Genomic DNA, 143,286 nt, shown 5'->3' on the forward strand with positions numbered 1-143,286 from the left:
TCTCAGATGGTAAAGAATCTACCTTCAATGTGGGAGACCTGGATTTGATCCCTGGGTTGGGAAGATCCGTTGGAGAAGAGAACAGCCACCTACTCCAGTATTCTTGCCTGGAAAATTACAAGGACAGAGGAGCCTGGCAGGCTACAGTCCATGGGGTCGCAAAGAGTTGGACATGAAAGCTGTTATGAGCTGCCTCTGGCCTGTCACTGGACTAGAGGTCTGCATGGGTGCAAGGAGAACCCATTAGTTCATGCTGGGGAGCTCAGCAAAGGCTTCCTGGAGGAGGTGACACTTGATCTGTATTTTGAAGGCTGGGTATGTTGGTTCAGGCCTTTTAACTCCAAAATAGCTAACAGAGCCCTGCTCCCAGTAGCCCATGTTCAACTGTTCTTGGCTTCTCTAACTCAGCTCATTTCTGCTTGTCTAGGAGTTACCACTTGATTAGTTCAAGCCTCAGAAAGGGTTTCCTTGCGGCCAGCATTCTACTGGGTTTGCTTTGAATGCAGCAAAGTAGAGTTAGACTGGGTAGAAGTTAGTCAAGGGAGAAAGGTAAGAGTTTTCCAAACAGAGGAACAATTTATGCAACTCAGCAGTTCCATAAGTCTAAAAGTATACAGGAGGGCATGGAGGAAGATTAGCTTCTTCCAGGCTGTGTTTGATAGGCTGAGGAGCTACACTGATTCACAGCATAGGATGGGTGGCAGAGGGAAAGAGAAAGGAATTGATTACTTTCCCTGCATAATAATTCCTGCATAATTCACAACTGGTCACTGTGGGGTTTTGTTTTTGTGGGTCTCATTTTTTTCTGGTATGGAATCATTTGATTAACATCTGTCTCTTCCAAGAGACTGTCAACTCCACAAGGGCAGGGACTATCTTGTTTACTATTATTTTCTTAGTATCCGACACAAAGCCTCCTACATAGCAGTCAACAAAATACAGTCTTGTTGAAAGACTGCATCACCTGGGGAACGTTTAAAACATGCTTATGTCCATTTACCCTGAAATAAGATCTGTAAGTCTCTCTTCCCTGAACCTCTGAACCACAAGGATGTAGAGAAAGTAGTAAGGCAGGTGTCCATGTTTTGTAAAAACCACTCAAGAAATTCACTTCCATTTCTCCTTCCAAAACCAATCAAGTGGATCCTTTAAATGGTTTAACCAAGTGTGACATGATTCAATTTTACTGGTATAAGGATAGAGACTTAGTGGGGCTGGCCTCCATGTTTTGTAAAAATCGCTGAAGAGATACCCTTCCTTTTCTCTTCTCAAAGCCAATCAAGTGGATCCTTTAATTGGTTTAACCAAAAGTGTGATGTGATTAAATCTTGCTGGTTACATAAATAGGCCTGATGGCAGTGGGGAGGAACCCACAGAGGTGCTGATGGCCGTGGGGAGGAACCAGCAGAGGTGCTGAAGTGCTGGGCCCAGTAAGGAAGCCCATGCTGTAACGAGGTAAAAAATGAGATGGGTCTGATTTAAATCTCTGGCGGTGGGTGTAAAAGGGAAACAGATTCAAGAGACGCTCAGGACTTAGAATCTACACAATCTGGTGCCCATTTGGACACAGTGGAAGAAGTGAGACGGAAGAATCTAGGTTGAAGGTTGGAGTGACTGTTAGTGAACAGGGAGGAGGGAAGAGTCACTTTTAAAGTTATTACATTTGAGGTACTTGTTGGACGTGAAAATATTAGTTGCTCAGTTGTGTCCGACTCTTTGCGACCCCATAGACTGTAGCCCGCCAGGCTCTTCTGTCCGCAGGATTTCCCAGGTCAAGGATACTCGAGTGGGTGGCCATTTGCTTCTGCGGCGGATCTTCTCAACCCAGGGATCGCACCCCGGTCTTCCGTATTGCAGGCAGGCTCTACCATCTGAGTCACCAGGGAAGCCCAAAGGGAGACTTAAATATCAGTGTTCTCCAAGAACTCTGGAGAACACTGATATTTAAGAAGCAGGCTAGAAAAAGAATTCTTGAAGGAGACAAAGAAGAATGACCGGAGAGGAAGAAGGAAAACCCGAAGATAGAAAATAAGTGATAATGTCCAACAGCATCAAGTGGTGCTTCAAGCTTAAATTAGTGACTTGAAACTACCTTCAAGGAATGATGGTGACAAGGGGACTTTCTTTCGGGGCAGAAACTGCCGGGCAGAGGACGAAGGAGGAAGTGGCGACAGCGAGTTCAGAAGCTTTGCTGCGAAGAGGAGGGATGGTACGACTGTGCAGGACGTCAGGAGCTCTGACCCCTTTATAGCTGAGAGGGAAGGGGACGAGGGAGCGGACAGCACCGACACATCGCGGGGGCTGCGCCCTTTTGCCTGCTCTTCCCCCCGCGTGACCCGGAGGCCGCCTACGCGGGCCGGCCTCGCGGAAACTACAGTCCCCAGAAGGCCGCGCAGCGCTGGGGGGCGGAGCCGAGGCCTGGCGCACGGCTCGGAGGCTCGAGCGGAAGAGCTAGAGCTTGGAGGAGGCGGCGGATGCGGACAGCTAAGGCGCCCCGGGTAACGAGTTGCTTCGCGTACCTGTGCCTCCCTCCCTCCGCACTCCAGCCTGGGGCTCGTGGCTTCCACGTCTCCCTCAACACTTGGGACAAGCTTTCTTTCCCCTTTTGTTACCGGTATTTTTCTTCTCACGTGACGCGTGGCCGGCCCCCGCCTGCGGCGGAGGTTACTGGGAAGCTCCCGCCCTTCGACCCCTGCGGGCCCTGGGTTGCGGGGGACCGTCTCAGACCCCTTTTTCCTTCTCTGGGCTGCGTGGTTGCTTTGGGTGCTCTCCTCAGATACTCTCTGCGAAGGGGCAGTTCCTTTCCTGTGTTTCAACAGGTACTGAGTGGCGACTTGGGGACCCCTTTTTCTCCCGAGTGGGTAGGAGGCTGTGGACAGCGAGGGCCACCCGGGGCTTCGGGCGAATTCGGGGCGCGAGCCCTGAGCCTCTGGAGCGAGTCCGCTGGGCTGGCTGGGAGCCCCGGGCTATGAGCTGGGAGTGAACTGTCTGTTCGCCAGGGAGGGTATACTTCCTGGTTTTCTTGGGCCACCCTCGGAAAACTCCAAGTACGCTTTTTAAAGTTTTCTTTATCAATAAAAGCCTCTTGTCAGAGTTGAGTAGGGAAGAAGCACAGGATTTGGAATCTGATGTCCTGGGTAGAGTCTCGGGTTTGCCACTTGCTGGATCTATTATCTTTTGTAACCCGTTTATTGCCTCCCCGGTTTCCCAGTCTGAAAAATGGGGGTGATCGTCTTTGGCCTTCCTGCCTTCCAGAGTCGAGCAGTTTATTAGAAGTGACATGTGTGAGAAAGCATGTGTCACATATAACAATCTCACTGTCTTTCTGTCTCCAGCCCAGGTCAGTTGAATTTTTATGAAGATCAAATGAGTTAATAAATAAATAGGGGAAAAATGTCTTTGGAAACGAATGTGAACCATACAGATGTTTTTATGTCGTGTTCCTGGGGAAGAGGTTACATTAGAGCCCTATCACCTGTGGAGTCAATTTTACACTTCCTCTGGATTTTAAGGTCCACCAGAATTTGGCTTGTTCTGTCCCACCAGCGCTGCGTGCACGCACTTAGGAGCAGTCTTGCTCTCGTCTTGCTATAGTACAGCCATCCTTTCTTCAGTGCTACACAGAGTACCAATATCCCAGAAAGTACTTCATGTTCTGCATGTGTAGTGCTAAGCTTATGCTTGTCTCCAGCTGGTTGGCCCTTTAGAGGTACTACTTGTTCTAAACCTAGCCCTGATTGTATCACAGTGTCACTAACTTGAATGTATACTAGCTGAGATGAGAAATATTGGGGTTATTTTTACCTGTCCTAGCTACATGTATTAGGAGTCTGTGTTACCTTATAGTTAAAATTCAGGACATAAACAGCCAGGATTCGTGTGTAGTTTTTATTCTGGCAGTTAAGTCTGAGACTCCAAGCAGGTAACTTTGCTTCTCTTTCCCCTTGTAAGGAGTGAGGATTTTACAGTCAGCTTTTTGTGGGTTTGGCACTATAGTAATTAGGTAGTCTTGTATTATTTCAGAAATCATTGGTTGGAAAATACCTGAATGTGGTTCTAAAACCAAGGGATGACAGTACAATTGTTGAATGTATAAAGCTGAACAAATTTGAGTTGAAATCCCGGTGCTGTGACTTCCAGTTCATGAGTTGTGGTGAATTATTTCACCTCTTTAAGCTTGTCTACTAATTTCTGAAATGAAGATGATAGCGTTTACCTGGTAAGGTGTATATACAGATTAAATGAGATGTGAATATAAAGTAGTGCTGGAGTGAGTATGTGCTTGTTATTTTGTTGCTATTTTAATTGATGACTGCTGCTGCTGCTGCTGCTGCTAAGTCACTTCAGTGGTGTCCAACCCCGTAGACGGCAGCCCACTGGGCTCCCCGTCCCTGGGATTCTCCAGGCAAGAACATTGGAGCGGGTTGATGACTATGATGATGGTAAAAAGTGATGAAATTTTAGGTAACATATTTTCTTAAGATTCAATTTTTTTGTTGTTCGTAAAGTGAGAATAGTTATCCTTAACCCATAAACTTAAAGAAGCAGTAAGAAGTGCTCAGATTGCAGGCTTTTTTTTTTTAAGCAGTTGCATTTTATATAAAGATTATATTAGGCTATTTTTTACATTTAGAAGTTTCCAGAATGCTCTTGTTGTTGGGGTGTGCTATTGGGCTAGTGCTTCATTGATAACCCAGAGTAAGAATTTAGTTTTGTGTCTTTTTGCACATTATAGCTTGTAGCAGAACAATTATCAATGTTAATGACTTAGATATTGACTACTGACTAGGATAGCATTTTATAGAGCATTTTTATTGGCTTCCCACCCTCCCTGCCTTTTTTTAAAAAAAGCTAGACTATTTGACTCTAAAAGTTCAATCTAGTGGGTAGGGGCCAGAAGATTTGGTGACTGTCAGTTTTTGAAAGTGGTAACATAGTGACAAGTGCTTATGGTGGCACAGGTGTGTGTGTGTATATACAAGGAGTGAGAGTTTAGAGAAACCAAGGGGGAATGTCTACTAGAGAAAACTGATTTGTTGGTCCAAGCAGAGTCTTAGAGTTAAGAATTGGAATGTTTACTTTTCATTCCTTCAGATGCTGTGTTGACTGCAGGATGTCTGAAGATGCAAATGTCTAGGAACTGTTTCCTTTACTCTCTTTTTTGATGTGGTTTCCCCTGGCTCCACTTTACCAGTTTCACCCTGACCTGTAGTTGAGAATCAGCAAGATGACAATTTTTTTTTTTTTTTACTACAGACTTGTGTATAAACTATAACAGTAGCCATTTCCATTAAAATCTGCTTTGTGTGTTATAACGTATTACTTTTTCCTTTATGTTTTAAACATTTTTGTTCATGACTTTTTTCTTTAAAAGAAATTTTTGGAAGATAGACCCATTTTCAGGCTTAGTGAAAGACAGTATTGTTACTGTGTTTAGTTATTATATTTTCTTATAGTCATGAATTTAGGTGATACATATATATTTACTCTCATAAAGCTTCACATGATCACTGTGGTTTTTTTAGCCAAGGTTAAGTTTGTTGACTGTGCCACTGAGCCCTGAAAAATAGCAAAACTAATTGTCTAATGTGTTTCAATCTGTGACCCTGTCCTTATTAGCTCACCATTTACAAAATATCTCACCAGAATGAGCGATAAGACTAGTGTATTGTTGATTTGGAACTTGTGCACGCATTAGACATGACAGAAGGAAATGAACTAGTGCCAAAAGTAAGAGTGTAGATTTTTAATTATACAGAACTGCAATACAAGACTGGCACTCACTGTGTATAAAACTGGTGACCTGTGGGATGGTTTTTGACAGTCACTGACCTGAAAGATGATGCTGTGAAAGTGCTGCACTCAACATGCCAGCAAATTTGGGACTGGAAGAGGTCAATTTTCATTCCAATCCCAAAGAAAGTCAATGCCAAAGAATGCTCAAACTACTGCACAACTGCACTTATCTCACACGCTAGTAAAGTAATGCTCAAAATTCTCCAAGGCAGGCTTCAGCCATACCTGAACCGTGAACTTCCAAATGTTCAAGCTGGTTTTAGAAAAGGCAGAGGAACCAGAGATCAAATTGCCACCATCCTCTGGATCATGGAAAAAGCAAGAGAGTTCCAGAAAAACATCTATTTCTGCTTCATTGACTATGCCAAAGTCTTTAACTGTGTGGATCACAATAAACTGGAAAATTCTTCAAGAGATGGGAATACCAGACCACCTGACCTGCCTCTGGAGAAATCTGTATGCAGGCCAGGAAGCAACAGTTAGAACTGGACATGGAACAACAGACTGGTTCCGAATAGGAAAAGGAGTACATCAAGGCTGTATATTGTCACCCTGCTTATTTAACTTATATGCAGAGTACATCATGAGAAACGCTGGACTGGAAGAAACACAAGCTGGAATCAAGATTGCCAGGAGAAATATCAATAACCTCAGATATGCAGATGACACCACCTTTATGGCAGAAAGTGAAGAGCTAAAAAGCCTCTTGATGAAAGTGAAAGAGGAGGGTGAAAAAGTTGGCTTAAAGCTCAACATTCAGAAAATGAAGATCATGGCATCCGGTCCCATCACTTCATGGGAAATAGATGGGGAAACAGTGGAAACATTGTCAGACTTTATTTTTTTGGGCTCCAAAATCACTGCAGATGGTGATTGCAGCCATGAAATTAAAAGACGCTTACTCCTTGGAAGAAAAGTTATGAGCAACCTAGATAGTATATTCAAAAGCAGAGACATTACTTTGCCGACTAAGGTCTGTCTAGTCAAGGCTATGGTTTTTCCTGTGGTCATGTATGGATGTGAGAGTTGAACTGTGAAGAAGGCTGAGCGCCAAAGAATTGATGCGTTTGAACTGTAGTGTTGGAGAAGACTCTTGACAGTCCCTTGATCTGCAAGGAGATCCAACCAGTCCATTCTGAAGGAGATCAACCCTGGGATTTCTTTGGAAGGAATGATGCTAAAGCTGAAATTCCAGTACTTTGGCCACCTCATGTGAAGAGTTGACTCATTGGAAAAGACTCTGATGCTGGGAGGGATTGGGGGCAGCAGAAGAAGGGGACGACCGAGGATGAGATGGCTGGATGGCATCACTGACTCAATGGACGCGAATCTGAGTGAACTCTAGGAGTTGGTGATGGACAGGGAGGCCTGGCGTGCTGCGATTCATGGGGTCACAAAGAGTCGGACACGACTGAGTGACTGAACTGAACTGAACTGACCTGAACTATATTTTAGACGTTTCTCTTAGTTGAATTGTATTGGTTGCAGGCATCCCACCCATAGGAGAAGTGAGAAGACATGGAACTAGGCTGTTCATGTCTTAAAAGAGAACCTGCTTCTACTCTGCAGCCCACCAGAAAATGTGCTCTTAGCCAGTGGGGAAAGCATGCAGAGCCTTCTGTTAATGAGCCCAGTGGGATGAGTGAAGCCTGGGTAACTCCTGAACTCCTGAGAGTTTGTTGAATTACAGAGGAATTCCAGTTGTCAGAGGTTTCGATAGAAGTTACAGGCTATTGCTGTGCAGCAGTAAACCTGTGTGTGGAGAGAGTATCTTCCTCCCAGTAGATCATGGACCCGTTGCTCACAGTTTGTGCTGTGCATTTTCACAGTGTCATCCTGGCCTTCTGTCTGGTTTTTTATTCTTCAAATTTGTTATTCAGTTTTATTTAATCTGTTGTCCCATGTGCCCTTTAGAAATTTTTTTTGTTATTATTTATTTTTATGTCAAACATGGCTGGTTTAGACTAGGGATAACAACAGAGAAGCAGAGAAGCACTGTTAGAAACAGCAGATTCTGGTGTCTAGTATTCTGAGGTTCCCAAATAACACGAGTTAACCTGTACATACGGTAATATGAATTTCTAGAATGGACAAATTCATGACTGTTTAACTTGGTGCTAAGGCAAAAATATGGGCAAATGGTGTGGGGTATTCTTATTATGAAACTTGCCTCTTAGGAAAAAATAGATGTAGTGTTGATACTGGCTTGCATATGGGCTGTTTCAGGTTCTTTGCCATGGAATACCAGATGAGTGTTAAAGAAGGGAAGCCCTTGGATTTAAACATTCCCCTCTGAAATTTATACCAGTAGCCCTGTTTGTTTTTTTCTTATCATCTGTAAAATAGGGTCAATAATACCAACCCTGCTTGTTTATAAAGAGTAGAGGGAAAAGTTAACAAGAATGTCTTGGAAATGAGGTAACTAGGGGAAAGGCTGACAGAAGGGCGGAGACAGAGAGGAAAAGTCTCACACTGGGGTGGGTAACTTGTCCCTGAGACAGGAAGAGGGTGCACAGCAAAAGCAGAGAGTGAGGCTTAGTCAAAGACAGAGAGGGGCCATCAGAAACCCTTAGGAGGGACAGTCAGACGGAGGCAGTTTGAAAGAGGGGTAAACAGATGTAGAGCAAAGCCTGACTTAGAAATGGCAGGTGGATTCAGGGAGGGAACTGCGAAAGACTGCAAGAGGGAACCAGGAGGGCATGGCCAAGGGCTTGTTGAATTAGTTTTTGAGTTTTTGTCTGTTATTTGGGGAGTTCTTGTAGACGTTTGTAATTAGCCAAGAGAGGGAAGAAATGCAGGTATTAGTAGTAAATCAAGTAACATGTTTATAAAGTTTTTATTACACTAAAATTTTCCCTTAAGCACTCATTTTATTTTGCATATTCAGAATTCAAACACCAAGCCAGCTTTTGCTGCAGGCCTGTTAACTGCCTACTTGACCCCTTCATATGGTGGTGGTTCAGTCGCTAGGTCATGACCAGCGCTTTTGCAAGCCTATGGACTGTAGCCTGCCAGGCTTCTCTGTCCGTGAGATTTCCCAGGCAGAAATCCTGGAGTGGGTTGCCATTTCTTTTCCAGGGGATCTTCCTGACTCAGGGATTGAACCTGTTGCTTCTGCGTGTCTCCTGCATTGCAGGTGGATTCTTTACTGCTGAGTCGCCAGGGAAGCCCTCATAGGTAAACTCATTTTAAAAAATTAAATAAAATGATTAGTTTCTCTTTTAGAAATACTTTTTTCTTGGAAAAAAATACGTGCTTACTGTGGAAAACTTGGAAAATACAGAAAAGTTTAAAGAGCAACAACAAAACCCATAATCTCACAACCTAAGCAACACATAATGAGGCCTGCCCTTTCATTTTGTTGATGGTTTCCTTTGCTTTGCAGAAGCTTTTGAGTTTGATGTAGTTCCATTTGTTTATTTTTGGTTTTGTTCCCCTTCCCAAAGAAACAGATTCCAAAAAATATTGCTAAGACTGATGTCAAAGAGTGTGCTACCTATGTTTTCTTCTAGCAGTTTTATGCTTTTAGGTATTACGTTTAAGTCTTTCATCCATTTTGAGTTTATTTTTGTATTTGATTTAAGAAAGTGGTGTAGTTATATTCTTTTACACGTGGGTGTCCAGTTTTCCCACCACTATTTATTGAAGAGACCATTTTCCCCATTGTGTAGTTTTGCTTCCAGTATTGTAGATTAACTGACCCTGTAAGTGTGGGTTTATTTCTGGGATGTCTGTTTTCTTACATAGTCTGGTCAGTCTTTGCAGTTCATCCCATTCTACTAAATGTAAAATAGAGCAGTATCTATTTGAGGTTATTAGGACTCCATGGAAGAGGAGGATCTTGAAGGAAGTGATAGAATGACAAATTGAGAGGACAGAAGAAAATTCCACATAGAGTGATGAGAAGCTAGAAGCAAGAAGTGCAGTGTGTGAACTGAATGAGACAGAAGGGGTGTTTTTAACAATATTGCACAAATGGAAGATGATGAGTAGTAAAGAGATATGATTTGCTGGGTTTACATGTGTATAGGGATAATGAAGAATTAATGGAAAGCTCTGAAGGCTGGGCTGAAGAACTTAGATTTGATCCTTAAAGATGATATTTTTGTTGAAAGTCATGATGAAAACAGTATTTGAGAAAGATTGTCCTGGTGGCTTAGAGGGGTAACTCCAAGTAGGGAGTGGCTTTAGGGTAGGCAATAGGACAGTCATGGAATAATGTAGAAATAGAAGGTGTAATAGCTCTTGTGGAGGAAGAGCAAGAAGTGTAGTGTTAGAAAAGCTGAAAGTTGGAATACCTCAAAGTTTTGAGTTTGACAGATAGGTGTATTGTAGTATTTTGATGGTGACATTGAGGAAGGATCTCAGAGAGGTCTAGGGAGAAAGATATTGAATTCAAGTGCTTTTACAAGTTGTAGGTTTGAGTGGTAGTTGAAAAATCTGGTACCTTAAAGATCTTCATTATTAAATTTATTATAAATGAATGCTGTCCCTTTTAAAGTAATCATTCTTAAGACCATGCATTTATTCTAGCAAATAAATATTCTTTGGAATTTGTCTTTTGGAACTGCTTTCAGAACCTATAGAACCATACAAGAAAACCAATCTCATTACTTTATGGTCATATCTTTCGTGCCCAAGAATATTATCTTGCTTGATCACTCATCTTATTTACCATATTTATTTCTAAGTGATATTTGACGATCCCTAAAAGTTAATCTGCAGAGGCCTTAAATTTATTACCATGCTGGATATTTAAATAACTGTCATCACTGCTGAGAACAACCTTAAGCTGTGATAGCATTCCGAGAAGAGATGCTAGTGATGCTGGTTAAGAGGGTGGGTTCTGAAAGACTAGGTTTGAATGATCTCTTTAGTACATCAGTTCTGTACCTTGAATACGTTTTTTTAACTTGCCTCAGTTTCCTTGTTTTTGAAAGAAGGATGGTGATAATACTTCCTGCTTCATAGGATCATCATGAGGATTAGCTGCTAGAACGGTGCCCGGCATATTTTAAAAGCTTGGTGTCAGCTGTTTATTCACCATCCCAACTACTGTTGCTGCCATCACCATTTTGTCTGTTTATCTTTTTAGTTTCAAAAATCACTTATGTTCCTGTTTAATTACATCTTGTACAAATGGAATGATGGACAGCTAGAGTTAAAATTAGAGCTCAAATAAATGATCAGACGTATAGGAATGAGGCTTTTTAGAATCTGTTAACTTAGTGGGAGAAGAGCAGAAAAGACAGATTTTCCTCACTGTGAAGTCTGACCAAGGATAGAATATTGGGGAATATTCATGGTAAGGGAGTGTGAAGCAGAAAAAGAAGCCAGCAAAAGAGCAGTGGAAGATTGTTTAGAGAAAGAAAGAAACTCTGGAGTGTACATTAGTATAGAAGTTATATTAATTAAGATAAGATTTGGTTGCAGTCGAATCGTAGAGACTTAAGCGTGATAAAAGTTCATTTCTGTCAGTGTCACGAATTCCAGAAGTAGTCTGGGACAGTCGTGGTTTGTCGTGGCGTCATGTTGTTACACTGCTGTGCATGGATTCTCTTCTTTTCCAAGGTTGCCTGGTGGTCTAAGATGGCTGTTGGAGTTCTAGCCTCTTCATCCACATATGAACCAGCAGAAAGGAGGAAACGTCTTTTTCCCTTTAAGGAAACTTCCTGAAAGTTAGATGTGCCACTTCTGCTCATATTCTGTCGGTCACAGAGCCACACCTTCCTGCAGGAGAGGTTGGGAAATGTAGAATATTTTGAATTCTTAGTGCCCAGAGAGAAAAACGAGGAAAAATCAGGAAAACCCAAGGGTAGCTAGTTGAAGAATATAGGGTAGATAACAGAACTAATAGTCTGTGTGTGTGCCAGGCTGCTTCAGTCATGTTCGACTCTTTGCGACCCATGGACTGCAGCCCTCCAGGCTTCTTTGTCCATGGAATGAATTCTCCAGGCAAAAATACTGGAGTGGGTTGCCATGCTTAGGATAGTTTAATTCTTTACTGGTAATCCTGGATAGAGTTTTTGTGTTTGTGAAACTATGAGTGTGAAACTATGAGTGTGAAACTACTCTTATCAAACTGCATCAATAGTACTCTGTTTTTAGGGTGTTATCCCTTCATGAATCCTTACTTAATTAGGATTATCAGTCTCTTATAGGGAAAAAGGTGATGGGTATGTATGTATATGTATGCCTGTATGTGCTATGTGTATAGATATATAATATACATTAATGTGTGTATATATATATATATTTCCTGATTTAGCATTGGTGTTTCCCAAAATTGCTTCATATAGCAACAGCCTGCCTTACAATTGATAGTATTTAAGTGTCTGATATCTTTCTTTTGTTCTTTTAAGCTTCTAATTTTACCTAGCCTTCTATTCACTCTCCAGTTTGATTGTTTTGGGCCATTATTTTTAATCTGTCTCTGTCCTTTTATATTACTACTCTCTCACTGCTGTTGATGCTGTTAATAGTACTTCCCCAAATAGATAAATGAGCAAATTTAATTAAATGTGTTATTTGCACTCTCCTGATCATTAATGAGTTTGTATGTAAGGTCAGGCCTACAATCTTCCTAGTATTATAATGACTGAATTTTCTCTATCCACTAAATGGATAAGTATTTGCTTTAGAGTTTTTTATTTTTAAAGCTTCCATATTTTGTATGTTTATGTTCTTTTAATGTTGGAAATATGGTCTTCTAACAATAAAGGAAGAGTGTTTTCTCTGTCTGTTTACCTAAATGCTTGAGAGTACATTTTCTAAAGGGAAGGACATTCTATTATGAAAGCATAGTACAGTTATCAAAATCAGGAAATTAACATTGATTTAATATTACACTGTAGTCCACAGACTTATTCAGATTTCACTCATTATCGCTATAATGTACTGTTTTGTAGGAAAAGAAAATTCTGGCTCTTGGAGTGTATTCAATTGTCATGTCTCTTTAGTTTCCTTTAATCTGGAGCATTTCCTCAGTCTTTGTTTTTGCATATTAACATTTTTGAAGAGTCCAGGCCAGTTGTTTTGCTGTTACTATTGTTGAGTCGTTAAGTCGTGTCCAACTCTTTGCCATCCCATGGACTGCAGCTTGCCAGGCATCCCTGTCCTTCACTGTCTCCTGGAGTTTGGTCAGTTTCATGTCCATTGAGTCAGTGATACTATCTAACCGTCTCATCCTCTGCGGTCCTCTTCTCCTTTTGCCTTCGATCTTTCCCAATATCATGGTCTTTTCCAGTGAGTCAGCTCTTTGCATCAAGTGGCCAGAGTATTGGAGCTTCAGCTTTAGCATCAGTCCTTCCAATGAATATTCAGGGTTAATTTCCTTTAGAATTGACTGGTTTGAGCTCATTGAAGTCCAGGAGATTCTCACAAGTCTTCTCCAGCACCACAATTCAAAGGCATCAGTTCTTTTGTAGAATGCTTATAAATTGGGTTTATCTGCTGTTTTCTCATTACTGGCTTCAGGTTACCCATTTCTGGCAGGAATACCACAGAAGTAATGTTATGCTTCTCGGGGCATTGTGTCAGGAGGCACAGGATGTTGAATTATTAGTAATGTGGTCTTGGATCACTCCTTTAAAGGTAGTATTTGCCAGGTTTTCCAGTGCAAAGTTACTGTTTTTCCTTTTATAATTACTTTGGTGGTAAAATATACATAAAATTTATCATTTTAACCATTTTAACCAAAGTGTATAGTTCAGTGATTAAGTATATTGACATTATGTTTTTAATTTTGAGGTATCTTTGAAAAAATACTTTGAGATTTTATAAATTTCCTACTACTCCTTGAATTTTACTAACTTTTGTTTATCTGCCTGAATCATTTTCATGATGGTTCCTAAATGGTGATTTTCTAATTCCATCATGTCTCCTATAGTTATAATACTTTATTTCATTATTTATTTTGATGCTGTTACTGATTTGGTCAGTGGGAGCCCATTCAAGCTGATTCCTGTTTCCTTTTGCCTTGCCCTTGTCACTCATATACACGTTCATATACATCTTTATCTATCTACTGAAAGCAATGTTTATATTGATACTTCTGATTCCAGTCCAACGCTACAGGGTTTATTCATTCTGTATTTATAACCCCCTCTTCCAAAAGTGAGAAACTTGTCCCTATGATTTGCATTTTTACTAATTGGCCTAGTCCTAGAATACCAGAGAATAGTTTCATACCACTACTTAAAAGACATCTCATAAGTAGAGTTCAGTATTTGTTTTCCTTATCCTATGGGCATATAGTCTAAATCTCCACTGGTCAATAAAGTAGCCACTAACTGCATGATTTGAGATGTGTTGTAAATGTAAAATGCATACTGGATTTTGTAAACTTAGTATGAAATAAGAAATGTGAAATATCCCAATAATACGTTGAATTTTTTTAGATATGTTAGATAAAATAAAGTTAATTTTAACCATTTTAACATGGCTGCTGCTGCTAAGTCACTTCAGTCGTGTCTGACTCTGCGACCCCATAGACGGCAGCCCACCAGGCTCCCCCGTCCCTGGGATTCTCCAGGCAAGAACACTGGAGTGGGTTGCCTTTTCCTTCTCCAATGCACGAAAGTAAAAAGTGAAAGTGAAGTCGCTCAGTCATGTCTGACCCTCAGCGACCCCATGGACTGCAGCCTTCCAGGCTCCTCCGTCCATGGGATTTTCCAGGCAAGAGTACTGGAGTGGGATAACATGGCTGCTAGAAGATATTAAATTACATATGTGGCATCCATTATCTTTCTATTGGACATCACTGAGCAAGAATCCACTTTCAAAAGTTACTTGGGTTAGTTTTCTCCCCAACTTTCTTTCTGTAACATAGTTATGTTAGTCATTTGCAGTACAATTCATTTCTATTGTATTTTAAGTTTTTCTCCCCATCCTAATTGATCTTACTTATTTTTGAGCATGTGAAGCATTAATATGGTTCCCAAAGTCAGAATTATTTTAAATATGTATATACACTCAAAGCAGTGTCACCCATTTCTTCTTTCTTTTCACCCTGTTTTTACCCCACCTTTATAGGTAATCAATCTCATCAGTCTCTGGATTACCCTCTTGGTGTTTTTTACCCCCAGGTATGAGGAGATAACACGTTTATTTTTTTTATTTCTTAACTTTTTATACAAAATTTAGCATACTGTAGATACTTTTTTGTACTTTGCTTTTTTTAAATTAAACATTTCACTTCAATATGTTTTGGACTCCATTCCATATCAATTTATAGCACTCACTGTCCCATCCTCCCTTTGTCTTTTCCTCCCTCTTATGGTTACTCTGTTGTGATAACTTAACCATTCTCTCATGCCATTTCCAGTATTTTGAATTTATAAGCAGTGCTGCAATAACTAACCTTGTTTATATATATTTTTGTGTGTTGGAAGTGTATGTTTGGGTAAATAACCTAAAATAGGATAGTTAGGTCAAAAGTTTACTGGAGTGGGTGGCCATTGCCTTCTCCAAAAGCAAATATAGTTTTCTTAAATATTGCTCAATCCCTTTCTGTGGGAGGTTGAACAAGTTTGAATTTGCACCAGCAATGTATGAGAGTTTTTCACATAAACTGATTATTGGAGTATGTTGGTATGTTTTTTAATTTTTGCTATCCTATTTGTAGTTAGAAACAAAGTATCTCAATGTAGTTTTGATAGTCACTTTACAGTTAATAATCTTTTCATAGAATATATAAAAGTCATTTTAATATCTTTCTGTGTTAATTATATTTTTAACTTCATTTTTCTATCAGACTTTTTTTTCTCCCTCAGATTTTAAGAGTCCTGTAGAAGTCCAGTCATTTCCTTATGATAAATTCTTTGAAGGAGAATTGCTGGATCCAAAGGTCCTTTGATATATAAAAGATTTTGAAATATTGTTAAATGCTTTCTATATTAATAAAATATGTATCTCCATTAACAATGTGGAGCCCTATTCAAATAGTCTTTACTCACCAAAACAGACCTTACTTCTTAATCTTTGCTTGTCTGATGGATAAAATAGTACATTTATTGTGGATTTCTTTGCTAACTGATGTGATTTATTTTTTCTTTGTTAACTGATGATGGTTTATTTTTTATTTGTCCAGCTAGCTGTCCATTTAACATATTCTTATTGAACATCCACCATGTACCATCTTAAAAGTTAGAACTATAGTAATGACTAGAAGTTGAACATCTTTTTGTGTTTCAGTCATTTGTATTATTTTGTTTCTTATCTCCATCTCTCTCTCTCTTTTTAATGGCATTTAATAGATGTTTTGTCTCCTCAGACTAGTTCTCAGAGGACTGAGAATAAGAGGAAATGACATTTTCTTATTCTGTTTTGTTGTTGAACTTTTAAAAAGTATTTTTGTGCATCTGTTTATTTTCATTGCCCATTCTATGGCAAATCACTGTATGAAACTCTTAGAGTATTCATGAAATGAGATCATGAAAGTTAAATGCAGAAACAGGTGTCAAAGAAGTGATAATTACAGATTTTTGTAAAACTAACTTTTATCATTATTATTTTCCAGGAGAGGCTGCTGTCTATCAGAAGGGAACTTTTGTACCATTTGCCTCAGATGCAGCCTGTCTGCACGTTCTAGTTTTATTATTCAAAAAATAAATGCCACTTATTTGGTAAGTCAGTTAACTAGAAATATTATTTACTCTGTTTGCTTATGTTTTGTATGTTTTTAGTGCCATTTTACTTTGTAACTCTCCTGTATAACAAGTTTGAAAGTGGCAGTATCCTGAAAGACATTCAGGATCTTTTGAAGATTTTCTTGCTTTTGTTCATGTGTCTTTCTTAATTTTGGTGTTTGTTGTAGAGAGAATAGGGGCTTGTTAAATATTGGAATTAATTCTCAAAGTTGGATTACTAGCTTTGTTCTTTCCAGTCTCTTTCTACTGTAGGAACTGAGAATTAACATCCTTCCTGTCCAGCTCTAGCTTCCCTGTAGTTCAAATAGGGAGCAGCAAAGAGGCACTGTTATGGTAGGAGTTTGATGAACTGGGAAGACTATATGATCAGTGAAATCCTCAGGAAACCATAATAAAGCAGAATGAATAAGGCTATCAAAGAAATTGTGGATGAAAACTAATTGATAACTAGTGAAACTGATTTTAATTTGTAAAATGTTACTCTCTAGATGTTTATTTTTATTTTTTCTAAGAAGACTTAAGTTGCTATAACCTGGTGTTTTGTGAGAGGTTTCTCTTCCCCACATCCTATGATAATCTTTTTGGTCTGTTCCAGCTTCTGACTCTCATGTTTAGCTATTGGCAACCAGGAAACGGATGTATAGGATGAAGGCTTTTTCAGAGGGTCAGTCATAGCGCTGTCATAATTGTACTTGTGTGCTGCTGCAGCACACGCAAAGCATTGGATTAAAGCTTTAAAAAAATGATACTGGTGATTTGCAGAATTTCCTTTTAACTGGGTTTGCACAACAAGACATAGAAGTAAATGTTGATGTTGAGAACTGAGCTCAAAACAGAGTACTATCAAATAAAATTTAGGAATGAGGAGCCACGGGCACAGAAAAAAGGGGAAGGAAGATTCTCCTTTGATATGTTTTTTTTGGTAGCCTCTTGGCTTCTGTTAACGTCAGAAAGCTGACTTCAGGTGTTCCTAGATGATGTGCACGTCTCATGTCAGTAGAGAGACATGGGATTTCATTGTGCTTGACTCTGAAAGGGCCACGTCTCAGAGTAAAGCAAGTGAGTTTTAATCTTGGTTATTTAAAATCTCCTTGTACCTGTCTTATTAGGAGTATTATTTTTTTTTTAGAAGAAACTAATTTGCAACTGGCTATAAAAGACTGACATTGTGTCCGGGAAAATGCTGTACTAACACTGCGCTGTCCCACAGGGGCACTTCTCAAGTCCCCAAACACAGTGCTGACAATCTGTGACAGCCTGTGAATTGTTGGGCAGCATTTTGGGAGGATGGACAGCGGAGTGAGGCAGTTGTGTATAAGTTACAGAGGAGATGGGGAGGGGGAGAAATGAGGGAAGAACAGAGCGGCTCAGGTTCTGGGGGCAATTTGAACAGTAGCTATTCTCCTTGTGAGCTCTGCTGATACCACTGGAATGAATAGCTGGAATTGGTTTTGGTGGGGTAGAAATGTGTTTCACTTTTCCTTTCAAGGTGTTACAGTTTCATTTTGTCTTAAAAACTATAAGGTTAGATGTTCTATTGATAAAAGTAGGAGTTGGATAGATTGAAAAGTTTTGAAGAGACTAGAAATATCACTTCATGCTAGGAAATGAAACTATTAAAATCAAAGAAATGGGGATGGGTCTTACCTTTTCCAGAGACTGTTGCAATGGTAGTAAGGCCGGTTACCATATCTAGAATCAAAATGATTGGGCTCTTATCTCAGACAAATGTATATCCTGATATTTGTTAGTTTATTAGATACCACTGGTGGCTCAGTGGTAAAGAATCCGCCTGCAATGCAGGAGACACTGGTTCGATCCCTGGATTGGGAAGATCCCCTGGAGAAGGAAATGGCAACCCATTCCTGGATTCTTGCCTGGGGAATCCCATGGACAGAGGAGCGTGGTAAGCTACAGCCCATGAGGTTGCAGAAGAGTTGGACATGACTTAGCGACTAAACAACATACTAAGGTATCACCAGCTATTTGTTTCAGAAACACTTGGCCAACTATAGGAATCTTCACCAGGTAACAAGGCACAAGTTTCTGGTATTTGGACTGTGGAGTGGAATTTGACGTGGGGCAAACTTTGGTTCAGTTCTTTCTCTGATCGTGAGAATGGTTATACAAAGTAAGTGTGTTTGATTGCTCCCCTAGATGTAACGTCTGTTTATGTGTGTGGGGTTAGACTTGGGGAACACTGTTACAGAGCCCATTCCTGCTGTTGATCCTGTTTCTGGGTTTTGGTTCGATGTTATTGCTTGCTCACTGATACCACTGGGTTAAGCAAGTGTAATGTTGAGCGATGTCAGTATTAAGATTGTGTGCTATTGTAACACCTTTACCTGATGGTACATAATAATAATAAAAAAAAGCCAGGGTAAATGAAAGAACAGATGGTGTAAGGGAAGGTTTGCAGACTAGACACGACAGTAATAGTATCACTTCTCAGCAATTGCCTGTAGGGTCTAGACTTGACTCTCCATTGCTTATGGTACTGAATGACTGAACCTAGTGTTGAGGGCCCTCCAGGCTGAAAACGGAATATTCTTTCTGGCAGAATATTCCCCATTTTGCTATATTGACCCTTTGGCTCTAGTAGTTTCTATAGCTGTCTCCAAAATAAGGTATTCTGAATTACTGCCTCTTCAGATTGCTCAGACTGTTCCTTCTACTTGGAATATCTCCCTTCAGTCCCCAGTCTACATACCAGCTTCCAGTTCCCTTTGATGCTCCCTTTTTCAACTGTTCCAGGCCCTATGTGATAGCTCTCTTTTCTGAATTTTTATCATTTAGAGCTTTTTATTTGTCAATTTTATATTACCTTAAAACACCTTTTTAAAAAAATTTCTTACCTTCCCAATTAGGTAGAGACAACTTAAAGAGGAGGCTATGTTATTCCTGTGGCTCAAACTGTGTCCTTACTTGTGGTCCAACTTTATAGTTTCCACTGTCCCAGCGTAAATCTCAGTACATTATGTGCACTAAAAAATGTTTGGCTACAAGAAAATGCCATTACTTGTTGTTAGCTATTACTAACCTTTAACATTTGTCTTGCTTTTTGTATCATAAAAATATTAGATTAAAATACAGTTTAGTACCCGAACCATGTTTGTTCAGTAGATTATTCTACTTTGAAAGCCTTTTGTAACACTCTGGATGGGTTTCCTGATCCTTAAAGGAGCAGTTCTCTGAAGATGTTTATGTATTATAAGGTAATTGTTTGCTGTTCTTGACACTTAGTAAACTTTAAGTCTGCATATAAGAGAGTCTTTTATTTATTAATTATCTGATGTTTTTTCTTTGCCTGCTTTAAAGTGAAGCTTGCTGCTTTTGGTTTCTCAGTTTCTGATCAGCCACATTTGGTCTTCACACTTGCTAGTACAGCTACAAGGAGGAAGGAGATAAGAGTTATAACTGTATCTCTAACATACCTTTACAATTATTCTCTTTGGTTATTGTTGCACTTTGGTATTTTTTCTTTTTTAAAACGATACTAAGCTTTGTTTGCCCCATGTTTTTTTTTAGAACACATGTATTCTAGTCTACTGTAGTAGTTAAGTGTAGGGACTTCAGAATCCTAAGCAACACTTGGAAGCTGTGTGATCTTAAGTAACTTAGTTTTAGATGTCTCATCTGTAAAACTGAGATAATAGCAACCACCTCTTGGTGTGTACTTGGGGTCAAATGAGACAATATGAATAAGACACAGATTAAGCCTATTAGCCTCTGCTTTCAAAACTTACTCAGTGGTTTATTAGCTTTAGTTTGTGAATCTTGGGCTTCTGTGGTGGCTCAGATGGTAAAGAATCCGCCTGCAGTGCAAGAGACCTGGGTTTGATCCCTGAGTCAGGAGGATCTCCTGGAGAAGGGAATGGCAACCCACTCCAGTATTCTTGCCTGGAGAAAGAACTCCATGGATAGAGGAGCCTGGAGGGCTACCGTCCATGGGGTCACAAAGAATCAGACACGAGTGAGTGACTTTCAAAGGGGAAAAATGATCAAGCTTAATGCATGTCAGATTTAAGGCACAGCCCTGAAAGCCTTATTCATTCTAACTCTTTTATTCTCAGTTGCACTATAGGATATCAGTGGAACCCAGGATAGACCCAGGAAAGGAACTAATTTCAAAGAAGTGTAGAAACACAGACCAAGCTCCAGATGTGTAATGAAGGAAAGAAATTTTAGGAAGGTGTTTTCTTCTCTCTTCTCTACCACCAGATAGAGACACAGAGTAGGAAGCAGACTGCTTGCTTTACCTTGATGTTACATCTTGCTATTGTTCAGTTATAGTAAAGCTTTGATCTGAGGTGGTCAGTTGTAGGTGCAATTATTAGACTCGGAACAGCTAAGTTGGTGAACGATGGGGTTACCACATCAGTGGAGTGTGAAAGAGACTAAGCTGCGGACTGTTTCCCAGCCTCTAAAGCGTGAAATCAGTTGGTGCTGATGCATGGCGGCTGTAGCCAGTGGAGTATAAAATAAGTTGGGAGCGTGAATTATGTTATGTTATGAGAAAAACCTTTTCATGCCATAGTTTGTTTACATATTTTGGGGCCCTCAAGACCCCTGCTGGAATCATCTCTCCTGTATCTTTCATTGTCTGGATACTCAGATTTCTTTATGAAATATTTCTTCCAGTTCTGCAGCCTATAATCTTTGTTCAGCTGCGTGCACAGAGGCAAAGGCTATAAATGTCTGGAGCAGACTAATATTAAAATACTGACTTATATTCTGTTTAAGATTACATCTGAAAAGGCCATTTGCAGCAGGTATTTATTGTACAAGTTTCTTCTCTCTTTAGATTCAGATTTGAAAGTGCACTCTGCATTCTGCTTTGAAGGTTCCTCTGTCTAGGAACCGTGCCATCAGTTTCACTGTTCGTTGTTCCCATGTGCCTCTGGAGAAAGGTGGAGAAGGATAATGTTTTCAAATGGTCGTGGGAGTAGATAGGAAGAAGTATAGAGATTATTCTTATGGGGAATAGAAGAGAGGGAGTTCCTCTCCTGACACCTGGTTAGGTTCTTCAACCATATGGCTTTGAGGGTGAGGCAAGGTGAATGAGGAAGTTTCAGAGATAGTAGTAGATTATTATTGTCAGCACTTTTAAGTCTGGAAGGTTACTGGAAATAGTCTTGCCATGAAAGCATTAATCTTTCATTCTTACCCTAGTTGATTTTCTTGTTTTACTGCAGCGGTCTTTGAACTCTTTTTTGGTTGCTTTGCATTTATACAGATTCTAAGCAAATTGCTAATATTTATGAAATTAATAGATGATTGTGAGAGACCATCTTGCTGAGTATCATCAGGCAGTCTAGTGTAGTAGTTAAATGCAGGGACTTTGAGATCCTAACCAGCAATTAACAGCTATGTGACCTTGAGTTGCTTCAGATTTCTCATCGGTAAAACTGAGGTCATAACACCTATCTCATAGTACTGTAGCTGGAATCAAATGAGAAAATAAGATACATAAAATATTGAGCACAGTCCCTGTCACACTATGAGCACTCATCAAATGGTTAGCTGTTGATTTTTTCCTTCTCTTCCTCTGCTACTGCTGTTGGTACTACTCTGCCACTACTTGAGTTTTGCTTGTGGGGCCTAAACCTTAATGGAACAGAAAACATAATTAGACATGGTTCATTGCAGCAGATTTTGAAAAATATGTCATTGTTCCCTGGCTTAGTCTATTTCTTAATAGATCTTTCTTAACCAAATAGAAACACCATAAAAAGACTTTTTCGCAAAAGGAAAGGATCTTTGTGTTGACTTGAGATTGCCTTGTAAAAAAATTGATTATTCTAAAATGTATTTGGTTAATGCAAATAAAACAGCTTTTCTATGAGCTTAAGGAGTATATAAAAATAAGAAAGAGTTTAAAGCACTGTAGAAATAAGAAAAGTTTAAAGCGCTGTCATTCCTTATTATTTGCCTAGTACTGATAATTTTTTCTTAGGAGGTACCTTATTTTTAATTCCTAGGAGAAATGTTTTGTCTGGTCCAAAGAATAGTTGTAGCAGAATTCTCATCTAATGTATGAGGACATTTTTGTGGGAATGGGATGGAAAAGTCATCCTGATCATTTACACTAATGGAGATATGCATTAGTGTGGATAATATATTTGGTTTTGATGTGTATTGTGTGATTATTTTTGCAGCACAATTAACTTCCTGGCTAAACTTTACTCAACTAGTATATCCTGTATATATATACTGGGTAGAAAATTGGTTAAAGGCAGGTATGATGGTTAGCTTAACTAACTATTTAGATTAGTTGATGGGAGATCTGGGGTTCTTGTCTCAGTTACCACTCAAATAGTTCCAAGTCTTAAGTAAATTCCTCAGTTTCCTCATTTTAAAAATGAATTTATATGACACGATTTTCCAAGGTCTTTTCCAGCTATATGTAAGGCTGTAAGATTTGTATGGAGGTAACTTGACAATCAGGAAATGCAACAGTGACAAATTTTGACCACCAGAGGGTGGAGTCCAATCAGTTAGCTAGAGCTCTGTATTTGACCAGAATGTGGTGTCCTTGGAAATGAAGAGGACACATTGCTCCTCTGTCCATTTAATTTAAGTTATGGAGCCTCTGACTTTTGTGATTCTACTTGCATTAGACATCTTTCTGCTTTTTTCTTTGCAAACTTCTAGATAAAGAAGGGAGAAGAGAAGGATAGAGGTTTCTTGTTGTCAGGGATTCATCAAATTTTGTTCTCTAAGATAGCAAGTGACTCTCAGGTGACCCATTGGCAACTTTGATGGGGAGCACAATAGTATTAGTGGCTAAGTTTAAATTACTTGTGGCTTCCTTCCTCCCCAAACACATAGGCATACATACAAATGACAGTCAATCCTCATTTCTCTCATTCCTTCTGAAATCCCAAGGATGAAAGTGGGATGTCTGAGAAATATAATAAGCACAATACTTTTAATTGAAATCTAGGTTTCAGCCTTGCCTTACTGCTTAGTATCTATCTAACCAGGCACATTACAACCTCAGATCCTCAGTTTCTGTATTTGAAAAATTAGGATATTGAATTCTGACCTATATAATCTCTTTCAATAATGTAATTCTAAAATTATGTAAAAATTTTTCAATGTTTATATGAAGGGCAGTGCTATTCTTGATAAGACATTAATTTTTATAAAAATAGCACAGAATTTTTCCTATTTTTTGTTTGAAATAGAATTATAGGTGTTGTTAAGGCATAAATATTAAAAATTTAAAGTAAACTACCATTATGGCAAGAAGAATGACAGTTGCCTTTCCATTGAGACATTTTTCTAATCCCTAAAACAAATACAAACAAACTCTCTGAGCATTGGCTCACAGCAGCAGCGAGTCAGTCAAAAGAGGTGGGACCAGGAGCAAGGCCAAGCTGATTTGGGGTATAGTTGATAGTAAAGCATTTAGAGAAGTCATCTGGGAACACGTGAGCTTAGAAGAGAGGGCACGTGGGGTCTAGGAATCTGTATTATAAAGCTGGATTCAGAGTCTATTTCTTTAATCACACAAGTGGAAATAACTTTGATAGAGTCCAGTTGTATGAGTCTGAGAGCACAAGATAACATGGAAGTAACAAAGGGGGTGGATTGCCATTTCCTTCTCCAGCAGACCTTCCCGACCCAGGGATCGAACCCAGGTCTCCCACATTGTACACGGACGCTTTACCGTCTGAGCCACCAGGGAAGTCCTAACAAAGCGGGCATATAGTCCAAATAAACAAGCAGAAATGAGTGTCTAGAAGGTGACAGACAAGTGGATGCAGAAGTGTGCTTGTGAAAACAGGCAAGGATTCGTACTTATGATTTGATGTGTATACAAGAGAGTAGAAGCCAGCCAGGAAAAGCAGATAGAAACAGCATTGTAGGATTATGTGCAAATACAAAATTTCAGTCTATCCTGGTTTTAATCACTTTCCTTGATGTTGGTAGCCATGTCTTCTTGGCATATCTAAGGTGCTCACACTTGAGTCTAGTGAGGATATCACTGACACTCTGTATAGTTTATATGCTTCTAATAGCTTCACATTCCACTGGATACACATATCCACTGATCTGCTTACTAGAACTGCAGAGTTCATTTCACAGAACTGGCTAGTAAAAAATTTGGCAGGCAAGCTAGCTTTTCAAGTGCTCCTAGGAACAGAGCCCAGCTGTTCCCTTTGGGCTTTGCACTGTTGGAATTCATTGGGTTAGCAGCTAGAAAGAATGGATGGTAACATTTTCAGCCTGGTTCCTGACAGCAAAGCAAAGGTGTTAGAATTTCTGTTCTAGAGGTTTACACTGCAAGTAACTTAACCTGATTGTGTGTCTTAATATTACTGGGCTTCTGACTGCTGAAATATGGCTGGATCGATGGTGGTTTGGAGAAAGTAGAAGGAGGGCTATCCATCATTCAGAGGCTCCATAGAAGCTGCCTGATAATGCTGCTTTCACCAAGCAGCCATCTGTCCATCCATCCATCAGTAGGATGAAATGAGATTTAGCGGAACAGGCAGCTGTAACTCTGAGACACTTTCTAACCAACGATTGCAGCCCTGGCCTTAGTCTGACCACAAAGCACAGCACTGGGGTTTGGCGGGATGTGGCGGCAAGCACAGCAGTCTCATTCCCGTCAGTGCCAGCCTTGAGTGTATTCAATATGAGGCTGAAGCCCAGCCGAATCTCTTGTACATAATTCGGCTAAACTTTGGGTGATGAGCAAGCAGTAATTCTCTTTCAGCTCCAGTACTGTTTTACAAGTTGAGCAGACTCTTTTGATGGAGAATTTTTTGTTTGACTTGGAGAAGAAATAGAATTAAAGAGCTGATTTAATTACTCTAGAATCCGACCACACAGTTTAGTCTTTAACCCATATTGTATATTGGCAGAAGGCTTTGTAAATGCCAATATACAATATGAATATATTTGCCAATATACAAATGAATCAGGAAGACCACCTTTTTCCTCAATCGTAAACACTGTGGGAACTTGTGCTGGCAAGTCCCCATTTGTCATGGCAGTGAGGGATGAGGCTAAATTAAATTCAAGGATAATTTAGTGATTTTATTTTATCTAGATTCTTTTTTCTCTAAAATTGGCATTTTTTTACCTAGGTTGTTATAGAGCAGAAATTGCATATTTCTCTCTACTCTGTATTAGTGGTGCCAACATGGAAGGAAAGTAAATGTGGGCAGGAAAATAGGTCAAAGATAAGAAGCAAGAAGGGGACTACCCCTGAAGTGGATAATCAAGCTCTGAGTATTGAATGTTACCTGTTGTCTTCCTGGTTCTCCTGCTTTCCCAGGGCACCAGGCCTTCTGAGAGCCTCTTGCTCAGTATGGCTCTGTGCTCGCTTTGCTTGTCCTGGTGCTTCCCTAGCCGTGGCCAGGTTTCTTGACTGTTTTCTTTTTGTGGTCACTTCAGACCTCTGCTCCTGCTCTTTGTTCTGAAGCCTTAGCTCTTCATTTTAGATTGGGGGAAGGGTCGAGGGAGCCTAATGTACCGGAGATGCCTCGGAAATGAGAGCCTTGGATGAATTCCTGGGCCTATTGATCCACCGGCAGTTTATGCATCCTGACATTCATAATCTCAGTAGGTTGCTGATGTTCCTGATTAATGGGCCCAGGGGCTGTCCATCCGTCACTTCACATTAATTACTGAAGAGGTGTTTTTCCAGTGATTTACCTGACAGCAGGCTGTGATAAATACCCCTGAGCAGAGTGGGCAGTGATTTATCACAGGGCCACACCCTCCCCCCACTTAGCCTTCCCCCTAACCACAGGCCAGCACTGGGACCTGACCAGAGAGTGCCCCCTCCCCATAAGCTATCTATCTCCATAATCGCTTGTGGATACATATTTACTGGGGCATGGGACCTGGCAGATAGCATTCTAGAATTTGTGCCAAAGATGATGAAAAACAAATCTTCCTAGTAGGAAGAGTAACTAGTATGTTTTTTCATGGGCAGAGAAGTATATATAAGGTGCTTTTCTGTTACTTTTTAAGAAATCTGATGGAAATACTGCCTACCTACTGTGCATCATGTCCTGAGCACTGGTAATAGCTCTGCAAGCTTTAAAGAATAGAGAAAGCAGTTTTCTTTTCAATATTTGTAGTCTGCCGAGGGAGAATCTGAAGACATATGAAAAATTAGAGAATATTTCATGGCACTAATAGCGCTGAAGAATTGATGCTTTTGAACTGTGGTGTGAGTCCCTTGGACTGCAGGGAGATCCAACCAGTCCATTCTGAAGGAGATCAACCCTGAGATTTCTTTGGAGGGAATGATGCTAAAGCTGAAGCTCCAGTACTTTGGCCACCTTATGCGAAGAGTTGACTCATTGGAAAAGACCCTGATGCTGGGAGGGATTGCGGGCAGGAGGAGAAGGGGATGACCGAGGATGAGATGGCTGGATGGCATCACGGACTTGATGGACGTGAGTCTGAGTGAACTCCGGGAGATGGTGATGGACAGGGAGGCCTGGCGTGCTGTGATTCAAAGAGTCGGACACGACTGAGTGACTGAACTGAACTGAACTGAATATAATCTTGAGAGGATTGGGATAGAACTCTAGGGTTCCATTTCTGTGAGATCACGCTCACCAGCCGAAAACCAAGGGATGGACTCAGAGACATAAAGCACAAGGAAAGCGAGGCTTTTAATGACAGTCTTGCAAGATCTGGTGTCCGGTGGGCAGGTAAACCCAGGGCCGTTACAAGCATTTTTGTTCCCTAACATGCAGGTCCCTACCCCCTGTTCCTCACTGACCCAGTATTGTGAGATGTACAGTCTTTCTGGATGTCACCTAAGTTTCGTTATTTCCTTATTAGGCTATCCTTTCTTTCTTCCCAATTTACATCCGCATTTTTCAACAAATACTTTCTTGTTAGTTTATCCCTTCCCCCAACATCCCGTTTGCTTAGGGACCCTCCAGGTTCATGAACTGTGTCACGTCCACAAATCCTTAGGCGTGGTTAGAGCTGGGGCATAGGTAATGGGTGGAGTCCTATCTGTTTAGGATCCACTCTGACCTCCCTCCCCCAACCCCAGCTTTATCTGAAGAGTTCAGGCCTCAACTTTGTCGTGTTTGCACATTCAACTGCTAGTAATTTTTCCACTCAGAGCTACTTAGTTTGCCTTGAAAACAGACCACTTCAAGTTTCTATTTCTTACAATTTCCTATTTTTTAGTCTTTGAAAGTAAAATTTAGTTCAATATTTCAGTGTTTTCCATGGGTCAGACATTGTATTTAACTCTGGAAGTATGAAAATGAATGTGGTATAGCAGCAGATCTCAGGGAGCAAAATTTGATACCTTCAATTTTGATGTTTAGCCTGTTGGTGTATAAACGAATAAAATCTGCAAACTGGCTTTCTTTTGTTTCTTTTGAAACAAAAATAGCATACAATTGATCTTCTCAAAGAGCTAGTCCTTGTAGAGAGAAACTTACTATATGTAATCACATAATTTCCTTGTTTTTCCCAGATGTTTTGACTCAGCATTTAGTGTGGTGGATATTTTAGAACTTGTATTAGAGAATTCAAGTCTTTTAAGACTCCAGAGTTACCTAAGGTAGTAACCACTATCCCTACTAGCTGTGGTAAGTTTTATATAGAACAGAGTGGTTCAACAGGTGGTGCCAACAGGGTTTTCCTGGTATTAGGAGGGGTGAAGTCTGATTTCCAGAAAAGGGAGTTAGTGGTAAACAGCCCACGCTATGATTTGAGATTTCAGGGGTTAGGTGGGCAGATATATATGGAGTCATGTTGGTAATTTTACTTCTTGAAGTGATGAAGTTAGCAATAAACATGGCATGTTAGCACAATATTAAAGTTAAGGATCTGTGATTCAGAAAATTTAGAGTTGTTTTGTTGAGGATATACAATGGGAGACAGTTGTAAGCAGTCAAAACTTGGTTTCAGTTACGGCTCTTCTACTTAGCAGCTAGCTGTGTGACCTAGAGATTTAGTTACCTTATCTGTGAAATGGTAATAATAACTATATATACCTCAAGGTGTTGTTAAATGAGATAGTATAGGAGCGCTTAGCACAGTGCTTTCCACTCATTGACTTCTTTAGTGCAGGACAGATATTGCTCAGTGGTTTTAAAAATCCCAACATATTACAAGGTTTTTATAATCTCAGAAATATTCATAGTCTTAGTGCTTTTCAGTATTTCTTGTGATTGGGATGTGTGTGTGTATATATATATATATATCTGTAAAAATAGATAATACTTAAAAACATAGAGCATCATTTCTTTAACGGTGGAAGGACATTGTGGTTTTTAAGAATGAACCAAGTACAGGGGACAGGCCTTTAATCTGGCTTTAGTTTGATTTTGGTCTCACCATTAGTTTGCACATAAGGCCTCTTTTTGTAAATATATTTATATCATGTGTCATATATACAAGTTAAGAGTCTATGTTAGTAGGAAAATAGCAAATGAATTGAATTAAAAAACACATTGGTAAAGAGTTCTTAATTTTGACCAAGAATACATGTGCTTTTCATCTATTCACAGTCTCAAGTTAAGCAGAAATACCTGAATTGATAGTACTTCATGTTAGGAACATTGGTTTTTAATTCTGATTTTTTACCAAACATTTACTGAATGCCATCCATGTGCCAGTTATGGTGTTGTGCATTGAGGATTTAAAAATGGTAAGATGTTTCTTACTTTCAAGGAACTTAAGGTATAATTGGAGTCAGACAAACTAACAGTTTGATATGGCAGCAGGAGTTGAAAATACCTAACTTTTCTCAAAAAAAAGTTCATTGAAATGTACAACATGCAGCAGGCGTTCAGAAATCCTTTCGGGCTGGGTCTCAGAAGGAACAGTCTGAAACCATCCTTGGCAGGTAGGGCTTCAAATGGTAATCGACTGTCTTGGGTTTGGATTCACTACAGGACAGGCATAGGGTCATCCTAGACACAGTTAGACCAGTTAGACCTCTGAAAGGTTCCTGGTCAGTTTTGCTGACCCACTGGTGTTCCTCTGGCTTTTCAGTTCCAGGGCCCTATTATATCTTTTGGAGCAGCTTTTGAAAAGAAAGGAGAATGGTTAAGGCCTCTAATTTCTAAGACATCAACTAATGGATGTAGTTATTCCTAATATTTTTCTTCCCCAGAGGGTCATAAGATACTAAAGTGGAGGGCATTTAACACTGGTATATTCATTTTGCCATTATGCAGTTAAGAGCACAAACCCTGGAGCTATATTATCTAGATTAAAATCTGGCACTTTCTAGGTCCTTGGCCTTCGACATATTATTTAACATCCTGTGCCTCATTTTCTCATCTGTATTATTTAACATCCTGTGCCTCATTTTCTCATCACTGGAAATGATTTCACACTGTAGGGTTGTTGGGAAGCTTTTAATGAGGATGTCACTGTTTTGAACATCATCAAGTAAGCTACATAAGATCTGATAAGTGGGCAAAATAGGTATCATAAAGTTCATATATTAAAGTTCATAAACTGCTCAAATAAGAAGCATCTCAGATCCTTACTGGAGAAGGCGATGGCACACCACTCCAGTACTCTTGCCTGGAAAATCCCATGGACGGAGGAGCCTGGTAGGCTGCAGTCCATGGGTTCAAGAAGAGTCGGACACCACTGAGTGACTTCACTTTCACTTTTCACTTTCCTGCATTGGAGAAGGAAATGGCAACCCACTCCAGTGTTCTTGCCTGGAGAATCCCAGGGACGGAGGGAGCCTGGTGGGCTGCCGTCTATGGGGTAACACAGAGTTGGACACAACTGAAGTGACTTAGCAGCAGCAGCAGCAGATCCTTACTTACAAGCCTTTTTATTCTTATTCTGTATATAATTTGAGCATGCTGAAATTTACAGTATCCATTAGATTCAAAGAAAGATGCTGAGAGTGGCAAGAAGTGACAGGTGGGGAAGAGATAGGAACAATAAAAATCCTGTAAAGAATTACTTTTTTTAGAACAATAAAATTCCAATGAAGAATCCACATTCTTTCACAATGAAAAGATGTATCACTCAACAAGTGGCCAGTTTAGCTATTTGAATAGAGCTGTTTGACTCCTCATTTGCTTCCAGTTAATGAATCTGTTTACCTTCTGAGTAAGGGCCTCTTAATGAGTGTCTGCTGCTGCTGCTAAGTCTCTTCAGTCGTGTCCAACTCTTCGAGACCCCATGGACTACAGCCTACCAGGCTCCTCCATCCATGGGATTTTTCAGGCAAGAGTCCTGGAGTGGGTTGCCACTGTGTTCTCCGAAATGAGTGTCTACCTGGTTTAAAACCTTTTTTTTCTCTTCAGTTCAGGTATGTTAAAGAGCAGGCCTTGATTCACTAATGTCACAAATTATTGTCTTTATTCTGTTAATCTAAATCACAGCATACATTTTTTAAACCTGACTTGAATAGAAGTAAGAGTAAACCTCCAAGTGAATGTAGAAATTATTTTGTTTTCAAGTGTGAAATATGTCCCTGTTTTAACTAGTGCAAGTGCATTTATGGAAGGATGCATTAAGAAAATTACAGCAGAATCAGTTGTGGTTCATTAACAGACTTCATGGTTTTTAAAGTATGAAACCATTTCTTTGCTGTCCAAGTATAATTTTTCATGTTATTATATTATGAGCAAGTCCCTCTTTGTTGTGTTTGGATCAAGGTTTTTTTTTTTTTAAATGAAGCTTGTTCGCAGAGAGAGGACATTTCTTGGTTTCTTGTTTGTAAAAATGTGCTTGAAACTGGAAGTAAAGGAACTTGAAAGTGAGGAAAGATTGAGTATATCCCTTATTTTATTATTTTACTAAAGACTTCTGGCCAGGTGATATAATTGTCTAATTTTTTACTCATGTTTTACTTTTTCTTTTGCTCCACAAGCAAAATTCCAAATCAGTTGAAACAGAGTATGTTTTCTATCCCTGCTGTGAAAATTTCTGACATTAAATATGCTGTTTTGGAATGGTTTTTCAGTCATTCAGGTGATATTTAGAGTGCAGTGGCTCAGATGGTAAAGCGTCTGTCTACAATGCGGGAGACCTGAGTTCGAGCCCTGGGTTGGGAAGATCCCCTGGAGAAGGAAATGTCAATCCACTCCAGTACTATTGCCTGGAAAATCCCATGGACAGAGGAACCTGGTAGGCTATAGTCTATGGGGTCGCAAAGAGTTGGACACGACTGAGCGACTTCATTCATTTATCTCTGTAAGGTGAGAACATAGATTAAAAAAAACTTTTTTTAGGTTTATTGCATAATGCTTTTGTGTTAAGGGAAAAAATGACTTTTTTGGTTAACTTTACACTTCATGGGGCTTCCCCAGTGGTGCAGTGATAAGGAATCCGCCTGCCAGTGCAGGAGATACAGGTTAGTTGCCTGGGCTGGGAAGATCCCCTGGAGTAGGAAATGGCAACCCACTCCAGTTTTCTAGCCTGGGAAATCCCCATGGACAGAGAGGCCTGGCAGGCTACGTACAGTTCCTGGGGTCACAGAAGAGCCGGACGTGACTCAGCGACTAAAACAACTACAAATGCAGCGCTTCATTAAAGGTTTGTGAATGGCTATTTAGTGCTCCATTCACAAGATATGGAATAGCTCCAGAAATGCATGTGTGTGTATACTGGCCACTGCTAAAGAAGTAGAGCTTATTTGCTTGTGTTCCTTAGATTAAGTTGAAATGACTGAAGAACTGGCATAGGCTTTAATGAATCCTAAACCTTTCTAAGGCAAAAAAACTAAAAAAAAACCTGTTGATTATGTAAGTTTAATTTATATATGAAATAGTGGGGCTCAAGATACCTTATCTGTCCTGAGGTAAATATTTCAGCAATTCAGAATATCATGTTCTACTTAATACTCTCCTTATGTTTTTAATAGTATAACAAAGCAGGTATTGATAGAATTTCTAATCTTATGATTGCTAACTTTTTTGTTAGAGGATTTAAAAACTATTATAAATATGCCTTTATTACATTAAACTCCCTATTCCCTATTTGTATCATTTATTTCTCCTTTCCTATTGGATCATTCTTCCACACCTCATTCCAGTTAGGTATTTATCTCTCCACCTCCACTGAAACTATTCCAATGTCACCAACAACCTCTATCCTGCCAAATCCAGTGGAAAATTCTCAGTTCTTCCTACTTGACTTTTCAACATTTAATGCAGATGATCAGTCTTGCCTTTTCAAGAACTGCATGCGCCTGTTCTTTCCTCCGTGTCGCATGCTTGCTGCATCCCTTCTTCCTGACCTCTGAAGTTGTGGGTCCCCCATGGTCAATTCCCCTGGCCTACTCTCTCTCTCACTCCCCGAGTAGCCTTATTCCTGTTCTTGGCTTGAATCTTTATGGTGATGATTTCCAAATTTTTATCTTCAATTCTTATGCCTCCTCTGAGCTTCAGACTTATATTTCCAGTTGCTTCCTTAATAGCTATACAGTGTCCAGCAGGCATTCACATTTAAAGTATCCAAGTCACAGCTCTTGATTCCTCTTTTCTTATTTCCTTCCTATCTTAGTAAATTTAACTGTCATCATCCAGGTTGATCAGACCAAAACTCTCAAGTGGCTCCTCTCTTCCCATCACATCCCATACAACCATATCATCAAGTTTTTGTTGGCTTTGTCTTGAAAATATATCATTAATAACCTTTTCTTGTGACCTCGTCTGTTAGTAACCTATGCTGCATGTCTGTTTTTAGACATAGAGATTTTCTTCCTCAATTCCAGACTTTGTTTTGTTTATTGCTATGTTCCCAGTGTCTTAAGATGGGACTTAGCACATACTACATGTTCAGTAAATGTTTGTGAAGTGAATGGGGCCTTAAGTCCCACCTAGGGGTTGGGAGAACATCACCTATTGAGAAATTTCACTTGCTATGATTTAACAGGTAGTATTTATTTGGTGCCAGATACAGTGCTGTGAGACAAAAAGACAGTAACCATACACTGAAGGAACTTAATTACTGTTTAGAAGAGAGCCAGGCATGCAAATACGTAACTCTAAAGCAATATGATAACTGTTTTAATGAAAGTATTTGTATTGTAGTGAGAACTTATGGGTAGGGCTGTAGCATATCAAGGAGTCAGTGATGTAATTATGAAGGAGTTAACCTTTTAGGTGAGATGTGAAGGGCATGTAGGAGACTATCAGGCTGTCATCTGACTGAGAAAATAAATAATGCATCTTAAATCACAGAGGTGTGAGAATGCGGCTGGGTATGTTCCTGGTACTACCAGAGCTGGAATCAACTGATGGACGGTAAGTGTGATGTTAGGAGTGGCTGGAGAAGACCCTGGGCCGCTGGGCAGGTTTAGGGTGGCAGTGGAGCCAGGTCACGTAGGGCCATATCTGCTGTGCAAGATACTGAAGAGCCGCTGAAGGGTTTTGAACAGAGACAACCAAATCTGACTTGTATTTTAGAAAACCACAGGAAACAGTGTAGAACCGGAATGAACAGTATAGAAGTAGGTAATTGAAATATCAGAGATAACGACTTCCAGGTTTCTGGCCTGAACTACTAGATTCACCAAACTATTAAATTAGAGCGAGAAAGACAGTGAATCTTTTAGAGGGGATGGCCAGGAGTTAAAGTATGTAATTATATTTTAGTACTCAGAAATCTGTTCATTTACTTGTGTCACTTAATATATTTTGTATATTTCATTTAATTATAAACATTCTAAATCTCCTCTTAGGATTCTTTTATTTCTTTACAGATGCACATGTATGCTACTGAGCTGAAGGATATTGGCATTTCTTAGTTTTGTCTGCTTCTAAGTAGACCAGTGAGAATAAGAATGCTCTTAATAGTCCAGTAAAACAGAGGCAGTTGTTTTATTAATATGCAAAGAAGTGATTCTAAATCTAAGCCCTTCATAGTTTTAGACATATATGAAAAAATGCTCCCAAATTTGTTGAGGGTAAATTTCACCACATAAGAGTGTTGTCCATTCAGTCTTACTTTTAATTTATGAATAATAAGTAGACTTTACTTCTTTTGATGCTTTATTTTTTGATCATTATGAAATTTGGGAAATTAAATTGTGCAGAGATAAACTTATCTGTAGATTTATGAGTTAGTTGATTCCTTGGTTTGTTATATTCCCTTGCTGAAACTGAAAAAAATCTGAAATAGACAAGACACAAGAGGAAAAGCAAGACCGTGTTTGTTCTTCTGGCATTAAGGTCCCATTAAAAATAAAATACAGACCACAAAAGTGAGCCACAAGTGCAATTTTAAATTCTCTAGTAGTCACATTAAAAAGTACAAAAATAAACAGAATCACTTTAATGTCTTTTATTTAACCAGTTATATACAAAATAGTATCATTAAAGATATAATCAATATAAGAATATTAATGAGACATTTTACTTTTATTTTCTATACTAAGTTTGAAATCCAGAGACATTTTATAAGCACAGCACATCTTAATTTAGACTGGCTACTTTTCAAGTGCTCACTGACTACATTTGGCTATTGGCTAGTGTATTGAACAATGTAGCCCTAGGTTCTTCCTAGACCAAAAAGTAGGTTTCTCAGCATTTTGCAACATTTGTGAAGTTATCTTCCCAACATCAAATATTTTCTGTGCTGTTTTATTATCCTATGACATATGTTAAAGAGGTTGCCCTTTTCTCCATTCATCATTTCCCTACTTTGTCCAATAAAAGTCTGTTTGTCAATTTTCATTGCCAAAAAACAAACAAAAAAATTTTCGTTGCCTTCGCTTTCTCCTTACACCAATTTATGGTAATGGCCTGTTATACTAAAGCAATAGCATATCTTTAAGTTTTAGTAATTTTGTTTTTAATTACAAAGATAACTACATTTATTGTAACAAATTCAACCAATTCTGTGCTAAATGTATAAAGAGAAATTCTTAATTCCTTTCTCCTCATGTTCTGCTCTCCCAGATGTAACCACTGTTAACAGTTTAGATAATAGCCTTTCTCCCCTTATTAGGAATGTATATTTTTGAGAAAACTTTGTTAAGTGAGAAAATTGGTACTTTGAAAATATATCTTAAAGTGGACCTGTTTAAAATGGTGACTAAATTTCATAATTATTAATGAAAATAATTGCTAGGGGCAGTTTTCTGACATGAAAACATTTTACCATGTATTTAATAAAATCTAAGTTATAATTGCAGCTGTGCTATTCTTAGAATTAACAAAGAATAAGTATTAGTACTTTGTTGTTATAATTTTTTTCGCTGAAATTGTGTGATAGTCTGGTAGCATTCTTTTACTTTGATTTTCTTGGTATTTATCAAATAGATTTGGGCTTCCCCAGTGTCTCAGTGGTAAAGAATCCACCTGCAGTGCAGGAGATGCGGTTCGATCCCTGTGCCAGGAAGATCCCCTGGGAGGAGGAAATGGCAGCACACTCTAGTATTTTTGTCTGGGAAATCCCATGGACAGAGGAGACTGGCAGGCTGCAGTCCCTGGGGTCTCAGAGTTGTATACGACTTAGCAGCTAAACAACAGCAACAATCCTATAGATTAGACTAGCTTCAGTTTTACCAAAACTGTTGAGAGTGTTAGCAATTTCTCAAGAGATTTTTTCTTAAGCCCTTGACATTTTCTTGATTTCTGTCCTGTCATCATCCTTGTTAGATTTTTCTCTTCTTCAGTTGTTCACTGGTTTGGTTTTGCTGCATCTTCATTCCCCAAGGGTTTTGCTCTGAGATGAGTACTCCTTCAATATTATTTTATAGACTTCATGAAATCCTGCATTGTTTTCAGTGTTTTTATTTTCACTTTACAATTGAATTGCATTGTGTTTACTTTGTCTTATTGGATGCTTGCAACATTAGGCTATTAGTGAGTGATTGATGGGGCAAAGCCAGAATACATAGTTGCAATAGATGTTAGTGTCAAATAGAAATGGATTTTATAAGTGATCAAGGCACTTTTGATTCCTGTGTAAACTTGTAACTGAAAGAACTCAACTGCCTGTTTAAATAATATCTAATTTTTATTGAGACTTTCAACATGACTGGCAAATTTCCACATAGGCATCATGTAATTAATTTGTTCAGTGTGTGAATAAGTCTTCTGTTTTCTTCATTTTATACTTTGAGTAAACAAAGGCTTGAAGTAGTAACTTTTGCCACAATGAAGCTAAGTAATTTGTCTGATATAAGGGCTAGTCAAGCATGGGGCTGGGAACCACAACCTATACTTGATTGTACTAATGTGTACACACACACACTTCTGTGGAAAAAAAGAAAATAAAAAAGGATTGTAATTTTCTTGTTTCACTTAGTATTATGTTTTGGATATGAAAACATATCCAAATATGTTTCATTTGGGCTGTGAATAGGCTGTAATTTTAAGAAAACTTCCCTGTTTAGATTTTGTCTACAGTTTTTGTTTATTTTTCATTTTACTAATGTTGATGTCCTTGGTAACTAAGAGGCTTAGATTTCAATAGCCCTGTGAGAAATAAGAGTGGAGGTATTGGGCCTGGGAGAGATGAGTTGGAACTGAGCTCACCTCCTAAAGCCTTGATTTCACAAAGTGTTAACCCTCACTCAAAGGGTAGACTAGGGAAAAAAAAGTTTACTCAGAGTTACAGAAAGAAAGTAAGGATGCTTGCCTGTTTTCACCTGGGTTCTGAGTGAAGGTGGAAAGTTTCCTAAGATTGTGTACCTATTATTTTATTCTCATCTGGGTTTGTGTTTTATATTTGTATTTACTGCATCATTAAGAAAACTTCAAATTTAAAAATTAACATTAATGTAGAACCACTCTATAATAGAGAAATGCATATAGTCTGGCTGTTTGGAATTCCCATTGATAAAGCCCCACTGATGTTGCGCGCACTATCCAAAATTACAACAACAACAAAAGAAAACAGTACTTTAAACAAAAGTCAGAGACACAGGAGACAACAGAATTAAATCCTCAGGAATTTCACAAAGTAGAACTATTAAATAATTAAAATTACTTGCAAAGTTCATTTAAAAGTTAATGCTGCAATTATAGTGAAAGTGAAAGTCACTCAGTTGTGTCTGACTGTTTGTGACCCCATGGACCATAAAGTACATGGAATTCTCCAGGCCAGAATACTGGAATGCGTAGCTGTTCCCTTCGCCAGGGGATCGTCCCAACTCTGGGATCGAACACAGGTTTCCCACATTGCAGGCGGATTCTTTACCAACTGAGCTACCAGGGAAGCCCTTAACATTAATAAAATAGAAATATTAAAAATGATTAAAGATAGAAGAAGAAAAACAAAACTATTAAAAAACATAAAGGCCGTGGAGATTAGGGCCAGGGTGGGTGATAAATAGCACTTCACAATAAAACTTTAGTCATTAAAAAAAAGCTGATTGGATAGTATATAATGTAAAATGGACAAATGTGAAGAGAAGACTAATGATACAGAAGATGGGTCCATAGGTACTGCTCTGAATAAATAGAATTGGTAAAATTCAAAAGCATAGTGTTACCCCAGTAGAAAAGCAATCGTGAACACAAACCAAAACACTGAGTAGGCACCTGAGAAAACACACGTGTAAGAGAATGCTTGAGAATCATCAGAGAGGAAAGAGAGATCCTTACAAATCAGTGACAAACTAATGGCAGATTTCTGAACAGTAACAGTAGAAGTCAAAATACATTAAAGAGAGGGAGCAGTGTAAAGATATCTTCAGACAATATAGTGTAAAATAAAAGCTTCATACAGTTGTCTCAGAGACATATAAATAATGATCAATGTGTAACATTATGGAAAAGGAGATAATCAGACATTATTGCTCTCTGATGTGATGCAGTAGGAAGTTCATAACACCCTGTATGACATATACTTACTAAAAAAAGATTAAATCCCAATTCTATCAAGTCAGTAGGTCAGCCGCCATTTTTTAGGAAGTTTAGAGATTATATATAAGAACTTATTAGTGCTAAAGCGAACGAGAAGCAAACTCCAGAATGTGGTAAATTCTAAAAGGACATGTAACCCACTTTCTTTAAGAAATGAATGGCAAAATAGGAAAACAAAAACTGTTCACTGGATAACACATTGGTAGCTTGAAATTAACCACAATAGGCATATTTACACCACAGAGATCAGCAAATGCTGTAAATCAGGGTTTGATTTATTGCTTATTGATTGTCTAGGCTTAAAATGATGGAGCAGTGCTGATAATGCTGACTTAAAAAGTGCCGTGTCTTTAGCTATTTATTGTATTGTGCATAATTCAAAAAACTGGGAATATATTCTTTCATTCAAAAATGATTGTCCACTTCAGCAAAGAAGTCACACCACTCACATTGGTGACATCATTGATGTAAATCCAAGCATTACCCAGTACCCCAAACTACACTTGGAAAGCCAGTTGCTAAACATTTGCCAGCACAGTGCTGGTCAGGGCATAATCAAATTCAGTGCTTTGGTAGAAAATAGATAATAATACAAGTTTATTATACTGTTACTCAGCTTTCAAAATCATCATGGCAACATATAGGCATGAACTAAGAAAAAAAAAAGGTTAAGTTTCAAAAGCCATTTGCTGTAGCACAAAATAATTTAAAATTTGAAGCCTTTGATATATGTCTATTGTGGATGACAAATAGAATCATAATTTAGAGTTTGAAGAACGCTTAAAATTAATACAGGCGAATCTGCCTTACAGAGAGAAATTCTTTCTCTAGTGTTAATCCATTGTCCCGGCTGTATTTAAGTTATTCTAGAGGCAGAGCTCATTTACCTGATAATAGTGCTGGAGAATTCTAAAAGTAGAGTTCTTTTTTATCTTGAGGTATACTTTGTTTTCTTTCAATTTTTTCCAGCTAGTTCTGGTAATTGACTTCTGGAGAAACACAGAAGCAACCAGTCTTGTAGAGCAACCAGCCTTGTAGAACAACAGTCCTTCAGGTATGAAGGTAGCTGGACTGTCTCCATTTAGACCTTTTTGGGCAGAGTATACCTTTAGTTTCTTCAGCCACACTTTGTGTCATATATTTTCTAGACTCTATATTTTAGACCGTGTTTCTTTCTAAACATCCACGTCACTGTCTTTTGACTTTTATTGACTTTGTAGATGAAGTAAAAGCCTTTAGATCTTTTTGTGTGTGTGTGCCACTTATACATTTTATTCTATGTTTGAATTTTTTTTAACCCAAAGCAAGTCTTTGTATTTATTCATTTAGTCTTAATATTGTTTTCAGCACAGCATTCCCAATTATAGAAATTATATTAAATTATAATTTTATCATTTTTGGTATTCATTAATCCTGTCAATTTTGTATCAGTTGCACATTTGATAACACTCTGTGTTTATTGTTTGCATTGAAATTTTCGTTTAAAATGTTGAACTTTAAAAGGTATCAGTAATACAGTTCTCCATTAAATAGCCCTCTCTGAATTTGCTTCTACCTTATCATTACTTTTTGCTATGAGTCTGCCTACCAGTTCTTAGTCACCCGTATTTCACTATCTTACAGTCCATCATGATGTATTTTGTCAGATGCTTTGCTCAACTGAGATTGGGCTACACTATGTCTCTGGTGTCCTCTCCAGTGAAATATACTTCAGTACTTCTGTTTTTGAAAAGTAGGCATTTTCAAAAGACCCTGGCATGGTTAAATGTTGAAGTCACATTCTTCCACAAATGGAAAGATAGAAAACCCATGAAGAATGATGAGCTAGATAGTTAAGACATTAGAAGAGAAAAGGGAGAGGTGGATCACTGGGCGGAAAAAGAAAATAGCCTGTGCCATGAAAGTGGAGCTTATTCAGTGAGGAAGTATTCTGATCAGGTGAAATGTTAGGGATCTCTAATGGAGTGAATAGGATTTGTTGGTCTTTCCTTCCTATTATCTTTTTCCTTTGAAAGGTATGTAGTAAAATATTAACAGTGGTGCATCTAAGAATCCGCCTGCAATGCAGGAGAGCTGGGTTCAATCCCTGGGTTGGGAAGATCCCCTGGAGAAGGGAAAGGCTACCTACTCTAGTAGATTGGCCTGGAGAATTCCATGGACTGTACAGTCCATGGGGTTGCAAAGAGCTGGATGCGACTGAGCGACTTTCACTTTCACTTTTCTGAGTGTATATGGGTGTTTCTTTGCTATGTGTAGGATCTTATTCTCTTTGCTCTGGACAGACTAGTACATACTTCACAGTATTATTTTGAGGATTAAAAGAATAACTCAGTGTGAAATTGTCTAGTACATTCCCCTGTATTTTGTAGATAGTAGATAAAGTTTTATTTAACCTTTGTTAAATTTTTCAGCTTGTTAGATTCCATTGGCCAACCTTAGTAGAGGTTGTCAGGGAGTTAACCAGTGAGTTGTCTCATCATATTCCTTGACCTCCACCCTCCTTTACTGAACCCAGACCGATTTATTTGCTATTGGAAGGAAGAAAAATATATAATAGGTCACTTGATTAAATAGTGTTAATAGAATGATGACTTTCTCTTTCCCACAACCTATTTCTTTCCTAAAAATCATAGTTTACAAGCAACATCTTCTAGAAAATAGCCTGATTAGTTGTCTGATTTTCTAGCCCACATTCAGGCTACTCTTATTCATATGTTACTCTTAAAATCAGCAAGATAGAGGAAAGAGGCTATAAAGATAAAATCCATGGGTTCATGAGTTATTTTGGAATTTACTTTCCTTAGTTGCTTGCCTGATTGCATTAATTAGTTTATGGCAGGTTTTACTTTCTTTGAACTTGAGAGTTTCTATAGGATGGATTAGTAGGCCCCATCTTTAAAATCTCTCGGTTCAATACATTGTAATTAGTTTTTGGTAATTGAGTCTTTTTGTCTTTTTCTCTTGCAGATTGAGGTGGTGCCATGCAGCAAGAAACAGAGAGATGCAGAGTTCGAGCCAGGAGGCCTGACATGGCACTTTATGTACCCAAAGCTCGAAGGGGTATAGTACTACTCAAATCAGGTGATGAGGGAAAAAGCTGTGGTCCACCGAACTCCGTGGTGAAAGAAGAACAAAGGGAAGATTCTCTCTCCCAAAAGGAGATCTTTCGAGACAAATGCGAGACTCCAAGACTGAGTACTAATCCTGATAAAAAGGAGCACAGTCATAGAGAAGGAAAGAAATCTTCAACGAAATTTAAAAAAGATACATGCCTTCAAGAAAGAAAGAAAAATAGGGTTTGTACTAAGAGGGCAACTGCAGAATCCAAAGAAGTATTGTCCCAAGGACGTCAACAAAGAGTCTTGAGTACTGGGGTTGTACCTAGCATACCTTTACAAAGACATTTTAAACCAAAGAAGGTAGAGTGTTTGGAGGTTGAAACCAGAGGTGTGATAGAACACGATGGGTTGCTTCTCTCTCAGTCTTGTTCAGAAATCAGTAAGGCTCGGGTTCCAAACAAGCCATCCAGAAATGTGGAAATCTCTGATATCAAGAGAAATGAACTAAATGGGGAAATACTTGAAGACAGAAATTTGGAAAACAGAATGGAAACTGATGCCAAGATTATGAAGATACTATCCCAGTTTCCTGGAGGTTTTAATTCTGTGGTGAAACCTGAGAGCGTGATCTCACCAGTAAAACAAAACTCTGATTTTGGAATTGTACAACGAAGCCTGCAAACATTAGGTGGAATGCTGAAGCACAGCAATGGCGCCATCACTACTGATTCTGTTCCTGGAAGTTCAGATGGTGTCATTGGTCAGGCTTACGTAGACTTGGATGCTGAGAATGCTGGTGATACAGCCAACAGGACAGATTCCATATCGAGTCAGAAAGGTATGGATTCCATTCCTGAGACTGTGGGTCACCTCTCTCATCAAATGACTGTGGGCAGCAAATTAGAGAGCGCAAATGACATTTCTCATCCAAAAACGATTAGAGAGTGTGAAGAGAATGACAATATTGCTGATGAGTTATGTGTAAAGAACGAACCTTCTGACACAGCTGTCCTTGCTCATGAAACATATACAGATAATGAGTCCGAGAGTATATGTGACATTACCAATAAGACATGTACAGTGGACGTTACAGATACCATATCTGATCAACTAACTGTAGGCAGCCCTTGTGTAGTTGCAGTTAGAGTAGCTGATGAAGCTTGTAGCAACACAGGGAGTTTCTCAGACTGTTTAGAAATGAATGCAGATACAGCCCTTCATGCAGCTAAAAGTGGGAATGATACTGAAAATTTCAGTAACCTGACTGCTTGCTCAGATTTCTATGCTGAGAGTATTTCATCTAGTTTCACAGAGTCAACAGGAAAGTTGATAGAGAGCTTGTCCGATTGTGCTTCCTCCTTACCAATAAAGAAGATAACTGGTAGTAATTGTGACACTTTTTTGGACTCTGAACTCAGTATGTTAAATGGGACAAGCGTATTTTCAGATAGTGCCTTGGGCAGTGACCTTGATGGTACTGGTGACATAACAGAGGCATTGCATGAACTTAAGACTGCTGAAGAGTTCAAAACAAAAGAAGATGGCGACTCAGAGAATGTGGAATTTGGTGTATCCTTTCCTGATATAGAATCAGTATCTAAGGAAACATCCGTGGAGCCTAAAGCAACAGATATATCTCACACAGAAAGAAGTGCTGCTACTGAGGAGAGCTGGGAGTCTATGTTCAATGATGATGGTGAGTGCCTGGACCCACGTCTTCTACAAGAGGTATGTTTTAGTAGAAATTGCTTGCCACTTTGGTAGTTTATCAATTCATAGAACCTAGGATTTGGGGAATAACTTTAGCAGACATTTTTGTACAGTCACACATTCACTCATATATCCAATGTAACAGTTCCTGCAACAAACTAATAGAGCTGTAGATTGCAAAAAGAACAGTCTGATCTTTAAGAAACAAAACTTCTCCTGGTAAACTATATCTCTAATAGCGGAATCCTGAGAGGTCTTACTGGATAGATTAAAGATGAGTTTAATGGCTTCTGGCTAACTGTTGAGAAAATACAGAGGGAAACTTCTTTGAAAAGGCTTTTCTGTGTTGACAAGATGTATTTTACACCAGCCTATTTGAAGAGAAGAATAATTTATTATTCATACTTATTTTATTCCAACAGATGTTGGAATGTTGTTAGACACTCTAGAGGGAAGGAAGGGTGTGATAAAGGAATGTATGGTGGTTTTTTTAAGAAGTTTGTGCTGAGTTAAAGAATAAGTGATTGTTGAACACATACAGAAAATATGCTGGCTAGGTAGAGTTCATAAATACAAAATGTTGGATTTGAAGGCATTTTAGAAATTATTTAGTTCAGTCTTTTCATTTTCTTGATTTAGACATTCCCTCTCTATCCAGCATTTAAATTCCTTACCATGAATAAGAATCGTTGGTTTTGAATAGTAGAATCATTTCCCCTTTCATTCCTTATAGCGAGTTCATATAACCTTTGCCCAGAAGGGGAAAAAATCATTTCCCTATAAAATCTCCAGTTTTATACATGGGGGAATTGAAGGTTAATGGTTGTATTTTTAAGAAAGGTAGATTCAGGATTTCAGTCTCCTGTCTTAATCCTGTATTTATGTTCTTTCTACCAGACCACTTCCTCACATGTAAGATGGTTTTGTACGAGTGACTTCACAAAGCATTTTAAATGCCAAGTGATGAGTCTTTTGTTTCCGATAGTTGAACCAGAAGTACAGAAAAATGTTTACAAGCCTGTATAAAAGAGGCACGTGAAACTGAAGAGGGCAACCCACTGGGCGGAATTGAGTTTCCAGTATCAAGCACTTTCTCCTTGCTCTTGGGAGGTGTTTGCATGCACATTTGTACCAGTTAGTACTTATTATTGTGAAGTCAAGAAACAGTAGATCTTAAACCTTTCTTAGAAAGAATATAGAGCAGAAAGGCATCTACATATTAATGTTCACAAACCCTTTGAAATTGCATGCAAAATTTTGTGTGTGAGTGCAGTCTTTCGTAACTTTCATCAGATTCTCCAAGGTGATCGTTTCCAAAGTATGGTCCCTGGACCAGCAGCATAAGCATCACCAGGGACCTTACTAGAAATGCAAACTCTGCAGTGAGATTCTGGAGAAGGCGATGGCAGCCCACTCCAGTACTCTTGCCTGGAAAATCCCATGGGCGGAGGAGCCTGGTAGGCTGCAGTCCATGGGGTCGTGAAGTCAGACATGACTGAGCGACTTCACTTTCACTTTTCACTTTCATGCATTGGAGAAGGAAATGACAACGCACTCCAGTGTTCTTGCCTGGAGAGTCCCAGGGACGGGGGCGCCTGGTGGGCTGCTGTCTATGGGGTTGCACAGAGTAGGACACGACTGAAGTGACTTAGCAGCAGCAGCAGCAGCCGCAGCAGCAGTGAGATTCACATGCACATCAAGGGAGAACCACTGCTCACGGGCAACATGCAAGCTTAAATTATATCAAGATGTGAGTGTGGTAACATGAGAGGGCCGTCAGCTCATAATGAAAAAGAAAAACACTGTTCAGCAGAGATTTTAGAACCAAATCAGGTTAAAATATGCTAATAATGTGAGTTAGGTGATTATAGAGAAGTTATTAAGGACCCAAGCATTGGCAGAGGGCCTTAGTCCTGGGAAGGAAGCAGTGTTCTTAGTTGGCAAAGGAACTGCTTAAGGAGACGAGAGACCACAGGTGTGCGTAGGTGAGAACAAAACAAAGCTTACAAAAGGAGGGCATAGGACACAGCCTTTTTATACATGGTAGGACTCCATAAGTATTTATGGAATGAATCTGAGTCAGTAGGGCACAGTTGCCCTCTGCCTTTCTGGGTAGCCTCCAGGAGCTTTCAAACATCACAGCTGCTGGAACTTTGAGTCTGTGTGGTAGCTTAGGGCTGTGGCTTCTGTGCTGGGAGGAGGGAGGTTCAGGTGTGCAACTCTGTTGTTAGATCTTAACACTGTTTAGGTGAGAAAGAATTTAGGCAGCCAAGTCTCCAGAGGGGCATAGTGATATTGCCAAAGAAAACACTGGCTTGAACTAAAGTTGGGAACAGCTGGAAAACAGAGCTGGTGGAGTTTTTTAAGCTGAAGATAGCCAGTGCCTGGGTATTGTGTTTGGGTATCTTTTGAGGTGCTTGGTAACATTTGGGATCTATGTTGAGGCATGAAGATAAATGAGAGCGGGAAAGAAGTTGGAATCAGAGTCCAAGTAGTGGATCGAACTGCCAGCTGTTGTCTCCTGTGCTTTGGGTTTTAAAACATGTAATAATGATAATGTTATTAAAAGATGTCACAAATCCAAGAAAATTAATAGCCTTTTGGTGACTATTACTCCTAATTTATTATTTACATTGTTCCAAATGTACTTCATTAAAGTAAGTGTCTGCTTACCTTGAAAACTTTCCAACCAAAGATTTTTGGCTCTTTTCCCACCTGGCCTGTTTCTTTGATGACAATGGCTAGTCATAGAGGTATGCCTCATACTTCGGGTAGGCAGGGAAGTATGCTCTAGAGCAGGGTGTGGTCATCATTGGCATGTGAAGCAGTTTCCTGACCTTTTGAACTTCTAAATCTGCCTGAGTCATTAGCTCCCAGAACTGCAGCTCTAGATGAGTCTCTAAAGATTACATGATCTCCTAAAGCCATGGTATGGGATACCCAGAAATTGAGATTTTTAACTGATAAAGAAAAGGATATTGGCATGACTTCTTTTAACCTTTAAGATCTTGGTACCAGAACATAGGAGTTATTGTCTAGACAAAACTTCCTTTTCTGCCTCCTGTATCAATCAGCAGACTTATTAGTAGGAGGGTTAGTGAGATGTCAGCAGCATAACATTGATATTGCTAGATGCTGGCACCTGGTCCCTTCACTGGCCATTTCTGGGTTTGAGGTATGTTTTTAGCTAGGGGTAAATATTTAGGTAGGAGTTTTCTTTTGTTATATACAGTTACTAACAATGTATAACCATGGAAAAGAGAAAAGGAACACCATTCATTTCCAAATCATCTTTCTGTGTGTGCCTACTCATGTTCATATTTCATCAGTGGTATCTTTCCATCTAGTCATTCCAGTCATGCTGGGAAAATGAGGGAATCCAGAGATGTCTCCCTATTTTCTCAGCCTTCCTCTTGACTATAAGTCTAATCTACTAGTGTTTTCACTGTTCAGTGGGTTTGGCTAGCATCTTCCCAAGAATGCCAGCATTAGTTTGCCATATTAACCTTTCTGTACTGTCTGAATAGGATCCAGGTGCCTGTTGGTTTACTGTATTGACTTGGTCCCTGCCAATATTTATGTGCCACATATTACTATTCGTTAGAGGCAACTAGAGCTCTCACATTTGTCCTCTGGCACTGGGATCCGTAAGTGTTCATCTGACATGCCTCATTATTGTAGCTTTCTTTCTTATCTCCTTTTGTTCTTCTCCTTTTCTGTATTCTTATTAACTTGCACCCTTTCTTCTCCTTACTATGCCTTAATCCAAGGCTATAGCCATGGCTTTCTCTCACTGATGATTATCAGTGATATTGAAATGTTGCTGATGCCTATTCTAGAGAAATCTTTAGGTGGCCCCTTGAATGCCATTCTGCCTCTTCTGTGTTATACATTTTATGAGGTCGAAGTTTGCATTCCTAGCCTTGGTTTCTTGATAAGGTCAGTGGAGGCATAGCCCTAGATATATTATATAATTTTATTTGCAGGTCGAGAACACTACTGAAGACATTACTACTCTTAAAGTGTAAAATGTTAAAAGTTTAAAAGTCTAAATTTGTCCTGCTGTTGTAAAGGATTTATGTCCAAAGCAGTATAGAAAAGGGATGGAAGCCATAACTTATGCTGTATGTTATACATTGTAGTTTTATTATCTTTTTAGGGAGCTCTTTTTGGATGTGTTTGGACTTACAAAATGTTTGAAAAAACTTTAAAAATAGTGTCATTCTCTGTTTGCCAAATACGGGAAGTTAAATGGGTAAAACATTTTAATTCTAGCTTTTGATTTGTTCACTTACCCTTTGGAATTTTATTTTATACCTATCAAAAGAGCTTCTTTAGGCTTAATTATTAATAGAGGTGTCTCAGGTGGTGCAGTAGTAAAGAATCTGCCTCCTAATGCAGGAGATGCGTGAGATGCAAGTTCTATCGCTGGAAGATCCCCTGGAGTAGGCAATGGTGAGCCACTCCAGTATTCTTGCCTGGGAAATCCCATGGACAAAGGAACCTGGTGGGCTACAGTTCATGGGGTCACAAAGAGTCAGATATGACTGAGCACAGCATAGTAGCACACAGACTTAGACATAAATTTTTATCATGTATTGTATCTTATAGATATGTGAAATATCTTGTAGGTGAAATGTAGGTGAAATAAATTGGTTAGTTTCCTAAAACTTTGTGTTATAGCCCAGCTCTTTCTAATAATTTCTTGACTCAGTCATTGATATTGATGCCTTTCCATCCTCTTATCATTTTCTGTGCCAACAAGAACTTTGGTGATACAGCATTTCTTATAAGAATACATAAAAAAAGCAAAAATCATTGTTGCTGGATTCTTCAGCCATCTTTGCATTTACATAGAAGTATTCTTATATTGAGATTTTCTTCCACACTGCTGGACCAGTGTGAAATGCCTGCAAATTTTGGTACTGGTGCTTTTGGGTCTCAGCATATGCAGGCAAGCAATGACAATATGTATGATTAAGGTGCATACTGATATTGGAGATGTTAAGATGTGCACTTTAGAATTGATGAAATATGATATATATCCAGCTTCTAAGTGTAATGCTTCAGTAGTATAAGGAGTGGAGAAACCATCAAAGTGGGGTCCATGGGAAAAGCTTCAAGAGGAGATAAAGATTGAAGCTGGATCTTAGAAGAAGGATCAGAAGCAGACAAGGCATTCCAGGCTGTGAGAGCAGCTTATAAAAAAATATGGAATGTTCCCAGATTTAGGTCCTCAATTTGTCACTATCAGAAGTTTAGATGATCTATTGAGAAATTTTGTGGTTGTTGCCTTCCTTTTATAATCTGTTGAATTGTTTGCATGATTTATACAACCAGAACATTTCAAGTCTATTGGTAAAGGGAAGGGAAAAAACTGTCATTTTACCCCAAATTTCAAAATGCCATCCAGAATCATTTAAAAAATATATGTTGCATAAATCAAATTCTTATTGATGAGGGCTCCATGTAAAATCAGTCTCGCTAAGCAGGCATTTGGACAAAGTAATTAATTTGAGGCATGTGCCTCAAGTATTCATTCCACAAATATTTTCTGAATGCCTAGTTTGTGCAAGTTAATGTGTGCAGTGGGAGTATATAGGGGTGAATATGACATGTCCCTTGTAGTTGTATTATAGAATCAGAATATTGATGAGGAAGCTGAAACTCCAGCTTTACTCCCTGTATTAATTTGTTAAGGCTGCTAGAGCACAGAACCCTAGACTGGCTGTGACAAGTTCAGTTCAGTCGCTTAGTCGTGTCCAACTCTTTGCGACCCCGTGAACAGCAGTACACCAGGCCTCCCTGTCCATCACCAGCTCCCGGAGTCCACCCAAACCCATGTCCATTCTGTCAGTGATGCCATCCAACCATTCATCCTCTGTTGTCCCTTCTCCTCCTGCCCTCAATCTCTCCCAGCATCAGGGTCTTTTCAAATGAGTCAGCTCTTCGCATCAGGTGGCCAAAGTATTGGAGTTTCAGCTTCAACATCAGTCCCTCCAATGAACACCCAGGACTGATCTCCCTTAGGATGGACTGGTTGGATCTCCTTGAAGTCCAAGGGACTCTCAAGAGTCTTCTCCAACACCACAGTTCAAACGCATCAATTCTTCGGTGCTCAGCTTTCTTTATAGTCCAACTCTCACATCCATACATGACCACTGGAAAAACCATAGCCTTGACTAGATGGACCTTTGTTGACAAAGTAATGTCTCTGCTTTTTAATATGCTGTCTAGGTTGGTCATAACTTTCCTTCTAAGGAGTAAGCTTCTTTTAATTTCATGGCTGCAGTCACCATCTGCAGTGATTTTGGAGCCCCCAAAAATAAAGTCAGCCACTGTTTCCCCATCTATTTGCCATGAAGTGATGGGACCAGATGCCATGATCTTCGTTTTCTGAATGTTGAGCTTTAAGCCAACTTTTCACTCTCCTCTTTCACTTTCTTTTTTTTTTTTTAACTTTACAATACTGTATTGGTTTTGCCATATATCAACGTGAATCCACCACGAGTGTACACGTGTTGCCTATCCTGAACCCCCCTCCCACCTCCCTCCCTGTATCCTCTTTCACTTTCATCAAGAGGCTCTTTAGTTCTTCTTCACTTTCTGCCATAAGGGTGGTGTCATCTGCATATCTGAGGTTATTGATATTTCTCCCAGCAATCTTGATTCTAGCTTGTGCTTCCTCCAGCCCAGCATTTCTCATGATGTACTCTGCATATAAGTTGAATAAGCAGGGTGACAATATACAGCCCTTGATGTACTCCTTTTCCTATTTGGAACCAGTCTGTTGTTCCATGTCCAGTTCTAACTGTTGCTTCCTGACCTGCATACAGGTTTCTCAAGAGTCAGGTCAGGTGGTCTGGTATTCTATCTCTTTTAGAATTTTCCACAGTTTATTGTGATCCACACAGTCAAAGGCTTTGGCATAGTCAATAAAGCAGAAATAGATGTTTTCTGGAACTCTCTTGCTTTTTCAATGATCTAGCAGATGTTGGCAATTTGATCTCTGGTTCCTCTGCCTTTCCTAAAACCAGCTTGAACATCTGGAAGTTCACGGTTCACGTATTGCTGAAGCCTGGCTTGGAGAATTTTGAGTATTACTTTACTAGCGTGTGAGATGAGTGCAATTGTGTGGTAGTTTGAGCGTCCTTTGAGATTGCCTTTCTTTGGGATTGGAATGAAAACTGACCTTTTCCAGTCCTGTGGCCACTGCTGAGTTTTCTAAATTTGCTGGCATGTTGAGTGCAGCACTTTCACAGCATCATCTTTTAGAATTTGAAATAGCTCAATTGGAATTCCATCACCTCCACTAGCTTTGTTCATAGTGATGCTTTCTAAGGCCCACCTGACTTCACATTCCAGGATGTCCAGCTCTAGGTGAGTAGGAGTGATCACACCTTCGCGATTATCTGGGTCGTGAAGATCTTTTTTGTGCAATTCTTCTGTGTATTCTTGCCACCTCTTCTTAATATCTTCTGCTTCTCTTAGGTCCATACCATTTCTATCCTTTATTGAGCCCATCTTTGCATGAAATGTTCCCTTGGTATCTCTGATTTTCTTGAAGAGATCTCTAGTCTTTCCCATTCTATTTTTTCCCTCTATTTCTTTGCATGGATCGCTGAGGAAGGCTTTCTTATCTCTCCTTGCTATTCTTTGGAACTCTGCATTCAAATGGGTATATCTTTCCTTTTCTCTTTTGCTTTTTGCTTCTCTTCTTTTCACAGCTATTTGTAAGGCCTCCTCAGACAGCCATTTTTCTTTTTTGCATTTCTTTTTCTTGGGGAAGGTCTTACTCCCTGTCTCCTGTATGATGTCATGAACCTCCATCCATAGTTCATCAGGCACTCTGTCTATCAGATCTAGTCCCTTAAGTCTATTTCTCACTTCCACTGTATAGTCATAAGGAATTTGATTTAGGTCATACCTGAATAGTCTAGTGGTTTTCCCCACTTTCTTCAATTTAAGTCTGAATTTGGCAATAATGAGTTCATGTCTGAGCCACAGTCTGCTCCTGGTCTTGTTTTTGCTGACTGTATAGAACTTCTCCATCTTTGGCTGCAATGGATATAATCAGTCTGATTTCAGTGTTGACCATCTGGTGATGTCCATGTGTAGAGTCTTCTTCTGTGTTGTTGGAAGAGGGTGTTTGCTATGACCAGTCTGTTCTTTGGCAGAACTCTGTTAACCTTTGCCCTGCTTCATTCTGTACTCCAAGGCCAAATTTGCCTGTTACTCCAGGTGTTTCTTGACTTCCTACTGTTGCATTCCAGTCCCCTATAATGAAAAGGACATCTTTTTTGGATCTTAGTTCTAGCAGGTCTTGTGGGTCTTCATAGAACTGTTCAACTTGAGCTTCTTTAGCGTTACTGGTCGGGACATAAACTTGGATTACCGTGATGTTGAATGGTTTGCCTTGGAAACAGAGATCACTCTGTCTGCATCCAAGTACTGCATTTTGGACTCTTTTGTTTACTAGTATGGCTACTCCGTTTCTTCTAAAGGATTCCTGCCCCCAGTAGTAGATAGAATGGTCATCTGAATTTAACTCAGTCTATCTACTACTGTAGATGGACTACAGTCCATCTTAGTTTGCTGATTGCTAGAATGTTGATGTTTACTCTTGCCATCTCCTGTTTCACCACTTCCAATTTGCCTTGATTCATGGACCTAACATTCCAGATTCCTATGCAGTATTGCTCTTTACAGCAATAGACAACTAGCCAATCTGATCACACGGACCACAACCTTTTCTAACTCAGTGAAACTAAGCCATGCCATGTGGGGCCACCCAAGACGGACAGGTCATGGTGGAGAGGTCTGACAGAATGTGGTCCAGTGGAGAAGGGAATGGCAAACCACTTCAATATTCTTGCCTCGAGAACCCCATGAACAGTATGAAAAGGCAAAAAGATAGGACATTGAGGGATGAACACAGTAGGTACCCAATATGCTACTGGAGATCAGTGGAGAAATAACTCCAGAATGAATGAAGGGGTGGAGCCAAAGCAAAACAACACCCAGTTGTGGCTGTGACAAAGTAACACAGAAATTTGTTCTCACAATTCTAGAGGCTAGAAGTCCAAGATCAAGGTGTCAGCAAGGGTTGGATTGTCCTGAGGCCTCTCTTTGGTTCGTAAATGGCTGTGTTTACATGATCTTCCCTCTGTCTCCACATTTCCTTTTATAAGGGCATCACTCAGATTAGGATCCAGCTTATTTTAACTTAACACCATTTTAACTTATAAAATGGTATTTAGAGACCTTATAACTGATCTCTAAATACAGTTACATTCTGAGGTGTTACGGTTTATGATTTTAATTCATGAACTTTGGGTGGACACAGTGAAGCTCATAGCACTCTCTGAAGTCCTCACCTTATTCACTGTGGCCACACCAAACTCTTTAGTGAAAGCTACGCTCCTTGCATGCCTTTGCGCACTTCTGTCTACGATACTTTTCTCTGTATAATTTATTTACTTGGGTAGTGAACAAGAGTAAGCAAAGTTCATTCTCCTCTACCCTCTGGTAATGCCTTCTTCATTCTTATAACTTTATTACATATTAAAATTCTTTGTTCAGTTTCTTTTTCTAATGTGATGTTAAACATACATTAAATGTTTGTTGGATAGGTGGTTGGGTAGTGAGGTTAAAGCTAGAGAAAGAGATAGGTCTAATTAATATTAGGTGTTATGCAGTGAGTGCTATAAAAGTAGTGCAGATGATGGGACTTCCCTGATGGTGATGGTCTAGTGATTAAGGGGGCACAGGTTTAATCCCTGGTCAGGAAGCTAAGATCCCACATGCCACATGGCACAGCAAAAAAAAAAAAAAAAGTAGTGCCTATGAGGTAAATGCTATAGAAGTATAGAGGAAGAGTCAGATTATACATGTGATCAAAAATAATGTGATCAAATAAACAGGCAGAAAGAAACAACATGTGTTTAGGCATATTGTTGTTCAGTCACTCAGTCATGTCCAATTCCTTGCAACCCCATGGACTGCAGCATGCCAGGCTTCCTTGTCCTTTACCATCTCCTGGAGCTTGCTCAAACTCATGTCCATTGAGTCAGTGATGCCATCCAGCCATCTCATCCTCTGTCGTCCCTTTCTGCCTTCAGTCTTTCCCAGCATCAGGGTCTTTTCCAGTGAGTCAGATCTTCACATCAGGTGGACAAAGTATTGGAGCTTTAGCTTCAGTATCAGTCCTTCTAGTGAACATTCAGGGTTGATTTCCTTTAGTGTTGACTGTTTGATCTTGCAGTCCAAAGGACCCTTAAGAGTCTTCTCCAACACCACAATTCAAAAGCATCAGTTCTTTGGCACTTAGCCTTCTTTATGGTCCAGCTCTCACATCCATACATAACTACTGGAAAAACAGTAGCTTTGACTATAGAATCTTTGTTGGCAAAGCAGTGTCTGTCCTCTTTAGTATGCCATCTAGGTTTGTCATGGCTTTTCTTCCAAGGAGTAAGCATCTTTTTAATTTCATGGCTGCAGTCACCATCTGCAGGGATTTTGGAGCCCAAGAAAATAAAGTCTGTCACTGTTTCCATTGTTTCCCATCTCTTTGCCATGAAGTGATGGGACCGGATGCCATGATCTTTGTTTTTTGAATGTTGAGTTTGAAGCCAGCTTTTTCACTCTCCTCTTTCACTTTTTGAAGAGGCTCTTTAGTTCCTCTTTGCTTTCTGCCATAAGGGTGGTATCATCTGCATATCTGAGGTTATTGATATTTCTCCCAGCAATCTTGATTCTGGCTTGTGCTTCATTCACCCTGGCATTTCGCATGATGTACTCTGCATATAAGCTAAGTAAGCAGGGTGACAATATATAGCGTTGATATACTTCTTTCCCAATTTTGAACCAGTTTGTTGTTCCATGACTGGTTCTAACTGTTGCTCCTTGACCTGCATCCAGGTTTCTCAGGAGGCAGGTAAGGTGGTCTAGTATTCCCCTCTCTCAGAATTTCCACAGTTTGTTATGATCCACACAGTCAAAACTTTAGCTTAGTCAATGAAGCAGAAATAGGTGTTTTTATGGAATTCTCTTGATTTTTCTGTGATCCAGAGGATGTTGGCAGTTTGATCTCTGGTTCCTCTGCCTTTTGTAAATCCAGCTTGAACGTCTGGAAGTTCTTGGTTCACATACTGTTGAAGCCTAGCTTGGAGAATTTTGAGCATTACTTTGCTAGCATGTGAAATGAGTGGGGTTGTGCATTCATAGGAATAGTATTACTTTGTAGCATATTTTAAGGGATGACATGACATAAAGCTAGAAAGGTTTTATACACACACACACACACACACAATTACTGATGTTTTCAATTACCACAAACTAGAAGGAAATGGCAACCCACTCCAGTGTTCTTGCCTGGAGAATCCCAGGGACAGGGGAGCCTGGTGGGCTGCCGTCTATGGGGTCACACAGAGTCGGACACAACTGAAGTGACTTAGCAGCAGCAGCAGCAGCAATGTCTTAACACAGATTTATTGCCTTACAGTTCTTGAGGTCAGAAGTCCAAAATGGGTCTCAGTGGACTAAAATTAGGATATTGGTGGGATTGTGTTCCTTTCTTGAGACTAGAGTAGAATCCACTTTCTTGCCCTTTTCAACTTTTCTTAGATACTGCTGCCCTCCTTCCTTGGCTTGTGGCCCACTTCTGTCTGCAAACTGATCCTCAAATTTATATGGAAATGCAAGGGACTCAGAATAGCCAAAATGATTTTGAAAATGATCAAAGTAGAAAGACTCAAGCCTCCTAATTTCAGAACTTATGAAACTATGGTAATCAAGACAGTGTAGCATTAGCATAAGGGTGGTCTTGCAAGTAATTGCAGGCTCCCCTCCTTTCTAGAGCCCCCTTTCTGGGGCTCTGAGTTATTCTAAACTGTCAACTCTAGGCTTTTAAGAACTTGTTAAACATTTAGCTGATATCTGCTTGCCCACTTGTTTGGTGGCCACTTCTCATGATCTGCCAGAGGGAAAAAAGTTTAGGTATTCTCTGTCTTGAAGGGGACATGTCATCCTGTGGATTTCAGTTTCCTTGCATACTCAGTCAGCTCTATGCTAACCTCAAGAAAAGCTGTGATATGTATAGATCGTTTGGTCTTTCCTCATTGTTATGATGTGAGGGATATTTTCTTCCTGCTTTCTGTATCCTGAGCAGGGTGGAAATAACGTGGTACTTGGCCTGTAATAGATTCAGGCAAGAACACTGGAGTGGTTGCCATGCCCTCCTCTAGGAGATCTTCCCAACCCAGGGATCAAACCCAGGTCTCCTGCATTGTGGGTGGATTCTTTACTGTCTGAGCCCCCAGGGAAGCCCGATAGATTCAACACCTCATTAAAATTTGTTTAAATTGGGTTGAATTCATACTTAGATGCTAAGTAGTGTGCTAAGTACTTACTGCATCATCTCATTTAGTCTGCACCCCTAATCGTAAGGTGTTGGTGCTATTATTATATCCTTTTTTTAAGATGTAAAACTGAAGCTTAGTGGAGAAAAGGAACTAGAGACACAGCAGTAGATAAACATTTTCATCGATTTTACCTAAATCACCTTTTTCCTTTCCTGCCTCCCAAATAAAATTTTTAAATCCGTTTTTCACTTCTCTGAGGAAAGGAGATGCATCCTTGGCATTGCAGATTCTTATTTTCTCATTTGATGGGCAGGGAGGCACAGTATGAAAGAAAGAATGCTTGAAGGTCTCCATTGGACTTTTGATTAACAGAACACACTTGTGAGCCTGAAGGTTCTGGGTGTTGAGTACTAGTGTCTAGTTGGATGACAAAATGACTGTCTTGGTTACTTTGCTGCCATTTTTCATTTTTCCCTTTCCATTCTCCTGCTTCCAGTGTGAAATAGTTAACAGCATTCAGTTTTTAATCATAGAGTAAAATTTTAAGTATTCTTTGTTATGGTTACTTTCTTTATCACCCTGTGTGGGAATTCCTTTAGTTAGCTCTATCGATGGGGAACTTTAATTACCTGTGCCACTTAACGTTCGTCATAACAAATTTCTTTGTAAGCTACCATCAACAATAGGTAGACTAGCAAAGTGTTTTCATTCTTAAACTTTTTGTTTTGTTTTTGCTCACTTTCAAAAACGAAACTATTGGTCTGATCAATAAGCTCAAATAAAACATGTTATTAATTCATCTCTTGAACTATTTTCTGCAATTCAGTTTCTAAGATGTGTTGTTTGTAACTCACTGCATTAATCATTCTACATTTTCTCACACCTTTTTGATAGATGCACACTGTTTCATTCATTGCTTGTCTTTTCTGGAATTTCAGCACTTTTTCAAGTATTCCACATGTATCATATAAACTGGGTGATATTACTGTGTTTGGAACAGAGACAAATGGTAAAGGTTAAGGAATAGGAACATGGAGATAAAAGGGAGAATAGTTTATATATGGGAGCATATTTTATAATGCTATGGCTTGGTATAACAGTCACATGTATGCTTCCTCCTCTCTAGTTATCAGGGAATATGAAGAACAAAGAAAGTATCCAAGAACCTAGATTTGATTATTATAACCATGAAGTTCCTGATATTGACCTCAGTGATTGTGAATTCCCACATGTCATTGAAATTTATGACTTCCCCCAAGAATTTCGTACTGAAGATCTCCTACGGATTTTCTGCACTTATCAGTAAGTATTTGCAATTGATTGGGGATGTTAGGAAAGGTGGGATGAAATTTTCTTAAAATGTCTTCTGAAAAATCACCTCTTTTGCTTTCCTATTCCCTGTCATTTACTTTAGCATCAAGTTTGTTTATTGTGTTTTCCAAGCCCATTGGAAATCTGTATCAAACCACTCTTCTTCTAAGTTCCTTTAAAAAAATGCTAAAGTCTTTCTAGATCCCAGTTTAGCGTTTAAGAAGACTATCATCAATAATGATTTTTGAGTCTGTCTCCACGGTGCACTTAGTCCATTTGTATTTATTGTAATTATTAATATATTTGGATGTATTGCCTGCCATCTTTTTGTGTGTGTTTACTTGTCCCATCTTTTTCTCTTCTATCTTGCCTTCTTTTGGATTGATGAGGTATTTTTTTCTCACTCCATATTTTTGGGGAATGATACTGTTTCTGTTATTTGGTGATTACTTTGGAAATTATAAAATGCATGCTTAACTTACCAACAACTAAGGTTAATACTTTTACACTGTTTCCAAACACTTGAAGGGTTTTAAACTCCATCCCCAGTTCCATTCCAGTGTCTCCCTGACCTCCAACTAATATACTCTTGAGATTTAGTAGTTTGCGTCTTTTTGATTTAGTTGTTTTCTTTTTAAACTCCATTTGATGTTACATTTTTTTATATAGTCAGCATTCAGAGTCATCTGCCTTCTGTATTCTTTTTGTGTCTCGTATCTTTCATTTGAAATCTTTCTCCTCCTGCGTGGAACAGGTTCTTTAGAATTTAATTAATAACAGTCTGCTGGTAACACACTCAATTGGATTTTGTTGTCATTGTTGCTCTTGTTTCTTAATGGCTTTATTTCAACTTCATTCTTGAAAGACATTTTTGCTGGGTATAGAATCCTAGGTTGACAGTTATTTTTCTCAGGGACTTGAAGCTTTTATTCTGCTTTCTCCTGGCTTTCTTAGGGCAGGCTGAGAAGCCCACTGCAAGTCTGACTATTGCTTCTGAGTGTAATCTGTCTGTTCTCTTTGGGTGCTCTTCATGTTTTCTGTCTTTAGTATTGCACATTTTCAGTATGATGTGACTTTGTGTTTCTTTTGTTATCATTATTGAGATTATTTGGGCTTCCTAAATAGTTTTCATTGGTTTTGGAGAACTCTAGACATTATTTCTTCAAATGTTGCCTCTGTACTAGTCTCTTTTATATTCTCTATGATGCTGCCAGTTGAAAGTGGATTAGACCACCTAACTTAATGCTCATGTTATCTCTATCATGTTTTCCATTTCTTTGTCTCCTTTATATGCTGAGTAATTTCTTTAGTTCTGATCTCTTCAACTGTGGTTAATTTGCTTTTAAACTTATCCATTGAATTTTTAAATTTCATTTTACGTTTCTTATTTTTCAAAGTTCTCTAATTTTCAAATCTGCATTTTTTTCCCTCTATTTTCAAGATTTAAAAAGTTTCTTTTTAAGTATAGTGAACATAGACCTTCTATAGTCTATGTCTAGTTATTCCTTTACCTGAGGTCCTTTTAATTCTGTTTTTATAAATTCTCACTCATAGTGCCTTGCTTTTTTTTTGGAGGTTTATTTATTTATTTATTTAAACTGTAAAGCTGGCCATTTTCTCTGGAATTTTATTTATGAGAATTGAGGTCTGCAATATAAGAAGAGACTATCTCCTGAGAAGATATGTGTTTTCTTCTGCCAGGCACCAAGGGTCCTAACAGTCCAAAAGGCTGTAAATTAAATTACTGATTTGAAGTTATTCTGACCACTGAAATACAGTAGAGGATGATAAAATGTGATTGTTACATCGCAACTGGTTTATTGTAACAGCGCATATGAATGGCTACCTCCTTGCCGTTCTTCAGTGTGGTGGTGGTGGTTCAGTCGCTCGGTTGTGTCTGAAATGTCCATTTACTTGCCAGTCTTTGATGTGGTGGTGGTTGTTCAGTTACTCAGTCGTGGCTGACTCTTTGCAACCCCATGGACTACAGCACACCAGACTTCCCTGTCCTTCACTATCTCCTGGAGTTTGCTCAAACTCATGTCCATTGAGTTTGATGTGGTGCCAAGGCCTTTTTTTGTTTGTTTTAAAATTACTAGTCTGTTGATAGAAGAGTTCTTAATGTCACCCTGATATCACCTACAACTTCCAGCAACAACTAATACCATTGAAAGTCACCTGAGTGCAAATTCCTTATAGAATAAAATGTTTTTCTCTCTTTTAAAATAATTTTTTTTTGGCTGCATCACATAGCTTGCAGGGTCTGAGTGCAGGGCCTTAGTTCCTTGACCAGGGATTGAACCCGGGTCACAGCAGTGAAAGTGCTGAGTCCTTACCATTGGACCACCAGGGAATTCCCCATCCCCTTGCCTTTTTTAAAAAAAACTGTTCTGCTGAAACATAATTGATGATAGTTTTTGGGGGGTTTTTAGTGACTTTATCTTTCTCAAGTCTTTCAAAGCTTTAAGTTTTTATAGACATAACTCTTATGTTTCATACTCATAGTTAATTGTTTTAATTTTATTTAATAAATTAAATTATGTCATAAACATAAAACTGATGTAAATGGGTTTGAGAATAGTTACACTACCTTTTATGTATGTATATGCTTCATACATACATAGAGTCAGAAGTATATTTCTGTATCTTTAGCTTATAAGGAAACATAAGCTTTGGGAAGAAAAGAAATAATCCCCAAAGTAAGTTATTAAGAAAAACATTTTTCAGGATCTTCAAGAAAGTCATTACCAAGAAGGGATTATGCTTTAATGCTGTAATCCTGCCATTAACAATAAACCAGGTCTATTGTCTGTATACAGATTTAAACTTAAAATTCAGTTCATGTACATTCTTGAATTAGGGTATAGCTCCCAACTCTTCCTTTAGGGTCAGATGGTAAGTATTTTCCTGCCATCATTGTACATAAATAGCCATAAACAATAGGTAAATAAATGAGCGTGACTGTATTCCTTGAAATTCTGTGTACAAAAACAAGAACCCTGTTTTTCTGTAAAGTTTTAGAACAGGCAAAACTAGCAGCTAGGTACCTCACTTATCAGTTATGTAACTAAAAGAAAGGAGCAGTGACTGGATCCTGGAGGACAGTTAACAGTCTGCTGTAGACCTTACTCTAAACATGTAGTATGGGTCAATCAGTCTAATTCATTACAGTTATGATAAGACCCAGTATCAGGTCTGTACCAGGTGAAGTGCATAGTAGATTTTAAAAAGCAGTTGGTGAGATTAAATCCAAAATTAGAACCACCTGAAGTTGTCACTAATCATGATTTTTAAAACCAAGGATTAATTTTGTTGATGTCTGGAATTTTCTGAACATTTCAGTTTCAGTTCAGTCGCTCAGTCGTGTCTGACTCTTTGCAACCCCATGAATCGCAGCACTCCAGGCCTCCCGTCCATCACCATCTCCCGGAGTTCACTCAGACTCACCTCCATCGAGTCCGTGATGCCATCCAGCCATCTCATCCTCGGTCGTCCCCTTCTTCTGCTGCCCCCAATCCCTCCCAGCATCAGAGTCTTTTCCAATGAGTCAACTCTTAGCATGAGGTGGCCAAAGTACTGGAGTTTCAGCTTTAGCATCATTCCTTCCAAAGAAATCCCAGGGCTGATCTCCTTCAGAATGGACTGGTTGGATCCCCTTGCAGTCCAAGGGACTCTCAAGAGTCTTCTCCAACACCACAGTTCAAAAGCATCAATTCTTCGGCGCTCAGCCTTCTTCACAGTCCAACTCTCACATCCATACATGACCACAGGAAAAACCATAGCCTTGACTAGACAGACCTTAGTCAGCAAAGTAATGTCTCTGCTTTTGAATATACTATCTAGGTTGGTCATAACTTTTCTTCCAAGGAGTAAGCGTCTTTTAATTTCATGGCTGCAGTCACCATCTGCAGTGATTTTGGAGCCCCAAAAAATAAAGTCTGACACTGTTTCCACTGTTTCCCCATCTATTTCCCATGAAGTGATGGGACCGGATGCCATGATCTTCATTTTCTGAATGTTGAGCTTTAAGCCAACTTTTTCACTCTCCTCTTTCACTTTCATCAAGAGGCTTTTTAGCTCCTCTTCACTTTCTGCCATAAGGATGGTGTCATCTGCATATCTGAGGTTATTGATATTTCTCCTGGCAATCTTGATTCCAGCTTGTGCTTCTTCCAGCCCAGCGTTTCTCATGATGTACTCTGCATATAAGTTAAATAAGCAGGGTGACAATGTACAGCCTTGACGTACACTCCTTCTCCTATTTGAAACCAGTCTGTTGTTCCATGTCCAGTTCTAACTTGCTTCCTGACCTGCAGTTAACTGTTAAGAATTATTAACTTCCTTTTGCTCTATTTCTTCCTAATTTTACCTGCAAGACCATTTTTTCTATTTAACCCAAAAATATTTTCAAAAGGGGTAAAGCATTTTAAAGGATTATAAAATTCTGAAGTCTAAAAGGCCCTCTAGAGCCCATCTAAGTTTTTTACCATCTTTTGTCAACTATTGTATAATATAGACTTCTACTGTGGAACTTTCTCATAGTCTTCAACTCCTGTGGTCATTTTATGCCATGGTTGAACTTAGTTTTACATCAGGAAATTGTCTAATTAACCTCAAAGTCTCTTTATTCCTTTTTCCTTCAAAGGAAATTTTTTCTTGACTAGTTGTTAAAGGGAAAAGATACTTTAGCAGTTGTCTTTTTTTTGGTCTTTATAGTGCTTTATTTAAAAAAAAAAGAGAGAAAGAAAAGGTCACGGTGTAAAAGCCTGTGAGTCAAACACCAGAGTCAACTTCATATTTTAATCACATCTTCATTAATATTAATCATCTTCCTGATGAATATTGTTATTAATAAAAAATAATGGGCACCATCGATTTATTAAATGTCCACTAAGTGCTCAACATCGTGCCCTTTGCCTTGTCATGGATTATCTCATTTCCATTTTCATAGCAACTCTGTTAGGAAGGAATTCAACCCATTTTTTTTTTACAGATGAGCAAACTTGGCTTACAGAGATTAAACCAGCCCATGGCCTCAAGGTGGCAGAACCTGAATTTTACTTTCTTACTTCCCTTCTACAACTGGAAGGAAAGAATAGGTCGGCCTGCCTGATTATAGATGTCTCTTTTTTCTCTTATTTGATTGATTTTGTTTTGAATGACCCATCTCCCTGTCCCTCTCTGTCTCTTGTCTCTGCCCTTGAGCCTACATTTACATTAAATCCAAGTGACCTTCCCTACCTACCTCCTCCTCCTCTGATTCTTCTTATGCTTCCTTTCTCCAGTCCCCTAAAAGCATCTCTTGTAATCGTGTGATAAATACTTTGCCTCCCCGGGAACATGTGCGCATTAATTAGTTGATGTCTATAAAATGGCTGACAAGGTAAAACCCTCCCAGGTCGTTCTTTATGACGGTGGTGTTGCTTTTAATGACTTCCGCCCTCCAGGCGCATTGTGTGTCAGTATCCCCACTCCACCCACGCACTTGTTGAGTGTTTCTCTCATTGTGGAATGCCTTTCGAGATACTATTTGAAAGATGTTTTTTAAAAGTAAGTTTTATTTTAAGGAATAAAATTCTTTTATTTTGTTGCAGAAAGAAAGGATTTGATATTAAATGGGTGGACGATACACATGCCCTAGGAGTATTCTCCAGTCCGATTACAGGTATTCACCCAGTGGGTTTCACTGTGTTTATTGTCCATTTTCTCCTGCTGCTTTTCCTTATTTGCCTTCTGTTCCAGCCACCTGGCATTTTATTCAGTCACTATAGATAAATGACAGGTAGAGGTTTTTGAGGCAAGTTACTTTGGTACCCGTGTACTCCCCGCCTCTCCCTTTTTGCCTTAATCCAGTGGTATTTGGGGAGATAGTCAGCTTTTCAAGGTTATTTGCTGCATAACTGTCAGTTATGATAGTCCATAAACAGGTAGAGATTTAAGAAGCCAGTATGAATAAATGTTAATATGTTTGTGATTCTGCCCCCAGCCCCACTGACAGATGAGTTTGCAGTAGCCCTTTAACCTGTCCAGTGATCATTTGTAATACATACTTTCCAAGTGTATGATTTGGCCTCTTCATTGGCATCAGGATAGATCTGATTCAGAGACTTTCAGACAAATTAGAGATGATTCCTGTCCAATTCATCTAAAATAAGGGTCTGCAAACTTATTCTATAAAGAGCCATATAGTGGATATTTCAGGATATAAGGTTTCTGTTGTTACCTAACTCTGCTGTTGAGGAAAGACAGCATCCCTCAACAAATGAACGAGCATGGCTCTGTTGTGGTAAAACTTTTTACAAAAATGGGGTGGTTGGCTAGATTGGGTCACAAAGCCATAGTTTACTAATCCCCATTTTAAAATAATCACTGCCGAGTTGTTCCTTATGGATTTTCTAGAGCTTACCATTTCTTTTGCCCATGATGAGAAAATAAAGCACAACATCTAGGAAATACTTTCTAAGAACTAGCCTTAACTATATATATATTTTGCATCACTCATCTTCATGTCTTCTACTTCTTTATATATATTTATTCTCTTCACAGCTCGTGATGCTCTTGGTAGTAAACATACCATGGTGAAGATCCGGCCCTTGTCACAGGCCACAAGAGCAGCCAAGGCCAAAGCTAGAGCTTATGCTGGTAAGCCTATAATCTCAGGAGCTTTTTCTTACTGATAGTCGTGTTCTCGTTTTTTTTTTCCCAGCACTTGTATAGCATCCAGAGTTCTAAAGATATACACTTTTATTTTTAGTGTAAAAAGAAATATTTTTAAGGAAAAAGGAAAAGAGAAAAGGCTCTGTTGGAAATATAGCATTGGAGAAGCCACTTGGAGAGAGTGGGAGATGTGAACTGCAGGTGCTGCAGTCACCATTTTCTGATGACAGCCTTATCCAGTTTACCTCTGTGGTTAGCAGTTTGATAGAGTCGCTGTAGGAAATTGTGTTAATACAGATAATGAAGGCAGGGTTGTTTGTGCTTTGCCGTGTTAATTTCCTCTGATCTTCATCTATCAGGCTTGTATTAATTACTGCTGATGCAGCCCTTGTTAGTCTATTTTGTATGTTAATTACTGAGTTAAATCACTTGGAGCTAGAATGCTTTCTCTTCCTTACTCCCTTCTGCTCCCTCCTTTTCTCCCATTCAGAGTTTCTCCAGCCAGCAAAGGAGCGTCCTGAGACTTCAGCAGCCCTAGCCAGAAGGCTAGTCATCAGTGCCCTTGGGGTTCGAAGTAAGCAGAGCAAAACTGAACGGGAAGCAGAGCTTAAGAAACTGCGAGAAGCCCGAGGTGAGTTGAAGCTGATGGCATTCTTCTTTAGTTCCTTAAGAGCTCACTATAAAGCATGTGTTTTTTAAAAAAAAAAAAAAAATGAAGGTCATTCCATATTGTCATTTCCATTTCCTAGAAGCCTCCCACATATATTGAAATTGTTTTCATGACTTATATTTAGGAGGAAGACATGTTGGAATATATCTTGCCTGTTCCACACACCAGGGTATCCTAATCCATGCTTCTTTGTTGTTTTTCAAAAGATAGGTTCAGTCTTTTTAGCTCATCCATGGCTGTTTCTATAGTTCTTGCTCCTGACTCAGAAAAATTTTCCTATGAAGACATAGTAATCTCCCAGGCAGAAAACAGTATTTGCTGTGGTTTTACTGGGCCATGATTGCCATGATTTTATCAAATGGTTTAGATCTTAGAAGATAAATTAAGGAAAAGCCAGCAATTGACATTGGTGATGATAACTCTAGGATGTAATTTTTTTCTTTAAAGACAGTCCTGAGCGGCTCCATTAGAGCACATCTAGATTAGCCTAATCTTATTATTTTCCAGTACTTAAGAGTTCTCAGAAAATATTTCAACTGATCCACAAGCAGGGTTTTTCTTTCCCTATAGTTTGTAGTTGAGGTTAAATGTTTTTCTCCTCTTTATAGGCTATTGAATTCTATGTAAAGGCTTGGGACTCCCATTGCACTTAAGTACTTTTTATCAAACTTCAGACTATAAACAGTCTGATTGCCTTAGTCCACGATCTGTGGAATCTGAAGGCAGTTTATTCTGAAAGTTCCACTTGCTGAAAAGTAGCTTCATTTTTCCATTAAACGAATTGAAGTTTCAAACTCCTTGTTTATTGCCAGTCTAACAAGGCCATTAATACTTCCTGTCCACTCTGCTTTGGTGATAGCAGGCAGCTTGCAGACTCTCAGCTGCACTGGCCAGATAACCAGTGACAGAGTGTGTCATGGCAGGTGCTAGAGTTTCAGAGTTGAACCAACTAATTTTTGGAAGCCTTAATGATTATAATGAGGCAGTTTTGATTTTTCCATGCTTTCTTGACTCAAAGGCTTCCTTTAGATTACAGAAACAGGGGAGGATCCCTCTGGTTTTTATATGAGGCACTGTCAGAACTAGATTAAAGTGGAATGTGCAGTGTCCTTAACCCTTTATTAATTGGTTATCTCTGAGGAAAATGATTTCTGTCATAACCACAGTCATCTCAGAAAGTAGCGGGTAATAACTGTGGTATGTATAAAAGGAGATGTGATTCTTTTTGCAGTGTATCATGCTTCCCTATGAGTGTAATGTCACCTGTATTTCGACAGGTACTGCAACAATAGTTTTGTGTGGGTATCACCTGAGTACCCCACTGTTTCTCTGTAGGGCCATCATCATACAGGTACACTTGAATTTATTTTAAGTGCCCAGCTATACAAAGGACATTTCAGTGATGCAGTTAAAAATGAGGCTTTTGGCTAAGTGGGTACCCTGGTACATATGTTTTTAAAGAAGCCTTTTAGTTGTGAATAGAGGCCCACTGTGATAAATTTCTCCTATCCATTGGTGCTAAAACTATACAGGTTATAGAGGACTCTTCCTTTATTGTGTCTCAGAGCTCTCTCATTCTTTATATCTGGAAAATGCCTATGGAAAATTCCAATATAGCGTTCTGGCTGCTTAGGCATTAAGCATATACTCTAATAATTGCCTGCATGGAACCGAAAACTGCTCACTTAAAAGATTTTTTTTTTTTTCTGTGAAAATGAAAAGTACTGTTTAGATATTAAATAGAAAAGATATTTTTGTTCCAAATCTTCCACTGGAGGGAAGAGGGTCAGTACAGCACAAGAAATAACATCATAGACTATGGAGTCAGACTGCCTGGGTCTGTATCTAAGCTCTGCCATTTACTGGCTGTGGCTGTGGCACCTTGGGCAAATCACTTACTCTCCGGAGGCCTCTGTTTCCTCACCCATAAAATGGAAATCAAGTGAGATAATCCATAAAAGGTACTTAGTCATTTTCAAAACCCATAGGAACGCTCTCCTTCCTGTTTCTCTAGGCCTATAATAGGTACAGAGAAACAGGCCTATGATAGATAAATGTTAGCTGCTGCTGTTTTTAGTAATAGTAGCAATATCATTTTATGGTGAGTCCAGCACAGATTCCAGTGCATATTTTTTTCTTGTCATTAATCTTTTTGTTTTAAGTTGCCTCTGATACTCTTATCAACTACATTTGGCATTGCCCCTGTGCAAGGCATTATGCTCCCTAATTAGGAAGACTACAGAGATAGCAGGATTTTGTTCCTCTCTTTAAGACCTACAATCTGGTAGCGATATCTGCCTTGAGTAAGAAAGAAAATATGAACCTGATATTTTAAGCAGTTGTTTCTTCTCTTCACTTCCGAAGATTTTAAGATTAAAAGCCACGAAAAGGTTTTTGCAATTAACAGGATTGAAGGAAGTTCCTGGCAGTATAACATGTTATGCTAACTCTTGATGGGAATGATACTATCTCCGTTTTAGAGAGGTGAAGTATCAATACCTGGCCTAAGGTTACCCAACTGGTAAATTGAGAGGTGGTATTGGAACCTAGGCCTCTCTAATTAAAACCCATGTTCCTTCTACAACACTGTATTCCCTTTTGAAGGAGTTTTTGGGGTAATTAACTTTTTTTTTTCCCTAGTAAAAAAAAAAATTTAAGGTCTTCAGAAAATAAAATATGATAGGCTTCTTTTTAGTTATCTGTTCCAGTGGTTAAGAGCTTTTACTCTCAGAAAATTCTTCCTTAGGTCTAATTGAAATCTATATAATAGTTTAAAAGTTTTTTCTTAGGTATTTACTGGAAATCAGAAGCATCTGGACACCATTCTGTTCTAACAGCTTTTAACTATAAAGACCAAGGGCAGATCATTTAGGAATGAGAGGATCTGGAGTTTTTGCCATTAACTAGCTATGTAGCTGTGGGCAGGTCTCTTACACCTACACCCCCTGTGCCCCAGTTTCTAACACAGTGAAAGCAATGCTTGACTCAGCTAACCTTGGAGAATTCTTTGAGCAACATAAGTTAACATATATAAAAACATTTAGAAAGGTGCTTTATGTGTTTAGAATACTATTGTTTGTGTGACTCTTGGGAAGTTAACATTCGTTATAATGATACATGCCAGTAATGACAAACACGTACTGTGTGCCATTGCTCCCCATTCATTATCCATGACAGACAGTGCTCATCAGTCATGACACTATTTGTTGGTGACTTTTGACTGGACCATTTGCTAGTCAATCAGAATTAGTATGATATCAAAATCTGATACAGGTACTTTTATTATTAATACTAGGGCTTCCCAGGTGGTGGGGCAGTGGTAAAGACTCAGCCTGCCAGTGCAGCAGACACAAGAGATGAGGGTTCGGTCTCTGGGTTGGGACGATCCCCTGGAGTAGGAAATGACAACCTACTCCAGTATTCTTGCCTGAAAACTTCCATGGACAGAGGAACCAGCGGGCTGCAGTCCATGGGGTTGCAAAGAGTCAGACATGACAGAGTGCATGTGTGCGTGCGTGCACACACACGTGCACACACACGTGCACGCACATTAATAATACTATGGAAAAAAATCTCATAGCCTCTCTTTTTCCCACTTCAAGAGTTGTGCTGTCTAGCACAGTGCTTAGTTTGTAAAGAGATACTCAGCTACATATTCATTAACATGAATGACATTGGTTACTTTAGTTTTTCTTCATTAAGTCTTATTTCACTCATGATTCTACTCTGAACCCTTTCAAGTCCTCCATGATTTTCTTTATAAAACCCAGAGTTAAACATTGCATATGGAACCTTTCTAATTAATGAATTTGGAATTTGGGATTTTGAAGTATAGATACTTTCCTGATAACTTCCTCTACCCTACTTTGGTCTTCTTACCATTTTATTGAGGAGTCTTTGTCTTAATCCTTAAAAAAGATTAAGAAAGTAATCTTGGATAAGGGAATGGCAAACCACTTCAGTATTCTTGCCTTGAGAACCCCATGAACAGCATGAAAAGGCAAAAAGTTAGGACAGTGAAAGATGAACTCCCCAGGTCAGTAGGTGCCCAATATGCTACTGGAGATGAGTAGAAAAATAACTCCAGAAAGAATGAAGAGATGGAGCCAAAGCAAAAACAGCATCCAGTTGTGGATGTGACTGGTGATAGAAGTTAAGTCCGATGCTCTAAAGAGCAATATTGCATAGGAACCTGGAATGTTAGGTCCATGAATCAAGGCAAATTGGAAGTGGTCAAACAGGAGATGGCAAGAGTGAACATCGACATTTTAGGAATTGGTGAACTAAAATGGACTGCAATGGGTGAATTTAACTCAAATGACCATTATATCTACTTCTGTGGGCAAGAATCCCTTAGAAGAAATGAAGTAGTCATCATAGTCAACAAGAGTCCAAAATGCAGTACTTGGATGCAATCTCAAAAACGACAGAGTGATCTCTGTCAGTGATCTTTTATCATTGACAGTAAGTGATAAACATTTTAAAGTCCAAACTCAGGAATGTATGTAAAATTTCCCAGTGTTCCACTTGTCAGAACACTTAATTCCCATCTAAAGTTGGAATCAGAGTTCTCAGAATAAGCTACTCTCATTTTAAAAACCGGCTATAATTTTGTTTCATAACTGTGTGTCATTTTACTCTTGGGGGAGGATGATTAATTGGCTGGTTTTGAAAGGCCATCTTTTGGGGCACCGGCCTGAGAGGCAGAGTAAGTAAACAATAATTTGATCCCTTAGTTTGATTAATGAAATCACTAAGAACTTAAAAGTAAAATCATCTCTGTAGGATACCTAGTCAACTGTAATAAAAATCTAATCACAATCACTGCCTTCTGAAATCCTTTTTAGGAATTCCGTTATTCTGCCTTCAAGGATAGCACTGCATTGCTGACTCGTAGGCTAGGTCTTACAGCATTTTCTTGGTGTCCTTTCTCCCTCTGTATAAAGTTCCCTTTATTTCCTATCCTTTTCTTTGGGATGCAGTGTTTACCCATATTTTTGGTGTCACCTGCCTTTTAATAAACTTATATCTGTGGCCCTGATCAGAGATGAAAATGTTTACAGACTGACTGACCGGTTTACCAATTATTGCCAAGTAAATAGCATGTGTATACTTAATGTATTGATAACCATTCCACTCTCTAGAGTTAAATGCTCACTTAACATTTATGTGAGGTAGATTCCATTTCCCCTGTATTAATGGTCATATACGTACTTGGTAAGCCTGAAATCTAAAACTTGCTAAAATGCAGAGGTTTTCTATATCAGCCCTCCTTGATCTACCAGGTCTGACAATCCATAAAAGAAGGCAATTAGATTAGTTTGACTAGACTTGTATTTCAAGTCTTCATGTTGATTTTTACTCTGTAAAAATTACAAGCAGATTTTGTGATGATTTTTCATTGTTTTCTTAGGTGTAGAAGTAAATTTTGAAGGTTTTAATTTCCATCTCTTTTCTTTATTGTTTTAAACATGACACCAGACTGGCCCCTTTTTCATCTTCAGCACTTCCCATTTCCTCAGTGAGAACTCAGCTCATTTAATATAATTGTTTCTGCCAGTTTATTTATTATACTGAGAAGTAAAAGTCTTCAGGGCTTTAGGTTAATCATTTCATACTAATATTCTCTTCTTCTTTGGTTCCATGCCCTCATGGCTGCTGTTGGGCTTTCTCTTAGTTTACTTTTTTAATTGGTGGAGTTAAAGTTAATAGGAGCTTTTTTAAAAAATGCAGTCTATCAGCTGTTATCTCTTTTCTTTAGTAAAAGGCAACATGTTTATTCTTTACTTTTCTGATCATATTTTTTTCCCACATATTTTCCTTTTCTGTGTAAATATTTTCAGATCTTGTCTTCAGATGTCAGGGTAGTGGAAAGTATTCTGATTTAAGAACTAAGGACCTGGGTTCCAGCTTCAGGTTTTCACTGATTATATAACCTTAGGCAAGTCACTTGACTCCTCTAAGCTTCCATTTCTTCTTTAAAATGAAGAAAATATATTTAGGTCTTATCCTAACCTGTATTTATGTATTCTGTTCATGTTCTGTATTTCTAAATTTAAGCCTCACATTTTCACTGTTTCTTTGTGCTTCTCAATTTGTCTCCCTATTCTTACTGATTTTATCATATGGTTTACCACCAGAATTTCCTCTTATATTTACATATATTTGGTAATACAGATGTACAGTCTATTGTTAGAAAGTGTTAGGATAGGAAATGTTTCAGAAATCTAAACTATTCTAATTTTAGAAAGATATTATGTTTATCTTAATATCTGTTTCCTAACACCAAAATGGAATCCATTAGAATTAATATTTCTGTAACAGACTGACTAGTCGCATTAAATGCCATATAAAGGCTATAAAGCAGCCTCATGACCTTTCAGGTTATAGTATAGTTAAAGGAACTTTGGTCCCAAGCTTTTTAAAAAACAATTTTTTTTTCAGTGCTACTTTGATTTTTAAATTGTAAATTATGGGCCAAAATTCTGTTTTTCTACTGCTCCTGGATTTCCTTTCTTATAACACCCCACATTGCCTTTCTGGTTTACCTCTCTGAGCTTATTAGAATATCTAAGTTCTAATAATTCACTTGTCTGGTTTCTTCACTTTTTCTTGGAACCTAGACCAGTTTTTGTTTTTGTCCAGGGTTGCCTTTGCCTTTAGATCCTCTCCTAACTTTTCCCTGTTTTTAAGGATCAGAACCAGCATCGGCCGGTTATCCTTAGTACTGTCTCCCTGGAGAATCCCAACCCAGTTTAAGCCTGCCTTCAAGCTGATTCCAGGACTCTGAATTCAAACTAGCCTTCAGTTGGGAAGTTGCTTACCCCCATTTTTTGCCTCTTGTAACTTTGCTGCTATTTTCAGATAATGCCACAAGAGGGTGCCCAGATAGCAGCAAATTTCTCTTTCTCACATTTCCAAGTGCCAGTCAGCTTCCTTATCAAGTTCTTTGCCTTTAAAGTTGAGTCAAATATAAGAATTTTTGTAAGGTATTCTGTTAATTTGGAAAGATAACATCAAAACAGCAACTATTGATCTTAACTCTAAACTCACTTTGATTTCTGTAATTCCCCTTTGTTCATGGCTTTCAAAATCTTTTACAGACATTATCTGAAATAATTGCCCTTGGAAGGAAGCACTTAGGCTTAATTATCTACATTTTATAGTGTCAGGATCAATGACTGACTAGCCATGAAATTAGAACTGGTATTGTGGCACCTAGTGAAGCGCTTGGGTCACCAAACCGTGCATGGTATGTACTGTCCCGGGTCTTGGTGAAAGTGTTAAATGGAAACCAAGCTTCTGTGTTAAAATTTGAAGATGGTTTGCCCAGATTTGTGCATTTTTTTGTTTTTAGAAATAGTTTTTATTTTCCCTTCATTATATGTGGTCTTTTTTCCATGTTGGAATTGACATTCCAGAAGATTCCTGGCTCCTGAAAGTACTCTGAAAATATTAAAATTTGATTTTCCTGTGAAGTATTTTTTTTGTAGGACTGTAGTAGAGAGGTATTACTAAAGCCCAGTGGCTACTATTTCCATTTGAGCAAGAAGGTAGAAGAAAGATATTAAAACATATTCTTGATCCCTTTTGAAGGATTTATAAAGATCAGTCAGTTCAGTTGCTCAGTTGTGTTCGACTTTGCGACCCCATGAACTGCAGCACACTAGGGCTCCCTGTCCATCACCAACTCCTGGAGTTCACCCAAACCCATGTCCATCGAGTCGGTGATGCCATCCAACCATCTCATCCTCTGTCGTCCCCTTCTCCTCCTGCCCTCAATCTTTGCAAGCATCAGGGTCTTTTCCAATGAGTCAGCTCTTTGCATCAGGTGGACAAAGTATTGGAGTTTCAGCTTCAACATCAGTCCTTCCAGTGAACACCCAGGACTGATCTTTAGGATGGACTGGTTGGATCTCCTTGCAGTCCAAGGGACTCTCAAGAGTCTTCTCCAACACCATAGTTCAAAAGCGTCAGTTCTTCGGCACTCAGCTTTCTTTATAGTCCAACTCTCACATCCATACATGACCAATGGAAAAACCATAGCCTTGACTAGACAGACCTTTGTTGGCAAAGTAATGTCTCTGCTTTTCAATATGCTATCTAGGTTGGTCATAACTTTCCTGCCAAGGAGCAAGCATCTTTTAATTTCATGGCTGCAATCACCATCTGCAGTGATTTTGGAGCCCAAAAGTCTGCCCCTGTTTCCACTGTTTCCCCATCTATTTCCCATGAAGTGATGGGACCAGATGCCATGATCTTAGTTTTCTGAATATTGGACTTTAAGCCAACTTTTTCACTCTCCTCTTTCACTTTCTTCAAGAGGCTTTTTAGTTCCTCTTCACTTTCTGTCATAAGGGTGGTGTCACCTGCATACCTGAGAGAGAGAGAGAGTGTCGCTCAGTCGTGTCTGACTCTTTGCGACCCCATGGACTGTAGCCTATCAGGCTCCTCCGTCTATGGGATTTTCCAGGCAAGAGTGCTGGAGTAGATTGCCATTTCCTTCTCCAGGAGATCTTCCCAACCCAGGGTTCGAACCTGGGTCTTCCACATTGCAGGCAGATGCTTTACTGTCTGAGCCACCAGGGAAGCCCAGGGGTGGTGTTATCTGCATATCTGAGGTTATTGATATTTCTCCTGGCAATCTTGATTCCAGCTTCTGCATGTAAGTTAAATAAGCAGGCTGACAATATACAGCCTTGACGTACTCCTTTTCCTATTTGGAACCAGTCTGTTGTTCCATGTCCAGTTCTAATTGTTGCTTCCTGACCTGCATACAGGTTTCTCAAGAGGCAGGTCAGATGGTCTGGTATTCCCATCTCTTTCGGAATTTTCCACAGTTTATTAAAGATCAGTAGACTGAGAATAATGGCCAGTTTCACTGAAGCACTAATACAGTTGAGAAAGAGAACTAAAATAAATACCTTAATAGTAAGATAAGAATCTGGATCCTCCTTGGTTCTGACTTTTATTCCATACGCTTTCAATTTCTATTAGCCCAGCCCTTTCTCTTTTTGTTGTATAGTAATGCTAACACTGTTTGAACTTACAAAGCACTTGGAAAGTTAAAAATATTAACTCTTGGAATCAGGTAAGAAAAGACCAGGGAATCCACCCATTTCATGATTAAAATTTGCCTTGTAATTCAGATTAAGGGAAAGCTACTGGTTATGTGAAGTTATACTACGATTTTTAACGCTGCTTTTATTTACAGAGAGAAAACGATTGGAAGCCAAGCAACGGGAAGCCATCTGGGAAGGCAGAGACCAGTCTGCAGTTTGAACATCACTTGATGAAAGGGATAATTCCAGGAATTCAGAAAGTACTTCCAGTTTTCAGAGGATTTTTCCAGACCTCTGTGTACATGCAGATGTGCGTGTTAATGAAAGAAAGAGATAAAGCGATCAAGACAAGGGCTGACTGGGCATAAGAAGAAGATCAACTCCTGTTTGTCTTCACTCCTACGTGCAGTTCTTTGGAATCGCCTTACTGTGTTGGACGTGGAAGGAAGCCATCAGCTTGGGAGAAACGTGGAGGATGTGACTTCCAAGAATCCTCTGGGCAGGGCAAGCCATGCTTCCAAGATGTTTTAAGGGAAGGCAAAACAGAGGATTCAAACCTGTGACGATGGAGATTTAGGCCCTGCAAAGGCAGGGTGTTCTTAGTACCTCACAAAGCTGAGACCAGCAATATTGCGGGGGGCAGATGAGGCAGGTGGGGGACAGAAGGGAGGGAGCCTCTAGCACAAAGAGGTGGACTGGTATCTGGTGTAGTTGGTATTCACAGAATCTACACTGCCGGTTCCAGAACCCCAAAGTGGGTGACCTGCAGCAGGTGTAGGCATTTGGACTCCAGATCTTGTACTAAGCCGAGTGCCTGGGGCTGCTCCAGCTGCATGGCAGCCAGGGGCTTGCCAGCTTCATTCCTCATAGGAAGCTAGTCTTGGGAGCTGGGTGCCAGTTCCGGTTTAAACAGCACTATCATGTTATAAGAGGGAGACATTAAAGCCCATTTTGTAACATACATCACTCAGCTGTTGGTCGGTTTTGTCGTTCCCACAGAGAAATGGGAGAGCAGTTCTCCCCTTATTTTCTCCCCTGTAATGTTGTGTAGGGGATTCGGTGGGCCTGTTGGTTTAACTGAACCCTGCTGAGTAGACTGCTGATCATCTGGTGCCCGAGAGTACACTACAAAAACACTCCCCTGGGATTGGTTTATGGCAGCTTCTCTCCCCTTCCTGTCCTCTTCACACATCCCCACCCCACCCTCTTGCCTTTGTCATTTCGTCCAGTCTGACATCCTGCAGAAGCCATCTGGCACACAGTGTGTTTCTGGTATGGTCTTCTCTGCTCATGCCAGAGGCATTTGGCAAGCCACACCAGACCATCCATTACAGTGGAGACAGCCAGAATCAAACACACACCTCTGGGCACTGATAGATTTCCTAAAAGACACGGACAAGTCAGAGCTGTCAGCTCAGGCTTTATCCTTCTTATATCTGCATTCTCAGTGTTTTGGGAAAGTAGTTCTACACTGAAGAGATGGTAGTGCTAGACGTTAAGATGCTGAGGTAGCAAGAAACAGTGTCTCATTGTGCTTTCAATGAGGGCAGCAGCCTCATTTTTGTATGATTCAGTGCCCATGACAATGATGGATTATTAGCATTGCCTCGAAGATGGTGGAGTGGAGCTCTGTCCAAACGTTCCTCAAATGACACTGGCCTTGGGGTCTCGATCCTGCTGCTATTCCCGTCTTCGAGCCCTCGTACAGTTCCTCAGCATTGTTTTTCTCATTCGTGGTCTGTTCTGAAACTGTCCCTTGTTCACATTCAGTACCTCCATTCCAAGTCTGGGGGAGTCATTAAGTCCTCCTCCTGACCCTCTGCCCCAGTACTGCTTAGGCCAGGCCCCTCTCTTTGGTGTGGCCGTACAGCTTGAGTTTTCTGTCTTCAGAGAACAGAGGCATGTCTATTTGAACACTGTGGCTGCCCTTGAAAGAAGATGCAGGAAACTAGCCAGGTTTCATACTGAGACAGTGTGCCTCTAAGGTATACCTTTGCTCTGTTTTGATTCTTCAAGGTTGAGAGTGACCTTGGATGGTAAAAAAAAAAAAAAAAAAGTGATCATTCCTATCACTTGCCTTTGAGGTGCTTCCCCTTTCTGGCAGCATTTTGGCTTTTAAGGGCATTGTTAATGGTAACGTATAGTCCCATATTTATTACTCAGTTTTCTTACAAAACTCATAATTTCAAGACATTACTTGTATCCTCATTCTAATGTTATGTACTTGGTGGCCAGTAACTTAAAACTTTTTTTTTCCAGATAATAATCAGCCACCTCTTAACTTTGATTTATAAGTAGATCCAGAGAAAGGATTTTTTTTAGCCAGTACTGCAAGGTATGGTGTGCCCTTGTTTCTACCATTAGTAGAAAATGTGCTTTTTAGTTGTAGTTTTTCCAGTAGAGGAAATTAATATACATTGGCTGGAGATAAGAGGGCCTGCCCAGGCCCAGCACAGACTGCGGTGAGCTTGTCCAGAGGGGACCGTATCCTTGGCTGTATCCACACCGTGCCTTCACACAAACAGCTAACTGGAGGGCTCCTTATAACTGCCACTGGCTCTGTTAGATATTCGATAAGATAGCTAATGCACTCTGCTATGCATGTATATTGCTTCCAATATGTTGAACTTGTGAATCCCAGTACTACCTGGAATTTATAGTAGAAAGATACATTCCCCTTTGATTTCCAGTATACTCCTCATAGAATAGAAGTCTTTGTGGAATAGGAATAAATTAGGCATCTGAATGGTAAGCTGAGTTCCTGATACTTCAATTTCTGTGAGACTGAGGAATGCCAAGGTGAAAAATATTCGGACATTTTTGGTTCTGTCTGGAATTTGGTGGTTGGTATTCTGTTAACATTCCTCCTTTAGTTACAACTCATGCCAGCCACATCTTCCCATGTCCTTCCCTTTCAACTCAGAGGCGTAACAGCACAACCCTTATATAGCTTTTTCCAAGAATTAGAACTGGCTGCACCTATCACACGTGTGATGTGGGCACTGAGACAGAGCAGAGCCGGTGGCTGGCCGCCTAGCCTGGTTTTTCTGGCCTTTTTGGAAATTGGATCCAGCCAGAAGCTGTGGGTAACCTCTGTGCTGGAATCTAGTCATCAGTCACCACACGCTCCCCGACCAGCCACACATTCTTTCACAGAGCATTAGCTGCATGTGTGACTATAATGTTGTTACTGTTTGGGAGATGTTTGCTGGATCCAACAGGAAATCAGTCCTTCCCTTGTTTACCTCAACTGCCATGCCAAAGTCTAACGCTCCCTCTGCCTAAGGAAGGAGATGAGGAAGTTGAGGAGAGGTAAAGGAAAAGAAGGAAGAAAGCTCTTCTTTGTATTCACAGAGGACACCCCAGGGCAGATACCCCTTTCTACCCCCTGAGGAGGGGCAGCTCTCCTCAGAGCTGTGGGGTTGGGAGCACTCTGGTAATTCTGCCCCATCTACTACCATTCACTTCAGCCTTGCAGCCTTGGTTGTAGAAGTTTACCATCTTTGGACTTTTCCTTCTTTCCTCCTACTGCTCATCTGTTAACCCTTCCAGCCCATGATTTACCCTGGAGCCTAGGGAGGGAATCGGGAAGCAGTGTGTGCGTGCGTGCTAAGTCGCTCAGTCATGTCTGCCTCCTTGCGACCCTAGGGACTGTAGCCCTCCAGGCTCTATCCGTGAGACTGTCCAGGCAAGAATGCTGGGGTGGGTTGCCATGCCCTTCTCCAGGGGATGCATGAGTAGCACGTGCACCCCACACATCTTAAGAAACCAGGTCACTGGGAGTGAAAAGGGGTAAAGTTTGTGTGCTGGGAACTGCCAAGAATCACAGCCAGCCTTGCTTTGTAGCAGTCCATAGTGAGCAACCTTTATTGGCATGAGGGCATCAGACCTGTGAAAATCATCTCTCAAGTGTGTCCAAGTGGAGACAGGATTAAGAATCACGTCCAAGAAGATCATGGATCTTAACCTCACCTGGGCAAGAGCATATCACAGCCACGTCGAGCAGAGATGGTGGCCTTTCCTAGGTTTAATCCTTAACTAAATTAAATCTTCCCCCTTCTGACTTCTCCATAGTCTAGCCTTTACTCTACTAGACCTGTCTTCTTTTTCCTGCAGAGATGAGTGGCCTGTTTGACTGATGTTCTTTCCACTTCAAAAATTTATTCAATGGAAAGTTCACTCCAGAAACCTGGGGGACTTGACATTTAGGCCAGTCCTGAGATGCACAGTGATCTCGCCTGCTGGATTTATAATAAGTATTTTTCCCTGGCAGAGACCCTGGCAGCAGCTGGGGTCTACATTGCCCCAGCCATCTTTCTTTTGGGCCTTCTCTTACTGCTCTGCAGAAGGCTGTATCTGGCCACTTCTGTGAATCCTGCCCTGTCTCCAGCACTCAGGAACTGGTGGTTTGGGCCCATCAGGAGATAAGGGGATGCCTAAGGCCTAAGCCTCCAAGGACATTAGAAACAGCCCATATGTGCAGGAGGATAAAGGTAAGGACACTGAAGAACAGACTCTTGAAGAGCAAGACAGCTGAGTTCTAAGTGTGGACAGATCAAGCAAGGGGCTCAGTTCACCAGCTTCTCTGCCAGGTGTGACTTGGACACAAGCTGTTGTCACTCAGAGCTCCTAGCAGAGAGCTGACTCCTCCTCCTGTGTATTTTGGCCCTCCTCTGAGACATCTGCAAAGCACCATTTAGATGGAGAGCAAGGCCACAGTCCATTCCTAAGGAACTGGTACCTGCTGAAACAGGAGCTCAGGGGCAAGATCCTGGGAAGACCAGGTCTCCTTAGAGGAGAGGAGCTCAGCTGAACAAAGCCTGGAGGCCATAGTCTAGAGACCAGAGGCCCCCAGGGATCAGACCCAGAGCCATCCTGAGGGAGCGGTGCCATTCTGGTTTGGTGATCTTGCCATCTAAAGGCTTCCTGAGTGGGTTCCTGGTGCCTCTTGGCGCTGGCCCCTTTCCCTCTGCGTCAGGGCTCGGTGAAGGGCATGGCTCCAGTAAGCTGAGGTATCTGGTGTGTGGGCAGCAGCTGGGAGCGTGTGGTGACGGCTTCAGATGAGGTTGTTCCTGAGACGCTGCTCCTGCTCCTGGGACAGCTCTGTGTTAGCTCGGTATGAGTCCCCTGTGGACAGAAGGACGACAGGTAAGTAGCTGACCTCACCAGAGTCCCATCCCCTCACTGACAACTTCACAAACACCAATACATCCTGTCTGGCTTGGCCTTCCCATTGGGTTAGTCATGGGCACGGACAATGACCCGTTTTAGAGAAACATGCTGACAGGTACCTAGCTGCAGGAACATGGGAAAGAAGAGGCTATCGCGTGGGAAGGGTTATGCTGGTCACTCTCCTTGCTCCCTCCCCACATTCATTCTCTATTTTTTGTTCTCTCGGAGCCCTGGAGACCGGACCCCTAGAGACTGCCTCACCCTGGCTCCCTCCTCTTCTGGCTTCTGGTTGGTTTAGCTCAGTGGGAAGCAACAAGAGACTAGAGGATGGAAGGAGAGAGGCTGGGCCATTTCCTCCCCCGACCTGCAGCAATTGCCTCCTGCGACCCCACCCTACCAGCTCCCCCTTCCTCCTCAGCACAAGTGTTCACCTGCCTCCAGGGCAGCCTTTGCCCGCTTAAGCCCAAAGTGATAGCAACATTTCAGTCTTCCTTATCCCTGAATATCTCAACATGCTCCTCTCCCTAGTCCTGCTCACACCTTTGGATAGCCCTCTCATTAAATAACCTCATACTTGCACCTGAGTGTGCTCTCTGTTTCCCACAAGGACCCTGGAGGGGTCAGAGCTGCGCTGTTTCCTTCCTTCCTCGCTCCCCTGGACCCTGTGCAGCCTGCCACCAGTGTTATGGAGCCTCTGCCTCCACGCCGGCAGCCTTAGGTCTCTGGGCTCCAACTCCCGATTCCTCTCCTGTTCCTGTCTTGCCTGATGGCAGCAGAATCTATTCCAGTTATACAGTTTTCAAATCCTTACTCCTCACTGTCTTCATCCACTGCCAGAGTTATCTTTTGAAAACATAAATCTGATCTTCTTGCCTCCTTGACTGAAATTTGTTATTGGTTTCCAGAAGTCCACAGGATAAAGTCCATTCTCTTAGCAGGAACCATCATAACCCTCCCTGCAAAGAACACTAGTGGACTTGGGTACATAGCCCTATTTTACAACAGAGAAGACTTCTGAGTGGAAATTTCTTCACTGTCTTAAAGCTGGAAGGTGGTGGAACTGGATTTGGTGCCCAGTGAAACCTTCTGAGGCCAAATGCTATGCTCTTTCTCCTGCTCTTTCCCTCTGACTTCAGTCTCCCCTCTGAAATCAGCACAAATGTCCCTTCCTCTGGGGAACCTTGGGCTTCCCAGGTGGAGCTAGTGGTAAAGAACCTGCCTGCCAATGCAGGGACGTGGGTTTGATCCCTGGGTTGGGAAGATCCCCTGGAGGAGGAAATGGCAACTCACTTCAGTATTCTTCCCTGGAGAATCCTATGGACAGAGAAGCCTGGCAGGTTATCGTCCATAGGCTTGTAAAGAGTCAGACAACGACTGAAACAACTTAGCACCGGGGAATCTTGACTGGCCCCCAGGCTGCTATTCAGAAAGCACTCTGCTTGCTCAGCCTTAGTTCGCAGTGGTGTGGGGTACTCAGTAGGACTGGGGTATCCATCTGCATGTTTGCTTACCCTACCTGACACTCAGCTCTGCATTTTACTCCATTTAATTTCCCAGAGCCTGGCACAGTGTTCGACACAGAGATAGGTCTTAACCCATGTTTGTTGACTAAATGAATGAGTCTGCTCCTCCCCCTATGTGCAAAGTGTGGGTGTGACTGCACACACCCTGCAGCAAATGCAAGCATTTAAAGGTTGAAGACAGAGGAACTGCTACCTTTCTTTACGGGCAACCACCTCCTTACTCTGGGGTGTATCTGCCCTCACTGGATCACAGCATCTTTGTCTGAAACTACTATTTTCTGCAAGCGTGCAGAGCCCTATTCTCCATGTAAGCAGGGATCACAGCTGGAAGTAGCAGCACAGATCTAGGGGACTTTTACATTTGCCTGTGAGGCAGCCAGCCTGGGATGGAGACAACTAAGATCCTACGAAAGGAAAGGGAATAGTAACAGACTGGAAAAGGGAAATCCTGACTCGGCTTGAAGTAACAGGAAAGATTCCAGAACAGATGGGAGACTGCATTTTCAATCTGAACAACCTTTAGGATAAGGAGGGTCGTGGAAGTAGTTAGTGGGTGAGGTGGGTGACGTCTGTTCTAGAAATCTACCTTCTATGAAGCTATCAAAGGACATCCATCTCTGTTCCACCCCCAGCCTTGTACATGCACACTCTACTTGCACGCAGGGATGCTGAGTGTCTTCCAGCACCCCAGGCTTGCGTGGGGCTGGCCGCTTAGTGGCCCACAGGTACCTGTGTGGCAGTTGTGCAGCCAGACCCGTTGCCCGTCGTACTTGCAGCGGCACCGCATCATGTTGTTTGAGAAATCTGACTCTGCCACCTCGAACTTGGGGTTCACGACCACCTGGAGTGAGAGAAACAGGCAATTTGGCTTCTGTGATCATCTTTACATTTAATGCAGTCTTGGCGAAGTGTATCGGTATTCCTCATTAATCCTTATGATCACCCCAGGAAGTAGGCATTAATATCTTTTTTTTTTTTACAGATGGGGACTGAGATTTGACTTGCCCATTGTTCCTTGACTCAGGACTCAAACCTAGGTCCTGGATCCTGATTTTTTTTTCCCCTACAGTGTAGCCCCTTCAAGTGCCAGACATGTCAGAGATCCTATTTATGAAGCTCTTCTTTCATTTGACCTCAGAGAGCTTTCAGAACATCTGGAAGAAATGGAGACGCCCCCTTACCTGGAAGATATAATCCCCAGGGCCCACGTCTGTGATATCCACCCACTGGCAATCAATATCATGTCGGTAGGTGTCCCAGCAGCCAACGGTCACTCCCTGTTCCCCAAAGTTGGCACACGCATAGCGCCTTTGCATTCCTGTAAGGGAGGGTACTGATGGTGACTGAGGCTCTCAATAGGTGCTCGGGACAAAGTACCTGTTAGGTCTTTCACATCCTTCAACATTTAATCCTCATACCAGCCTTGCCAATTGACTGCAGTCAGACTAGGGACCTGAGCTTCCTAAAGATCCTGCCTATCAGAGCCAGGAGTCCTACTAACCACGAATCCAGCATTGTACAAAAGTCCGTCTGTGACAGAGGTCATTTATTTGGATGCTCTAGTGAAAATTCCTGCTGGCTTAGGAAATGTGATTGGAAGATTTCAGCCCTCTATGCTAATTCACTTGTCCCTCCAACCTGGTGTTTCACCATGCCCTTTCTAAGGGCTACGAACTGTGGGTATGCAAATAGGAATCAAACAATCCACGTCCTCAAAGGATCAGCGGAAGTGAAACAGGTCAGCAACTATTATCCAAAAAAAGGGTTAAGTATTTTAAAAGTGGTACACAGTACACTGGGCTTCCCAGGTGGCTCAGTGGTAAAGAATCCGCCTTCCAATACAGGAGATGTGAGTTTGATTTCTGGCTGGAGAAGATCCCCTGGAGAAGGAACAGCAACCCACTCCAGTATTCTTGCCTGGGGAATCCTATGGACAGAGGAGGCTGGTGGGCTACAGTCCATGGAAATAGTCTGACACGACTTCATCACTAAACAATAATATACAATATGCTGGGAATGCAGAGGAAGTAGAGAAGGTAAGAAATTCGTCTTTATTTGTTTTTTGGCTGTGCAACACAGCTTGTAGGATCTTAGTTCTCCAACCAGGGATTGAACCCAGGAATGAAAGCAGAGTCCTAACCACTGCACAGCTAGTGCACGCTGCACGGAATCCCCAGAAATCTGTCTTTTTGAATTGCCTCAAGTGCTGACTGTTGCCAAGCCCCAGTCTCCAGATGCCTAAGGCTGTTGAGCAGGACAGAGGGGTTCTGACCCCAAAGGGGCCGGGGGAATATAGGAAACCACGTACCTGTGGGGCAATTTGTGTCCTCTAGGCAGAAGCTGGCCTTGTGCCCCTCGGCCACCTTGGAGCCGTTGAGAGTGAGGAGGTCGTAATGGGTGAAGACCTCAATGCTGTGGTAGTGCCTACGGAAGAGGCAGGGCTGTCAGCCTGGCAGCAGCAGGAGAGGGGCTGGCAGGGAGGACGGAGGCACCAGGCCCCATCATTACCCAGAGAGGAGCGTTATAATAGCAGGGCAGTGCCCTTCTCCCTCCCAGACCCAAGATTAGTATGACCCTACTTTCCTGGCACTCCTGCCAGGCAGCCAGACACAGCTGCCCCCATCCCGCAGGGTCTCAGCCAGGTGCGGAGGGGTCAGAGCTCCAGGAGATGCTGCCTGACTACAAGGCCAGAGCCCTGCCGGTGGAAGGAAGGGACACAACCAGAGACTAGCCCAGGAGCGGAGCTGCAGAGCCTGGAGGGACGCTAGTGCTGCTCCCTGCCAGCCTGGGCCCAGATGGCTACCATTGTTGCCAGTCCAGTTCTAATGACAACTCCATCCATGCTACAGGGAAAGATGCTTATTATCTCAGCGAAGTCGAGTCCCAAAGTTACTGCCCTCTCCTCTCAGCTTTCCCCACCCACAGCTATGTGAAGAAAAAAAAAACCAACACCCTTTTCCATTCTGCCTTTGTCTCTCCTTCTGTCTGGGCTGGAAGCTGCTGATAGGAAAGAACGCTCATTGTCCCCTTCCAGCGCCATTCCTTGCTCCTCCTTGGAGGCCTCAGTTTGCTGCTGCAGAAATCAACCAGCTTTTTCTGCAGAGCTAGGATCCTGGACGGGATGGCTATTTTGGGTCTCCAGGTTTCTAGGAGTCCCCATTTCACCTGGCTGTTAAAGACAAGGCTTAAGGCCCCCAGAGAAATATCCTTCTAACAGAGACCAGCTCTGCTGGTGAGGACCAGTCCATAGGATACCACAGGGGAGGTGAATCCACGGGTATGTCCAGGGAAGGTGAGAGAGCAATGGAAAGGCCAGGTGATGCTCGGGATTCCTCACTGCCTCCCGGAGGCGGGGCTGGCAGCATGTCTAGGAAGGAAGGCTCTTTCCCTGAGCTCACACCCACCCCTCCCAGGAAGGACCAGACTGGTTGGGTCCCTGCACCCTGGTTTTGGCCCTCTAAGGGCTGAGGCCCGAGCAGGCGCTCACCTGTGGCACTGGTGCCAAATCCAGCTGTGGCGCCCCATCTTGGGACGGAAGTCAGCCCGGCCCAGGTTGTGGATCTGTGAGGAGAAGCGCAGCAGACGCCGGTGTCCGTAGGGCCAGTCCATGCGGGCAGCGGACTGAGACAGGCAGTTCTCTTCATGGGCGCAGTACAGCAGGCTGAGCGGGCGGTCCTCCAGGTAGGCTGTCTCCTGCACCAGCTGGGCGTTCATCACGAGGTCTGGGGCACCTGGGCACCGTGGAAACACCGAGGTGAGGGAGGCAGCCAGTTTTGCTCTCCAGCCCCGGGGACAGGCTTGCCTCCAGACTGAGTGCTTTTGGAGGAACCAGGAGAGTAGGGCGGTTTAGGACTCAGAAGATTTCCTTGGTGACTCAGACAGTAAAGTGTCTGTCTGCAATGCAGAAGGCCTGGGTTTGATCGCTGGGTAGATCCCCTGGAGAAGGGAATGGCAACCTATGATGGTACACTTGCCTGGGAAATTTCACAGACAGGGAAGCCTGGTGGGCTACAGCCCATGGGGTCACAAAGAGTTGGGCACAACTGAAGCGACCTAGCACGCAGCACGCATTAGGAGTCAGGAGATGTGAGTTCTCCTAACAGGAGACATCTATCACCTTAAGCTGGGAGGCTGCTAGCGTCACAGTGGAGCTTGCTGGCTTCGTAGCTAGATTACCTGGGTTCCTGTCTTGGCTTAATTTCTGTCTACACCACTAAGGGGAATGGCTTAGCCTTTCGTCTATCATTTTCCTCATGTGTAAGATGCAAATAATGAATAATATGAGTGTGATAGTACCTGTAATGTGCTGAGATCATGGTGTGGCCTGTGGCAAGCATGCAGTGACATAAGCTAGCATTGCTTTTGTAGAGCATACCTTTGCCTGTAAGCCTGGCTCATATAACCTCTCGGAAGCTCTGCTGATGCCAGGCTTGTCACCTCAGCTCTTTCTCTGAGCCTCAGTTCTTGCAGTGTGAGAGGGAGAGGGCTGGAGATTGCAAGAGTTCATCTCTGAACCTGCTCCTGGGCTCTGCTGTTCTGGACCATTCTGCTACATTGTCTGAGACTGTACTGCCTCCAGGGCTCCTCTTCTACCCTGATGGCCACCATGGGTGTTCACACCAGGACAATGCGTGCCCTGGTGCATGGCGTCCACCACGCTGGAGCCTGCTTCTCCACAGGCTGCTCAGTGCCTCTCCGGTTCCCTTCCTGTTATAGGGGCTCTTAGCCTCCTCGGAGCCACTGTGCCATCACTGTGGTCCCTCGTGTGTCAGGGCAGAGACGTGGAAATCCACAGCTTTTGCCTTGTAACATTGAGAGAGAAAACTGCCAATTCTCAATGCTCGTTCATGCAAAAACTAGGTTACAGTTTAGATTTGGGGCAGAGCCATTGCTAACAATGGTGAGAAGGGAACACGGGTTTATTTTCAGTGAATGGGCATCAGGGTGGGAGCTGGTTTGCTGGATGATGTCTCTACTATCACTAAATGCTCTTGGAATGCCTGAGGTATATTTTGGAGATGGACAAGGGTATGCCCATGGGCACACCCTAGAATTTCTGAGGGAAAGGAGTTCTTTCAGAGAGAAGAAGAGACAATAAAGGCAAGAAAGAAAGGAGAAAAATCACAGAGGAGAAATGGGGACGACCACAGGGATGGTGGGTTGGCTGTTTGTGCTCAGCCGTTGTGAAGTATCAAATGAATTCAGGAGGAAAGCTGCCCCTCCATCGAGGGGCACAGGGTCCCAGGAGGGGAGAGAGTGGGGAGCCGGCCCCCAGTATGCTGGGAGCCATGGCTGGAGGCCCGCTCGGAAACCCCATCACCCTGCAGGGGAGGACGTGCTGTAAAGGCTGGTGCTCTTCCAATGGGTGCTGATCAGAGTGAAAGCCCTAAGCTTGCTGACGGAGCTGAAGGATATCTTGGCGTTGCAGCCTGGCTTGGAAGAAGGTCACGCGGCCACTTGGGTTGGTGGCATCCTGCAGCCTCTGGACTGGATATAGTTCTTGGCCCAGACCTGGTTGGCATATGTCAAACAAAGGCTGCTACCATAAGAATCTGGGGGTGTGGGGTAGATGGATGCCTCAAAACAGTCTTGACCTACAATAAAGCCTTTTGGGTAAATCCCACAGCTGACCGTAAGGCCCACGTGTCCTCACATTTCTATGTCCTCTACAACAGCGTTCAAACTCTTTTCTTACTACAGACTACAGTAAGAAATATATTAATATTTTCTGTTGTGATGTGCAAGCATGCTTAGTTGCTCAGTTGTATCTGACTCTTTGAAACCGCTGGGCTGTAGCCCGCCAGGCTCCTCTGTCCATGGGATTTCCCAGGCAAAAATACTGGAGTGAGTTGCCGTGCCCTTCTCTAGGAAGAAAGATCCTTGCTGGATCTTCCTGACCCAGGGACTGGACTTGAATCTCCCGCATCTACTGTACTGGCAGGTGGATTCTTTACCACTGAGCCACCTGGGAAGCCCTCTGTTGTGACGACACATAGACATAATATCAAGAGAAAAATACCATCCTTACTAAATGCAACATGTTGTTGCTGTTGTTTTTAAATTACTGGTCATGACACAAACACTGGAAAACACCGTTGTGTATCCTCACATTGTCAGGTACTGTCTTGATTCTCACATTAACTCCATGAGCGGGGCGGAGCTTGTTTCCCCACGTGGCAGGTGACCTGGCCACACGTGGCCATGGCAGAGCTGGTGCTCCACACCCAGCCCTCCCTCCACTCCCAACCCCGGGGCCTTGGAGCTGGAACCAGCTCTCAGGGCCCTCCCTGAGGATGGGAGTTGCAGGCTCGGCAACCCAGAGGAGCCACGCCCACCCACCCCAGGGGCCCCTCCCGTTACTCACTGTCTGTGCAGGAGACTCCGGCCGAGAAGCGCCCCGCGCCGTGGGAGCAGTGCACTGGCCCATGCCTCTGACACTGCTGCAGGGCCAGCTCTGCGCCTGAGCAACGCACCCCGCTCATGACCACTTCTGTGGCTCCCGGCGTCCCCTGCCAGTACCAGGTGTCCTAAGGAAACAGCCAGCATCCCTCAGTCAGGGCTGAGACATGCTCTTAGAGCCACCTGACTCCATCTGAGGCTTGGACCCCGGCCAACCGCCCTCACCCAGCTGTGCCCAGCCTCAGCCGGAAAATAGTCATGCCACTTTGGACCCCTCTGGTATTAGACATGGCTTCCATGTATGAGGGCAAAATCCACTGCTGTGGCTTCCACCACTGGCCTTGTTCCCATCACGCTCCCTGACTGCAGCCCTCAGCTTTTTGAAGACGATGGTCCTGGTCCCTTCCTGTCCACTCAGACCTGTCCCATTTCCCTAGCTGTTCTTCATACAGCCCTACGTGGCCGGCTGTGCTCAGGGTCGAGCCCAGTTCTCCAGGGTGAAGGGTGCCCAGTACTGCCAGGCAGGCCACTGAGGGTGAAGCTGGAGCAGCTTCACCATAGCAGCCTTGCCCCAGGCCTCTTGATTTTGTTTCCTTGATATCTTTTGAATCTATCCACCTGTCTACCCCAGGACTGCCACTAGCCCCGTCCAAGCCAGCAACATTCTCACCTGGGCACCTGCAATAGTGTGCTCCTCTGTATTCACAGTAATCCCCACCCCAACAGTTTGCCAAATAGCAAGGAAGAAATCTTAAAAAAAAAAAAAAAAATCTGCCTTGCGGGCTTTGAATGGTCTTGCTCCTGCCTCCTCCTCTACCCTCGCACTTCACACCGATGGATCACTCTAGAAGCCGCACTCCACCCCTGATTTCCTCCACCAAGTCAAGTGTCCTCTAGCCACAAGGTCTTTTTTTTTTTTTTGCCACAAGGTCTTCACATGGGCTCTTTACTCCTCCCCCACCTCATCTGGCTTACGTCTGCTCATCTCTCCTGCAGATACAGCTGTGTGCCCGTTGCATGAACATTTAGGAAAAACCGCCTCCCTCCCGTGACTGTGGCGACGGACTGCTCCATGAGGCAGGAACTGTGTCTTGTCCACCACAGTCGCCAGCACCCAGCATTCTTTGGTGCATAGTTCCACTCATAGCTAACTCTTGAATGAATGAGTGAAGGGTCAGCAGCTTTAGCGTGGCAGAGACCTACCTTGATGGCATGGCTGGCAAAGCCCAGGCCAAGCTGTCGACAGGCTACCATGGCTTCGCTGAGGCCCCAGTGGTCGCTGCACACGGCCCCCCAGCGCTGGACGCCGCTCACCTCCACCTGCACCTCCACCACCCCCTCCTCGGGGCTGCGCCCACCAGCCAAGCGCACCTGCAATGGTCAGGGGTGTGTGAGGCACAGGGCCAGTTTAGGAGGGGGAGAGCGTGGGGCTGCTGGCTGGGAGACCTGTCCAGGCTAGCTCACCACGCAGCCCTGGACACGACACTCCCCTTCTCTGGGTTGCTCTCCTCCGTAAACTGAGGACATTTTATTGGATAGTCCCTAAAGTCCCTGCCCGCTTGAGAAAGTTGACTCAGAGTGCCTGCACCCAGGCCTTGCCTTCCATCTACCTGAAATCCTGCCATTGATGATGTCTCACCAGTTGCCAAGTGCTTTCATATCTATCGTCACATTCAGTGACCCTCCGGGACAGCTGACCCCATTTTACAGAAGAGAGCAAGGTCAGAGACAAGAAAGACTTGCCCGCCCGCAACCCACGTCAGCATGATGCTTGAACTCTGACCACTCCCTGGTGCTGACACCTGCGGCCCTCTGCCCATGGGCCGCTTCTCTCTCAACTTCACGGGGGACCTGAGGCGGGGGGTGGGGGAGGCAAGCCCATCTGCCAGAAGAGTCAGTCCCCTCGAGCCTCTGCCGTCTCTGAAGGCCAAAGCCTGGCCCTCAGGGGAAGCAGGCCAGGCCAGGGCAGACTCAGAGGAGAGGGCGGTCCAGGCTGGCTCCAGGCAGGCGCTGGGGCCCAGAGCTCCAGCTGCCTCTCACAAACCCTCCCCACTGGCTGCATGCAGTGTCTGGGGCTATCTCAGGGCTGCCCGGCCCTGGGCTCACCTGGTCCCGGAAGCCCATGTTAGGGACGTTGCATCTCACGGCAGCATCATTGTCGTGCTGGCAACCATTCTGGGACCCTTCCAGGGAAGGGCAATCGCTGAGGGTCTGCTCATATCCCCTGCAGCGTACTTCACTCAGGTGGATGGGCCCCAGCGCTACAGCGGGGAGCGGGGAGAAAGGCCGTGTGAGGCTCCATCTTGGCAGCCTCACCCCTACGGCAGCTGCCCTGGGCCCCAGCACCCTGGGACCACCAGGGCATGGACCAGCGGCACACCCAGGCTCTCCCACCCCACCCCAGGCGTCCTCACTCACCCTGGCCCAGCTGGGCCCCAAAGAGGGCCTCCCGAGCAGAGCCAAAGCCGAGTTGGCGGCACACGACGCTGGCGGAGATGAGGTTCCATCCGTGGTCACAGACGGTGCCCCACTGGCGGTTCATGAGCACCTCCACCCGGCCCTCTCCCACCTGGGCCCCCGAGCGGAGGCGCACCTTCATCTCCTGCTGGGAGAACGCCTGGCTTCAGGGAGGGTGAGGAGGAGGCAGGCATAGGGGCTGCGCCCCCTCGACTCAGGCAGAGCCAAGGACTGGAGTTCGAGTCTCATCTCTGACTCCTGCAGCCATTGCCTTGAATGAGTCGTTTTCCTCAATCCTCTCCCCCTTCCTCAGTAACAAAGAACCACCACAATAATAACAGTAATAACAAATTCATAAATTATTATGTAATAACAGTAACAATAAATGTAATAACAAATTCCAGCCCCAACAAAAGAGCCTCAGGAGTTGGGGTTCCCGGGCTTCACAACCTGACACCTAACCACTAGGCGAGTCCCTTCCTCTCATCCAGCCTCACTGCTGCTTTGTCCTTCGGGGCTGAACCTAGAGCAACGCTTCCCCAGCAGATCTGTGAAATGATGTGAGACACCTGCGGGGACGTGGTGTTAATGAAATGCAAGGTGGGGAAGTCATTTCCGTTAATTCTCTCCCATCCCTTCCTACCCCGTGAGGAGACCCTCTCACGTGGAGACGTCGGCCTACAATGCCTCCCTAGCACTTGCTCTTTGCTTTTTATAACGAGGGCCAGGCTCAGGCTCAATAACTTCGGCCCTCGATGGGATGCAGCTACAGGGTAATTACAGTTTTTATGGTTACCTTCTATTCCTGGCCAGTGATGTCAGCTTTCCATTTATGGTAGGGTTATAAATGGGCCCTTTTAAATAAATCCCAAAGTTCAACCATTCTGGGACTTGCTCTCCTCCTGGTCTGAACCAATGTCCCCTTGATGGGAGGTTCGCCCCCCTCTTCCCCTGACTCTCCTGGAGAGTCCCCTCCCACCAGTCAGTCCCTCCCCACAGAGCAGGGTCCTGTGAGTGGGGCCTGGGCCTCCAGGCCTGTGGGCAGGGCCCTGGGGACCCACCTCTGCCCTGGACTCCTTGCGCCCTGGCTTTGCCTTTGGAGGACGGAAGTGGGGCCCTGCCACACAGCTGACCACAGCATGCATGCCACCCGGGCAGGCTGGCCGCAGCTTGCCCTGGGCTGGCGCCACCTGCAACTGGCAGTTGGCCATGTGGGGCTCTGTGCCCAGGCAGTTGACACGGTGGATCCAGAAGGAATTCTTCTTTGTTAGGCTCTTCAGTCTGGAAGACAAGTGAGACTGAGGGTGGAGAAGGGGTGCTCAGGACTCTGGGAGGCAAGGCACTGGGGAGGAGAGAGGGGCCTGGAGAAGGGGAAGGGAGAGGAAGGAGGCCCTCCATGCCACCTCGTTCGCATCCTCCCGTGAGGGCACTACTCCTTACCTAGAGTTGGGGTCCTTCATCTTCGAATCCCAGACTTTCCTGGAGGGGAGCAAACAGGTGGGGAGTGGAGTGGGTGCAGAAGTCCCAGCCCTGTCACCCTGGCTTCTCAGAGCTACGCTTGACTTTGCACTAGACTTCACAGTTGGCGCACTTGTTCATAAATCTTATTTCAATGCTGAGCTTTGCCACAGTCTGAGAGAGTGGCTGCTCCACAGATAAAGACGATCTCCACTTCACAGCAAGGGAAAGCAGGGCCCCAGCAAGGTCCCTTGACTAAACCCAAAGTCGGGTCCTCTCTGTGCTGGGCTGCCCAGGGCAGGAGGCTCCAAGCTTGCCCTTTCCCCAGTCTATTTGAAGGGCAGCCTTTAGGGAGCAAACCCATGATAAGGGGCCCAGGCTAAAGTCCTCTGGGGACAGGTGGAAGTTGAAGGCCTTTCTGCTGGGGGCTGCCCACCCAGAGATACTGAGGCTATAATCCAGGGCTGCCTTCCTCATGGGTGGTAGGCAAGTCAGCCAGGCCCAGATGTGCAATTACCGGGCAGCAGGAAGTCAGGGACCCAGACCCCAGTCAGGCCCAAGGATAGAGCCACGTGGCTGGTCTTGGAAATTAGGGTCAGCTAAGCCAGAGACACAGAGTAGAACAACTGATTGGGGATGGGTAAGGGGAGATGACTCACGTCCTGTGGGAGATTTATCCCCTGATGAGAAACATATGAAGCGCTCACTGATCAGAGCGGGTAGAACCCTGACTGCTAATCATTTACAGGCTGATGCAATCTTGTGACAGTTCTGTCACATTTCTGACAGAATATTTTTAAGTCTCCTCTCCCAAATGCCTCCCCACCCCATGCCTGGCTTACACGCAGCCCAGTCAGAACCTGGCTTAGATTCGAGTCAAGGAAATTCGCTGGGTCAGGGTTCAGAGAATTCCCTGCGGATTGGATGACTGAGGCCTGGATGCCCTACCAAGGACCTGAAGCCTGTTATCAGCAAAGCTTAGACCGGAACCCACACCATCTGTCCTTGTGGGCAGAGCTGTATCTTTACTGCTGCTAAGTCACTTTAGTCGTGTCTGACCCCATAGATGGCAGCCCACCAGGCTCCCCCGTCCCTGGGATTCTCAAGGCAAGAACACTGGAGTGGGTTGCCATTTCCTTCTCCAATGCATGAAAGTGAAAAGTGAAAGTGAAGTCGCTCAGTCGTGTCTGACTCTTCGAGACCCCATGGACTGCAGCCTACCAGGCTCCTCCATCCGTGGGATTTTCCAGGCAAGAGTACTGGAGTGGGTTGCCATTACTCAGGTCTAATTTTCTAATCAGGAATGCAGTTTTACATTTATTTACCTTTCATTTTGGGAGTACTCTTTGCTACAGTTAATTCTTTCTATCTGATTGGCAAGTACGATGTTTATTTTCTGACTTTTTCTAGGAGTTTCCCAGGGTCTGAAAATTCATCTTCACTTAATTATTGAGAGATCTATAACCCCAGAAATCCAGGGACATTCCTTGGTTGGGCCTCTTTCCCTCCCAATCCCAACACCCACTGAATGTCCTCCTATAGACACCACTCCTACTAGTCTCACTGAGGTCTGCAAGGTCCCAAACATATGCACATGGACACAAACACACCCATGCATACATGCATGTGCACACACACGTGTGCACACACACACATGTGCACACATGTGCACACACACAGGCGCACACATGCATGTGCATACGTGTGCACACACTCAGCCACTGCCCCACAACCCCGCCTCCTGCACAGCCCTCCTACCTGTAGTGGTGCCTTCCTACCTGTAGTAGTGGCTGTCGACAGGTGCCTCGCTGGGGAAGCCCAGCATGCCACACACCACCCTGCTGTTGTTCCTGGTCCAGCCCTGGTCACACACCTGCCGCCAGTGGCCCTCGTACTTCACCTCCACGGCTCCCTCGGTCACTGGGCTCTGCCGCTTGGCGCTGGCGAGGATGGGTTTGAGCCGCACCTCCTCCAGCCGCCGGTCCTGCGGGATGTGTAGTCTCCATGGGCCCCAGGAGTCCTGCCTCTGCTGAGCCTGCTGCAGGTCTTCACATGGGAAAGCTGGGGTTCGGAGCACTTAGAGATCATGCCACCCAGCACCCTCACTGGACGGGCTGGAAAGGGAGGCTCAGAGATGGGGAGGCAGGGGCCAAGGGCCACACAGTGAGTATGAGGCAGAAGCTTGGTTTGTTTAGGGTCCTTTCCTGAACCCCAGAGAGGACCAAGCAGATCCACACCCTCCCTGGGCTCAGGATGGGAGCCTTCGGAGTTTGGGAGGCTTCCATCGGGTACAGGGGGACCTTCTTCATGGCACCCTGGGGAGGTTGGAGGAGGGACACCGACCGGCTGCTTGAGACCACAGCAGGATCCTTTGGCCCTTGAGCCCCAACCCTGGCCCTGAATGACTTAGACCAGTGCGGAGCCGCCTGCCATGGCTGCCCCAGTCAGTGGGCCTGGGCCAGCTGTCCTCAAGCTGAGACTGCAGCAGAGGGTAAGAGTCAGAGACTTGCCCTGCCTGCCCCTGTTGTTTGGCTTGAGCTGTTTTTAGCTCCGGTTTGTTTGTGCCCGGAAGACACAGCAATTGTGGCTGGGCCTTGTGGGTGAGGCAACCCCCTACCCTCTCATGGGGAGCAGCTTCAGTGATTCCCGGCAGGCCCAGCCTCGAGTCCCTGCCCGCCTGCCTCAGGCTGGGGCCCTGTCCGTACACCTGCTCCAAGCCACAAGCAGGTGTCAGGGCCCCAGGGGCACTTCCCAGCCCGCCCCCTGCTCCCTTTCCTCTCCCTCCTCCTCCTGGCTCATCACCTGGAGGCCCTCCATTCCCTGACCACCCCCTCAGCTCAGGCAAGGGCCCGAACAGCCTCCTCACCTGGGGCCCGAGGGCATTGGAGACCCTCTCAGAAACGTAGCCACGCTGGCGCTGGGGATGGCATACCACCCCGACGTCCTCTGAGTGAGTGCAGTCACTGACACCCCAGCCATTAGAACCGCACTGGTCCAGGGAGCTCTCTGTGCCCACACAGTGCACATTGTCCAGCCAGATGGGTCCTGTGGGGGGAGGATGAGTGATGCTTGGGGACAGGCACAGAGAGGTAAGTCATGATCTCTGCCTCCTGGATAGCACCCCACTTTCCTGTCCCAAAATCTGAGTGGGAAATGGGGATGGGAGAGAGAAGCTGGTTCTCCTGGGAGCTTGGTATCTACAACCCTGCCTAATGCCTCCTCTCAGAATCAGATCCCAGCGGATGTGCTTTCGGAAAATGCCAGGTAGGTCTAGCAATTGGGTCTATCTGTTCCCTCATTCATCCATCTAGTCATTCACTATCAGCATTTGCTGAGCACCTATAGTGTGTGGTAGGCTGCCCTGGGGCTCAGCAGTAAAGAATCTGCTTGTAATGCAAGAGACGCAGGAGACGTGGGTTCCATCCCTGGGTCGGGAAGATCCCCTGGAGGAGGGCATAGCAACCCACTTCAGTACTCTTACCTGGAGAATCCCCATGGATAGAGGAGCCTGGGGGGCTACAGTCCATAGGGTCACCAAGAGTCGGACATGACTGAAATGACTGCACACATTTTATCATGAGTCTACCACGTGGTAAGTGCTCAGTAAACATGACTGAAATGAGTGCAGGCACACACGCACTGTATGTAATTGCTATGTTCAAAGAACTTAGAGTTGAGTGGTGGTGATGGTGGCAATGGTGATGGCCTCATTGCAGATGAGAAGGCAAGGGTAGGACAGGTCATTTGAGCTGGGTATTAAAGGATAAGTGGGGGGTCTCATCTGTTCTGTTGGAGTCTCAAGGAGCCCACCCCCGAGAGAAGCCCATTGCCATCCCCCTGTCATTCTGCAGGGCAGCACCAGTTACTCACCCTCCCCTGAGCCATACTTGGCGCTGTGGGCCCAGGTCAAGGCACCCTCAAAGCCCAGCTGGCGGCAGGCCACGGTGGCCTCCTGAAGTGCGAAGTCGTCATCACACACGGTGCCCCACTGACCCTGGTGCAGCACCTCCAGGCGGCCCTCCTCCGGCCTGCTGCCGGGGCCCACCAGCCGTAGCTTCATGGCGCCGAGTGACTGTGACCTGCTGGGAGGAGCCTGGCCCAGCAGCAGGAGCAATGGGAGCAGGGGCAGGGCGGCTAATAGGAACCACATTGTGGTGACTTCAAGGGCAGCTGGAGTCGGGGCACCTGGGGAACAAGGAAGCGCGACAATGACCCCCACCTCTGACCTCAGGCCGCTTCTGCCGGCAGAGACAAAGGACAGCCTGGGCCCTTCCAAATGTGCGTGTGTGTGTTGGGGTGTTGGGGGGTGTGTGTGTGTGGTGGCACAGATTGAGTCTGGCTCTGAGATTAGTCCATCTGGCTCAAACCCAGCATTCCTTAGCTGTAAGTTTAGTTTTCCTGAATCAGTCTCCTCATCTGTAAGGTGAGGGTAGGAATCCTTACCTCCCAGTGTTGCTGTGAGTGTTGAATAAAACACTGATAAAGGGCTGATCATGAGCCTACCACATGGCAAGTGCTCAATAAAGAGCTGTTTTTGATGTAGTCTCCTATGGAGGAAGGGGCTTCCCAGATGGCACTGGTGGTGAAGCATCCGTCTGCCACCGCAGGAGATGCAAGAGATGTGGGTTCAGCCCCTGGGTGGGGAAGATCCCCTGGAGAGAGGAATGGCTACCCACTCCAGTATTCTTGCCTGGAGAATCCCATAGACAGAGGAGCCTGGCAGGCTTCAGTCCATGGGGCCACAAAGACTTGGACACAATTGAGCGACTGAGCATATGTGTGTAGAAAGGGGGGTCCTTAAGGGCTAGACTATTCGAGCTGGAGGAGGTATAGGATGTTTGGTTCAACCTCCTGACTCCAGAAATAAGGAATTAGGACCTAGAGAGTTTAAGAGACTTGCCCAAACCACACAGCAAGCTCCACCTCTAGGAGGCGCATGATTTGTACATTGAGTCATCAAACATTTTTGGAATATTTGCTTCAGGCCTATGAAAGAAGTAAACATGTCAAACACTACTCTCTGCCCTCATGAAGCTCAGAGATGAGGAGTCAGGGAAGGCTTTCAGAGAAGGGACATTTAAGCAGGGCCTTGTCGGATGAATAAGAGTTCTCCTCAATAGGAAAGGGGAAAGAAGAGGGAAGAAAGAGGGAAAGAGGTGAGTTTGTGCAAGAGCAGGGAGTGCCCTTTCTTAATCCTGTACTACAGTATCAGCAACTTGGAGGGGACCAAGGTGGAGGGACAGGCTGGGGCCAGAAGATCAAGGGCTGTGTGTACCATGTGGAGAGTCTGCCCTTCATCCAGTAGGAAGTGAGGGGTCATGGGAGTATTTGAGGCAGTGACCAGACATGGGAGAGGGCCCCCATGTCCAGGAGGCTATCGTCAGATGTTCTTTGGGTCCCCATAGGGGACAAATTGGGGGCTGGTCCTCCCCCCTTCATATGTTAGCAGCCTTGGTCCTAGTTGCAAGGTTGGGAGAAGCACAGAGAACAGTTATGCCCAGCTGCAGCTGTCAGAGTGTCTGCAGCCACCGGTGTTGAAGCTCCTGCATGGCCAGCTCTATTGCTGATGGGCAGCCAAGGCCGGCCCAGAGGGCGGATGGACAAATTTGGGTCCTTGGCTACCTCTTTAGTGCTTGAGTCTTAAAGGGCTCTGTCTGGGGAGAATCCCCCTTCGTCCACAGCCACTGCTCTTCTTGGAGGGGGATTCCATAGCTGGGAATTCTCAGTAGGGAGGGTCTTAGAGGGCCTCCTGCCCCCTCCTTCCCCACAAGCTAGTTTCTGGCTGAGAATCAGTCCTTATTCCTTCCTGCACCCAGCCCCATCTCCTTTAGCCACCAAGCCTCCTGCTTTGGACAGCCCAGTGTTGGGGGCAGTAGGTACCTAGAAGTGCACAAAAGAGCTCAAGAATGAAGCTCCGCGGGAACGGGGACCTTGGGTTGCACCCCCAGGGCCCAGAATAGTGCTATGTATGTAGCTGGCACCCTGTATCTGCAGATGTGACGATGCGAGGCAGCAGAGCACAGTGCTTAGGCAGGCAGCCTCGGGGTGAGGCGCCTGTGTTCACATCCCACCTCCACCGGCTGGTTTCTGGGTGGTCTTGGGCAAATTATTTAGTTTCTCAATGCCACAACTTCCTCCTCTGTAAAATGGGGATAGGATTCTTGTGAAAATCAAATGCATGAGTACATGAGTAACTAACTCAATGGTTAGTTAGCTATTATTAACAGCTATACTATAGAACCCTTGTCTAGGTTGGTCCCAGCCCCTCCCTGGACAAAGAAGGAATGGAGGGGGTGGCCCCAACCCCACATCGAGTCCCCAGTACCGATACCCTTCTTTTCCATACTTCTTCCGACACAGACTTAAGCACCTTTTTCTTCACTTAGGAGCTGGTGGGGGGTCCCCATTGGCTGTCACCACATGCAGAGTGCTCTCCGCTGCGTGGGATGCCCCACTCCCTCTTCCGTGCACCCCTAAGGAGGAGGTGGCCAGCTAGGGACTGAACCAAACCAAAATCGCCATGGGAGAATTGGGCTCCAGGCCCTCCAGCTGTTAGGTCCCAGAGGTCACCCTGGGTCTGGCCTAAAAGATGACCCTGCTCCCCGACAGCAGGAGTCAGGAGGCTCCTCATTTTGTCACCAGATCATGTGACATGAATCAGAGGCTTTCTTCTCTGAGATGCAGGTGCAGCTTCTCTAAAATGACGGGGGGCACTGGACATGCTGTGGGCCAGGGCTGGGCTGGGCAGGCCTGTTGTGTGACTGACATCCCTAGAGTACTGGAGGCCGCATGAAAGGCTGTGGGCAGCCCTGGGCCAGCAGGCTCCCTCCCCTCCAAGGAGCCTCTGTGGGGACAGGGATGGGCCTCTGCTGAAGGACCCTGGGAGCTAGAGCAGCTCCATTCCATGAAAGCCCCCCCCAGGAGGTGGATGGGCAGTAGCAGGAACTGAGTCAAGAAAGGGAGAGTCCAGCCCTCCTGCCCACTGCAGTTGCCTCTGCAGCGTTTGCTCACATCACACTTGTCTACTCACGGTCCCCAAAGCACATCCTCCAGTCTCCAAGCCTTTGCTCTCATTGTTCCTTCTCCTTGGAGTACCCTTTCCCTGTAGCTCAGATTGTTAAATTCCTACACATCTTTCCATACCTGGTTCAAAGGCTACCCCTTCATTAAGCGCCCCCCACCCTGCCCAGACCCTAAAACTTCCTAGCACTTTGGTGTCTTTGCTTCCTGTCCCCACAACCCAGAGGAGTGTCTCCCCACAGCTGTTCCCCCAGCGCTGAGCACAGAGAAGAGGACCAGGCTGAGACCCCAGCGCTGAGCACAGAGAAGAGGACCAGGCTGAGAAGCCTCTTTAGAGAAGGAAGCAGCCTCCAAAGTGGCAGTGCTTTTCCCAAGTGAAGGAGAGAGAGGGTCAAAAGGAGGAGAAGGAAGGCTGAGAAGGAGAGGAGGTTAGTAATAAGCTATCATGATTATTATACATTAAAAAATATTTATTGAACACATCTCCACTTGACAGATGAGAAGATGAGACCCTGGGAAGCTAAGTAACTTGCCCAGGCAGGATTCAAACCCAGGCATCACGGTTCCAGAGCTGGGCTCTCAGAGAAGGATGAATATGGAAGGAGGCGGAAGAGGGAAAGGAGGCAGGGAGATGAATGAAATTCCACCCTGCTGCTTGTTGATTTGTGACCCAGCCGTGATGTGAGGGCACTGGGCTGGTTGCCAGTGCTGAGTGAGTGCAACCAAGTGACAGATCCAGGATCCTGCCAGCTTGAAAGAGACAGGCACCTGAACCAGGTGCTGCCAGGGACCCCTGGCACCTGGCTTGACCTGACCCTGCTAGGGGGACTGAAAGTGCCCAAGGGTACTGAGGAGAGAGCACTGGGGTGGTATCCTGGTGGGAACCAGCCTTGGGAATCACTAGAAGTTGCTTCTCTAGCTCTCTGGGGAGGGGGTGAGGCCCCCCCCCCCCAACCAGCCCTGATATCCTCCCTGGGACCACTGGCTGTGGCGGCCGGACACAGTGCAGACGAATGTCCACATGTTCAGGCATAGCGCCTGCGAGTTTGAAGCCCTTTGCCTACCTTTCATCTCCCTTCCAATCTCCAGCCCTGGGCAAACCCCTGGGCCACCCAGCACACTCAGTTTTGGTCTGTTTTCTCCCAGAGTCCGGCTCCACTCTGCCTCTGTGTCCCCTAAGTCACAGGAGAGACATCTGAGCCCACCTGCCCCTTCTCCTGCCCCGCCCCAAACTGGGGAGAGAAGGCCAGAGAAATGGTTGGACTACACGCAGCGTGTCCACAAACAAGACACGCAGGCACCCGAGGCCGCAATGCACCACCCAGGGAGGGCCTTGGGCCAAGCTCCCCAGCTTGGACACTTTCACTGGCAACAGGTTGGTGAGCGACTAGGGGGCTAGGCTCACTGTCCAGGGGAGCCCCGTCCCTCCCATTCCCAGCTTTCAGGAACCCTCAGAGACTTGCAGACCCCCCAGAGAGACAGAAGTCAGGCAGACAGGACAGACAGTCAGACCTGGCCAGGCACCAGGCAGGGGCTCACCGGCTGGAGCGCGAAGTTGCGGGGCTGGAACCTGGACTCCGCGGCCAAGCAGTGCTAACCGGCCTCCTGGGTGCCCGGGGGCCCTTTTATCCGGCTGCGGCCCGCGGCGCCCCCACCCCGCCCGCCGCGGAGGAGGCCCGCAGGCCCCGCCCCCGGGCGGACCTGGGCTCCGCAGGAGCCCCGCCCGGCCGGTCTGCCCCTCCGAGGGCTCGGCGAACCCCCACCCCGGACGCGATCCAGGGCGGCCCAGCGCCCGCTGGCATGGGAGAGCCCGGAGTCGCGAAAGTTGAGGGGGTCGAGGGGCAGCTGTTTTCCGTGCAGGGAATTGGCACGCTGCAGCAGGAGAGATTGTGGGAGGATCGGAGTTCCCGGGAAAGGTCGGCGGCGCAGCGCCAGCGGGCGGCCGAGTCCCGCTGTGGCCTCGTGAGTCCCCGTCGGAGGACTCACAGCTACCTTCTCTGCAAACTGGGTGGTACACCCAACCCCAGGGCTGACCTGGGAATTACGTTCAGTGGGTCTGGAAGGGGACTGTCCCAGGGGCCGAGTCCCACCAGCTTGGTTACTTAGGACAGCGCAGATTCCATTCTCCAGGGACCGGCAAGGGGCCCAGGGGACTCAGTTCTAATTAGGTCCGGGATGGCGTGGCGCAGGTGTGCTGTCTTTGGAGTAGCAGGCAGTCCTTTTCATTCCTCTGCACCCTCTGAGTTTATTGAGTACTACTGGGGCATGAGGCCTCTGTTCTCCTCATTATACAGTTGGGAATACTGAGCCCCAAGAGATAGGACTTGCTGCCTAGCATAGTAAACTGTCACGGAGAAAATTTCAGTTCTCCACTGCAACCCCTTACAGAGTTAGCTGAGGATGTTCTGGCCCTTGGGGGCTGGGGAGAGCGTGTGTGGAGGGTGGGGTGGGGGAGACTGTGAAATAAGACAAAAGTAGGAGAGGTCAACAGAGGGGAGTCCCATAAGCCTCCTTGGGTACCCAGATACCTGAATCGTAGCCCCTTTTGTCCCAATTTCTTTCCCCCAGTTCTGGTTCCTCCCCGTGCCTCAGTGACCCCGTCGCCCTGTCTGTAAAACAGGCAGAGTTCCAACCTCCCAGCTTCCTCCCAAGGCCAGATCAGTACAGCCTGATCCTGCAACTCCCCACCCCAAAACTTTGCCTGACTATCTTCCAAAGACTCATTCATTCAGCAAATCTTTATTGATTTTCTCCTACTTTCTAGACAGGGGGCTAGACTGCTAGACATTGCTGGGGGTGGATGGGAGGGGCTTTCCAGTCTGGTCTGGGAGGCAGATGTGTAAACAAACACTACTACAAGGCTGACTGTGATAAGGGCTAGGTTGGGGAGGTAGACTTATTTGATTTCTGGGTGACATCCAGGTCACACCAACCTGGCCACTGGAGGACTACTGTACACCCCTGGCTGTCCCAGTCCCAGATGTCCCCCCAATGGCCCTGCCCCACCCCAACTGGGCCCAAAGAATTCCCTGTGATGAATCAACAGGAAAGAATGTTCCCAGCCTTGGGTCAGTGGCAGCAGTAGCGGGCCAGCCCCTCCCCCGGGGACAATGAGGCAGCTGTGGGCTGGAGTGCCAGGTAATCTCTCGCCCCTCCCCATGCCCAGCCACCTCTCATCCGGAGCCAGGAACAACACGGAAAGCTCAGAAAACACGGGCTCCATCTGCTGCCAATCACCCCCCAGACCTGGCCGCCCAGAACTAAAAATACCCTGGAGGCCAGAGGCTGGCCTGGGCTGGAGCCCAGAGAATGAATGGATGTTTCCCGGAAGTCCCTTAACCTACAAGTCTCTGGGCAGAGGCTGAGGCTAGGGAGCAGGGGAAGGAAGGACTTCCCAGGGACCACTGTGAGCCTCCTCCTTGAGAAGCAAGGGACTTGGGTCCCTGGCCCAGCTCCATTACTTACTAGTGGTGGGATTGTCTCAGCTGAGTGGCCATCTCCTTGTCCTTAAATGCTATTGCTCTGGGGGTCAAATGGGATAGTTCAGTTCATCTCAATAAGCTTTGACTTGATGGAGACAGCCCGCTCCCTCCTTTGCACCTAACTGTGCTCACAGCCTCAGCCGAGACCCTCTGCTGCACTCTTGATATACAGGTCTGTGTCCACCTTGACTCTGGGGCTCCCTCGAGTCGCTTATTTATATCTAAACCCAGTTTCTATCACAGGGCTTGGCATCCATAGCAAGGGCTCAATAAGTGCTGGTGGATTGGATAAATAGGCTGGCTTTGGGCTGGTTCTTGAGCCAGAGCTGGGGAGAGGCAGACAAGCTGGATGTGAGGTCCCTGTCCTCAGGGACTTTGCAGAGTGATGGTGGAGACAGACACACAGTCAACGGATGAGGCATCATCACTGTCATCATAACAGCCAGCAGGTGTGGAGCAGTTTTTCTGTGTATCATCTTATTTAATCTTAAAATTCCTATGGACAGGGCTTCCCTGGTGGTCCAGGGGTTGAGAATCTGCCTTGCAATGCAGGGGACACTGGTTTAATCCCTTGTCTGGGAAGATCCCCCATGCTGCGAAGCAGCTAAGCCTGTGTACCTCAACTACTGAGTCCATGTGCCGTAAATACTGAAGCCTGCACGCCTAGGGCCTGTAATCTGCAACAGGAGAAACCTTGGCAATGAGAAACCCATGCACCACAACTAGAGAAAGCCCGTGTGTAACAACAAAGACTGCACCACAGCCAATAAATGAATAAATAAATCTTAAAAAAAATCCCTATGGACAGTTCTTTCATCACCCTCCTTTTACAAATGACGAACTTGGGGCACAGAGAAGTTAAGTGAGTTGGTCAAAGTCACACAGCTGTTATTGGCAGAGGGTAAGCAAGTGGAGCCTAATCCCAGGGCTGTAAGCTTACAGAGGAGGGAAATCTGAGGACTGAAGTCTTCATGGAAGAAGAGGCTTGAAGGATGTATGTAATTCACTACGTAGAGAGGGGGGAAAGAGGGGTGGTCATGAATAAAGCTTTGGAAGTCATGGAGCACTGTACAGGTGTCAAGGATTTCCCGTCTCCCTTCAGCCCCCACCCAGTCCCCCAGAGGGCCGGGTGTAAGCATCACCATCTGCCCACCCCCTTAGAGTGAGGCACTGTGAGGTTAATCAGTAGCTAACAGGAATCCCTTCCCCATGGGGTATTCCTCATCCTCGCCTGAGTCAGGGCCTGTGCCTCCCTCCCAAGTGGGAAGGCCCATATCTCCTGCACAAATCTGTGACCTTGGACGTTGCCAGCAGCCCCGGGGAGCACCTGGCTAGAGTACCTCGTGCCATGCCCGCTGGGCAAACCTTCCCTCTCAGCAGCCTTTGGGACTTGGCTCCATCTTCTCTGAGACTCAGTATGGAGGAAATTGTACAATTTGGAAATAGGGTCCTGGATTCTGGTTCTGGCTGAGCTAGCTATGTGGCCTCCGGTGAGCTGTTTTGCTAAGCCCAGTGTATGGCCTCCTGCATCCCTTTGTCCTGCCTTTGCACTCCTGCCCTCTGGCATCCCAGAGCCAAATTTTTCTCTTCCCTGAATCTCTGCAGACCCTGGCTTCAGTAAATCCTGTGCAGATGGATTCTCCTAACATGTTGTCATGCCCTCGTTCAAGAATCTCCAGTGGCTCACTGTTGCCCAGAGGATATGAAGAATCCACTGCTCCTCCTGTTCCCTCTACCCCCTTCCTCTCCTGACTTCATTTTGCACCTTCTATCTGCCCTTCAGGCCTCACCCAGATTCTAACTCCTCTGTGAATTCATCTATGAAACCTTGAATAAATGCTCTCAAAATATAAGGTGCTGACCGAGTCATGCTGCTGAACCAGACACGATCTCTGGCCTCAAGTTGCTCACCGTCTAGTGGGAGAGATGACTCAAAGACACAGCTGTGATGGAGAGTAGATTGTGATAACACAAAGTGGACAAATGGGGGTGGGGATGAGACCATTTCAACGGAGGACAGATTTTCTCTTTCCTGAGAACTATTTGTCAGGCACAGGGATTTTGATCAGAGTTGGGGGAGTGGGAGGTGAGGGGACCTTGAGAAATCTAGGTGATGGGCAGTGAGGAGGTGGATCTGGACAGGCTGGAGAGGCTAGCCCGGGAGATGGGCCCTAGGGAGAAAGGAGAGATGAGCTGGCTGAGTACGGGGAGGACATGTGCGGGAGGAGCTGTGTGTGTTAGTCGCTCAGTCATGTCCGACTCTCTGCAATGCTATTGACTCCCGCCAGGCTCGTCTCTCCATGGAATTTGTCAGGCAAGAATACTGGAGTGGGTTGCCATTCCCTTCTTCAGGGGATCTTTCCGACCCAAAGATCGAACCCAGGTCTCCTGCATTACAGGCAGATTCTTTACCATCTGAGCTACCAGGGAAGCCCCTGATTCATTGGAAATATTAGCAAGTTGTGTTCTGTGATATGTAATGTCATCTTACCCCCTGTTCCTCTGAAAGCTTCAGAAAAATCTCTCTGACAAAAAACATTTGGAGTTGGACAGGCCCGCCCAGCATTTGCAAGGCTTGGGCAGGAGTCAAAGGGGGCCTTATATCGTATGCTCATGTATTCAAGAGTTAAACGTCAACTAACTCACTGTCATACAAAACATAGTCTGTCCTCCTGCCTTGACAAATATACCTTCAGAAAGCCCTGGAAGGCCAGGTGTGAATCTGGAACTTTTCTACTTCTTGAAGTTCTGCGTCAAACATGTTATTACAGGGAGTATCTACCGCTGGCTGGCTCTGGGCCCCAGTGTGGCCCCCCTCGCTCACTCTCTCCTCCATCCCGCACAGTGAGGGGCCTTCTGTGTCTGGAACACCAGCTCAGCAGGCCTTGTCCAGACTTCTACAATGGTGGCCCTTTCGTGCCCTGAGCCTGGGTGTGCAGCTTGGGGGTACAGTCTGCCCACAGGAGGAAGGGCTGGGAACTGGCTCAGGCCTCATGGGCAAGAATGGAGCACGGGTTTAGAAGTGGGATGGGAGTTCCACATTCCCTTGACCCTGTGAAAACCATGCCCTATGGAGAGGGCATGACTGGATGAGGCTGCAGTGGTGCCCCCTGAAGCAGGGAGTCCTTGCCCAGTCTAAAGACAGTCTTGGGATGGGGGAGGAAGTGCCACGAGGAGGTGGGAATGTGGCTTAGAGGTGGGCCCTGGGGCTGGGGTGGGGAATCAAATCAGTCAAGTTTAGAAGGCCATGGGCTGTGCAGCCCCCAGAGTCAGGTGGGGGCCCTCATACTACCTCGGCAAGCAGGGGAGCCACAGAAGCTTTTGGAGGAGGGTAGGTTGTGGGTTTGATTAGAACTGAGCCGTAGGAGCCTTCTTCCTGGTACTGTCTTGAGTTGGAATTTAATTCCACAGATTTATACCTTTTGGTGGGAGGGTGCAGAGTCTGGGAAAGGGGGTTATCTAGGGGGAGGACAGGGAGGATCTTAGTAACCTGTAAGCTGCTAAAAGCAGAAAATCCCACTGAGACCCCCCCCCGGCCCCGCCGTTTCCACTTCCCCCTCTGGACCTCTAGCAGAGGGGCGCTGAGTTCCCACAGCTGTTTGGATGTGCAGTGTGAGTTGATACCAGTAGTTTTACCTCATCTTTGCCCCAGAGTCTTTTTTCTGTGCACCCTCCCACAAAAAGGTACATGTTCTTAGTGCATTACCCCATTTCTCAGGTGTAAGTCCTGGGTGAGGAGGGTTGTCATCACCATCCTCCCCATTATCATTCCCTTCTTCTCCCTCTAGACTCCTTCCCAGGCCCTGCTCCCCACTTTCCTTTTCTCTTTCTTTCAGCCACACACCACTCCGAGTGTTAAGTGTTGAGTCGCTCAGTCATGTCTGACTCCATGGACTGTAGCCCACCAGGCTCCTCTGTCCATGGGATTCTCCAGGCAAGAATCTTGGATTGGGTAGCCATGCCCTCCTCCAGGGGATCTTCTGACCCAGTGATCAAACCCGGGTCTCCTACATTGGCAGGCGGATTCTTTACCATCTGAGTCACTAGAGAAGACCACACCCCTCTCTAATCTCTCCCTCAACTATTCTTCAGGTCCCCCTCCCATTCTGCTTCACCCCCTGCCCAGTTCTACCTGCAAATGCCAGATTTCCCTGTCTCAGCAGCTGGATGTAGGCACAGTGCCTGGACATGCTTTCACTCAGGTAAATAGAAGTTGTAACTCCTGGAGGAAAAGAGACACAGTGAAGACTCAGTGCCACAGCCCCGAAGCCCCCGAGATCCCTTCAGAATCTCACACAAGTCTGTGCTGACCATCTCACCCATCAGTAATTGAACTCTTTTTTTCCTCAAGCAACACCAGACAAGTTAAACTAAAAAACATTTCTTATTCCATGCTGTTTTCCTGGATCTCTTAAAATGACTAATAGAGTAACCGCATTGCTTCTCCAGGTTTCCTGTGGCAAATGAGGTCAGTCGGCCTTAGTGGGCTAGCCTGGGGACCTCGCAGTTTGCACAACACTCTCTTACCCAGGTCTCAGCTTGGCTTGGCCCGTTTGGGAAGATCGTTGACTGCTTGGGAACAGAGCCAAACTGAACACTAAAGTATTAGGAGCCGTTTACAGCCCCAGATCGAGCGTTTGTGAATTGTCTCTGAAATTAATTGACTAAGTTGAGTCTGTTGATTTAGAGCTTTGCAAAAAATTTTTAAGTCTTTTTGTGAAGAATTGGTTTTATCTCCCCAGCTAGAATGTAAGATTAAGGGTGGGACTGACTACGAAGGGTTAATTTTCCACGCAACCAGGAGGGGGCAGCAAGGAGCTATCCCATGGGGAATTCCCTACCAGGCCTGCCACAGGCAGCCAGGATAGAGGTCAAGGGAAATCCCTGGATGAAGCAGAAACTGAGCCAAGAGAGAGGCCGAGAGCCAGAGGTGAGACGGGGAGCCTTTGGCATCAGGCCAATCAAAGGCCAAACCAGGAGGGAGTCTGGGGTGCAGGGGTGGGAGACAAGCCCCACCAGAAGGTAGGACTAACGGGTGGGGCTTGTTGGACTAATGATGGGCCTGTTCAGACCACAGAAGATGGGGCAAGAGGCAGGCAGGCAGTCGCACGTGGTGGCCCAGCAGTTCTCCCAGTGTGGTCCAGACAAGCAGCGTCAGCATCACCTGGGTACCTGTTAGAAACGCCAGTTTCAGTCCCCACCCCAGAGCCACTCAATGAGGTACTCCCTAGATGGAGCCCAACATCTATGTTTTAACAAGTCCTTCAGGGAATTCTAACACCTGCTCACATTTGAGAACCATCTGTCTCCACCCCCTTGGAAAATGTTTGTCCTGACAGAGTCTGGAGCCCTGTGGATGCCATTTTCCTAGGAGTCTCGGACCTGTCTGGTGGGCTCAACTCCTCTCAGTGGCTGTCTTCCATCATGAAGGACCCCCTCTATGTATGATGGGCTGATCTTCTGGGATCACAGTCTTCTATATTGCAGTTAGTCGCAAAGGGGTGTTAGTCCTTTCATGTGGGGTGGTAGGCCATATCATCTATGTAGAGTTCTACAGAGAGCTTATGTCCCCAAAGAGTTCATCACTGGGGTGGTGGTCTTGGGGAATTTCTCATTACTGTCCTCAAAAGGCCCTACCTGTGCTGGGCCAGGAGTAGGAGGTCAGGCCAGCATATAGATTCTGGCAGAATCTTCCTCCATGACCGGACGTTCGACATCTATCCAATACCACAAAAATCTATGCCGTGGTGAACATAACTGAGTGATGCCTACCAGCTCTGGGAAGGCAGAAGGGACCTGGCACCTGTTCCAAATGCCCTCTCCTTCCACTCACAGCTGGTCCTGCCTTTCATAACCTGCAGTGAGTCCTGAGTTGCAGGAACAATTCTTAGCCCTGGACCTTTCTGGATATACTCATGCCCAAAGAAGAGTTAAACAGTTACAGGCTTGTTGGTTTGATCACAAAGGAAACTGCCCAGAAAAGACAAGAAAAACTTCATTTCCTAGCCATTAAACTGAAAACCACTTTTCTTAGGACAGCTTGACCCCTAAAGTGTTGACTGAACTATCCAGAAAAAATGTAGATAAATGATGTCTTCTTTTAGCATTGAGTACTAGTAAACAAGGCAGGAGAGAAGGAATTCCACCAAGATATCAGCAGAAACTTCACTTCTTAGGAGAAATAATTTCCTCTCCTCATTACCAATTAATGAACATAAGCCTCTGCCCACCAGCAGAATTACTGTCACTGTGGTGAGGTAGGGTGATGGGAACTTCGTGTTAACGCCTTATGCTTTTGGCAAGGCTCTGTAAACCAGAGCTAATAGGTGAATGTTCCTTGTTCAAATTGGGGCATCATCCTCTACTAAATATTGGGCGTTGATCTGCCGTATTTATAACAGAGAACACTTTGCAAGGTATATATAGGCAGGCACAAGGCAGACTCAGAGACATAAAGACCCAGTTCCTGTCCTCAATATTAACCACATAAGTCATGAATTATTTATATCGTATGAATTATGTGAATTGCATCAGCCAGTGCAATCTGCCTGTATGTATGGATGAAATTGTTCATTTACTTATTTGCTCAATGATAGTTACTGGGCAACTAGTATTTATGGAACTGCTTTGGGAAATCTAGAAAAGTAAATTTAACCCAAGTTTCCCAGACTCCAGGGTACTCCTGGGGTCACACTAGCAATAAAGGCCATATTTTCTAGGTTCTTCTCTCTAGCATTCTGGTAGTATATTTAGGATCTCCTTGACTGAGCAACTTCACTTTCACTTTTCACTTTCATGCATTGGAGAAGGAAATGGCAACCGACTCCAGTGTTCTTGTCTGGAGAATCCCAGGGACAGGGGAGCCTGGTGGGCTGCCGTCTATGGGGTCGCACAGAGTTGGACACGACTGAAGCGACCTAGCAGCAGTAGCAGCAGCCCCCAATCAAGTCTCACTCAGTTTACGTCTAGGAGTTCTCAGGGAGTGGTCCACATGCACTCATAAAACAGACTGTAAGCTGCAGTTAGATTGCAGCATCTTCCGTAATCTTCCACCTAGTTTGCAACCCTCTGCTGCCCCCCCACCACTGATGTCTATTACTTGAGAAGCTTCTTGAAAAACTTTTCAAGTATTTGTAGCTCATGCTCACAAGCTGAAAATGCTGATATCCAAGCCAGTGGGACGAGTTATCGACGCTTCTAAAGATTCTCAAGGCACAAAGTGAGGAAAATGCCTCTCCCAGATGGTGCGATACTGTGGCCTCTTTCTCTAGCCTGTTTCCCTGGCTTGTGGCTTTTTTTTAAAAAACCAATGCCTCACTGTGTTGATCATTGTCACTATAAAGTAAGTCTTACATCACATAGTGAATCTTTCGACTTTGTGTTTCCAAAATTGTTTTAGTTATTCTAGATCCTTTGCCTTTCCATATACATTTTAGCATCAGCTTGTCAATTTCTACCAAAAAAGCCTGCCAGAATTTTGATTGGGATTGTGCTGAATTTATAAATCAGTGAGGAGAAGTAATATTTTAAGGAAACTGGGCCTTCTGATCCATGAACATGGGTTAGGTCTCCATATATATTTTTCTCCTTTTATTTATTTAATCAGTGATTTGTAGTTTTTAGCATAAAGATCCCACACATAACATACACAACATACACATGTTAGATTTATGCTTTCGTATTCCACATTTTGGTACTGCTGTACACAGCACTTAATTTTTTTAAAAAATTTCTACTTGATCCTCACTGGCATATAAAAGTACAATCAGTTTTTGCACGTTGATTTTTTATCCTATGAAATTGGTCCCAAATATGATATATCCAAGTCCTAACTTCCTGAATCTATGAAAAAGACCTTATTTGGAAAAAAGATCTTTGCAGATGCAATTAAGTTAAAGATCTAGAGACTGAGATTATTATGGATTTAGGGTGAGTCCTAAGTCCAGTGACTGATGTCTACAAGAGAAAAGAAAGGGTTGAGACACAGAAAGGGAAGAAAGTCATGTGAAAATGAAGTCAAAGACTGGAGTTATGCTGCCAAGTCAGAGAACCAGAGTGGTCAGAACCTGGAAGAGGCAAGAAGGACCCTCCCCTGGAGCCTTCAGAGGGGGCGTAGTCCTGCTGACACATTGATTTCAGACATGTGGCCCCTAGACGGTGAGAGAATACATTTCTGTTGTTATAATCACATTGGTTTGTAGTCATTTGTTATGGAAGCCATAGGAAGCTAGCACACTGACCACAAACTAAAACTTTTGCTGTGAGAGGACCAAGTACTTCAAAGATGGAGAAGCTGCTCCATTGCTCTGTCTCCTCTGGATGCCAGGAAATACCCTCTCAGCAGTCTGCTGGCCTCCTGGACCTCATCTCTAACGTGACTGAACTTGGGCACGTCTGTGGTCTTCGTACCTACTCAATGTGGCCTTGATTCTGCATGGCAACTCCTCATATAACCCTTGAAGCTTAGTCATCCAGGCCCTATTCTGATAGAGACTTAAGAAACAACCTCTTATCTGTCATCCCTCTGACCTTTCCTAGTAGGGATTGGAAAATCTAGGCACCGATTTCAGCTAATTTAAATAAAGAAGGGACTTATTGAAAAGAAACTGGAAAAGCTAAATAGTGTAGGCTGGCGTAAGACAGGCTAACAGCTCCAGGGAACTTGATTATTAGCAAGAATTAAAGGGCAGTTGATTCAGGTTGCTGTCTGTGGAATGTCCTCAGGCCATCCCATGTGTTCACGCTCAGCTGATCAGTCATGTCCGACTCTGTTTCGACTCTATGGACTCTGGCCTGCCAGGCTCTTCTGCCCATGGGATTTCCCAGGCAAGAATACTGCAGTGGGTTGCCATTTCCTTCTCCAAGGGGTCTTCCTGACCCAGGGATCGAACTTGCATCTCCTGCATTGGCAGGCAGATTCTTTCCCACTGAGACACCTAGGACGCCAGGTCATCTCACTCACGTTCTAATTCAACTGGAAAAGCTCTTGTTGGGGATGATGATCAGAGCTTGCTCAGGGACAAGGGAGTCAGGTGGGAAGGGGGTGCTTTGACAGTGCTACCAAGGCATCTTGGAATGGGGGAGGGTATTTCCTCAAAAGGAAACTAGGGTGCTGATACTGCAAAGGGGAAGGGACACTGGGTAGACAGACCACCTCGAGCAAGGGGCAACAGCCGGCTTCTTGTTCCTCTTGCCATCATGATTCCCCACCCCCGATCTCTACTCCTTCCTGCTTAGTTCCTCGGAAGGAGTAAGGAGGAGCCACGGATTGTTTTTTATAACTTCACAGGATGCCTTGAGTCAACAATGAGTGATAATTAGACTGTGATTGGTCTATTTAAACACCTCACTTAATCAATGACAATCGCCTATGCTGTCTCCAGGTATTGATTATAGGGTCCTACCTTCTGGAAGTCTTAGTGCATTCTCCCATGATGCTGTCACTGACACTAGGGGTCTCTTAGGCATGTGAACACCCTGTGCAGGAGCTGACCTTTCCATGTGGTTGCTTGGGATAGTTTCTCATCTTAATCGTATCTGATGACAGGACAGAATCGCAGCTCCTTCTCTTGCTAATCTGAATCTAAGTGGGAAGGAGCGGCTGGGTTAATGGTGCATACAGCTGTTCCCAGGTGGGAAGGATGGGATTGGCTGCTCCAGAGGCCCTCGCAGAAACGTCACAGGATGCAGCCTGGAGACTGGCCGTGAACCCTCGTGAGGATGATAATTGAGAAGAGGTGACCTTGGACAGAGTCACCAAGTGACCAAGTCACGCCATCCATCCATAATCATCATGGCAGCAACAGGGGCTCAGAACTGTCCAGTGACCCCACTGATTGGAGGACCTAGAGACGCCTCAGGTGCAGGAGTGTGGAAAGGGGAGGAAGGGCTAGGTCAGAGCAAGAAGGCAAGTGCAGCATTTCAACCTGCACTAAAAGGACCCACGGGTCCTAAAGAGGACCCATGCCCAGCAACTTGTGTCTTAACAAATCCCCTGGATCAACTTCTGCAGTGGTCCCACCCCACACTCGTGGCAGAGGGGCATTGGGAGATGAGGGTTGGTTTTCGGAGCATCTGTATTTTTGAAGTTCCCAGGTGACACTCTATTCCATGGTGAATAGAAGGATTAGATTAAGGATCACTGAGTTAGTATGGCCCTCAGCCTGTGATCTGTGGTGGGCCTTGGAGGTGTCTTTGATGTCTCCTGAAAATGTGTGCAAAAATTATCTGCATGTAAACTTTTCTAGGGAGAGGAGTCCATTGCGTTCATCAGATTCTCACAGTGGCTTGTGACCTTCCAGAGGGCACAAAGCATGGACGTAAAGGAGACAGGTCTGAGCCAGGGAAGGGGGAGGGGGTGGGAATTCAAGCTATGGTGATTCTGATACCAGGAGTCTCCTGTAGCATTTCTGTCATAACCCCACAAAACTGCCCTTCCATCCTTAGCTCAGCAGCTGGGTGGCCTGGCCGCCAGCCCTGCCGGGTAACCTCTATCAGCTGCTTGAGACCCCCTGAGAAGAGAGAAGAGCAAGATTTGGAGGCAGGTGTGAAGTAACCAGGGCTTCCCAGGTGGCTCAGTGGTAAAGTATCCGCCTACAATGCAGGAGACGCAGGTTCCATCCCTGGGTCGGGAGGATCCCCTGGAGGAGGGCATGGCAACCCCCTCCAGTAGTCTAGCCTGGAGAATCCCATGGACAGAGGAGCCTGATGGGCTACAGTCCGTAAGGACACAAAGAGTCAGACACAACTGAAGTGACTTAGCACTCATGTATGCACGGGAAATACCTAGGCGTCTGCCTCAGACTTTCCTGACCCAAAATCAGGGCAGCAGGAACCAGTTCCCAACCCTTTAAAGTGGTGGTTCTCAAAGAGCAGTTTCCAGAGCAGCAGTCTCAGCATCACCTGAGCACTCAGTGGAAATGCCAGTGGTCAGGCCCCACCCTAGACATTCTGAATCAGAAACTCGGGCAAGGCGCAGCAATCTGTGTCTTTTTTTTTCGGCTGTGCCGGATCTTCATTGCTGTGTGCGGGCTTTCTCTAGTTGCGGTGAACGGGGGCTGCTCATCACTGTGGTGCACGGGCTTCTTATTGTGGTGGCTTCTTCTGTCATGGGGCACAGGCTATAGGTGCTAGGCTTCAGTAGCTGTAGCACGTTGCCTTAGTTGTTCTGAGGCATGTGGAATCTTCCTCAGACTAGGGATCGAATCTGCGTCGCCTGCACTGTCAGGCGGATTCTCGTCCGCTGTTACCACTAGGGAAGTCCCAGCAATCTGTGTCTTAACGAATCTTCTGGATGAACGTCATGCTTGTGACAGCTGAGAACTACTGCCATGGAGAGTGAGCGCCTCCTCCTCATTTGCTGATAGATTTATTTAGGGGGAGCTAAGCGCCGGAGGTAAGGCTGATTCAGCAGGTTGAGAGCCCTGCTTACCCTTGCTGAGACAGGCACAGTGGAGGCTGAGAGTGAAAATGCTTTGGAGGCCTGTCCTGGGTGGGAGGAGGGTTGGGTGGCCGTGCTCTTTGGCTGCATCAGAGACCACAGAGGCTGGGGAGGTGGTAGGTTCCCTATTTTGTTCCAGGCACACAGAGACCCCTGTGTAGGTAGTCGTAGTGGCCAGCTACGCCATGCATTCGGATGTCTTGACATCATGACTTCGGGAGATACAAGGCCGGGGCTGTAGTTACTCCTCAGCAGGTAGGTTTAGATCCTGAGTAGGAAATGGGAAGAGGTGAAGGAGATGAGTGCAGAATCTGAGCCCTTCAGAACCCATCACTGGGTCCAGAGTGTCTGCACTGCACTGAGTTAGGCCTGATTTGTGCAGAGCAAGGGCCCTCCCAGCCCTCAAGGGCTGCAGCTGGCTGGAAGAGGAGACCTGCACAGAGGGAATAGCCCTGCTTGGAGGGGGACCTTCAGCAGAGGAGGGGACATGAGTGTCTGGGGAGCAAGAAGGATGGAGGGGAAGCTTGCACCGTGAGCAGTCCTGTGGGGGAGTGTGCTGTGCACGGGGCCTGAGGAGTGGGCTGGTACCAACAGGGGTACACGCTGGGTGGGTAGGCATGCCCACAGCCTCATACACAGGCCTGAGAGCATGGAGACTCTCAGCCTGATGGAGAATCAGATCAGTGCAGGGGACCAAAAGGAGGTAAGTCTAGAAAGGGGGTCCAGGGCTAGGCTGAGCGAGAACAGCCTGGTGTGGAGTCAGGGCCCTATCTCTCGCTGCAGGCAAAGCCGGTGATGAGACAGTCATGGGCGGGGTTAGGAAGAGCAATTCGGCAACACAGGCTGGAGACCACTGTGTGGAGAAATAGCTGGGAGGTGACCCCAGGGTGAAATGACAAGGACTCTCAGTTAAGGAGGTGACAAGTTGGTAAGAAAAGCTAATCTTTGAGCTAAGGGCCTGATGACTGTTTAAAGGCTTTTCACTGAGGTGTGGACCATCAACAGCCCAGGCCATTGCTCCCTCCTCCTGTTCCCAGCCCAGGGCTCAGGCCTCGGAAGTGACAGACTGTGAATGATCCCGAAGGTCTGCACAGAGAAATATGGTCGGTAACCAGGAGAAGGCGGGCGGAGAGATGGTACAGCCCTGGGGTAGGATATGGTGCAAGAGAGAAAGAATGAGGCAGTCTCCACACACTGGCACAGAGTGGTTTTCCCACACTTTATATAGAGTGAAAAAAGGAAAGTTCCGTAACAGTGCCTGTGGAATGATGCCACTGGTGTACATGGAAAGAAGCTTGTTATATGTGCTTCGTATGTGACTATGCAGATGCAGTTTTTGGTTGTTTAATCGTATTTATTTATGTATTTGTCTATTTGTCTTTGGCTGTGCTGGGGCTTTGTTGCTGTGTGCAGGCTGTAGTTGCAGTGAGTGGGGGCTGCTCTCTAGTTGCAATGCACAGCCTTCTCATTGCAGTGGCTTCTCTCTTGTTGTGGAGCATGGGCTCTAGGGCTAGTTGCTCCGTGGCATGTGGGATCCTCCCCTACCAGGGATCAAACTCCTATCTCCTGCACTGGCAGGCAGATTTCAGTGTTTACTGGACCACCAGGGAAATCCATACATTTATAAAAGGTCCAGAAAGATGCACAACAATTGACAGGGTTACTGTAGGGAAAGGAGAGTAGCTATAGAATGGTGTGAGCAGGGCCCTGGTGCCCCAATTTTTTGTGCTGCCCCAAAACTCAACATTCAAAAAACAAAGATCATGCCATCTGGTCCCATCACTTCATGGCAAATAGACAGGGAAACAATGGGAACAGTGACAGACTTTGTTTTCTTGGGCTCCAAAATCACTGCAGATGGTGACTGCAGCCACCAAATTAAAAGACAGTTGCTCCTTGGAAGAAAAGCTATGACCAACCTAGACAGCATATTAAAAAGCAGAGACATTATTTGTGGACAAAGGTCCATCTAGTCAAAGCTATGGTTTTTCCAGTAGTCATGTATGGAAGTGAGAGTTGGACCATAAAGAAAGCTGAGCGCCAAAGAATTCATGCTTTTGAACTGTGACACTGGAGAAGACTCTTGAGAGTCCCTTGGACTGCAAGGAGATCAAACCAGTCAATCCTTAAGGAAATCAGTCCTGAATATTCATTGGAAGGACTGATGCTGAAGCTGAAGCTCCAATCCTTTGGCCACTTCATGCGAAGAACTGATTCATTTGAAGGGACCCTGATGCCGGGAAAGATTGAAGGCGGGAGGAGAAGGGGACATCAGAGGATGGGATGGTTGGATGGCATCACCAACTTGATGGACATGAGTTTGAGCAAACTCTGGGAGTTGGTGATGGACAGGAAAGCCTGGCATGCTGCAGTTCATGGTGTCACAAAGAGTCAGACACGACTGAGCGACTGAACTGATTTTTTTGTAGAGCTGGGGAATAATGGTGGCCTGTAATGCCTGGCCAGGAGAGGGTAAGATGAGAATGACCCCCATTTCAGGGACTCTCAAACCCTGCTGTGCGCCAGAGTTACCAAGGGGCTGGTTTAATGCAGGTTCCTAGGCCCTATCCCAACCAACCATACAGAGTAGGATGTCAGGGGGAGGCCTAGACATATGCATTTTAACAGCTTCCCTTGATTCTCCTATCCATGGTCCCTAGCAACACCCCTGGGGCAAACGCCCTCCCTCCTATAACTCAGGTGCTCAACTGCCAGCCTCATTAGGGAAGGCAGCTTCCCCTTCAGAGACAGAGAGGCCAGGGGAGTATTGTGTGGGGCACGTCCTCTTCTGTGGGATAAATGCCATTCTTAACAACCAAAGTCACTTAGCTCAGAGTCCAGTGCATTGAGCTCCATCTGCTGCCACCTCTGGGACCTTCGTACATATTAAGGAGCAAAAGTAACCACTCAAACTTCCCTGGGCAGTTTTTAAAAGAGATCCGAGCTACCCAAATTCATTTGGAATTCAAAGCAAGAGGTTAGAAACTGGCATTAATTAAATATTTAATTGATGCCCATTAAGGCTGGAATATTGGCTTTAGTTCAAATTTATGACATGGCTGTATTTTTTATAGCTGCACATATATTGCATATAGGCCATTGGTTCCTCTCATGTAATAAAGTGTTGGGTATATTTATGCCCATTTTATAGGACTCGGCGCATAACTGAAGTATTGCAAGCGATTATGGAGACATACAGTATTTGCTTTTATGACATTGGTGGTGGTATAAATTTGCCGTTAAGTCACCGCTGATCAGACCAGTAGCCACCAATTACAACTCTGGACCTCTGGAAAAGTTTGGGCTGCTTTACTACAGTCCCTTTTATGATGCAGTTTTCGGGCACCTGTTGAAGCAAAATGAAGTCTGTTTGCATATTTACAAGGTCAGGGTGGTTAAATGTTCCCTCATCTCATGTGGCTGCAACAAAGTCCAGAAGCAAACTTCCATGACTTAAAACATAAGTTTGGAGATCCACTGAAGAACAGGGTGGGTTGTGGGTGATAGATGCATGTGGGGGGTGGGGGATGGGGGATGGCGATAGGAACACACAGGTCCCCTCTTGCCCTTTCGTTCAGCCTTCAGAAATGCTTGACCTGGGCCTCTGACCTCTCAACAGTGACTCTTTCTAGCTGCAAGGAGGAAGGTGGAGGAGCTGGAGAGTTCCTGGTCTTCCAACAGTCAACAAAACTGTTGCTGAGTCAGTTTGGGTTCAGTAGTTAAAACGGCCAGAGCTAGCCCTTCTTCCGAAGCAGCTCCTGGGGTCAGTAAATCAATTTGGAGTAACTTTAAATTTCTACAATGGCTGAAGTAGGCCCCAGTCTGAACTCAAGAACCAGAAGACAGAGATCTGAGGCCCAACATCCTTCTTTGAAGTTTAAAAAAACAACAATAACAACAACCAGGCAACAAACAAAACTGACCTTTTCTGAAAACACGCTGTGTGCCAGGCCCACCCTGAGGGCTGCCCAGGCATGGCCTCATTTGACCCTCGGAACAGCCCTATGTCGGAGGCGCTGTTATTTCCCCATTTACAGCCAAGAAAAGTGAAGCCAGAGAAGGTGAGTGATCTGTCCATGGTCTTCCAGACAGAGAAGGGCTCAGCTCTGAGTGAGGTCCCCCTGGTTCTGAGCCCAAGCTCTCAGCCCTCTGCTTTGGGGGCTTATTGTTGGGGGGTGAGGCGCGTGGAGGCTTTGATTCTCGAGATCCAGACCTAGGGAGGTGGGGAAGGGCAGAGGCATGGGGTGGTCCAGAGAGAAAGTCCAGGTCCTTGCTGCCTGTGCCAGAATGGGTCCCTTCCTCTGCATCACGTGTCTCCTGCCCCTAGGTCTGAGAACAGTTCCCACAGCACCTGAACTGGCCAACTGAGCTGGGAGCTGAGAGCACTGTGGGCACAGATGACCCATGACGGAAGAGCCCCCAGGGCAGTGACACCAATGTTGGCAGTGAGTGCCCTCCAGCCCTCTGTGAGCTGGGGCTCTGTGGGTGACCCACATACCATAGGGCCGTATCAGGAGGCAGGAGGAGAAAAGGCCGAGCTGGTGGTTTTAACCAGCGGTGATTCCCAGAAGGGGGCTCTCTGAGTGGCAGCTTGTGGCATGAGTGACAGGCCAGGCCTCGGCACTGAGGGGGATGATTCCAGGGGGGCCAGGGCTGCCAGCTTTGGCTGCCAGTACTTTCCCCCGCTTACTCATCAGACTCAAAAAACAACTCCACCCACTTGCGGTGAACACTGCCCTGCATTTTTCACCTTTGGGCTACCATTCTGTGGAAGAAACATCAGTCTTGGAGGAAAGTTTTGGCCAAGTTCAAAGGGAAAAGCTTGAGGGATGGAAAGTCCTTTAAAACCTCGCTTCGATGGTGACTGCATGACCCAGATTTTCCCTTTTCAAAAGTATGCTCAGAGCTCAAAAACCCGGCTGTCGTGTAGATACATGGGCAGGACGGAGTCTTGGGGCAAACATACCATCAAAGCACAGCGGTAGCCTCACTCAGAGAAACCTCGAGCCCGGGGGGCTTGGCCAGACTCCAGAGGGCAGCCCGGCTGCGGGCACTTCCTGTGGGCCTCTGGGGCCCCTGCGGAGGGTGAGGCTTCAGCCCACCCCACCGTCCATGGCCGGGTCCTCTCCTGGGCCCGGCTTCTATCTGGACACAGAGCCTCTCTCCCTTTTTCCCATTTTCATTCCCCCAGACCTGGATGCTGAGACCCTTGGAGGTGATCCTAGGAAACACTCCTGCTGGAGCGGGAAGGCGGCCTGGGAGGAAGGAGAGGATGACTGAGTGAGTTACTACTGTGGGCATCAGGGGTTGAATTCTGCTGGGAAATAGCCCAGACCAGCAACTCAGAGTTAGCCCACCTGGGAGAAAGGGAACTGGGGTATTTATACTCTGTTGGGCATTGATTAGGGACTGCCAGTTCCATCATTCCACAGCAGAGCAGGCTGCAGTGCTAATGGGGGTCAGGGGAGCAGGGAGAGAGAAGGCAGTTGGGCACCAGCTTGGAGGTGGTACAGGCTGAGGGACAGGGGCTGCACTTCCGTGTCTGGCCCATGCAGGTGGCTGCTTCCTAGACTCAACACTCCTAGGCGCTGCAGCTAGTGAAGATGGCCAACACCCCTGGACATGTCCCAGGGTTCTCTAACAGGAAAGGGAGCACCTGTCCTCTCTCCTTCCAGCTGGGCGAGAGGGTTTGGCCCAGCAAGGAGAATGGCTGGCTGGTGGAGGCAGAGGCAGTGCCCCACCCTCCACACGGGGGCAGGCAGTTCAGGGGGTGATTTTCCTGGAGTAGGGTCACTCCTTTCTGCCTGCATCCACATCGAGGAGTTAGTTCCTCACAGTTCATTCCCGTCTCCCATAGGGAAGATGGTTTTCCCGATGGTTCAGCAGGTAAAGAATCCGCTTGCCAATGGAGGAGACACAGGAGAGTTAGATCCTTGGGTCGGGAAGATCCCCTGGAGGAGGAAATGGCAACCCTCTCCAGTACTCTTGCCTGGAGACTTCTGTGGACAGAGGAGCCTGGTGGGCTACAGACCATGGAGTTACAGAGTTGGACATGAATGAGCGCCTACACAGGAAGGAAGAAGAGGACATGCTGAGGGTGGAAGTAAGGAGCCTGCAAGCCAGCCTCTCTTTAGTTTCCTCTCTCCAAAGTGGGATTGTCCAGCCCTGAGTTCTGGGAGCACCAGCCAGCTGCCCACAGCCATGCCTAGCCTGGATCTCACTGCAAAACCAGCTACCAGGGCCTTGCTGTTCCACATGCCTCCAGCATCCCATCAAAGCAGACTTTAGCTTCGTTGTCACATTGCACCCCAGGTCTTCTTAATCCTCCCCACCTGGCCCCCATGGCCGCCCCTATTCTAGAAGGGGCTTTGGGGTGCCCTGGCTGGGCCCCTGCAAACCAGTCAGCCCTGGTAGGTTCTGCTGATGAGGAGGCCAGAAGAGATAAGAGGCAGGAGGTGGAGGGAGCTGGGACTTGCTCCCCCTGGACGGGATTTGCTTCTCGTTCCCGTCATGCTCACCCTAACAGTGGTTCCTCGTCCTGGCAGCAGAGTCAGGTCCAGTCTCTAGCTCCTCTGGCTTACTTCTAGCATCAGCCTCCTGTGCCCACTCAGATGCCCAGCCAGCCAGCAGCACCCATCCTCAGAAGGCCAGGGCCCAGTGCCTCCCCCTGAACCCTTCTTTTACACTTCTACATCCCAACATCTCCAACCCTTCCTTGTCCCTGTTCTGGGGGTGGAGGTAGCTCTTGCCTGTATTCATTCTGTTTTCTCCATGTGTCTCCCCTCCTTTTTTCTCCTCTTTTTGAGTCACCCAATACCTGTTTAAGCGATTCTCTAGATCAAATTCTCTCTGTTAAAATAACTGCTGTGGTTTCTGTTTTCTGGATCAGACACTGACCCCTTGGCTGCCAACAGACTACATGAGGAAGTTGTAATTCACCATCTGTTTTTTATCCATCAAAGGCTGCCAGCTTACCCAGTTACCACACTGCCATGAGGCTGTTCCAGCCCAAAGCAAAAAGAAACCCCGATGCCTTGGTCAGCCTGTGTAACCTGATCATGAGCAGAGTAGGTGTTCCCTTCTGTCTTTAGAAGTGGTGAGGCTTCTTGGGCCCCTCGAGATCCCTGGGGTGGGGTTGGGGGGAGATCATGATGGGAGCATTGATTTGGCCTCAGGTCTCCCAATTCTTGGAGACCTCTTTGCTCCCCAGATGGCTCACACCCGTCCAGGCTCGAGACTCCTACGACTCCCTCCCAGGTTGCCACCCTCCCTCCTCCTAGTTAGTCATTAGGGAAGGTCCTCTTGGTGTGGTAGAAGGGTCCCCACAGGGCCCAGACTGGGGCATCCACAATCTTGGGGCTGGAAGAGAACCTAGAGATCAACGGCTCCCACCCATGGAGAAACCATGACACAGAGAGGTAGGGCAGCTTGCCCAAGGTCACACAGCTTGTTAGAGGCAAGCCCTAACGAGGGCTAGGGCCAAATTCTCTGTCTCAGTGAGGGGAGTTCCAAGGTCTTTCCATGAGCTACACTGAAATTACCCTTCCTGAAAGTCTCTGCAGGCCAGCTGAGGTCAGCTTGTTTCTGTGCAGTACCTTTCTCTCCTAGACTTCCTTACAAGTTAGCATTTTCTATCTAGTTCTCTGCTTCCTCTGATTTAGCCCTGAGCTTCTTCTGAGCTACTTATTCTGTACTTCTGGTCCACCCTGCTCCCCCTACTGCCAGATTCTCTGCTGGTCCTAACTGCCCTCTCCCACCCAGCCCTAGGTCTCTCTATCCCTCTTACGGGGGTAGGGGCTTTCACTTCCCCATTTGCAGGTAACCCTTAGCAATTAGTCTTGGCTCTTGGGTTATGTAAAGAGTGGCTCAACCCAGCGTATAACCCTATAATCATAGCAAGTCCCTGCCTCGCTGCTCCATGGGCATTGATTAAGCTGTCTTTCCCTAAAACACTGTTTTTTTTCCTCGTATAATTGCAGGCTTGTGGCCATCATTCTTCTGAGGATTCTTGGGAAGATGGGGTGCCACCCTCAAAAGTATACAAATCATCATCCTGTGGCTCAGCCTGGGGTGCTCCCCAAGGCATTGCTCTCTGGCAAACTTGCCAGTGCAGAAAAAGGAAAGCCATTATCTCCTTTGAGGAGTGAAGCAGAGGCAGTTCTTAGAAATCACATCTAAAGCTTTTACCCCCAGCATCGCACAGTAGAGCTCAGCTGAAGTTGGCAGAGCGAGACTGTTTACCCTATTTCAGGACTTTCAAGTCTGATGTAAATCCAAATCACCAGGGAAGCTGTTTAAAAGTAAATTTCTGTTCCCCGCCCCCCAGCACTACTGAGCTTTTAAAACAGTCCCTGGGAAGCAGGAGGTTGTCTTAGGATCTCTGTTCTTTTAAAGACTCTCTAAATGATTCTGATGTTCATACAAATTGAGACGCACTGCCTAGACAGACGGAATACATTGGTAGGAAATAAGGATGCAGGAAGGGGTTTGAAGAACCTGGAGGATGAGGCTGTGCAGTTAGGCCCTTTCAGGCTGAATATTTTTCCCAAAGTATGCTGTGTGGGGACAGGAGTTAGATTCAGGTCTCTCTAGGTATTGTCAGCCCTTCTTGGTCAGGAGAGTCTCTTTTGGGGTCACACTGCCCCTGGTGCACAGAGCCCAGACACGCTGACATCCTCCCTGCCAGGGAGACAGGGAGCTCTGTGAAACTGCAAGGAACTTCTGTGAAATTCAATACAAGGTTGCAATGGTTTCCACCACAGCCCCTACACAGTGAACGTTATCAGGTGGCATTGGTAAGTCCCACTTTGACAAGACCATTAGCTTTTTATTTTGCATGAATCTGATGACAAGAAAAACACATGTAAAATGTATGTGACTAAAGTACTTTTGATTCTATCACTCCTAAAATCCTGTCATTTATTATCTATCTATCTATGGAACAACAATATAACAACTTTTATGCATCAACCGGCATCTGAAAGTAGTTTGTATTGGGAAATCCAAGTGATGCTACCGTCTGTGGGAATGGGAATGGTTATCTCCCCTGGGGATGGCTCTCTCTGCCCAGTAGTCATTTTCCTATTGGGTGACCTGCCCCTAGTTTGGCTTGTTTGGATCAGGGGTCCTTCCAAACTGGCCCAATCAGATTTTTTTCCCCTCTAGTGAACTGCAATTGGGACTGAGAAAGTGGGGCCAGTCTTACCCAGTCTTTATTCTCAACCAAAAAAGGGAATACACATGAACAATGGACGACATATTTTGCCAAATGGTTGGAAGAACAGGGACAGCTACTTACAGATTGAGTAAGGAGATGTCAGGGAGGAGCAGAGATGGGAGATGGTGGCGGGTCCTGGGGAGGTTAGTGCATTGGGCTCTTGGCTTCCATCAGACACTCCCATGTCCTTGTAATGCAATGCCCATTAGAAACAACAACAACAACAACATAAGCCAATACCCGTTTTCTTTTCCTTGTCACCACTGAATCCTAACTCATGAGCAGGGAAAGGAGTCACCAGTCCAGGGATTGACATGTTGCTAAAGCAGCCTAGGCATAGCACTGAAGCTAACTGGATAATAATGTTAGGCATTTGTTACTGAGCACCCACTGTATGCCAGACACAAGATGAGTGTTTCATAGTCACCAACTATTAGAATCTTTTCAATGACATTAAACAACAAATGTTATTATTTCGTTTTCTAGAAATGAGAGCTGAGGCTCAAAGGGAAGGGACAACATGCCCAATTCACACAATGAGTATAGAATTGAGATTCAAACCCAAGTCTGACTTGAAAGTCCAGCTTCTTTCAACTACACTTCACTGCTTTTTCATGTGGTGTAAAACTGAGGAGGATGCAGACACACTGGCAAGCTGTTCATATTTGGTGTAGCTGGTATCCGGAGGGCAAAGCCTGGAAGACAGAGGTGGTGGGCCCAGCTCCAGGCCTGAGGGTCCGCTAGGTCAGAAAGAGTTTTAGCGGAAGCTGTTCAGGACCCTGGAGAGCTCCAAAGGACCAACAAAGCCTAAACCCTCTTACCTGGGTAGCTCGGCCACTGTTATAAACCTCAGGAGGCTGAAGGCTGTTCACTGGCATACATGGGAGTGGATGGGAGAGAGAGTTATTCCTCTGGGCCCCAGGAATTATCCGGGTCATCCCATGCACTCCCATACCCTACCTAAGTGTTTCTCTGCATCAGCTTTTGGGAAAGAATGCTGACTTAGGCTGCCCATGTCTTCATGTTCAAATAGTTGAAAATAACTTAAATAATTTCTTTCAAGCTAACCCACCTTTTCATAGATGAAGTGACTGGCAAATGTGATCTGTTAAGCATGCCAAGCCTCCTTTGGCAGTATAAAGCCAAACTGGCTGTTTTGCATAATAAAAGGTTAAAATTATGAGCTGTATAGGGAACAAATAAAGCTTGATCATTCAGGCTCAAAATCTGTGACTGAGCATCTTTACACTTGCTTTTCACATTTGCTCCATCATCACATGTCTGCCCTCAGCTCAGTCTGTTTATTTTTAATCCACGTTTTCCCCAAATAGATATTAGCAATATTCCCTCGGTTTTCTGGCAGCACCCTCTGCATCAAACAAGAGCAACAGCATTTCTTTGACCCTATGCATTGGGAGTTTTCCTTGACACTGTAAATGGAGCCTTTGCTTGGTATTTAAGTTGGCTCTTTGTGGGAAGTGTTGGCTAGTTCAAACTTCCTTAATAAGTTCTCCATGACTGCTTCTGCGATGATGTTAATGAAATCATTCTGAATATCAGTGGGCAGATAATGAGCCCACAGGCAGTGACCAGGGTGAGGGCCCAGATGGAGGGAGTGGGGTGGGGTGAGTGAGGGGAAGTGGGAGCAAAGCTGTCTTCCTCGCTCCTAAAGGAAACAGAAAATTAACTAACACACTGCCTGACTTTTCTCTTCTCCCCCCATTCGGAGACATTCTGGTGCAGTGGATCCAGGAGTTTAATGTTCTTTCCCAGCCTCTGTAGGAGCATGAGGCCCAGGAGTCAGCTTTCCTGGCCCTCTCTTCTCATGTTCCCCTCTGGAGAGGAAGTTAGCTAGAATTTTCCTTTCCCGGCTTAGAGAGAGACCTTGGAAAGAGAGTCTCAGTGCTTTTTGGATGCATTTGGCTTTGTGTCTCTATTTATTTTTCTCCCATGCTGTCCTGACTCCCTGTGCCTAAGACCTCCATCAGCATCCTTTATTTACATGGCCAGAGGCGGCTTCCAGCCTCCTACCCCCTTCCTGTTCTAAGCAGATGTTGGCCTGGGCCCCTCCCTCTACCCTGGGGCCTCTGGCTGGGGAGAACAGAGGAGGCACTTGGGGACCCAACAATCTGCTCTCTGAATTTATGGGGAACCATAGGCTGACCATCCCAGGCCGAGCCAACTGTTCAGGCAATGGAAGGAGACAATCAGAGGTCTCGATGGGGCCGTTTTGGAAGAATCTGAGATAAGAGGAGGAGCAGAGCTGTCAGCTCAGGTCGCCCCATACCACTGTGCAGGGGACTCACCCACAGTCACGGGGGCCTCGTTCATGTCGTATAGATTTGTAAATGAACTGTGACAGTTTCCTGGCAATCAGGTGTCTTGTACTAACAAAATCAGTATTTTACAACAATTTTTCAGCAGAATTGTGGAGGGGAACCATTTTCTATTTCTTCCAAGGATGCTGTGTAAAAGGTCCAATATCTGTTTGGAAATTCCCATAAATCTTGAGGGACTTGCTGCAACATGCATAGAGTACATCTCACGCCACCAGTTATGCCTGGCCCTGGGAATGTGGCACTAAACTGGTTTCCAAACTCTCAATTCAGTGTAGAAAGTATGGGAGCCATGGACTGGGCTGCTCACTTGACTAAGCAAAACTCAGCTGATGATCTACAGACTGTGGTGGCCGTAAAGCCCCTGACCTTAACCTCCCAGGGACGTTGGGAGGCGCGAGTGTGAAAACAATGCCCACATGCTTTGGAATCTGGGGTTTGGCATTGTTTAAACACTGCAACCGTAAACACACAGAGCTGAAACAGGGGCCAGGGCACTCCCCACCTCTGCACACAGCAGTTCCATTTCATCCTTCTAGACATTCCAGAGCTGCTGGAGTAACAGTCTGCTTTTCAGAAGAGCCATTCAGTAGCTGTGGCCCTGTCTGTCCCCTTTGGCTCTTCCCGAAAGGGAAAAAAAAACAGGCAGGCGATGCTGGCAGTAAACAGAGAGGGACCAGGGGCCAACCATATGTCTGGAAAGGGGTGCTGCTCGAGCCAGGTATGGAGCTGTTACTCTAGTCAACAGATGACCTGGCTGAGCAGCACAGCCAGCGAGTCTCCAGGGAGGTCACTGTGAGGCCAGGAGCTGTGGCTTTGCCTCACTGAGGATGCAGATCCAGAAGTCAATGGAAGGATTGGAAGGGATGATCTCTGAGGTCCTTGCCAACTCTAATAGGTGTGGTTCCGGGCAGCTCACTTCCTGAGACAGCCTGTAGGTGCCAGGTAAGGAGATGGCTCACATGTGGGTTTGTGTCCATGTTGGCTTTGGCCCTGGAGTGTTCAGGCCACCCTCAGGCAGTTGGGTTGGAAGGAAATGCATTCCTCTCCCATCCGGGGCTGGGCATGCCTCAGCCCAGCTTGGCAGCCCCCACTCCTAGACAGCTGGTCCCCCAGCTGGAGCACACAGAGGTGCCAGGGCAGCAGAACTGCTCATGCAATTGATTTTAGAGAGAGGCTTGGAGGTTATGAGTTTTTCTTTTTTTCCCCCCTGGAGAAGCTGTTCCCTGCAGCCAAACATCTCAGCTTAGGGGAGCACAAAGTTGATAAAAATAGACTTTAGCCAGAGCAGCAGAAGTGGGAGGAGGGGACAGGGAACTCAGACCCTTTCCTTCCTGAAAATTCAGCACCAGGCATATGCTACCCCCACCCTGGGGGAGGGGACAACTGGTTCCTGGAGCAATAACTTCCTGCCATCTCCTGAACCGCCTGTGACAGTGCGTGGACCAATGTCCTTGCTCAGGGAGGGAGGGCTCCTGTCACTATTCATGAGAATGGTTGTCAAGCACATCTCCCCTGGCCAGAAATAATAATAGTAATCATGGTAATAGTAGCAATAGTTGCTAACATTTAGTGAGTACTGGCTATGTGCTGGAAACTGCTAAATGTATTATTTCATTTAATCTTCAGAGCAAAAGCTCCATTAGCTCCATTCCCCAGACAAGAGATGGAAGCTCAGAGAGAGTAACTTATCTGCAGCTGCCCAGCTGGTCAGTAACAATGCCAGGATTCCAAGTCAGGGCTGTGCAGCCATAAAGCCCACATGCTCAGCCATGCAGTATTAGGGAGCAGATCTGACTGTGGGGCTTGTGGAGCCCACGTTGCAGGCAGCAGAAGTTTGAGCAGCCAGAACCCATGGGGAGGAGGACAGAGTGACAACAGGTGTTGGTGGCTCAGATGTCCAGCACTTGGGTGGTGGTGGTGGTGGTGGGTGTCGTGCAGGAAATACCCGGGGGTGTGGGGCTGGCAGACAGGCTTGGCTACCTGGAGTCTGGAGAGGTGGTGGTGCTCTGGGAAGGTTGTTCATGTGTGCACGTCCAGCAGGAGGGTAAACAGGTGAGCCAGCATGCGGCGGTCAGCCCTGGGGAGGGAGGCCAGGAGACGAGCCCCATCTCACATTCGGAGATTCCTCTGAAGCCTTCAGAAGCTTCGACAAGCTAAGAACACCAGGCCTGCCCAACCAGCCTCTCTGGAGAGGGGCTTCTGGAGTGGGTTTTACACAAGGTCTTTGGGTGATTCTGATTCAGATGCTTGTGTGTGTATGTGTATTTGTGTGTGTGTGTGTGTGTGTGTGTGTGTGGTGGTGGGGGTGGCGGGGGGGTGATACTGTTGGAAACTCTAGTCCAGAAGTGATGAGAGCTGGGAAGGCCAAAATCTCAGAGAAAGTGGGCTTCAGGACAAGTAAGGCTGGAGCCTGAGCAACAGACCCGAGACGAGTGCCGGCCATCAGGACAGTGGCACTGGGCTCCCAGAGGTGCCTCCTCCCAGGTGAGTGGCACTGGGCCTCCCATCAGGTCCCTCCATGTGGGGGGCAAAAGTTAGGATGGGGGTGGGAGAGATCTTGTCATCTCCTCACTTAAAACTTTATAGGGACTTCCCTGGTTTTGTTCAGTCCCTCAGTCATGTCCAACTCTTTGAAACCCCATGGACTGCAGCACACCAGCCTTCCCTGTCCTTCACTATCTCCGGGAGTTTACTCAAACTCATGTCCGTTGAGTTGGTGATGCTATCCAACCATCTCATCCTCTGTCGCCCCCTTTGCCTCCTGTCCTCAGTCTCTCCCAGCATCAGTTTCCTTTCCAATGAGTTGGTTCTTCACATCAGGTAGCCAAAGTATTGGAGCTTCAACTTCAGCATCAGTCCTTCCAATGAATATTCAGGGTTGATTTCCTTTTGTACTGACTGGTTTGATCTCCTTGTAGTCCAAGGGACTTCCAAGAGTCTTCTCCAACACCACAGTTCAAACACATCAGTTCTTCAGTGCTCAGCCTTCTCTATGATCCAGCTCTCACATCCATACATGACTACTGGACAAACCATAGCTTTGACAAGACAGACCTTTGTCAGCAAAGGGATGTCTCTGCTTTAATACACTGTCGAGGTGTGTCACAGATTGTCTTCCAAGGAGCAAGCGTCTTCTAATTTCATGGCTGCAGTCACCATGTGCATTGATTTTGGATCCCAAGAAAACAGGGGCTTCCTGTTCCAACAAAATTAACCCAGACTCCTTCCATGGCTGTCATGACTCTGTGTGATTGAGCCCTTGGCTGTCTCTCAGGCCTCGTCCCCTTCCAGCCTCCTCGCCCTTGTCCTGTTGTACCCATATTTCTCTTTCAATTCCCCTAATAGACGCTCCTCCCCACCTCTGAGCCTCTGAACACGCTGGTCCTTTGCCCTGATGAGACAGTGACGGTCTCCTTCTCACTCTGCAGTCCTGAGCAAAGCACTGGCCCACCTATCTGAGGCTCCCTGCACGCTCTACCCTGCAGCTACTTTCCATCTCTCTTCTCATTGCTTTCCTTCATGGTTCTCCCCAGTACTCGTGATGCGCTGCCCCCAGCCACTCCCAGGGGTCCGTCAGTCCCTGAGGCTGGTGGGTGAGTCAGTCTGGTTTCTCTGCATGTCCTTCACACTCCCGCCACGTTGGCACCTGATTAGTATTTAGGGTGGGGGTGGGGGGATGTGGGTAAGCTGCAAAGCTCAGGAAAAATCTCTATGGGAACTTTTCTGAAACATTTTCTTTAACACTAATCTTTAGTTGTGGTGAAATAGGAGGTCACATCACCTTCTGGTTTTATTGTGCGGGTCTGAAAGTGATGAGGTTGGGGGAAAGGAAGTATGCTTTCACTGGCCCTTAAAACATAAAATAATAAATACAACATCCGTTGATTTTTTACTCTTCTTCAAGGCTTTGCTGGAAATGCCTTCTCCCTCGGGAAGCCCTTCCTGATTGCCACCTACCTGAGCCAGTCAGATGTGGCTGCTCCACTTCCTGTATTTTCGCTTGCCTTTGGTATGTCTTCAGTGGTGCTTACCATTCTGTCTGAATTGTGCTACATTCGTGTGGACATGTCTTATATGTTACATGTACATGTCTGCATTCATCAGGATGCTTTTGATGGTAACCAACAGAAACTCGGCACAAACCAGCATAACCCAAACGGAACGTACTGACTCAGGTAACTAGGAATAAAGAGGGGGTACTAGCATCGGACATGGCTGGATAGATACAGGGTAGTGTGATGGGAGCTCCTCTCTTCCCTGTCTCTCTGTCTCTCTCACTCTCCTTTCCTGCATCTCTTGTTTCCTCCCCATCCCCCTCTCATTATTCCATCTCTTTGCTCTTCTCTCTATACAGAGACCTCATTCTTTTCCTCTGAAGAATCTTCTCTATGTGGTAGAGAATCTGACCACTGTCAGCTTGAGCTTATTGCATCACTGATCACTGTCCATGGAGGATGAATCTCTCTCCCATTGTTCTTAGAGAGTTCTGATTGGGCCCTCTTGAGTCACATTCTTAGCCCTTTGACCAATCACTATGAATGGGGAGGAGGACTGATGTGGCCTTGGTTACACACACATCCTTTCAGCCAGGCACGGGCCAGGGATATTGGCAGCCTCACTAGGATCACATGATTAGACAGAGGAAGGAGTAGTTTGCCAAAGAAAGAGACGTTGAAAAGGGGTGCTCGGCAGATAAAAGAAGTTTACTAAAAGATCTTATAATGCCTTCTATTTCTGCCATGTCTCTGTGTTAGACTTGATTCAAGATCTTTTCCACATGCTGTTTCTAATCCTTTTAATAACCAATAAAAGGTACATCTTATTTGTTGGGTATGGTACATCTTATTTTAAAAGATGAGGAAACAAAGTTCAGAGAAGTTAAGTGACTTACCAAAGCCACGTAGCTAGCAAGTAGCTAGGCCAGGCCTCAGACACAGGGGTGTTTTCCCCCAAGGCCCAAGCTTGACCCACTGCATTGTCATTCCTCGTGGCAGAGATTATCTAGGAATAAAGAGATAGGTAATCTCATATATTCCCATTTGGAACAACACTAATTATTTTAAAATCATTTTGTAATTTTTCTGTGGTATATAAGACAGGAATTTAAAATGTAATAATGTAATCTTAGTTCAGTGCATTATTAAAGGTTATATTATAAAGTTTATTTACTCGTTACTTACTCTTTAAAGAGTAAACATATCCGTTATGTTTAAAGCTGAATTTGGACATTTCCTCCACTGAATAAGAGATATATGTTGTTTAATTATATAAAAAGGTGATTTGTTGACAAATTTTAATTTGATACATTATGTTTCATTTGGGGAGCAAATACATTTTGAAATTCAGGTTGTAATTATAGTTGTACCATAAAAACTGTTCTTGGGATCTCTTATTTGGAGTTATTGAAATTTTTGTGTTTTGAAAAATCAGTTTTTTTTTTAAAAAAAATGTAGAGTTTTGTTCCATTCGATATTGAGATGAAAGTTTGAAAGTGCTATTTACAAAAGAGGAGCATCTTCATTCTTAATAAATAAAAAAGCCAAGTTGACTATAATTGCCACTGTATGTTTTCTCTTTTTAGCATTAGTTTATGGAGTTCTAGGAAAAATTTGAAAATTATTCTGTTTTTTATGTTCCTCATTAACTTGATATTGTATTTCCATCTCAGAGTTCCCTATGCTTCTTGTCTTAAATCAATGGTCCATACTGAGTGTAAATTAAATGGGGTATGACTAAACATAAAAAGAATTTAATACTGCATGATAGTGAAAACCACCAGGATGGTTCTCGACCATCGGCTGAGTGATGAGCCCACATTAGCAGGCTTATCTGACCTCAGTGGACTCAAGGTAGGTACCCTTTCATGGGCATACCTTCAGAGCACTCATACCATCCCATTAAAAAAAATAATTATTTTACTAATTTAGAAAAGAAAGGGGAACATAGTACCATTGCCTTTAAACTTATGAATTCCTTGCATTAACTTCAGGAGCCTTTGGGATCACAACCAACCATTAGGACCCTCTATAGCAACTTTCATCAAACTGTGGATCTGGGGGCACATCCCAGAACTCAGTCGTCTTTGCACGTGGCACCCTTCATGGTGCCAGCCCATCATGTTTCCTGTAGGCTTAGAGGCTGGGGCAAGCAAGGATAAAAAGGAAGGAAAGATCAATGACCCCTCTTTGAGAATATTCTGTTTCCCAGTTTTCAAGGGGGTTGACAGCATAGAACAGATCTGGAGTGTGTCCACACCACCAAGGAATGAGAAGTGGCAGAGAGATGCTGGCAGGGCTGGAAAGAGAGGCAGACATTCCCCAGCAACCAGTGTGTGTACTCCCAGGTCCTGCCCTCCCCGCACGAAGAGCCGAGATAATGAAGATAGAACAAGTTCAGAGAAGGGCAGCAGAAGCGATCCAGGAGACATGACTTACGGGAGGAGAGTTTAATTGGTTTAGCCTAAAAAGTCCATTACGCTCTCTGGTGGACACGGTGATGCTATAAATATCTGCAAGTTGACAACAAGGGAGAGAGGCTGGAATCCGTCTTTGCTGGGCACCGATGTTAAGGTTGGAGGCTTGGAGGGAGGGCAGAAGCTGCTCAGGGTTGGAGCCGGCTTTAGAGGCTTGAAGGCTTTTTCTCACAATCAGAAGGAATCCTTTGTTCAAACAAAAGCATATGTGGAATTCTGTTCCATGAACAGGTCCAGCAGGGAGCCTCTTGAATGACGTGGAGGAGGGTCTGGGCCCTTTTCTGCCACCCCACCCCGCCGCAGGCACCTCCCAGGCTCCCTGGGCTTAGCTGGAAAACCTGAATCCCATGCGAGGGGGTGACAGTGTCCAGGCAGGAGCCGGGGAGGGGGCATTCAAAAAGACAGGGGGATGGGATGCAGCTCCAAACAGGGTTGCTGGGCCGAGAGGTGTTTGGGATGAGATCCTGGCAGCTGTGATGCAGTCACAATCAAGCCTGAAGAACCTGAAGAACCGAGCTCCTTATGTGGCCAGCTGGGGGCAGGAACCCGGGGTAACATGCATGACCTCATGTGCGTACGCTTGCTGGTGGGGTTCACAGTGTCCGGAGAGTTCAGCTTTCTGGGAGCACCTCAGGGTGTCCAGGTAATAGTCCATTAGAAAGAACTGGGTGGCAACCTCTGGACCTGGGGGCTGCCCAGAGCAGGCAGGGTGGCGAGGGTGAGAGTCCTAGACCGAGAGTGTGGACGTCTGAGCTGCAAATCTGGATCTCTGTGAATCTGCTGTATGGCCTTGGTGGGGCTAGCTCTCAGCTGGGTAAGAACAGGGAGTGAAGGGAGGGATAAGTACTGGGTCCTCAGATGAGACAGCTAGGCTGTGAGAGCCCACTGGGGGTTCCTGGAAAACCCCTTACCTTCTCCATGCCTTGGTTTCTTAATCTGCGAAATGGGACAGCAGCCTCATACAGCTTTTGTTGAGAATTAAATAGAGTGCCCCCTGTAGAGAGCTCAGCACAATGCCCAGGGCATCTAAATGTTGGCTCTGGTTATTTTTATTCCATCAGTTAATTGGTTTCCAAGCGTCTTTGCAGTTTACTGCTGGGATAGCGGTTTGCTATAGGACAAGGAATGTGTCACAGAGGAGAGCAGGGAAGGAGACGGGGAACCGTACTGTCCCTGAGCATGCCAGGGCGGAGTAGTCCTCCGAGGCCATGGCTTCTGTGTCACATGCCTCCTCTCACCCCACGTGTACATTTGTTCACCCGTTTATTCGGCTCACTCTTCTGGAACATCCTTTGACCACAGGCCAGGTACTGCTAGAGACTGAGGCCGCCATAGTTCTGGCCTGGTCCCCACCCTTGTGGAGCTTGTGTCTGAACAGGATGATGGTTGGCTAAAACCAGAGAGGTCGACGCTTTGGCAGAGGGGCACAGGGCAGGGGCTGCTAATCCAGACCCGGGGAAAAGGGACAGGAGGGCTTCCCAGGGCCTGTGAGGTGTAAGTGGAGAGATGTGGACACCCAGCAGCTGGCTGGAGGAGGTGGGAGGAGATGGGGACGAGAAGGAAGGCTAGGGATGCGTGTGCCAGAAAGGGCAACGGTATGTGCAAAGTCCCAGGGGCCAGAGAGGGCAGCAAACACTCGCGAGCCTCACGTCCTTAGGGACCGTGGGAGATGAGGTCAGCAAGGCCTCACGAATCAGGGACCATGACTAAGCTGTGCGTGATTTTTCTTCGGTGGGGGGTGGGTGGAGCGCCACTGAGGAGTGCTAAGGAAGGAGCTGACATGCTCGTATTGGTGTTTTAGGGACACCTTCTGATATTCTTTTGAGAATCAATTGAGGAGGCAGGTCTGTGGACAAGGGACTGTTGGAGTCTTCCAGATAAGAGAATGAGAGGGAGAGAGCAGGACAGAATTAAGAGATATCTAAGATGGCAACCCACTCCAGTATTCTTGCCTGGGAAATCCCACGGACAGAGGAGCCTGGTGGCCTATAGTCCATGGGGTCACAAAAAGAATTGGACATGGCTGAGTGATTAAACAGCAAAAACAAAGGGATAAAACACACACATCTATGAAGAGGCTGTGAGGGCCTGGGGAGAAAGAGAGCTATAGCTTCTAGCCTGGGCACTGTCGGAGACAGAAAACTAGAGGGGCAGGGGGATTGGGGCCGAAGAAACAGTCCTTCCTTTTATGTCCTAGATATGAAGCATGGACCTCTAACAGTAGCTCTCCAAGGGTAGGGGCTATGCGCCCTCCACAGAGCCTGGAAGGGAGGCTGCCCTCCAGATAAGCCAGTGCGCTTCTGCACACGAGCACGTCTGCTCCTTAAATGACTTTGTAAACCCGGCTCTGTGTTCATCCTCACCACCAGTTACAGATGCAGAAACGGAGGCCCACAGAGGCAAACTAAATTGCTTCTGGTTGCAGCGTCGGTTCCAGGCCTGATCTGACACACTGGGTGAGGAGAGCTATGCTAGGAACTGGTGCAGGGTCTCTTGCCCAGGAGGGCTCAGGAGTGGCCTTGGCAGGGGCAGGAGGGTGGGGGCATCCATTAGGTTCTCTAAAAATGTGTGTAGAAAAGAATGCACAGGTGACTTTTTCTGGGAAGAAGTTCTATTGCTTTCGTCAGGTTCTCACAGGTTTCTGTGACTGCCTGATTATAAGGACCTAGAGAGGACCTGGGGCTGCCCGCTCCTGTTCGCACCATCTGGGGTGAGGGCGGGGGAGGAGGACAGAGCAGCTGGCGCATCTGCGTCAGATGCAAGGAAGTTAGTGCCCCTGGTTTCCCCGGTGATAGGACCGTGATCCAGTGACCTCCGGCCCACAAACGCCTATCAAGTGTGAACTGATAAAAAGGCCCTCTGCTAGGGGCTAGGAACCCAAAGGAGAGAGAGACACAGGGTGATCCTCATCTCTATGCCCTGGGGGAGTCAGTGAAGGGGTATCCACTGCACATCTCCCTAACCTGTAGTTTTGGGGAGCAAAGTCCTAAAAGGAACAAAGTGAGGAAGGCTAGGGTGCAGAAGAGGAAAGGCTGGGACCTTGATTGTCTCAGGCCACTCACTGGAGAGGCTTCCCTCTGGTGTCTGCACTCAGAGACCCTGTGTGTGTTTGTGTGTGCACATGGGCGTTCCGTGCACTCTGGTCTCACTCATTCTGGGGAAGTGAACCAAGCAGATGGGGCCCCAAGATCTGGAGGGAACCCTGGATGGGAGCCCACACCTGGGAGCACATTCCAGCAGGTTGGAGGCTGGGTTCCTAGCAGTCAGGGCGTTGGGTGGGTAAGTTGTTTCCTGGTGTTGACTGAGAAAGGGATGGGGGTGGAATGAGAGGGAGTGGGTGAGAGGAGTGTGTGTGGTCCAGCAGAGAAAGGCTCAGGGAGGCTGCCCATGGGCCCCCAGGGGATTTTCTTCCAGTAAAGGTGAGAGAGGCTCCGGCTCTGACCACACACAGCCCTCAGTCTATGCCCGTGTATATAGGACTGGCATTGGCCAGTACCTAATTAAGAATAATACCTCCATAGCTTTGCTACTAACATCTCCCAACTTGCCAAAGAGGACATCAGGCACAGAGAAGACAGTTAACTCTTCTAATCTCACACGGCCAGGAAGTGGTTCAGTTGGGAACCCAGCCCAAGTCTGGCTGACGTTGTCCCATTCTTGTCCCGGCCTTTGTCCTCCAAGAGTAATGTTCCTCCTCCCTTCTCTCTCCTCCCTACACCCCACCTACACCCAGACTCCCGGCCAGAGCAGGCTGCCAGGGTCTCCAGCTGCAGGCCGGGCCGGGACACCGGCAGGGGCTGCCTGCCGACCCATTCCCAGCCCTCTCCTGCCCTCTTATGGCCGCCCCTGAGCCAGTCTCTGCTACAGGGCTCCCTGGGGTTCACCAGCGACCTTGGCAAGGATGTCCAGGGTCCTGGCTCCTAGGAGAGACAGAGAGGGAAGCTGGGGAGCTCTTTCCCCTAGGGACCATGTCAGGAAGCACCCTTGGACCCTGTTTCCACGAGAGAACAGAGACAGCTCCATGTCCCCGCCCCACCACCCAACACAGCTCTCTGCTGCCTGGAAGTCAAAGAAAAACACCAACGACAGGTTCCAGTGGCTCATTCCTCCCAATTTCTCTCCTCTGACTTTGCGCTCCATTTAACCTCCAGAATTCGCGGTCCCCAGGTCTCTGCTCAGTTAGTCCCTTTACCTACAATTGAAGGTTCCTGCCCTGAAGTACCTTCAATCCCACCTGGAAAATCCTACTTCCTCTCCAGGGCACACCCCGAACAGCGGACACACGCTCCCTGTCTTCCCCTGACAAGACACAATTAATTCCTGTTAAAATCAGCCTGAAACCCCACGACTCACACTTTGATGTGTAGCCCCTCAGGAGGAGCCAAGGTGCACCTGGTATTTTGTTCTTGATTTTTTATCATTATATGATCATTTTCTTCTGCTGGTACCTGTTCCTTAGAACAATAATTTTTAGTGGCTCTGTGATTTCTTGTCCGATAGACTGCAAGTTCTCAATCTGGGCTTAGGGGTGTCCAAGGGGTGACATCCAACTGCTCATTCAGCCCCAGGAGCTCTGCTTGTATGTTTTTCACTGCCTCTTTGTTGTTCTTATTGTCATTGCAATACATTGGAGCTCTGGGAGAGATTTTATTTGGAAGAAAATTTGTGCTTTAAAGCAATTAAAAATTACAGAGGTAAATTAACAAGTATGTATCTATCCAAATGTGTCATTTTAAAGGATGGTTTTGTGCATGTAGACTGTTCTTCTTTTAAAATTATTTCCTTGGCATTATTTTTTCTGCCTGGGATTGCAGTCCTCCAGAGGGGGCATGTGCCTTGGCTCTGCGCATGAAACAGTCTCCTGAGAGCCAAGGGCTGGGTCCTGGTCATCCCCAAGTCTGGCCAGGCACCCAGCACACAGTAGGTACTCATGTAGCTCTGGTGGAATTGAATGTGAAAGGGAAGGTTGCTCCATGTGCCAGGTTGGATGGGCGAGAAGGTCACGTTCAGAATCACCCAGCAGATCGGGGAACAGCAAAGGTGCTCTGAGTCAGTCTTTGTCGTCAGGGCAGGGCCAAGACCTCCTCTCTTTGTCGGAACACTATGTAGTGTACAAATTCTTTCATGTACCTTTGTAATGACTTTCTCATAGATAGTAGGGTTCCCATTTTATAGGTGACAAAACTGAGGCTTAAAGACATTTGCTGTTGTTCTGTCTCTAAATAGTGTCTGACGGTTTGCAACCCCATGGACAGCAGCATGCCAGTCTTCCCTGTCCTTCACTGTCTCCAGGAGTTTGCCCAAACTCATGTCCATTCAGTTGGTAGCTTGTCTCAAATCACACGGTTACTCAGCGGCTAGGTGGGGACCCCGGGCCAGGTGTGGGCCCCCACCCCCGTTCTGCTGGCCAGGAGCTGCTGACTGCACAGCTTAAACGGAAGTGCTCTGAATGGGAAGCCACGTTTGGTGATGAGGGTTATGAACTATTGGCTAAAACCTCAGGCTAAGTACTAGGCAGTCTGTGGTTTTGACAAAGTGTAAACGCCTTCCCTTGAGGAGAGGGCCTCTGTAACCTGGGCTTTCTTGGCTGGGAATCCAGGTCTGGGTTATAAGATGTGCATAACTTTGCTGTTAGTGGAGTCCCTGTTCCCGGGGTCTGCCATGGCGTCGATCATAACTGTCAGGTAAAGGTTTGCCTTTTCCCCTCCACCAGGGACCTCCCAGCCGTCGGGCTGAGCCTGTCTGTGTGATTCAGGCCTTTGGAAGTGTGACAGGCAAGGGTCTGATATTGAGGAAGGGCCTGCCACCTGCCAGGTATGTCACACCCACTCGCTTATTAAATCCTCCGCGTGAGCCTGAGAAGTAATGAAGCCCAGGTTCCCGATGAGAGGCAGAGACTCGCCCAGGGCCCCGCACCAGGGAAGAGAGGAGCTCAGTCTTGAACTTGTGTTGGGCTGGTTGCCTTTCTCTTGTTTCCAAGAATAAGGGCCCCGTATCCTAGCAGGGAGTTCTTAGAAACCAGTAACCTCCTGGGCAGGAACCTAAGCTGTATTTAATAGAGGCAAAAGTAGAAACTATTCCAAGAAATCAGAGACACTTGAGAGCATTTAAAATCTGTTTCGAGAATTCCAAGGACAGAGTCCTTGGAAAGCTGCTGACAAACAGCTTTAGAATTAAGGGGCTTTAGAATTCTGCTCAATTCAACAAACTTTTATTATAGGCCCAGGTGCTTTGGGGAAGCAGAGATGGATGAGGCAGGTCTCTGTCTTTACAGAGCTCTCCGGAGTGGGGCAGAGGTGCTTCTGGCATCACCGTATTGAATGGCATCCTCGAGTGAGGGTCTTCAAACAAGTTTGCAAGCATCACACGCTGGGCCCTTCTCCAGGAGCTCATCCACACCAGCCTTTGCAAAAGCTTGAGAAGGAAGGACACTGGCATAATTTTCTCTAGTCCCCCCAAACTTAACTGGCAATGAGTCCCCCCCACCACCACTGCCCTTTTGTCCCCAGTGAATTATTTATTAACATCCTCAGAGTATTCCATGGAACATATTTTGGACATGGTGTGTGGCCTGGGGCAGCTCCATGATGGGACTGCAAGGCTGACGAATGAATATATTCTCATCTTTTAAAGTAAATTAGAAGGTTCTACATTTGGGGGCTATTCATCTCTCCCACTCTTTCCTCTCTTGGGCAGAAGATGTGTCTGCTGTTTGGGCTTAGCCTTAGCTGCTTTCTTAAAAAGGTGTCTTGTGAACTTGAGGGATTACTCAGGCCTTGAGCCTTTTAGCTAAAGGGATCTCTTGGGTGGACAGACATGTGTTTGAGGGATGTGAATATGGTCACAGTTTTCATGATGTATGCAAGAACACAATTTCCAACAAGAAATCGACAGCCTGCATATTAATAGGGAGAACATACTGGAAACCAGCCAAGCAGGGTCCACCACCTCAGCCTGGAGGGGTTCGTCAACAGGGCTTGGCTCTATTCTATACTGAGGTCACCCTGCCCCTGGCTAGAACCATGGCGTTTATTTGCAGGATGAACATAGGTGGCAGTTGTTTCCAGCATGTCAACACCCTTTGGCTTGTAACAGTGGCTTCTTCTTGGAGTGACACGTAGCAGAGCTGTTTACCCAGCAGAGCCAGTGCAGAGAAGTGACCTAGATGCGTAGGGCTGTAACAAAATTAAATGCCTTCAGGGGTGTGGTGACATTTTTCCTTGGTGGGGAAATACTCTGGCACAGTGATTAAAAGGATGCTCTCTGGTGTCACGCAGGCTTGGCTCTGCCTCAGAACTGTTTCTGAGCCTGGGGTTTTTCTGTCAAATGGGGATAATTCCCGCCTTGGTATATGTCTAGCACTTGATGAATTTGAAGGGTCCCCCCCACCACGCTGGCGCTGCTGTTATGACTGGATTGTCAAGAAGAGAGAATGCATGTGAAAATATTTTATACTGTGTAAAGCGCTGTACAGAAGAAAGGGTTATAGCTAAACTTTATTAGTGCTCATTATTTGCCAAGGTCTGTTCTAAATGAATTATTTCCATTATCTCATTTAAGCCTCACCACAACCCCATGAGATAGGATCCTATGATTCTCCCCACTTTACAGATGAGGAAATTGAGACCCAGAAAGGTTATGTCCCTAGCTTCAGGTCACATGTAAAGGAGCTGGGATTCCTACCCAGGTGCGTCTGTGCCGAACCCCAGACCTCAGCTCTGAATCTTTGCTGGGACATCTCTTTGGGGGTTGGGGGCAGGGATCTGAACGTTCTAGGTGGGCACAGGCTTCTGAGGGCTCTGGTGGTTTCCTGGGGCTTTTTGATCAGGTGTCCCAGTGGAGGGAGGAGTCGTCTTCTCTCTCTGGCCTTCCAGGTGACAGTACTTCGCTATTTCCTGGTGATGAGGAGAGGTTTGTAATGAAAGCACTGCCATGAACTCTGCTGGGAGGTACTCGTTACAGGAACATTGATCGAGACTTTTGTCTCATTTAATCCTCACAACAACTGCCAGGAAGGGCAGCCGATTCCTTATTTATTGCTGGGGACACAAGGCACAGAGGAAAACTGCCGCCACCAGCTAGTGAGCTTCGGAGCCGAGACCTGCCCCAGGATGCCCACTCTAGGGGTGGGCATCTAACCAGCGTTCCACACAGTGCTGTGGTTTCAGACTCACTGCAGGGCCAAAGTGGGAAACACAGCCCATCCCTAACCAGGCCTCTAGAGAACTAGGGGGCTCTTTACGTATTGATGTTTTATTAATCTGCACGACTAAGACAGGCCTTACTGTCCTGCTTTGCAGATGAGGGTTTAAAGACTTGTCCAAGGCCACCCAGCTAGGAGGGAGCACCGGACCTGTCTGCCTCCAAAGCCCACCTTTGTCCCTGTACTCCTTGGCACTGTTAGGAGCCCTCTGCTCTCTGAGGTTCTGAGTCCATGAAAGGTCCAGGAGCATCGTGTCCAACTGAGTGGGACACTCAGGGGACCAGGCCTCTGCTCACACCTGCTTTCTGCCTCTTTCCTCGGCAGCCCAGACCCAAGGCTAAATAGTTAAAAAAACAAAGCGTACTCATGAAAGGGAGACACGTGATGATGGGGTGAACCGAGTCACCTGCCTTCCACCTGTGTGATGCCAGACTCACCAGAGTGTCAGCAGGGAATTTAGATTTCTTTTTCTTGGATTCTCTGGACATTTCACTGTGCAGTCGTGATCAGTTCCTCTCCCTTAGAATCACCTGCTCGTTCTGGTACCTCATGGCAGTGCAGAAGGTACCAGGCTCAGGTCTTTGCAGCAGAGATCAGGGTGCAGACCTGGGATGCAGTTGGAAGGGCTATGCTGCAGAGTCGCCTCGCAGGGCAGGGCTGATGGAGCAGGATGGAATGGGGGTGGGGAGATGCTTGTACAGGATGAGCCTGGGCAGAGCAGGGGAAGCCGGGGGCACATTCATTCATTCACCCACTTGCTCCTTTCATCACACTGCATGAAACCCCTGCTGTGTGGCAGGCGCTGTGGTTGGTGCTGGGGTTAAGAGGCAGAGGCTCTGGAGCACATTGGACTGAACTCAAATTCCAGCTCCATCCCCAGGCCAGTCATTTAACCTATCTGCAATCAGCATCCTCATTCCCAAACTGAAGACAGTGGCAGCCCCCAGCTCTCCGAGCTGCAGTAGAGGATTAGATGAGATTAGGTACATTACATTCTTCAGAAAAGTGCATGGCACACAGGTAAGAGCTGAATAATTAGAGCTATTATTATCTCTGTCCTTGGGAGTTCACAGTCTGGTGAGACAGACATTAAAAGAAACAAATAATTTCCTAATGACTCGGCCAGGAAGTGATGCTGAGTTTCACCAAGTAGCGGTGTCAGAATTTCCTGCCTCCCTGCACCCTACAAAATGCACTGAGGTCATATTTGCTCCGGAGGTGGGACTGTCTGCAAATGCTCTGACCACTCTGATCCCATGGGATGTGGGGGCATCAGTTTCACCTTCTGGAAGGAGAGAAGAACCACATTGGGACTGGAAAGAGTTGCAGAGGATCCTTTTCGATTCAGCACTGCAGACAAGAGACAATGAGATGGAAAATCCAAATGGCTAAAATGAATACATAAAAGCAAGAAGCTTAACAGCCTGATGACAAGCAGCACAAGAGATGAGAATTCTCTGGCAATGATGAGTGGTTTGGAAGTGAAAAGCAGAAGAGGATTAGCGGGGTGAAGTTGGGGACCCTCATTCCTGGGCCTAGCAGAATTCCTCTGGTAGTGGAGATCTGGTCAGCCGGCTGGGCTTGGTAGGGGCTCACCTTTCCGTTTTGCTGCACCCGAAGGAATCACCCAGAGGTGGAACTCTGTTCTTAAGAATTACCTGCCTTATTATCATCATGATCTGAAGGACAGTGTTTCTCCGGCAGCAGAGGAGACAAGACTTTCCAATGGCCCCCAGAAATTCTCAGCTTTAATTAACCTTGCGAGAATTTCAGTTTCTGATCCTAATGGTAGAAAAGAAACAATAATAATTTTTTAAATTTAGTATTATCAACCTTGTACCCAAAAGATCATCTTTAGGAGCTAGATTTAAAATTTTAATTAAAAAATTATCATTTGGGGTTACATCACAGTCTGTATGGAAAATCTATGTCCTTCTAGGAGGTCAGGAGGAGGTGCTGGCCTTAGGGTGAGATAGGAATGAAGGTAAATGTAACTCTTAGGTTTGCCTGCTGGGCGGTTGGTTCACTGAGGTGGCTGCTGCTGTGTCCATGCGTGATCTAGACCCTACAATATGGTTAAGCTGAGACCCTGTGGGCAAGAGGAGGATGACGAGCAGATTGAGGGAAAGAGAATCTAGCAGCAACGTTGGGTGAACTAGCATCATACCTGATTTGAGATTTCCTGATGGGGTGACCTTGTCTTGGGGGGTGTGGGTTGAATGGTGCCCCTCCCCCAAAGAGGGGGGATGTGGACATGAAGATGTCCACTTCTTCATTTCCAGAACCCATGTGGTGGTGGTTTAGTTGCTAAGTCACGTTCGACTCTTGTGACCCATGGACTGTAGCCTGACAGGCTCCTCTGTCCATGGGATTTCCCAGGCAAGAATACTGGAGTGGGTTGCCATTTCTTTCTCCACAGAACCCACGAATGTGGCCTTATTTGGAAAAATTCTTGGCTGATGTGATCAAACTAAAGATCATCCTGGATTATCTGGGTGGGTCCTAAATCTTTACAAGAACCAAAAGGCCATGTGAAGACAGAGGCAGAGGTTAGAATCATGAAACCTGGGAATACTGGGAACCAGAAACTGGAAGAGGCAAGGATTCTCCCCCAGAAACTTCGGAGGGAGTACAGCCATGCTGATACCTTGATTTTGAGCCAGGATACTGATTTTTGGAATTCTGGCCTCTAGAACTGTGAGAGAATACATGTCTGCTGTTTTAAGGCCCCGAGTGTATGGTAATTTGTTGTGGGACCCTTAAGAAACCGACACAGTGGGTACAGAAAGTGGTGGAAACATTGGTTGAAGACTGGAACCTGTGAAGACTGTGGGTTCAGATAGGTAGGATCTGTTGAGGCAGTGGGCCCGGGCAGGGTTGTTATAGGAAACAAGGGACTAGAGATGAAGAACCCCTTATCCTCTTCCTCGAGCAGTACAAGCTCAGGCCAAAGGTGAGAGCTGCTGCATTACGTGGGTGGGTCTTCTCCAGGGCAACATGGGTGGTTAAGTGGTGACTTCCATTTGACTCCTGCTTTCTGCATCCTTCTAGCTATGTCTACCTGGCTTGTTGTGCTCATGAGGAAGAGATTTGCCCAACAGATTTAAGGATGCTGGAGAATATTGAGTAGCAGTGATGTCATCTCCGTGGGAGCTTACTCATGCCAGAATCTAGTGCTTCAACCAGATATATCAGTAGCTGTAGGGCTTTGGGACAGTGCTGAGGGCTGCCTGAGTCCCTGGGGCACTGCTGAGATCAGAGCCCCATGTCTGGGCAGCTGGAAGGGGCTTTCTGACCTTCATGGCCCAGATTGCTGCTCACAAATGCTCAGTATTCTCATCCAGATTCTTCTTTTTTTTTTTTTTTCTTAAAGCTTTGGTACCTACTGCTCTTTGACTGCTGGGCAGCCTCAGGAGGCAACAGCATGAACGAACAAGCAGCAAACAAATACAAAAGATAAATCACACACACAGCCAATCTCAGCTTGACAGCCCTTTTTTTTTTTTCCTTCTAGGACACGTGTGTTTGTGGCTGCATATTATACTGCACAAATTAATATAGTCATATTTTCTGCTAGTAAAATTGCTGCTGGCTCATATAATGGGATTAAATATGTCAGTATTTCATGGTGTTCCGCAAAGAGCCCATAACTTCCAGGTGCTCAGCCACAGGGACAAGTTTGAGAACCACTGATCTATAATAAAGGGTAAAATCATTGAACACACAAGCAAGCGGGTTGTTCGAAAGAAGCCATTTGTCACTAACCCATCAGCATTCTAGGAGGTGGAAACTGAATATGTGTACAGACAAACTAATAAATTTAAATTATTCAAATATTTCAGAGTATTTGATTAGACTTCTTGTCTAATAGAATTGATGTGAAACCCTCTCAAAGCCCTCTTTTGGCCTTCAGAGCTAAGCCAGAAATCAGTCTCATTATTTCATGAGCCAAGCACAGCCTCATGACTTCCTGGCCACACTCTGATGCGTCCTTGTCAGCCTGTCCATGCAAATAGATGCTGTGTGTGTAAAATCCACACACAGATGCTGGTCCCCAGCCCCACAGTCCATACGCACTCCACTTCTCATCCTTGATTCAGGAAGCACCATCCAGAGAAGTGACTCTCCTAGGATTAGGGCTGTTGTCTCCTGGACCTGAGTTGTATTCTACTGAGCCATTATGATCAACCTAGATAGCATATTAAAAAGCAGAGACATTACTTTGCCAACAAAGGTCTGTCTAGTCAAGACTATGGTTTTTCCAGTAGTCATGTATAGATGTGAGACTTGGACTATAAAGAAAGCTGAGCACCGAAGAATTGATGCTTTTAACCTGTGGTGTTGGAGAAGATTCTTGAGAGTCCCTTGGACAGCAAGGAGATCCAACCAGTCCATCCTAAAGGAATCAGTCCTGGGTGTTCATTGGAAGGACTGATGCTAAAGCTGAAACTCCAATACTTTGGCCACTTGATGCGAAGAGCTGACTCATTGGAAAAGACCCTGATGCTGGGAAAGATTGAAGGCGGGAGGAGAAGGGGATGACATAGGATGAGATGGTTGGATGGCATCACTGACTCAATGGACATGGATTTGGGTGGACTCCGGGAGTTGGTGATGGACAGGGGGGCCTGACGTGTTGCGGTTCATGGGGTCACAAAGAATTGGACACGCTTGAGAGACTGAACTGAACTGAGCTATCAGATAAAATCCTGGAAAAGGACATAGAGGCCTTGCAGTTATTGTTAAGAAGACATTCTGTAAAGGCCAAGAAACCTGAACATTGATTGACCTTCTGCCAGAAAAACATTATTCTCCTTCTGAACCTAGCAGTGGACCAGCCACAGGCGAGTATGGCATGTAACTTGGTCACTGGACATCCCCACATCAGAGTCAGCTCAAACAGGAAGTTTCTAGAGGACATATGGGGTGGTGATTTGGGATGCAAACGGCAGAAAAATCAATAGAATAATTAGACCATACAAAGAATAAAATTCTTATTTGATTAATATCTGATGACGATGAGAAAGA

At 44.9% G+C, this 143,286-nt stretch overlaps 2 protein-coding genes and 1 non-coding gene across 9 annotated transcripts; 1 reads left to right on the forward strand and 2 right to left on the reverse strand.

The window, feature by feature from the left end:
- The first annotated feature begins 2,407 nt into the window (after nt 1-2,407).
- Nucleotides 2,408-74,042, forward strand: R3HCC1L (R3H domain and coiled-coil containing 1 like). Of its 6 annotated transcripts, none has more exons than XM_040254177.1 (9): nt 2,454-2,498; nt 14,830-14,882; nt 16,316-16,421; nt 41,213-43,032; nt 56,503-56,678; nt 62,282-62,352; nt 63,234-63,329; nt 63,835-63,975; nt 73,229-74,031. In XM_040254177.1, exons 4-9 carry the CDS (start codon nt 41,227-41,229, stop codon nt 73,294-73,296), a joined length of 2,358 nt encoding a protein of 785 aa, XP_040110111.1. In that variant the 5' UTR covers nt 2,454-2,498; nt 14,830-14,882; nt 16,316-16,421; nt 41,213-41,226; the 3' UTR covers nt 73,297-74,031. The 6 variants fall into 6 exon arrangements, with proteins under 6 accessions (XP_040110110.1, XP_040110113.1, XP_040110111.1 ...); XM_040254180.1 differs by lacking the exon at nt 2,454-2,498 and adding an exon at nt 8,875-8,973 and having other exon boundaries at nt 73,229-74,042; XM_040254176.1 differs by lacking the exon at nt 14,830-14,882 and having other exon boundaries at nt 2,408-2,498.
- TRNAE-UUC lies at nt 58,969-59,040 on the reverse strand. The gene has a single exon. It is a non-coding gene; the product is annotated as a tRNA-Glu (tRNA).
- A 2,869-nt stretch (nt 74,043-76,911) lies between the features above and the next one.
- Nucleotides 76,912-98,744, reverse strand: LOXL4 (lysyl oxidase like 4). Of its 2 annotated transcripts, none has more exons than XM_040254183.1 (15): nt 98,645-98,744; nt 93,956-94,270; nt 92,952-93,130; nt 91,864-92,069; nt 90,068-90,106; nt 89,689-89,908; nt 88,589-88,772; nt 88,277-88,431; nt 87,374-87,541; nt 86,136-86,298; nt 83,259-83,502; nt 82,080-82,195; nt 80,953-81,089; nt 80,501-80,612; nt 76,912-78,203 (listed from the first exon to the last, which is right to left on the reverse strand). In XM_040254183.1, the coding sequence occupies exons 2-15, from the start codon at nt 94,233-94,235 to the stop codon at nt 78,133-78,135; spliced, it is 2,274 nt and encodes a 757-aa protein (XP_040110117.1). In that variant the 5' UTR covers nt 94,236-94,270; nt 98,645-98,744; the 3' UTR covers nt 76,912-78,132. The 2 variants fall into 2 exon arrangements, with proteins under 2 accessions (XP_040110117.1, XP_040110118.1); XM_040254184.1 differs by having other exon boundaries at nt 98,618-98,744.
- Nucleotides 98,745-143,286: the final 44,542 nt, after the last annotated feature.

The sequence above is a fragment of the Oryx dammah genome, unplaced genomic scaffold (assembly GCF_014754425.2).
Source record: "Oryx dammah isolate SB20612 unplaced genomic scaffold, SCBI_Odam_1.1 HiC_scaffold_14, whole genome shotgun sequence".
NCBI classification, from domain to species: domain Eukaryota; kingdom Metazoa; phylum Chordata; class Mammalia; order Artiodactyla; family Bovidae; genus Oryx; species Oryx dammah.

Coding starts and splice junctions, on each gene's coding strand:
- LOXL4 (XM_040254183.1), bottom strand. CDS start 94,235: ATGTGGTTCCTATTAGCCGCCCTGCCCCTGCTCCCATTGCTCCTGCTG. Junction 93,131..93,955: donor CAAGTATGGCTCAGGGGAGG/GTGAGTAACTGG, acceptor CTCCCCCCACAG/GACCCATCTGGCTGGACAAT. Junction 81,090..82,079: donor GGACACAAATTGCCCCACAG/GTACGTGGTTTC, acceptor CCTCCCTTACAG/GAATGCAAAGGCGCTATGCG.
- R3HCC1L (XM_040254176.1), top strand. CDS start 41,227: ATGCAGCAAGAAACAGAGAGATGCAGAGTTCGAGCCAGGAGGCCTGAC. Junction 62,353..63,233: donor ATTCTCCAGTCCGATTACAG/GTATTCACCCAG, acceptor TTCTCTTCACAG/CTCGTGATGCTCTTGGTAGT. Junction 63,976..73,228: donor GAAACTGCGAGAAGCCCGAG/GTGAGTTGAAGC, acceptor TTTTATTTACAG/AGAGAAAACGATTGGAAGCC.